A 142,349-nucleotide genomic window follows, 5' to 3' on the forward strand; every position below is an offset into this window, starting at 1 on the left:
TCCACATGCAGCTGCTGGGTGACCTTGGGACAGTCACACTTCTCTGAAGTCTCTCAGCCCCACTCACCCCACAGAGTGTTTGTTGTGGGGGAGGAAGGGAAAGGAGAATGTTAGCCGCTTTGAGACTCCTTAAAGGGAGTGAAAGGCGGGATATCAAATCCAAACTCCTCCTCCTCCTCCTCCTCCTCCTCCTCTTCTTCTTCTTCTTCTTCTTCTTCTTCTTCTTCTTCTTCTTCTTCTTCTTCTTCTTTCTTCTTCCAGTACACTGGCATTAGTTCACCCGTCTTCTCAAGTGATGTAAACACATCCTTAAAGACCTATCTATTTAGACAGGCATTCCCAGGCTCACAAGATTCATCACATTGCTCTGTTTCGCTATTTATTGATATTTATCAAATGTTTTATTGATGGCCTCTCTGTTTTTTACTTATGTATTCCTTTGTATTTTTTGGATTTGAGTGCTGCATTTTGTTTTTGTTTTCCCAAGTAGCTTGTTTGCGATTTAGGCAAACTGCTTTGGGGTTCTACATACTTAGAGGTACATGGGAGGTCCAGAGGGTGGCAGCATGACAACAAGCCTTTTCCGTAGGGGCTCCCTTGTTGTGAAATGCTCTCTTCAGGAAGGCTCACCTGGTGCCTACAGGATAAATATTGACCTCCTGTATCCAGAATGCTTAGCTCTAGTTAATGCATGATGGGGTTAAGACCACAGTTTTGCAGGTTTAACTTGGTCATGCCCCCTCGTCTTGAGAGGAAGGGCTGCCAAAGCTTTTTATTCCCTCTCTTCCACCATGTGAATCCTAAGCAGGAATGCGTGCATGCACGCTTCTTCAGATACATAGGCTTCCATTTCATGCAGCTCAATGTGGTGCCTTCCATGATTCTAGATTCAGGTGGGTAGCTGTGCTTGTCCGACGCAGTCAAAATAAATAAATAAAAATTACAAAATTGTCCAGTAGCACCTTAGAGACCAACTAAGTTTGTTCTGGGTATAAGCTTTCGTGTGCATGCATCTGAAGAAGTATCTGCAGAAGTTTACATGCACACGAAAGCTTATACCCAGAACAAACTTAGTTGGTCTCTAAGGTGCTACTGGACAATTTATTTATTTATTTATTTATTTATTTATTTATTTATTTATTTATTATTTCGACTAAGCAAGAAAGTTAGTTTTCTTGCTGAGAAGGAGTGGGGTGCAATAATCAAATCATCTGCAAATGCCAACATGTAAGAAACTTGTTTGGTTTTGCCCTTGGTGTGCAAGGACTTGTCTGCATGATTGCGTGTAACCCAGCTGTGTGAGCAGGTTGTATAGCTTCCCACTCCTTGCTCTAACTGCTTGTTTTAATCCAGAAAGCCCCTTCTGAAGTCATAACCTCCAATATTTCTCTGATGAAAATAAGGGCAGCCTAGCTTGCATACTGCCTTTGGTTTGATGAAACCTTGGAGCTGTTTCATATAGATCTCTTCCAAGATCTGCCCATACAAAAATGCCACTTTAATGTCTATGAGTTTCATTTGTTTAGAAGTCAATACTCTCTCGGTGAGAGAGCCCCAGACCTGGATATAGGCATCCAGGGAATTCTTATTTTACTATTTTAAACCAAATTACCATTAAAACACCCACAGTGCCATCATCATGTATCTTTAGGCACCAGGCAAAAACTTTTCTCTTTAACCAGGCCTTTGGCTTTTAACTATCTGTGGCCTTTTAGAGTGGGTTGATTTGATTTGATTTGATCTGATTGTTTTACTCTATGTGGGGGTTTTGTTTTTTCGTTTGTTGGTTTGTTCCTTGCTTGTACGTCACCATGAGTTGAGCAAAAAAGGAACTAATAAATTTAATAAATAATAATAGTTTATAAATATTAGTGATGATGACAACGGAAGCCGGATCACGTCTAACTGCTCTGACACCATCACAAGAACAAATCGTCATGGATGCACAATAAGTTAAAGATGTCTGCTGTGGGGGGCAAGTGCTGTCCCTCAGGGTAGCCTTGAGACAAGCTGGGAAAAAGGGGGAATTGGATTCCGTACCTGCGTGGCCTGCGGGGAATTTCAAGGCAGGACTGTGATGGAAGGGAGGCAAATTTTTCTCATTGAAGCGGACCAGATGTTTGGAGCAAAGGCCAACGACTGAATAAAATGTGTGATGCCCTGCCAGCCAGTTTGTGCCAAATGGACAGCAATAGCGTTATGGAATGCCTGGGCCTGAAATAAATCTTCTTCCCAGCACCCAGGGTAACTTCCTCCTTCCCTTCCCTCTGGGTGAAACACAGGACAGTGCCTTGCATAACAAACACTGCCAGTGACCTCTTTTCTCTCTCCCCTGTTTGCTTGCCAGGGGACATTCTGTGTGCTCTTTGTGACTCAAGAGCTGCCCACACTTCCAGCACCTCCTCCCTGGGGGCTGTTTGTAGAGGACGGGAGTCAGTTATAAAGAGACTGGCTGGACTTGGGAAGGCAGGAGCAACACAGGGTGCAAAGGACCAGCCTCCACCTCGCCTGCCCATCGCCTGTATCCTGACCACCATGGGGAAGGGCCGGATCCTTCTGGGACCCAGCTTCTTTCTCCTGCTGCTGTTCCTCCTTCCTGGGGACACCTCGGCGTCCGCCACAGAACCGTAAGCTGCTTGCTGGAGGGGTTATCCCACCCCCCCACGACTTCCTTGCTTTCTGCAAAGTCCACCTCTGCCTCTATCCCCCAGAGAGCAACTCTCTTAAATCCCCATGCACAGCTTCGCAAAGGCAGAAGGGAGGTAGGCCGACAGCAGGGGGTGCTAGAGCCAGCACTTACCTGATGGCTGAATGCAACTTACAGGGAGGGGAAGGGGCAAGGCAGTGGGGAGGTCAGCGCAGTGTGGGCGCCCTGGCAGGAGCATTTGAGTAGCAGCAAGGAGGTCGGCGCAGTGCGGACACACCTACAGAAGCATTGGAGTAGCTCCATGGGTGTGTATGCTCTCTGCCAACCTCCCCACTGCATCACCCGTCCCTCTGCATAAGTGGCACTGATACAGGCACCTATAAAAATAGCTCTTTCTATAGCTAGATAAAGGTAAAGGGACCCCTGACCATTAGGTACAGTCGTGACCAACTCTGGGGTTGCGGCGCTCATCTTGCTTTATTGGCCGAGGGAGCCGGCATACAGCTTCCGGGTCATGTGGCCAGCATGACTAAGCCGCTTCTGGCGAACCAGAGCAGTGCACGGAAACACCATTTACCTTCCCGCCAGAGCGGTACCTACTTGCACTTTGACATGCTTTTGAACTGCTATTTTGGCAGGAGCAGGGACCGAGCAACGGGAGCTCACCCCGTCGCGGGAATTAGAACCGCCAACCTTCTGATCGGCAAGTCCTAGGCTCTGTAGTTTAACCCACAGCGCCACCCACATCCACAGAGCCTAGGACTTGCTGATAGCTAGATAGTCACGGGGAAAAACAACAGTTGGGAGGAATTTCACCAAGGCTTTTGATGGGCCATAACTATAGTTGGGGCTTTTTTTCAGCCAGAACCTGCTGGAACTCAGTTCTGGCAACCTGTCAAGTGGGCGCCATTGCCATTCTAAGAGAACAAGGGAGGTGTTTATGGTGACTTCCAGCACCTCGTTTTCTAGAAAAAATAGCCCTGGCTATAATGAGGAACCCAAAACAAAGAGCCCCTGGTGTTGTCCTCACTTCCCGGTCACCCTGGCCTTTCTTGCCCACCTCCTCCCAGGCAATACTTGGTTCTGGTGCCCTACTTGATCCACACAGAGACGTCCGAGAAGATCTGTATACAGCTGAACCACCTGAATGAGTCGGTGACGTTGAGCATCACTCTGGAGCACGGAGGGCAGAACAGGACCCTGCTCACTGACTTGGTGACCAAGAAGGATATGTTCGGGTGCCTCCCATTCCAGGTGAGAAGAGGAGGTTAAGGGGTGATATGATAGCCATGTTCAAATATATAAAAGGATGTCACATAGAGGAGGGAGAAAGGTTGTTTTCTGCTGCTCCAGAGAAGCGGACACGGAGCAATGGATCCAAACTACAAGAAAGAAGATTCCACCTAAACATTAGGAAGAACTTCCTGACAGTAAGAGCTGTTCGACAGTGGAATTTGCTGCCAAGGAGTTTGGTGGAGTCTCCTTCTTTGGAGGTCTTTAAGCAGAGGCTTGACAACCATATGTCAGGAGTGCTCTGATGGTGTTTCCTGCTTGGCAGGGGGTTGGACTCGATGGCCCTTGTGGTCTCTTCCAACTCTAGGATTCTATGATTCTATTGCTTGCCATTTTGCTCTATGCGCCTAAATTGAGGTTGCCATGCTCTTCACATTGCAGCAGGCACCCTCATGCCAGCCGCTATGGCGCTCATATCCACGACTTTTGGTTCCTCTGCTGCCGCGAGAGGAGCACTGGGCCATGCTGCGCTGGGGGGGGCACCTGCATGGGGTTTGAAGTGTAGGTGGGTTACCACGAGGCAAGACACAGTGATAACAGCAAGAACTAACAGAACCGGACAACAGGGCCAAAGCAACTGCCTATATACATTTCCGAAGGCCTGGGCCACTCCCACTCCCAACGTGATTGGCTGTCTAAAGTTCCAAGCTGCCAATCATGACTCAGAGTTTAAGGGCCAATGGCAGAGGCCCAAATCCTGAAATGTTCTGTGATTGGATATCATGTATCGAATCAGAACGCAGGGTCTCATAATCCTTAGTCTAGACTCAAGCTCAGGCAAACACAGAGCACTGAATACCTAATAGGGGTGCCTGCTTCAAACCCCCTCAAAAATTCACACCCAGAGCCATCGCCCCTCTAGCACCTCCTCTCCTCTCCATGAAAAAGATGCACCAAATACATCAAAATGCAGTATTTCCTATGCAGTCATACCTCGGGTTGAAGTAGCTTTGGGTTAAGCATTTTCGGGTGGCGCTCCGCAGCAACCCAGAAGTAAAAGAGTCGTTACTTCTGGGTTTTGCCTCTCGTGCATGCGCAGATGCTCAAAATGACATCATGCACATGTGCGGAAGCAGCGAATCGTGACCCGCGCACGCACAGACACAGGTTGCGTTCGCTTCAGGATGCGAACAGGGCTCCGGAACGGATCCCGTTCGCATCCAGAGGTACCACTGTATTAAGAAAAGGATAGGTGAGGATTAAGAATGTCACATGTACACACTGCTTTCCAAACCAGCAGTGGGAGCCCCCTGGATTCCAGGTAAGTGGGAGTCTATACACAGACCAAGCCTGCTCCTCTATTCCTTTTCCTTCCTTCTCCAGGTTCCCAAATCCAGTGGTTTTTCTAGCCCCCCAGAGACATTCCTCACAGTGGATGTAAAAGGGGATACGCTGCGCTTCAAGAGCCAGAAAGCTGTGCTGGTCAAAGATCTGGACACCCTGCTCTTCATCCAGACAGACAAGCCCATCTACAAGGCAGGGGAGACTGGTAAGTGAGAAGCTGGGTTTACGGGAAGGGAGAACCGCTAGTTAAGCGTCCCCTTTGTAAGCAAGGCTCTCTACAGACCATGTTCAGCCTGCAAACGAGAAGATAGAGAGAGGTGACATGATAGCTGTTATGTAGTGAAGTTTCACCCTGGGCCAGCAGGGGGATACTGTATATAGTTTTCACTCAGGTCTGTAGATAGTTTTCACTCAGGTCCACGTCAGTTATTTTAGGCGGGAACTCTGGGCTGTTGTTGTTACAATGTTGACAGCCGGCTGCCTATAAAAGCAGGCCGGCTGAGCTGTTTGCAGTCAGTTCTATTCCAGCTTACAAAATAAAGAGCTACTTGGAGAAATCGCTGTGTCGTCTGCTATGTCAACTCACAACTTAACAATAGCCATCTTCAAATACCTGAAGGGCTGTCGTCACATGGAAGGGGGAGCAATCTTGCTCTCTGCTGCTGTTTCAGAGGGGTAAGGTGTGAACCAACGGGTTCAAAATGCAAAGAAGGAGATTCTGGAAAGAAGTCAGGGACAACTTTCTGTCGGCAAGAAACGCTCGACAGTGGAATGGACTCTCTCAGAAGGTGGAGGACAGAAGTCTGTCCATAGTTTGGACAGAACTGAGTATACATTACATCTGGGAAATGAGCCAGTGGTGTAGCGCGGGGGCTGTGGCTCCGGGTGCCAATTTGTGAGGGGATGCAAACAGGCGCCCCTACAGCAGGCTCCTCCTTTGGGGCCTGGATCCGTGCAAGAAGGGACTGCGCCTAGGCTGTGGCACTTGTGCTGGGTCGCAGCTCTGCCTCTGGGGTCAGGCCAGATCCGGCGGCAGAGAGCAAGAGAGTGGGAGACAATGCTGCCGCCCACCTCCCTCAGCTGCGAGGTGCCTTGCGCCAGACTGCAGCAGCTCAGTCGCAGGGTCAGGCCTGAGCTGGTGGTGGAGAGCAGGAGGAGTGTGGGAGGCAGTTTCACTGCTCCTCTTCTCCCCTGGACTGTAGCACACGGGGGGGGGGTGCCCTCCGTGCCCCTTAGGGGTGTGCCCTGCATGCCCACCCCGGACAGCATGGACATATGCTCCGCTGCTGAAATGAGTCACTAGAGGGCTGTGACAATTTGTGTCCTGGGTATGCCTGGACGATGTATTGACACATTGCCCAGGACCGGTTGAGGGGCCAGAGCATGACAGCGGTTTCACCTGACAGTATATCGTAGGTGGGGCTTGCCTGCACCTGATTCCAGTGCCCAGTGGTAGGGACAAGCTACCTCGGCCCCAGCCCCACAAAGGGCTGAGGCAGCTTGTTCCTCCCTCCACTTTTCAACATCACGATGTATTACCATATAGGGAGCTGGTGGGGCTGTGGTCTAAACCAGTGTTCCCCAGCCTTGGGCCTCCAGCTGTTTTTGGACTACAATTCCCATCATCCTTGACCACTGGTCTTGCTAGCGAGGGATGATGGGAGTTGTAGTCCAAAAACAGCTGGAGGCCCAGACACAAGATCTACCCACCCGGGAAGAATGGCAGATGAAAGTGATGGACTATATGGAACTGGCGGAAATGACTGGCAGAATCCGAGACCAAGGTGAAGAGTCGGTGGAAGAAGATTGGGAAAAAAATTATCTACAGAAACATTGCAAAATTAAGGAATGTTAGAAGGATGTTGGAATGAAGTAATGTGGTTTTAGCAGAAATGATATAAAGGATTAGGTAAAAATGGATTTGTTAATTGGTGAAAGACGAGAATGGAAAATTACAGTATATTAAGACAAATTAATAGGATAAAAACAAAGCTGGAAAGGATTTGCTGAAATATCTAATTGAACTAGAATACAAAAAAGGGAGGTGTGAGGAGGTCAAGGAAATAAGCAAAGGAAAGAAAGTTATGTAAAGGTTTGATCTGTGTTTTTCTTTTTTTAAAAATTGCTTGTATTTTTTCTGTCTTTTTTATTTTTCTCTTTTTTCTTTTTTCTCTTTGTAATCTTTAAAAGTTGAATAAATATTATTTAAAAAACAAAAAACAAAAACAGCTGGAGGCCCAAGGTTGGGGAACACTGGTCTAAACCACTGATCCTCTTGGGCTTGCCAATCAGAAGGTCGGCAGTTCAAATCCCCATGGTGGTGTGAGCTCCCACTGCTCTGTCCCAGCTCCTGCCAACCTAGCAGTTCGAAAGCATGCCAGTGCAAGTAGATAAATAAGTACCACTCCGGCGGGAAGGTAAATGGCATTTCCATGCGCTCTGCTTTCCGTCACGGTGTTCCGTTGTGCCAGAAGCGGTTTGTTCATGCTGGCCACATGACCTGGAAAGCTGTCTGTGGACAAACGCTGGCTCCCTCGGCTTGAAAGTGAGATGAACACCATAACCCCATAGTCACCTTTGACTGGACTTAACTAGCCCTGGGCTCTTTTGACTCGTCTGCCCATGCACTGTCTGAAACCCAAGGGGCGCAGTGGTTGCAAGATGCAAAATAAATTGGCATTATTTTCAGTTCTTGTAGCCCATTGCATCTCTACGTGGACACACCAGAGACTGAGCATGTCCTCTTCTATTGAATACTCTGTGCTTGTTAGGGGCAACAGAGTGGGGCTTCGAAGGGCACTTACCAGATTATCACTATATTGGGGTTTGAATTGCACACCTGCAGGTTCAAGTTATGTAATGATAGTTGATTGGGAAGTCTTGCATAAGAAACCTGCTTTCTCCAAAGGTCTCGCTTTGATGTCATCTGTTCTCCCTACAAACAAATCAGAACGAATGCACCTTGAGCAGTTTGTATGGGAGCCCATGAAGAATGGGCCCCCTTTGGATTTGTGTTGTTGTGTTGCCTGCTGTTTGGGGATTGCTTTTATATACATATTTATCTGCACGCAGAGCACCCATGCTACAAATCAGCCACAAGTCATCAGGACACAACTGCAATTGAACTTGCTTTTTAAAAAACTTATTTCCATTTTAATGGCCCAAAAATGGAAACAAGAGGAACTACCAACCTTGAATGAGTGGAGAACGAAACTTATGGACTACGCAGAACTGGATAAAATGACTGGAAAAATCAGATATCAGAAAGATCACAAATTCATCGAGGACTGGGGAAAGTTCACGGACTATCTGAAAATTATATGTGATGAACAGACAACACTAGTGGGTTTTAAGGAGGTTTTGTGATAGTACAAGGTATATTGTAAAAAAGAAACAGAGATGGAAGGATAATATTAAATTGGCAATATTATATATAGAAAATGCGTGAAGATAGGAAAAATGGATGATTGATGGAGGTCTGGTGGAAGTTCAAAAACTGGAAATTTGTAAACATGGTTGTATGGACTTATTTGTAAAGGAAAAATTTAATTAAAAAATTATTTTTTAAAAAATATCTTATTTCCTTTCCAGTTCATTTTCGTGTTGCCACCCTGGATGAAAGTTTCCGACCTGTTACTGGAAAAGTGAGTTTTTCTCAGTGCCAAAGTATGATATGCAGATGGTTGATCAGAGGGTAATATCCATTTATTTAATTATTTAATGTTAATTAAAGCATCAGTTCAGACCAAAAAGAGCACCACTAGGACACTTGATGCTAGGAGCTAAATCCTGTACTAACAAAACTCTGGAGCTAAATTCTAAAGGTAGAAACTCTGTTTTTTTAAAACAAAACAAAACCAGTTTTCAGCTCTGTGGAAGGAGTAAATTATAGTTCCACACAGTACAGATCTGGTTAATGGAAAAGTCAGTTTAGATTTTATTTTTTTTAAATAAAGATAGGCTTCTTCTTTTTTTCAAAAAGTTCATTTTGAATTTCAATCTTCCTAGGTTAAAAGGGTTAGGTGGTTTGGTTTTGAAGGTGAAAAATGACTCAGCTGAAAGTTTCAGCTTTCAGCTCAGTTGAAAACCAGCTTAAAAAAACTGATCCAGTTTATCAAAGTGAGATTATAAGTGGGAAAACTGTTAAAGTCGCAAACCAACTTTGCTGCCTCCTTAATATCACTGAGTAGCTGGCCAGCGGAGCTTTTCTCTGTGCCGAGGGGACTGCCGACACCTGTCCCTGAAAACAGGGACGATCAGGCACCTGTCGTGACACGTTTGGCAGGCAATTTGAGGAAAAGCCCTCTCCACTTCATGTTGAGTGGAATGCTGCAATTATTGCAGCGGCAGGTGAAGTATTTGACATACTACCTTGCCGATCCTGCAGAATTGGTTTCAGCCAAAGAGGCCTGAGGAGGTGGACAAGAATGGGCCCTGTTTTACTTGTTAGAATTGCTGTTTCATTTGCTTTCATATAGTTGTTTTACTGGATTTCGGTTTCATTGTTTAAAAAAAATCATAGTTTCAAAATAAGATTTGCAAATGCAATAAACGAAACATTGAACTAAAATACATCATAAAAGCAACCATAACGGCAAGAGGAGTAAAAATGCATCATCATCATCAAGCTTTAAAAAGAATGAATAGTGTGATGAATGAATGTTGGGATACAAGATTCGTATTTAAACAAAATATATCAGGTATTCATAAGTGTTACCAGATAAAATTGTATTGAGTAGGAACATGCCAAACACGAGATTGTTTGGTCATATGAATCGCAAACAGCCTCAAAACAGATGTAAAGTCTGAAGGAGCCACTGCCAGCACCTTATTCTATGGGTTAGTTTTTTAGAAATGGGAATAAACTCAACTTTTTAAAACCGTAAGTTCCAAGGGTGAAAAAGATGAGTGCTTCTATCCTTGAGAGAGCATTAGGTGACTGGGGACCAGCAGATATCAAATTAATAGTTGACAGAGTTTTGTTTTGTTTTTTCTTTAATGGATATTGCTTCTATGTTGTCCATAGTATACACCACTAGGGTCCCCCCCTCTCCATATTAAGCTGTTTAGAAAAGCTTTAAAAGGAATAAATAAGCATAAAATACTGCTGGGGAGGTTGTGGGGTGGGATTTGCCTTTGAGGTAGTTTCTCATTCATTGTCATCTCTGATTTCTCTCCCTGCCCCCTTCTGTCTTTTGCTTCCACAGGTCCCATTGATTTACCTCCAGGTAAGTGGCCAATTCATCTTCACCTCTCATCATAATAACCTATAGCTAGTTTGGGGGCAGGGAAACAATGTGAAAAGCAGAATGCAGCTATCCTTTGACATTCACATTTATCGGAATTTTGCGATGCAGTTCTCCAGCTGATGTTACCTTGGATAATCTCGGGCAAATATTTGCTACAAACAGAAAAAAGGGGGTTTAGCTATTAACTGTGGCTACAATCATCCAACTACCTGTCAGCAAGTTCTGTTTAACTCAACAGGGCTTGCTTTAGAGTTGCTTTAGAGTTAAAAAAACTATATGTCTTTTTGTAAATAATAAATAATAATAATAAATTTTATTTATATCCCGCCCTCCCCAGCTGAAGCCAGGCTCAGGGTGGCTAACAACAATCAAACAATACAACAGTCTAAAATCATTTCATTATAAAAATTAATTAAAATCAAATTGATGGCAACCGTTAAGCAAAATTATGTGCAGATTGCCAGAGGAGGGAGTCAGGCTGCACCCTGACCAAAGGCCAGGTGGAACAGCTCTGTCTTACAGGCCCTGTGGAAAGATGTCAGGTCCCGCAATGCCCTAGTCTCTTGTGACAGAGCATTCCACCAGATTGGAGCCACAGCCAAAAAAGCCCTGGCTCTGGTTGAGGCCAGCCTAACCTCTCTGTGGCCTGGGACCTTCAAGATGTTTTTGTTTGAAGACCGTAAGTTCCTCTGTGGGACATACCAGGAGAGGTGGTCCCGTAGGTACAAGGGTCCTAGGCCTTCAACACCTGAAGGCAGCTTTTAATGTTTGATGCATTCCACCCAGCACCCCGCTCTGTATTTTGTCAGAAGCTGACCAGAGTGGCTAGGGTAATCTGGTCAGATGAAATGGGTGGCGTTTAAGAATTGTTGTTGTTGTTGTTATTTAGAGTGCAGGTGCTTAGGAGGTTGTGCTGAATGTAAGAAGGACATGAAGAAGGATTTGTCTTCTCCCTGGCCCCCTTGCAAAAATAAAAATCTATTAATCAGCTCGTTGTAAAATAAAGAAAAGTTAGGTCCTGGATAGAATCAACTCAGCTGAAAACTAGCTTAGCCCCATTGCTTTGGGTTCGAGATCCTCTGGAAGGAGAGAACTGCACACATTATCTGCAATTTCTTTAAATCAGTATATCCCAGGCATAGGCAAGCTCAGCCCTCCAGATGTTTTAGAACTACAACTCCCATCATCCCTAGCTAACAGAACCAGTGGTCAGGGGTGATGGGAGTTGTAGTCCCAAAACATCTGGAGGGCCGAGTTTGCCTATGCCTGGTACCGTATTTTTCGCTCCATAAGGCTTTTGGGGGGGAGAATTCAAGAAAAAAAATACCCCAGCCCCAAAGAGCAGGTCGGGGAGCAGCGGGGCTGGCGGGGGAAGCCTGGGTTCCCCCCCCCAGCCCCAGGGACCACACATTAGCCCCATAAGACGCACAGACATTTCCCCTTAGATTTTAAGAGGAAAAAAGTGTGTCTTATGGAGCTAATAATACGGTATATCCTATTACACATTCAGCTTCCAGACTTGGTAGGTGGCCTTGTTGTAACTTGTCCTGGCAAAGGGCAGGTAAGAAATGATGGTGATGATGGGGTGACGAGGAGGAGTCTAGCTTCAGCAGGCTGTGAGGTTCTCTTTGCCCGCCTGCCTCCCCTTCTCCCAGCCCCTCAGGAGTGAATTTGTTTGCATGGTTCCTCAAACAAACCCTCTGTCTGTTGAAATTGCTGGTTAATTGTCAACGAAGCCCCTCTTTGGAGGGTTTGAAGTAGGGCTGTGTGCAAGCCTGTTGATCTGCCCCCGATTTGCAGCCCCTGAATCAGGCCAATGCTCCCTGTGGATAGAAAACTCCCCTTCTGTGCCGACAGAGCAGCTCTGGGATCCTAGGAGCCAAATCCACGCCCAATAAAATATTTGAGGGGGCTGGGCTCCCCAAAGTTGATAGGCATTCAAATGGTGTGCATGTGGCATGTCTTCTGGTCAGTTATGTGGGGCAGAGCTTACCTGGGCCTCCCCAATATTTATGCATTGGCACCCCTTTCTGAGCTGCTGCAGAATCCCTACTGCAAATATAATAGCAGCAGACCCTCCAAATGTCCCTACTTTCCAGGGACAGCCCTAATTAAGAGAAGCTGTCCCAGTTTCTGATTTCATCCTGGAATGTCCCTCTTTTCCTTAGGATGTCTCTGTTTTCACTGGAAAAATGTTGGAGGGTATGGAGTTATCCTACCCCTGACCTATATAAAGGCAATCCTGTATAGGGTAGTTTATTAAATGTTTAATGTTTATATATATATATATTTTATATATGTTGGAAGTTGCCCAGAGTGGCTGGGGCAACCCAGTAAGATTTGTGGGGTATAAATAGTAAAAATTATCATTATGGAACGGGGCACCCCTATTTTCAGCGGAGAAATGTTGGAGGGTATGTAGCAGGTGTTTGACCACCTGCGATCCTGAATGCTGGTGGCATCTCATAGTTTATGTACTGAAGTGTTGACCCCAATACTCCCCTTTCATGCCTATTGTGTGGTTCTAGGGCTCTAGAGACAGGGACCTTGCGTGGTCCCTGCGGCAGAAATAGCAATTGCTTTCCAACTCACCTACCCCAGATCATTAAACCACTGTATATGTCCCAGCCTTGTCCTCTTCTGGAGCCAGAAACAGCAGTCCCTCCTTTTAACCTGTGTGATTCCCCCCACCCTTAACTTTCTTGTGACTTCCAGGATTCCAAGAACAACCGCTTGATGCAGTGGACCGAAGTGGAGCTGAAAGGGGGCCTGGTTCAACTCTCCTTCCCTCTCGGCTCTGAGCCCCCCCAAGGCACCTACCGACTGAAGGTGCAGAAAGTCACCAATGCATGGGAGGAGAGAGCCTTTGAAGTGTCGGAATATGGTGAGGAGGGTGGAAAGGTCCCAGTTGGGCTGCAGGGTATTGGGCACCCAGGACGCTGAGCAGAAGGGGGTTGGGGTTCGTGATGTATCTATCCCTTCATTTATTTTTCCTGCTGCCTTGTGGAGTTTGCACCCAACAGGGGCTAATAATAATGAGAAGTGAGGTCACAGGGAACCAGGCAGAGGGCCTTCTCAGTAGTGGCACCCGCCCTGTGGAACACCCTCCCATCAGATGTGAAGGAAATAAGCAACTATCTGACTTTTAGAAGACATCTGAAGGCAGCCCTGTTTAGGGAAGTTTTTAATGTTTGATGTTTTATCGTGTTTTTAATATTCTGTTGGGAACCGCCCAGAGTGGCTGGGGAAACTCAGCCAGATGGGCAGAATAATAATAATAATAATAATAATAATAATAATAATAATAATACAGTGGAGGAATGGCCGATAGGCTGTTTTGGAATCTTAGAGGTGAGGTTTGCAAGTCCAGCCAAAGCTTTCCTTCACCTCCCCTCTTCTCTCCCCTTCTGTAGTATTACCCAAATTCAAAGTTGTGGTGAAGGCACCTGAGGTCATCACGATTCTGGCCGAGGAACTGGAAGTGACTGTTTGTGGAGTGTAAGTGGGACTTCTCGGTGGGACGAGGGTAGTGGTTCCCAAAGTTAGTAGTACAGCCCCCTGGAGGGTGGTGGGGAGGCAACCTAGGGGAGATGCTGGGAGGCAACGGGGTGTTGGTGGTGGGTGCTGCAGGTGGTGAGTCAGGACTCCTGCTAAGTGACTTTAAACCAGAAGTTGAGAAACTGGCATCACTTCAAGTCCATCCATCACATTCAGAATTTATCTCATTGTGGTTACTAAATGTGGTATCTGTCAGGAGTTCAGCCTACACTCGAGGAGGACCCTGGCAGAGACACATGTCCGACAGGCATGTTCCCCCCCTCCTGGTCGATTGTTTGGGAGTTTCAAAAGCTTTCTTCTGCCTGAACATCACAGCGACCGATGCCAACCGATACCGGCACACTTGGGGATCCGCAGAGTTTGCACACCTTGCATGACAGACCTCAGCAACTCAGCATTTGGGCTAATCTACTTTATTTACATATAAGCACACACGGAGCACTGCAACATGGCTCCCTCTCTCTCTAGCATCAGACAGCAAAGAGAAAAAGAACAAAGGACAATAGTCCCACTTCACGGAACACAGTAACACAAACATCCTGTCTCTGTCACTTCCCAACATATACCGTCATGTGAAAGACAACAATCCCATGACTGCAATCATGGAGCAGGAATTCTAACAGTATCTAAGACCCTTTCTCTACCACAGACCCTGGAGAGAAGCTGCTGGAAGTCAGAGTAGACAATATTGGTCTAGAGGGATGGAAAGTCCAATCTAGTAACTTCTTCACCAAACTCCGGACAATAAGCACCCACGAAAAATATACATATAAAGATTTTTTTTAAAAGAGGCAGTCTTGTCAATGTTCCCTATATCTCTGTATCCCTTCTGAGGTCTTCCCCACACTAACTTCCACACAACCAGGGCTGTCTTTAGCATATGTGGCACCGGGGTGCAAAAAACTGCCCAGCACCCGGGTGCCCCACCCCCCCTAGTGCCTATGGCCTGCACACAACCCTGTGTCGGAGCAGTTTTTCTTACATCCCAGAGTTTCCCCCACAAAAACCTGCTCTTTAAAGCTGAAATGCAACAAATCTGGATTTTCCGTGGTTTGCCATTTGCTCTGATTCAGCGGTAGAGAGTGGGTTTTCACGGGGAAAGCTCTGGAGAAAAAAGAATCCCCAAAATGAGCACTCATAGCTTTAAAGCATAGATCCTGACTGCAAAGCACGGAGGAAATATAAGTGTAAATAAGCCCTTGATCAATGCTATCAATGACTGTTTCTGTCTCCAGGTACACCTATGGGATGCCCGTTCCTGGACAGGTGAAGATACGTGTTTGCCGGAAATACAACGATGCCGCAAACCGACGGTACAGCGGTTACACTAGCGCATGTTCCTGGGCAGAGCTGGGGGGTGTATGTGAAGAGTTCAGTGGTGAGGTGAGTCTCCAAAATAAAACTTAGGCTCAATACAGATTTATAGTCTTAGCTGGGAAGGGTTGCAGCTCAGTAGAAGAACATCTCCTTTGCATGCAGGAGGTCTCAGGTCTGATTCTCAGCATCACCAGTTAGGGCTAGGAGTTAAAAGAAGCTAAAGGAAGACTTGGACAGCCAAAGCTTTCTCAGTGGTGACAACATGCCCCAGCAGAGGACTTGATTTCTGCCAGAAGCTGGACTTTTAGTGCTGTAGCTCCAGCCATCTGGACTAAATTACCAGTTGAAATTAGACAGCTACCCATCATCAAGCCATTTGGGCAGCTATTTCACACACACCCAAAACAAAATCAACAACAACAACAACAACAACAAGTCTTCTCCCGGAGTGAGAGTCAGCCATTCTAGATATAGCATATAGATGACCCTTGGGGTCCGTTCCAACTCTTCACTTCTATGATTCCATGTTCTTTGAATTCTATAAATGGCTTTATTGTTGTTGAGGCATTCCCAAAGTAAAGGAAGGATTGAACTCTGATTAATAAGAATACACACAGAGGCTTGAACCAGCAAGACTCTGGGAAGGGTGCGTGTGATAGTCTCTCTCTGAGTCTCCAGCCCCCCTCGGCCCAGGTCGTTTTATGCACAAAAGAACTTTTTACAGAGTGTTCGTAAGAACCAATCAGATTTCCTCGGAGCATTTAAACAAACCCCAAGTGGGGACAAAGTTCAACTATAAACACTAGTTAGGCATGCATACTTTGGAGTAAATGAATGAAAACAACAAAGGGGCGCATGCAGCAACCCTGAAGGTCATAAACAATCAGTACACCTGATAAGAAGGATGGCCAGGAGGACAGTGACCATTATCACCTTAATGTGAAACCTGTTTCCTGGCTCTGAGATTAACATCCAAAGATTAATATATAAGAAAGCTACATCAACGAAACTGCCCATTATCTTTGAGGACCCAGGACGCCTGCCTGTCTAAGTGTGTACGTGACTTGTGAAGCAAGAGAGAAATGGGCAGTAGAGGAAATGGTCAGAGATGCAGAGAGTTGTGGGATTTGATCAGAAATTATTGTCAATGAATCAAACCCAGTCAACACAATGCATTCATCATGGACACAATGGCTTGATGCATATTTTACAATTCCTCATAGTAATCCCACCCGACCCCACACTATGGATATTGGCACTCCTACAGTTGTTTGTTGTTTTTAATTTGGGGTGATGTTGTTTATTTATTTAAATGACTTTTACAGCTTGCTTTCTCCCCACAAAAACCTCAGAAGTGGCTTGCTCAAAAATAAATTTCACTGATAAATATAACTATAGCATTTAAAATATAAAACACAGCAGCATTAATACCAACATTTAAAAATAATAATTTCACAGTGCTCTCTGAAACAAAATAAAAAGGGGGTAGGGAGAGAGAGAGAGAGAGAGAGAGAGAGAGAGACTGACTTTCAGCATCTACCTAAAGATGGGAAGGGAAAGATTTGGATAAATTTCCCAGAGAAAATTCCAGAGTTACAGTGCCACTGTCAACCAGGCCCTGTTGCTAGGACCCATCTATCAAATATGTGCTAACAACGGGCTAGAGAGCAGGTCCTCTGATGCCAAGCTGAAGACCCAGGCAGGTTCATATATTTCAAGGTGGTCCTTTAAGAAATCTGCTTCTGGGTCATTAAAGACTTTAAAGGCTTACAGCAGCACTTCCACACTGTGGCAGCGGCATAGCGTGGGTTGTCAGCACCCGGGGCAAGGCAAGTAATTTGCGCCCCCTAACCCCTAAACTGCCGCCACTGCCAGCTTCTTCTTGCTGCTGCCTGGTCTGGTCTGGTGTGGTTCTCTCCCGCGCTCAGCGCTGCGCTGGGCGGCCGCTGCACTGTCCCTCCCCCAGATAGTCCCTCGCTCTCTCTCCGCACCGCACGCCTGGCACCCACCCCCTCCACAGTGGGCAGCGACCCGGCGGCTCGGATCGGATTCGCACAGCCAGTACTGCAGTGAGAGAGAGTGAGTGAGCCAGGTGGAGGCAGAGAGCTGCGAGTGCGAGTGCGCCCCCCCCCGATGTTGTGCCCGGTGCGGCCGGGCCCCCCTGCACCCCCCACGGTACGCCACTGGACTGTGGTGTTGCGGAAAGAGCCAGTTGGCTTGGGTAGGTCTGGGTTGCAGAAGTAGACCCAGAATGTGTTTCTGTCATGATTCAAACATGGGCAGGGCTGGAATTTGGAGTCACTTTTGTTGTTTTTAGAATTTGTAAAGATGGTTTTATTGTTTAGTCGTTTCCAGAGTTTGAAACACTGGCATGGTTTGCAGAGCTTACGTTCTTGTGTTTTATCCTACTTTTATCTCGTAAACAGCTTCAGTGGCTTCTATGCTTTGTAATTTTGTTGAATAGTAGTATAGCAATAATAACACTAGGACAGAAAAAGAAAGAAAGAAATTGTCGTTGTCGTTGTTAACAACTTTGCAAATCTTTGGCTTCCCAAATAGGCCGATGCAAACGGCTGCTTCTCTCAGGTGGTGAAAACGAAAGTTTTTCAGATGAAGAGGGATTTGTCTGAGATGAAACTTGAAGTGGAGGGCAAGATCGTTGAGGAAGGCACCGGTGGGTTTTGTGGAACAGAAGGGCTGGGTGTGCCGATCAGAACTGGGTTGGGGGCAGCGTGGCCACAGAAAGTCCATGTTGGGGCATGTGCAGAGTGCCCATTCAACACAACAGCAGGTTGTGCTGACCAGTGGCTGAACATTCACTTTCCATTCAGAAGGACCCAGGTTCGCAGCCAGCCTTGGAAAGCTTTTTTCCAATCCTGAGGGCTGGTTAGATAATCCTTTCTGGAACTCTGGAGAGCCTCTTCCAGTCAGTGTAGAGTCTGACTCGGTGCAAGGCAACTTTCTACATTCCTGTTGAAATAGAGGGTCATAGCTCAGGGTTAGAGCATTAGCCTCGCATGCGAAAAGATCGCCAGCTCAACATCTCCAGGCAGAGCTGGGAAATGTCCCTGTCCGGAAGCACTGCTAGCAGCCAGTGTTGACAAAACTGGGCTTGATGGACCATGAATCTGACTTATTGTATTTATTTACTTTTCGAAACAGAAATTTATTTATTTGATTTTCCATATTAAAATTTACATTCACACCACAACCGATTATATAAAAAGCAAGATTCCCAAGAATCTCCTGGACTTCCCTCCTCCCCTTTGTGGACCTCATTGTTAAACTTTTCCTACCGCATCTTTTATAACAGTCCAGATTTTTATATCTCCATTATATCCATTGTTGTCGTTACATTACAAGTGTCATTGCAATCCCGCTAATGGTTTTAACTGTTTGCAATGGTTTTTAAGATAAATTATAAATTTCCCCCATTCCTTATTAAAAATTTGGTCTTCCTGATTTCTGATTTTTCCGGTCGTTTTTGCCATTTCAGCATAGTCCATCAACTTGAGCTGCCATTCTCTTGCGTGGCGAGTTCCTGCCCCCCCCCCAGTGGAAATAAAGACATATGACACAAATATCAAGGTTAATGGGCTAAATAAGGCCACAACTTTATTGGTTACAGGTGACGAGTGGTATTGGCTTAGGCATTGGTCCTAACCAACTACAGTGGTGCCCCACTGATGCACATCAACTAGGAATTCCCCCAGGGTCACCGCTTGGGGGCATGCCTTAGGCCCTCACCTCCATAGGCTTTGGACAGGGCCATGCCCCCCCCCGAATCCTTTATCGGACTACCCTTCAATATGTGGGGCAGGTGATGGCACTTCCTCCCCTCTTCCAACTACAGAACAATACCAATGCCTAACCACCAATACCAAGAAAGTTGAGGTTTGCTACGAGGTAGGCGAAAACCAAATGGCTGGTGCCAAATTGCCAAGTGGAAATTTCCTACCAGGCCCCTCAACAGCGACCAACCAAGGTCCATAGCAAGGTCAAGGAACGAAAACCTTATAGGGCGGGAGGGTGGGAAAAACTAGAACATCTGGCAGGCAGCAAAGAGGGAGATCCTCAGCCGCGTCCTTCCTTAAATAGGGCAGGCCATGCCCCCAGAGCCAGCCGATTGGCTGGCCAGGGGATGACGCTGCTGGGAATCCCCCAATCGCGCGAGGCTCGCCCCGCAACTCCACCTCCTTCGAAGGGTGGAAGTGGCTTTCTGGTAAGGATTTTGTCTTCTTTCCATCTCTGGGCAAATAGCATCCACACAGCTGTCATTGCATACATAAACAGTCTTTTCTGTTCCCTTGGAATCTCAGCACCTAAAAGAAGAGCTTCTGGCTTTTTTTGTAAATGAATCTGACTTATTGTAAGGCACCTCCTCACCTCTCCCACTAAATTTGTTGTTTCATTTTTCGCAGGGGTGGAACTGACCGGAAATGCTTTCTCCACAATTACTGCAACTCTCAGCACAGTTACCTTTGAAAAGGTGGACACTTACTACAAGCCTGGTATCCCACTTTTTGGACAGGTATTATTATTATTATTATTATTATTATTATTATTATTATTATTATTACTACTACTACAGTGGTGCCCCGCAAGACGAATGCCTCGCAATACGAAAAACTCGCTAGACGAAAGAGTTTTCCGTCTTTTGAGGTGCTTCGCAAGACGAATTTCCCTATGGGCTTGCTTCGCAAGACGAAAACGTCTTGCGAGTTCTTGCGAGTTTTTTTCCCTTGCCACCCCTTTTTCTAAGCTGCTAAGCCGCTAATAGCTGCTTAGCCGCTAAGCCGCTAATAGCCGCTAAGCCGCTAATAGTGCTAATCCGCTAAGCTGCTAATAGGGGTGCTTCGCAAGACGAAAAAACCACAAGACGAAGAGACTCGCGGAACGAATTAATTTCGTCTTGCGAGGCACCACTGTATTAATAAATTAAATTGGTATACTACCCTATACCCATAGATTTCAGGGTGGTTCATAAGATAAAATAGCAATATAAAAACCACAAAACACATAATAAAACTAAAGACAACCCAGTAATCCCCCTGTACAATGGAATTTAATGGAAAATGCAACTTAAGCTATTCTGAAATAAGACACTGCAGTGCTCCCAATGTATTTGCCAATGTAGTTCCCTGTCTGAAATAAAAGTCTTTGCTGTGTAATGGCCTCTGCTCACCCAGGCGAAGCTCGTGGACGGTGCCAGTGTTCCGATGGCCAACAAAACCGTTGAGATCCGTGTTGATCAATCAGGACACAGAATCAACTACACAACTGACCACCAGGGGATTTTCCAGTTTTCCGTCAACACGACCGGCCTCACGGATAGTTCTATCAGGATCCAGGTGAGTGTTTCTGGGGACTGGAGGGGAAACAAGGGAGAGTTTCCACATTAACCAAGCCTGATGAGGAACAACTGAGGGAGTCGGGTATGTTTAGCCTGGAGAAGAGGAGACCGAGAGGAGATGAAACAGCCATCTTCAGATATCTGAAGGACCATTGGCACATGGAAGATGGAGCCAGTTTGTTTGCTGCTGCTGCTCCAGAGGGTAGTTAGAAAGGAGATTCTGGCTAAACATTAGGAAGAAGGATAAGAGCTGTTTGACAGTGGAAGAGAGGACCCTGAAATGTGGTGGACTTCCCTTCCTTAGAGGTTTTTAAGCAGAGATTGGATGGTCACCTCTGCTGATCTCTTTAGAATCCTTGGGCATGATTTATCTTTTAATCTGCTTCTTTGTTGATTTTAATTGTTTTCTTCCAATGTTTTTAAATAGGTGGTTTTGATTTTATTTTATTTTTACTGTTGATTTCATTATTTTATTCTTTTGCTAAACTGTTTTGAGTGTGGGTTTTGTTTTTTGTTTTTTACAGTCAAGCGGTATGTGAATTTTATGAAATAAAGAAAATTATTACTGTCGTACCTTGGTTGTCGAATGGAATCCGTTCCGGAAATCCATCCGACTTCTGAAAACATTTGACAACCAAGATGCGGCTTCTGATTGGCTGCAGGAGCTTCCTGCAGCCAATTGGAAGCCGCATTGGACATTCGGCTTCCAAAGAACGTTCACAACCCGGAACACTCGCTTCTGGGTTTGCAGTGTTTGGGAGCCAAAACGTTCGACTCACAAGACGTTTGGGATCCAACTATGACTGTATTGCATTTTGTTGTACGCTAACGTCATTGAGGCATCCGTGCCTTTCCTCTCCCCTCTTTTTGTTTTTGTTTTTAAACCAGGCAATTTATAATTCAGGCTTGGTATGCCATGAATGGGGCTGGCTCAGTCCCCATCACCAGGGCGCCTCTCATTCAGCCTCACGCTTTTATTCACCAAGCGAAAGCTACCTCCACGTTGAGCCCGTTCCTGGGACTTTAAGCTGCGGTCATACTCAGCCAGTTCGAGTGCATTACAGCCTGAAGCCTGGGCTGGTGGAAGATAAGAAGATTCACTTTCACTACCTGGTAAGCCCAAATGGAGGGATCTTTGTTTCAGTGCCTTGGGCTAGAACAGTGAGGGACCACCCAGGGGGGCTGAATCTTAGGTCGTACAGCAGGGAAGGACCTCTGCCATTGACCAGTGCCATCGCTGTGTGTTGGTTGCTGCACGTGCAAATAGGTCAGAGAGGAAGCTGGGCATTGGTCTGATGACTGTTGATAAGACGGGGTTAGGTGGCTTGGAGCGGAAACAATCGATATTATAGCAGCCGTATTTGCCTTATACATATGAAGTCCCTGACATTGTCAGGTGGGGCACTATGGGCATCTTTTGAGATTTGGTTCGCCTCTGCCAGGGGCTGAACCTCAGGGTGGCAGAGACTAGGGCTGCCATACTTCCAAAATTTCCCAGACCCAGCTGGGATTTAGGCCCCGTAAACAGTGTCTGGGTGGGAAATTGCTGAAATGTCCGGGAAAATCCGGACATATACCAACTCATGTCGGAAGTGTAGATGCTGGCGAATTTCCTTTAAAATAACTCAAAACTTCATGGGTTTTTTTGGCCAAAAAAGCTCGATGGTGTGCCTGGATTTTCACTTTTTGAAATATGTCCTGGCAAAGTCCTTGCCAACATAGGTTCTGCTTTCTTTCAGACATCCTTTAAAAAACTGCATTGTTCAAGCAAGCCCTTAGAACATGACATTTTTCTTCTTCTACCAGTTAGCTTCTGTCAAAGCTTTTACTGTTCTTATCGTACTACTACTGTGTTCCTTGTGTTGTACCTCACCTTACTATATTGCCTATGGAAAATACATATTCCCAGAGTGTTTTTAGCAATCAAGCCCTCTTCCCAGAGAACTCTGAGGATTGTATCTCTAAAATGGGAATGGGGCTTTATCTTAGTAGCTTGCAGCATGTGTAAAACCACGAGTTTTGTTAGGGGGGCAGACCTTTCGTTGGGGGGCGGCAGAATCTCAGCTAGTTATTTTATATTGACTTTTATTGATTTGGGTGGGCAGTTGCCCCTCCTTGCCGCCCCGGCTATGCTCATGGCTTTCAGCACCCTTAACAAACCAGTTTCCAGAATTCTTCAGGGGAAGCCACAGCTGTTTGAAGTGGTATGGAAACTGCTTTAAAGGTAAAGTGCAGATGGGGGTCTCTTGTAAAACACAGCAGAGAGATACTGGAGGAGGGCATGCTCCTAGTGGGGCATGCTCTAGTTATCTCCCGCTTGGACTACTGCAATGCGCTCTACGGGGGGCTGCCTTTGAAGGTGACCTAGAATTACAACGAATCAGGAATGCAGCAGCTAGACTGGTGACTGGGAGTGGCCACTGAGACCATACAACACCAGTCCTGAAAGACCTACATTGGCTCCCAGTACGTTTCCGAGCACGATTCAAAGTGTTGGTGTTGACCTTGAAAGCCCTAAATGGCCTTGGCCCAGTATACCTGAAGGAGCGTCTCCACCTCCATCGTCCAGCCTGGACACTGAGGTCCAGCTCTGAGGGCCTTCCACCCTCAGAGGGCCTTCTCGGTAGTGGCGCCCGCCCTGCGGAATGCCCTCCCATCAGATGTCAAGGAAATAAAACAGCTATCTGACTTTTAGAAGACATCTGAAGGCAGCCCTGTTTAGGAAAGTTTTTAATGTTTGATGTTTTGTCGTGTTGAAAGCTGCCCAGAGTGGCTGGGGAGACCTGGCCAGATGGGCAGGGTATAAGTCATCATAAATTATTATTTGCGTGGTGAGTTCCCGACCCCCCCCCAATGGAAATAAAGACACATAGCACAATTATTAAGGTTGATGGGCTAAATAAGGCCACAACTTTATTGGTTACAGCAGTTACAGCTGGCAGGCGGGGAAAGAGGGAGATCCCCGGCCGTGTCCTGCATTAAATAGGGCAGGCCACGCGCCCAGAGCCATCCAATTGGCTGGCCAGAGTGTGACGCAGCTGGGAATCCCCCCAATCGCGTGGGGCTGGCCTCCAGCTGCTGTGTGTGTGGTGGGGCTGTGAAGCCCGCAACCCCACCTCCTCTGTAGGGTGGAAGTGGCCTATTATTATTATTATTATTATTATTATTATTATTATTATTGCAGTTAATCCTGGTTAATCAATGGAGGCTGGCCCATTAGGGCAAAATGGACACAACCTCACTACCCTCAGCCAGACCCCATCTACCTACCTTCTTCCTTAGAACTAGTCCAGGGCTTGTCACTGCTTGTCGCCTTCCTTCTGCTTAGTTTCAGTGTTGCCCTTAGTCACAGCATGGACAGATTTACAACCAGCAGTTTCCATCTGCCATTGCCTCTGTCGCCCCCTACTGTTGGGCTCCCCACGTTCCACCCTGCCAGTTGCAAGGGCCACTAGACGTTCGCCTCTTCCGCCCTCATCAGGGGTCTTCCTCCTTCCTTGCAGGTGATGGCTAAAGGGGGCGTCGTACATTCGGGGATCCATGTTCAGCCTGTGGAACATAGTGAAGGTAAATGCCACCTCCTTTCCATTTCTCTACTTGAATGCCAACCTGGTGGGAGTCAGCCACCTGCCATTTCCGTTCCAATTGAAATGGTGCTGTCCCACCTGGAATGGTTTTGCTGCTTCTCCTTCTGTCTGTTTTTAATAATGCGCATTGTGTTGTTGTAACTCCCACACCCCTCTCGGGCCTCATGAGGAAGGCCAGGTAAGAAATCTTACAAATCAATAAATGGTGAAGATTTGACGTTCTCTCCCCCCCCCCCCCCGCAAACGGTTTTTGATCTGGGCTTCCACTGAAATGAGGCTGCATTTTAAGTTGTATCCGGTTTTTAAGTTGTATTTTAATCAATTGTTTTTATACCTGATGTTAGCCGCCCTGAGCCCGGTCTTGGCCAGGGAGGGCGTGGTTTCTTACCCCCATCACCAGAACCTTAAAGGTTTTAATTTATTCCATGGAACCGACTTAGCATCAATATTACACTCAAATATTACTGCCATTTGTTTGTTTTGCCATATATGCATTATTGTACTAATACTGGTTATTGGTGTTTAATCTGGCATGCAAGACAGTAAAGGTAAAGGTAAAGGAACCCCTGACCATTAGGTCCAGTCGTGACCAACTCTGAGGTTGCGGCGCTCATCTTGCTTTATTGGCCGAGGGAGCCGGCGTACAGCTTCCGGGTCATGTGGCTACCATGACTAAGCCGCTTCTGGTGAACCAGAGCAGCACACAGAAACGCCGTTTACCTTCCTGCCGGAGTGGTACCTATTTATCTACTTGCACTTTGACGTGCTTTCGAACTGCTAGGTTGGCAGGCGCAGGGAACGAGCAACGGGAGCTCACCCCATCACGGGGATTCGAACTGCCGACCTTCTGATCGGCAAGTCCTAGGCTCTGTAGTTTAACCCACAGTGCCACCCACGTCCCTTTATGCAAGCAGTAGCCATAGATAATGAATTATTTTGCATATTGAAGTGCAAGGGGAAGTTATTGGGTTGTTTTTATTTTGATTATGTATTTTGTGGTTTTATATTCTTATTTTATCCTGTGAACCGCCCTGAGACCTGCAGGTATAGGGTGGTATATAAATTTAATATAAAAATAAAAAATAAAATAAACATAAACATAAACATAAAAAATAAGATGGGCCAGTGGCCCATCTTGTCCAGCATCTTATTCTCACAGTGGCCAACCAGAGGACAGTTATGGGAAGCCCACAAACAGGATTTGAACACAAGAGCCCGCTCCCCTCCTGCTGCTTCCAGCTACTAGCATTCAGGAGCATCACTGCCTCGTTACAAGAAAAATAACATGCTATGCAAATGCCCTCTAGAGTGTTGCTAGAGTTATGAGTGCCACATGGAACTGAGGGCTTTTGACTTCTGGTTCTCATGCCGACCCCTTCAATGTTTCCTTGTCTTGAGAGCTGAAGCTCGGGCAAAGAGACCACATTGGAATTAATTCTCGTAACCTCTCTCTCCTCTGCCTGCTTTTGTGATTCTCTGCTTACCAGCCAAAGGGGTATTCTCTCTGGACCTCCCTGTGGACGCAGACATTGCTCCCTTGGCCCGCTTGCTTCTGTACACAGTCTTGCCCAGCGGAGAACTTGTTGCTCACTCGGCAGACTTCCCTGTTGAAAACTGCTTCAGAAACAAGGTAAGGCTGTGGGGACTCTCTGAGGCCTGTTGGTTTCTGTTTCCCTCACTGAGCTGCTGCTGCAAGTCACAGGACTATGTTTATCATTCCACAGTCCAGATACTGTTGGATTCCCACGGGAAAGGGAGACGGGATGTGACGTTTCCTGTTTCCTTTGTACTGTCAGTTCTTTGTTGGAGTTGCTCTCTGCTTCTCCCAGAGACAAGATGTATATTTGTATGCTCTCTGCATAGAGTAGTAATAAAGCTTAGCAATGTAGCCATGCCTGCCTCATCCTTTCGTTGCGGACTCTGGGTGTTAATACTCTGCTGGGCTCAAGCCAAGATGAGCCGTATCAGCTCGGAGGCCAATAGCTAGTTCGTTCTCCAGGACATCACCGAAGATGTCATTTTGTTCACCCAATAGAGCATCGCCTTTACTGGTTGGGCCAGTAAATATCAGCTCGTTGGCAGTGGCAGAGGGCAACCCAATGAAACAAAACAAAAACAAAGAGGGATTATTTCTTGCTGTTATGTACAGGAACAAATTCAACAAAGGCTTTTTTTTATGTGTCCAGGTGGAATTGTGGTTCACTGAGCCCAAAGGGCTCCCTGGCAGCCAAACTCGACTCGTTCTTGCATCCGCCAAAGACTCCCTCTGTGGCATCCATGCTGTTGACAAGAGTGTCTATCTCTTGAAACCCGAAGCTGAACTCTCCCCTCGGACTGTGAGTCTCAAGCTGCCTTTAAAACTGTCTTCAGGTAGAACATTTCCAGAGCTGTTTTCTCTCCTGCTCCACCATCACCCATTCTGCCTCTTTGGTGCCATTCTTACTACTATCATTACTATTGAGAGCCAGTTGGTGTAGTGGTTAAGAGCAGTAGTCTCGTAATCTGGTGAACCGGGTTCGCGTCTCTGCTCCTCCACATGCAGCTGCTGGGTGACCTTGGGCCAGTCACACTTCTCTGAAGTCTCTCAGCCCCACTCACCTCACAGAGTGTTTGTTGTGGGGGAGGAAGGGAAAGGAGAATGTTAGCCGCTTTGAGACTCCTTAGGGTAGTGATAAAGCGGGATATCAAATCCAAACTCTTCTTCTTATAATAATAATTATTTCAATTCATTACTCATCCTTCTTCTTAAGGTCCCAGGGAGGGCTACAACAATTAAAATACATATTTGATATTAAAACAATATACAGTGGTACTTCGGTTTTTTGAACGTCTCTGTTGACAAATGTTTTGGAACTCAAACGCTGTAAACCCAGAAATAAATGCTTCCGTTTTCGAACGCACCTCAGAAGTCGAACTTCTGAGGTGACTTCCTGTTTGAGTTTTCCATACGTTTTGAGGCTTCCGTATTTCAAACATTTCGGAAGTCGAACGGTCTTTTCGAACAGATTACGTTCCAAAACCAAGGCGCCACCGTATTGCACAATATTTTTAAAAGGTTAAAACAACTTAAAATTACAAAAGAAAATAAGGTAGCAGAGGCAGAAACATCTGGAGAGCCAAACAAACTTTGGAGAAACAAGCAATGGTTGGTTTGGTCAAATGTGGATCAGCCTGTGGTTAACTTGTGGTTTGTTAAACACACCATGGCTTCAGCTCAAACCAGGCCAATATAAGTCAGGCAGTTTGAACACCCTAAGGTGCTCTTGTACATACCTTACCTGGGAGTAAGTCCCAATTAACTTAGTGTGACTGAAATCTGAATAGACGTGTCCAAGATTGCACTGTAGGCTCCATATAAAAAGGCAAAGCATTATTTTGATTATAAGATGAGCTGAGGGTGAGGGATGAGTAGAACCGAAGAGCATTTCCACTTTTGAAAATGTGTGGGAAAACATGGAGCAGACCTAGTTCCCTGTGCCAAAAGTCAGCAATAGATGGTGGCACCTGGAATCAATTTGGCAATAGTGTAGAATTATGTATCTACACAATTTGGCAATTAGTGTAGAATTTTCCCCTCCCCTCCCTAGATAGGACAAGTGCTGGGTATAAAGGACTGGGGGATGAGCACCAGTATCAGAAGTATTGAAGCATTTTGGGTCATGCTGAATTGTGACTACATCATTTTCAGATTTATGACTTGCTTCCTGTGAAGAACCTCAAAGGCTATCCACATGATAACCCTCATTTGAACGAAATGGCCACTCGTCCCTGTGAGACAAGGAAAACAATTATTGTGGGTGGCATCCGCTACAGCCCTGATTCTTATACTTACGGTGAAGGGGACGCCTATGAAATTCTCAAGGTGAGCACTAAAGGTCACTGAAATACAGTGGTACCTCGGTTTCTGATCGTCTCCGTTGACAAACATTTCGGAATTTGAATGCCGAAACATCACCTTGCCGACAAAGGTCCATATAGTTAAAGCTATAGTTTTCCAAGTAGTGATGTATGGAAGTGAGAGCTGGACCATAAAGAAGGCTGATCGCCAAAGAATGGGTGCTTTTGAATTATGGTGGTGGAGGAGACTCTTGAGAGTCCCATGGACTGCAAGAAGATCAAACGCATCCATTCTTAAGGAAATCAGCCCTGGAAGGACAGATCGTGAAGCTGAGGCTCCAATACTTTGGTCACCTCATGAGAAGACTCCCTGGAAAAGACCCTGATGTTGAGAAAGATGGAGGGCACAAGGAGAAGGGGACGACAGAGGACAAGATGGTTGGATAGTGTTGTCGAAGCTACCAGCATGAGTTTGACCAAACTGTGGGAGGCAGTGGAAGACAGGAGTGCCTGGTGTGCTCTGGTCCATGGGGTCACGAAGAGTCGGACACGACTAAAAGACTAAACAACAACAACAACAATATATTACCACTTCTGGGGTTGGGGTTTTTTCTACTCAAAACATTTCAATGACTGTGGCAAAGCACTGGACATTCTAGCTAGCTAGAAAGAGAGAAACAGCGAGTCAGAATTCCACCTCACTACCATGCCTCTGAGGGACGTGGGTGGCGCTGTGGGTTGAACCACAGAGCCTAGGGCTTGCCGATCAGAAGGTCAGCAGTTCGAATCCCCGCAATAGGGTGAGCTCCCGTTGTTCGGTCCCTGCTCCTGCCTACCTAGCAGTTCGAATGCACGTCAAAGTGCAAGTAGATAAATAGGTACCGCTCTGGCGGAAAGGTAAACGGCGTTTCCGTGTGCTGCTCTGATTCACCAGAAGCGGCTTAGTCATGCTGGCCACATGACCTGGAAACTGTACGCCGGCTCCCTCGGCCAATAAAGCGAAATTAGCGCTGCAACCCCAGAGTCGGCCACGACTGGAGCTGATGATCAGCGGTTCCTTTACCTTTTCACCATGACTCCATATCAAACCTTTTGATGTACAAAATCCCCACCCCCACCCCGTCTATGCGCTATAAAATGTTTCATAATGGCTCCTTGGCTTTTTTTTACAGGACTTTGGCTTGAAAGTTTTCACGAGCACCAAGATACACAAGCCTCAGATATGCCAAGCCCAAAGACATAGTAAGAACTGGAACTGGGATGAGGGGGCCGAATTGCAATGATGATTAAAATACACTGGTCTTGCTATGTAAAGCCCTGCACAGCTTGAGATCAGGATCTCTGAACGATCACCTTGCCGTTTCTATCACTGTTTTCCAGATTTAAAGTTTTCACTGTATATATTTTAACAGTATCTTGTTAAGGGTGCAGAGAGGTGGCCCCTATTCCCCACGCAGACGTACAGTTCACAGGGAGGGGGGTGTAACAGTAAACCCCTCTTCACAGGGAACACTAGGAAGCTCTGCGAGGGGAATAAGGATCTCAGAATGCTTAACAAACTACACTTCCCAGGAGGCTGTGGGGTGGGGTGGAGGCACCATGGCTGTTTAAAGTGCTTCACGCATAAACTAACATGTTTTCATAACCTTCCGGGACCTTAGGGATGAAGGGTAGGCAATAAATTAAATCAAATAAACAACATTCATTAAGCAGTATGAATTATAAATTAAATAATTGATAGTTATTAGTAGTGGTACGGTGGTACCTCGGTTTTCCAATGTAATCCATTCTGGAAGACCGTTCGGCTTCTGGAACGTTCGAAAACTGAGACACAAAGGGCGTTCTGCAATTTCAATTGAGAAAATTGAGGAAAAAGCACTCAGCGGTATCCGTTCGACTTCTGAGGCACGTTCAGAAATGGAAGCGTTTACTTCTTGGTTCTCAGCGTTCGAAAACTGAAACGTTCAGCTTCCGAGATGCTCGAAAATCAAGGTACCATTGTACTGATCGTTTTGTTAGTTATTATTATTTCTTACTTTTTATTTTAACACTGGGGGGTAGGCGCTAAGTAGTGGCACAGAGCTGAATCATACATTCATGTTCCATCTGACAGAAAAATGAAGGGATGGCCAACATGACTGAGTAGGAAGAATACCTCCCGTGCTTTTTAGCGACGATAAGCGTGCGCAAGTCACTGCGCAGTTCAGAAGTCGGAACAGAGCTTGAGTGGATAGCTGTGGGCAATTTCCCCCTGAAAGACTGGTATTGTGTTTTGACACCAATTAATAATGTAAATAATATCCTCTCCTCTTAGCTTCCTTTGTACCTCAAGCTGGCTATGAATCAAGATATGCCCAGCCGATGGCGTATGTTAGTAGTAGTGCTGGTGCTGGTGGTGTCTTCCTCGATTCCCCTGAAGCTACGAAGCCTGCCAGGAGTTTCTTCCCTGAGACGTGGCTGTGGGAACTGGTCGTATTGGAGTAAGTGGTATTAAGTAGTGGGTTGACAAAGCAGACGACACAGAGATTTCTCCAAGTGGTTCTTTATAAGTAAGCTGGAACTGATCTGAACAGCAAACAGCTCAGCCGGCCTGCTTTTATAGGCAGCCAGCTGTCACATTGTAACAACAACAACAACCCAGGGTTTCCCGCCTAAATTAACTGACGTGGACCTGAGTGAAAACTATATACACAATACCCCTGGTGGCCAGGGTGAGAACTTCAATACATAACACCCCTCCCCATCGAGATAAGGCATTAGTTACAATCATAGTGGTTCCGTTATATACAGCAATACCCTTATTGGTTTCAGTAAGGTACAGAAACATATTAATTGACCCTATTCACCATACAGCTTTACATGTGCAGTTTGTCCGGTGAACATAGTCTTTTAAATAAGCTGGGTGCTTGGAAACCCTGCCAGACCGCCAAGGGCCAGTACCAGAGTCCGGGTGGCCACCCGATTCTGGCTGCGACCAAATGTGGCTTTGAGCCCGAGTTCCCTGGCTCCGCTACTGTCGAAGGAACCGCCGCGAGCGGACTCAGCGGACGGTCAGGCACGGCGGTGGTCCGAGTCTCTGGAGAGCCAGGCAGACCCACCGAAACGGCTCGGCTCGGCTCCATGCCCTCAGTTTGTGAGGAAGATGTAGGTGGAGCCTCGCCTTCCATTAGCAACCGTTCTTTGAGCCTTGGGGAGAGATGGGGACAAATGATGTGGCAGGGGCCGTAGGAAAGAGGTTTTCAGGCCCTGTACCCGCAGGCCTCAGGAAGGTTCACAACATAAAAATCAAAATACAGAAAACCCCCTCCCCAACAGCTATTAGACTAGTTCTTTAGCTACTAAGACACCATCAATATGTCAGTCAGCCAAAGAGGAATGCTTTTGCCTGGCTCTTGAAGGTGCATAATGAAGGTGGCAGCCGAACCTCCCTGGGGAGAGCATTCCGCAGACAGGGGGCCACTGCAGAACAGGCCCATTCCCATGTTGCCACCCTAGGGCATGCCTATTTTCACTGCAGGGTCATACCGCCCAACCTACTCGGGCGCCTGCCTCCTTCCCCAACCACGGGAAGCGTTTCTCCAGCTTAGAGGAGGAGGAGCGGTGCTCTTAAGGGGTCTCAGAGCCCTCCCACCTCCTTCCCAAAGAAAAGGTGGTGGAACTGTGTTCCGGCGAATTCCACCAGAAAACCCCCCACTTCATATAGGTTCTCCATCAAAGCATATACAGTGGTACCTCTGGATGCGAACGGGATCCGTTCCGGAGCCCCGTTCGCAGCCTAAGCAGAATGCAACCCGCGTCTGCAGGTCGTGATTCGCCACTTCTGCGCATGCGCGTGACGTCATTTTGAGCGTCTGCACATGCGCGAGCGGCGAAACCCGGAAGTAACCCATTCCATTACTTCCGGGTCACCACGGAACGCAACCTGAAAATGCTCTACCTGAAGCTACTTTAACCCGAGGTATGACTGTACAGTGGTGCCTCGCAAGACGAAATTAATCCGTTCCGCGAGTTTCTTCGTCTTGTGGTTTCTTCGTCTTGCGAAGCAAGCCCATTGACGGCTTAGCGGATTAGCGCTATTAGCGGTCTAGCGGCTTTAAGAAAAAGGAAACAAACTCGCAAGAACTCGCAAGACATTTCGTCTTGCGAAGCAAGCCCATAGGGAAATTCGTCTTGCAGAACGACTCAAAAAATGGAAAACTCTTTCGTCTTGCGCGTTTTTTGTCTTGCAAGGTACCACTGTACTATAATTCCCACTACATTAGTCTGACACGGTACCCCCAACAGCACCCTGGGTCTCTTGCAGCGGTAAACCCCTCCAGGGAGGCTACTGAGGGCTCCCACTCACCCCAACTGCTTGCTGAAAGGTGCTGTGGTGATCCACACTAACTCCCCCCTCTCTTTTGTTCACCTGTGTCCTTCAGCGGCGATTACTCAGGTACAGGGGTCCTCTTGGGTCACTCAGAGAAGGAGGGTGGTATCGTTCCAGGAGAAGTGACTATGCCTGTGACCATTCCGGACACCATCACCGAATGGCAAGTGGGAGCTTTCTGCTTGTCGCCAGACCACGGCATCGGCATTGCCCCGGTTGCCACCGTCAACGCCTTCCAGTTGTTCTTCACTGAGGTCACCCTGCCCTACTCTGTGGTGAGGGGTGAAGCATTCATAATGAAGGCCACTGCCTTCTCCTACCAGAAAAACATGATGAAGGTGAGGAATCCCCAAACTTGTCTCACAATTTTTTTGGGGGGGGGGAACCCTCTTTCCTTGGCATACGATTAGAATCTTGTGGGCATAAAATATATAATAATAATTGTTGCTGTAGTCTGGAGGGTTTTTTTGTAAAAAATATTAATAATAATAATAATAATAATAATAATAATAATAATAATAATAATAAAATTATGTATACCCCACCCATCTGACTGGGTCTCCCCAGCCACTCTGGGTGGCTTCCAACAAAATACTAAAATACAGTAGTCTGTTAAACATTAAAAGCTTCCCTAAAGAGGGCTGCCTTCAGATGTCTTCTAAAAGTCTGGTAGTTGTTTATTATTTCCTTGACATCTGATGGGAGGGCGTTCCATAGGGAGGATGCCACCACCGAGAAGGCCCTCTGCCTGGTTCCCTGTAACTTGGCTTCTCACAGTGAGGGAGCCGCCAGAAGGCCCTCAGCACTGGACCTCAGTGTCCAGGCAGAACGATGGTGGTAGAGACGCTCCTTTACAAACAATCAACAAGCAAACTAATAAAACAATTCCCATAAGTTCCCATGGACTCCCCTTTCCCCCTTTGCGGGTCCTTATCTTAACTTTTTCTCTTGCATCTTCCCTGTTAATCCAGTTCTATTAAATCTCTGATAAAACCACAGTCCAACATTTGAATGCAAGCGTTATTCCAGTCCTGCTAATAATTTTGATTGTTTACAATGATTTTTTTTAGGTAAATTACGTATTTTCCCCATTCCTTTTTGAAATTTTCGTCTTCCTGATTCTTAATTCTTCCAATCGGTTTTGCCATTTCTGCATAGTCCATCAGTTTAATCTGCCATTCTTCTCTAGTAGGGACTGTGCCTTCTTTCCATCTCTGGGCAAATAGCGTCCAGGCAGGAGTAGTCCTATGCATGAAAAGTCTCTTCCAGTCACTTGGAATATCGGCACCTACGAATCCTAAAAGAAAAGCTTCTGTTTTTTTAGAAAATGCTATTTTAAACATTTTTTTTAAAAAAAATCATTGTATTGTTGGAATTCAAGCCCGGTCAGAGGTATGTGCCTATCTGTTCAGGCACCGGCTGAATTCCTTAGACCTCCCTCCGGCGACTCCCGTCAGTGAAAAACACACGAGGTCCGTTCCGGCGATTTTCCTCAGGCTGTGAGAAAAACACACCAACTGCTTCTCCTCCTCCCTGCTCCCTGCATATCCCCAGGGAGGGGAATCAGACACAGACAGAAATGTAACTACATGCTTTATTCCTGTCTTTAGCAGTCATACAGTAAAGATGTCTGCTCTCTTCAACAAACAGAGAGAAAACTCCAAACTCCACCCATGTACATCCTGTACAGGTCATATAACACACACTGAGCTCATATCCTGTGCTCAATAAGGAGAATGGACTGCCCCTTCGTTTTCATGGCAACAGTCACATACTTCCTGTTTGGCTTTCCAGCCACAAGCAGCAGACTGAGCTGCTAGAGCCTTTGCTTTCTGCAGCATTGCTGCTTTAGAATAACATGTATATCATCTCCCAAAATTCTTTTACTACTTTACAAGTCCACCACATATGATAGAAGGTACCTTCTTTTTCCTTACATTTCCAGCACATAGGAATTAAATACCATCAGTACATCATTTTCATATAATTTTCTTTCAAAGAATAGCATGCTGTATACTTTAAATCCCAATTTCATAACCTATCCCATGCTACTAATTGTATAGGTAAAGGTAAAGGGACCCCTGACCATTAGGTCCAGTCATGGACGACTCTGGGGTTGCGGGCTTATCTCACTTTATAGGCAAAGAGAGCCAGTGTTTGTCTGTAGACAGCTTCCGGGTCATGTGGCCAGCATGACTAAGCCGCTTCTGGCCAACCAGAGCAGCACATGGAAACACCGTTTACCTTCCTGCCAGAGTGGTACCTGCCAGAGTGGTACCTATTTATCTACTTGCACTTTGATGTGCTTTTGAACTGCTAGGTTGGCAGGAGCAGGGACTGAGCAACGGGAGCTCACCCCATCGCAGGGATTCAAACTGCCGACCTTCTGATCGGCAAGCCCCAGGCTCTGTGGTTTAGACCACAGCGCCAACCGCGTCCCTAATTGTATATTATATCCAGAATGCCTCACCCAGTGTATCATTACTGATTTGACCTGTTCGCCTTTCGTACACCATTCTAATAATAATTTATACATTTTTGAAAGTAATTTAGTCTTATTTTCTATCAGCTCCTTTTTAAATTTAGAGGTTTCACTAAAGATACCTTTATTTTTGTCCTTCTTAAATATATCATTAAGTTGATGGTATTGTAACCAATCAGGTAGTAATCCCCTCTTATATCTTCAAACCTCTTTTTAGTTTCAACTCATGATCTGCTTCCATTAATAGTTCTTTAAAAGTTGCCCAGTCATTTCTCATGTTTATTTTCCACCCAGAGATATCGCCTTCAGTGGGGAAACCACCATGGTGTTTTTTGTTCTAATAATTTTTTTTTATTTCCCCATTACTTCATAAACCACTTTCCTTACTACATGGTTTAGGAAAGCTCTATGTACTTTAACCATCTCGTACCACAGATACGCATGCCAGCCAAATCTGTTATATTGGGCTAGTCTGGTGTGAGAGAGTGAGAGAATTTGTTAAGAGGAGTCAGTCAAACAGTTTAGATACAGTGGTGCCCCGCAAGACGAATGCCTCGCAAGACGGAAAACTCGCTAGACGAAAGAGTTTCCCGTTTTGGAGGTGCTTCGCAAAACAAATTTCCTATGGGCTTGCTTCGCAAGATGAAAATGTCTTGCGAGTTCCTGCGGGGTTTTTCCCCTCCCCCCCTTTTCTAAGCCGCTAAGCCGCTTATCTGCTTATCCGCTAAGCCGATAAGCCGCTAAAAGCCGCTAATAGTGCTAATAGCGCTAAGCCGCTAAGCCGTCAATGGGCTTGCTTTGCAAGACGAAAAAACCACTAGACGAAGAGACTCGCGGAACGGATTCTTTTCGTCTTGCGAGGCACCACTGTAATCAGTCAGAAGGTATTAGGAAGGCATAGGCCGGTAAAGAAACAAAAGTTAAGATACTATCTGAGAAACCATAAACTTGTTAATGTTTGTAAAATAAACTTGTTTTTTTGGTTCACTTTCAACAACTGACTGGACTCAGTGTTTTACCAGAGAGTAACTGGTGGATGGCAGCGGGAAGCAAGCACAGTGGTGGCACAGGGATCAATAGACTGTTAAATGTCCAGGGACCCTATGTGATCGCCACAATGACCTTCAAGATCTAAAACACAGAGGTGTGTCTGCCTCCTTCATTGTACAGTGAAGATACAGCCCTTTGCCCAGGCTCCTCGACAGCTTTTAGGACCCACCTTGTTTTTATGGCTCTAAGTGGTTTCAGATTGTTTTCTAATATCATTTATAATGCTGTAATCCACTCTGAGACCTTATGGGTCATCTGACACCTCTCATGGCTTTCCGAGTGTCAATTTGATCTCTTCCTGCTCCTCCTTTGAATTCTGTTTGTGGTGTTCTGCTTCCTTCCCACCGTAACTTCTTTCTGTCCATGGACAGGTCATCATGTCCCTGGCTCCATCCCCTGACTTTGAGGCCGTCCCTGTGGAGGAAGAGGCGCCTTCTTGTCTGCCTGAAAATGGGAGGAAAACCATCTCCTGGTTGGTGACGCCCAAGTCTCTGGGTAAGCAGCAACGCTTCACATCTTGGATTTGGTGGACGGGGTGGTGGGGTGGTGGTGATGAGGGTGAGGGTGAGAGGAAGAGGAGCAAGCCTGTCCCATCCTCATGTGGTAGGAAGACCATCTTCCTTCACCTTGGGTCAGGGATATAGGTGGATGGAGGGGACATTATGCCTAAAGCAGAGTACGGGTGAAGAACTTAATTCGTTCCAGAGGTCCGTTCTTAACGGTTCTTAACACTGAGGTCCAGTGCTGAGGGCCTTCTGGTGGTTCCCTCACTGCGAGAAGTGAGGTTACACGGAACCAGGCAGAGGGCCTTCTCGGTGGTGGCACCCGCCCTGTGGAACGCCCTCCCAGCAGATGTCAAGGAAATAAACAACTATTTTACTTTTTAAAGACCACTGAAGCCGGCCTTGTTTAGGGAAGTTTTTAATGTCTGACGCTGTATTGTTTTTAATATTTGGTTGGAAGCCACCCAGAGTGGCTGGGGAAGCCCAGCCAGATGAGCGGGGTATGTATAAACAAACAAACAAACAAACAAACAAACAAACACTACTACTACTACTACTACCACCAGAGGCGTGCTTTTGCTAATGGGGCCTGCCGCTGCACCGTTGGCAGCAATTTCCATTCTTATCCTGGGGCAAAGTTCTTAACCTGGAGCAACCACTTCCTGGTTAGCGGAGTTTGTAACCCAAAGCGTCTGTAACCCAAAGCTTCAGTAACCCGAGGTACCACTGTAATAATATTTATTTATTTATACATACATACAGTGTGGTGTAGTGGTTAAGAGCGGTAGTCTTGTAATCTGGCGAACCGGGTTCGCGTCTCCGCTCCTCCACATGCAGCTGCTGGGTGACCTTGGGCCAGTCACACTTCCTTGAAGTCTCTCAGCCCCACTCACCTCACAGAGTGTTTGTTGTGGGGGAGGAAGGGAAAGGAGAATGTTAGCCGCTTTGAGACTCCTTAAAGGGAGTGAAAGGCGGGATATCAAATCCAAACTCTTCTTCTTCTTCTTCTACATACGTACGTACATATGTACCCCGCCCATCTGGCTGGGTTTCCCCAGCCACTCTGGGCGGCTTCCAACAAAAAATTAAAAATACAATAAAACATCAAACATTAAAAACTACCCTAAACAGGGCTGCCTTCAGATGACTTCTAAAAATCGGATAGTTGTTTATTTCCTTGACATCTGACGGGAGGGCGTTCCACAGGGTGGGTGCCACCACTGAGAAGGCCCTCTGCCTGGTTCCCTGTAATTTCACTTCTCTCAGGGAGGGAACTGCCGGAAGGGCCTCAGCGCTGGACCTCAGTGTCTGGGCTGAACGATGGGGGTGGAGACGCTCCTTCAGGTATACTGGGCCGAGGCCGTTTAGGGCTTTAAAGGTCAACACCAATACTTTGAATTGTGCTCGGAAACGTACTGGGAGCCAATGTAGGTTTTTCAGGACGGGTGTTATACGGTCTCGGTGGCATTCCTAGTCACCAGTCTAGCTGCCGCATTCTGGATTAGTTCTAGTTTCCGGGTCACCTTCAAAGGTAGCCCCACATAGAGTGCATTGCAGTAGTCCAAGCGGGAGATAAACATAGCATGCACCACTGTGGCGAGGGAAGGTAGGGTATCAGCCTGCGTATCAGATGGAGCTGGTAGACAGCTGCCCTGGACACAGAATTGACCTGTGCTTCCATGGATAGCTGTGAGTCCAAAATGACTCCCAGGCTGCGCACCTGGTCCTTCAGGGACACAGTTGCCCCATTCAGGACCAGGTAGTCCTCCACACCCACCCGCCCCTGTCCCCCAAAAACAGTACTTCTGTCTTGTCAGGATTCATCCTCAATTTGTTAGCTGCCATTGATCCTTGAGGTATAATCCACAAGCCACACAGTGTTCTCAGGCCACTCTTATGCAAGGGGACAGGGCTTAGGGACACCCTGGAGGGTGCCTGGTTGGTGGTGACCCATAACAGGGTCTTTTCAGGGGTTGCCCTCCACAACTGGTCTCCTGTTGCCATCATTATTAACTTTCAGGAGACATTTGAAAACATTCATGTTTACCCAAGCATTTGATGGCTGAAGAATACTGTTGTAAGCTGCTTTAGGATTGTAATAATAATAATAATAATAATAATAATAATTCTGCCTTTTTCCCTGACAGGGACTCAATGAGAGATACAGATAAAACAGAAACAGCTAAAAACATAGGAGAAAAAAATAATAATTATAAAACAATTAAACATTAATGGAATTAAAACAATATTACATATATAAAAGGTAAAGGTACCCCTGACCATTAGGCCCAGTCGTGACCGACTCTGGGGTTGCGGCGCTCATCTCGCTTTACTGGCCGAGGGAGCCAGCATACAGCTTCTGGGTCATGTGGCCAGCATGACTAAGCAGCTTCTGGCGAACCAGAGCAGCACACGGAAACGCCGTTTACCTTCCCACCGGAGTGGTACCTATTTATATACTTGCACTTGGATGTGCTTTTGAACTGCTAGGTTGGCAGGAGCAGGGACTGAGCAATGGGAGCTCACCCCGTCGCGGGGATTCGAACCGCCAACCTTCTGATCGGCAAGTCCTAGGCTCTGTGGTTTAACCCACAGCGCCACCCGCGTCCCTCATTACCTACATAAAACATTCATAAAACATATGGATAATTACAATTAAAAAACGCAAGTCCAGCCCTTTCGTTAAAAACAGTGTTGGTATCAGGAAGTCTTCAATAGTTGCCTGGGAATATTTTAAGACAGCTGATGCTAAATATCTCCATAAATGGCTTGAGGAGAAGAAAAGGCTACAGAGAGAGAGAGAGAGAGAGAGAGAGAGAGAGAGAGAGAGAGAGAGAAATGGGCAGGATGACAAGATGGACATTTTCGTTCTAGGGGAAGTGAACTTCACAGTCAGTGCCAAGGCCCAGCCCTGTGGGAATGCAATAGAGGTGGCGAATATCCAAGAACAGCAGGACACTGTGATCAAATCTGTTTTAGTGGAGGTAGGAGAGCTGCTTTAATCTTGGTGATGGTGGGGGCTTGCATGCATGTAATTGCACGTATTTATGCTGGGAAATCGACACCTTAAAGATGGCAAAGTCGTGCCTCAAGAGGTTACCCTCCGTGTCTTCCAAGAGCACACATGGGCTGCCTCGGGAGATTTCCCTGGAGGTTTTTAAGCAGAGGCTGGATGGCCATCTGCCATGGATGCTTTAGCTGAGATTCTGGCTTGCTGGGGGTTGGACTAGATGGGCCTCAGAGTCCCTTCCAACTCTACAACTCTGTGATTGTATAATCATACAGCCAGCGTGATGTAGTGGTTAAGAGCGGTAGACTCGTAATCTGGTGAACCGGGTTCGCGTTTCTGCTCCTCCACATGCAGCTGCTGGGTGACCTTGGGCTAGTCACACTTCTCTGAAGTCTCTCAGCCCCACTCACCTCACAGAATGTTTCTTGTGGGGGAGGAAGGGAAAGGAGAATGTGAGCCGCTTTGAGACTCCTGAAGGGGAGTGATAAAGCGGGATATCAAATCCAAACTCCTCCTCCTCCTCCTCTTCTTCTTCTTCAGCAATGATGGTTGCAACCTCCTTTTGATGCTTAAGGCAGTACAGTGTTCAACTAAAGAGTTGCACAGGTGCAATGGGAAAGTCATTAGTGCAATGAGATTCTCCCTCCCCCCTCTTCTCCTCCACCCCCAAATCTGTTCTGGGGGGATTTAGCAGGCACACTGGGAGAGGAGAGGGGAAGAATATTATATCGCACAAAGAGAAATCCTTGTGCAGATGGATCGTTGAAAATAACCCTTAAATTGAACAGATTATACGCAACTAACTCCTAATTAGAGAAGACCTATTGCAGTTAATGAACACAGGTTTGGTCATGTCCTGGCCACATTCACACCATACATTTAAAGTGCTACAATGCCACTTTAAACAGCTCCAAATAATTTCTGTAGCTGGTAGGCTGAGATAATGCTCAGACCCCTATTCTCCTTGCAGAGCTACAATTCCCATTGTGGTTTAATAATCAATTCATTTTCCTAGGAGAGTCTGGGAATTGTGGCTTTGTAAGGGGAGTAGTCTTTGTCCATGGAGTTTTCTTGGCAGGGATACTGGAGTGGCTTGCCGGTTCCTGCTCCAGCTGGATCACGTTTGGTCAAAACTCTCCACTATGACCTGTCCATCTTGGGTGACCCTGCACGGCATAGCTCATAGCTTCTCTGAGTAATTCAAGCCCCTTCGCCACGGCAAGGTAGTGATCCATGAAGCAGCATATTAAAAAGCAGAGACATCACCTTGCCAACAAAGGTCTGTATAGTTAAAGCCATGGTTTCCCCAGTAGTAATGTATGGAAGTGAGAGCTGGACCATAAAGAAGGCTGATCGCCGAAGAATTGATGCTTTTGAATTATGGTGCTGGAGGAGACTCTTGAGAGTCCCATGGACTGCAAGAAGATCAAACACATCCATTCTTAAGGAAACCAGCCCTGGGTGCTCACTGGAAGGACAGATCGTGAAGCTGAGGCTCCAATACTTTGGGCACCTCATGAGAAGAGAAGACTCCCTGGAACCTGATGCTGGGAAAGATGGAGGGCACAAGGAGAAGGGGACGACAGAGGATGAGATGGTTGGACAGTGTTCTTGAAGCGACAAACATGAGTCTGACCAAGCTGCGTGAGGCAGTGGAAGACAGGGGTGCCTGGCGTGCTCTGGACCATGGGGTTACGAAGAGTCGGACATGACTAAACGACTAAACAACAACAACAACAAGGGGAGTAGAGTGCTCACTGGAAGGACAGATCCTGAAGCTGAGACTCCAATACTTTGGCCACCTCATGAGAAGAGAAGACTCCCTGGAAAAGACCCTGATGTTGGGAAAGATGGAGGGCACAAGGAGAAGGGGACGGCAGAGGACGAGATGGTTGGATAGTGTTCTCAAAGCTACCAGCATGAGTTTGACCAAATTGTGGGAGGCAGTGGAAGACAGGAGTGCCTGGCGTGCTCTGGTCCATGGGGTTACGAAGAGGCGGACACGACTAAACAACAACAAGGGGAGTAGAACTCCTCACAACTGAGAGCCAGTGTGGTGTAGTGGTTAAGAGCAGTAGTCTCCTAATCTGGGGAACCGGGTTCGCGTCTCCGCTCCTCCACCTGCAGCTGCTGGGTGACCTTGGGCCAGTCACACTTCTGTGAAGTCTCTCAGCCCCACTCACCTCACAGAGTGTTTGTTGTGGGGGAGGAAGGGAAAGGAGAATGTTAGCCGCTTTGAGACTCCTGAAGGGGAGAGAAAGGTGGGATATCAAATCCAAACTCTTCTTCAACAGAGTCCCTAACAACCTATAGTTCCTGGTATCCTTTGGGTGAAGCCATGACTCTTTAAAGGTTCATGATGTATGGTGTAGATGGGGCCTGTCCCCTACCCCCCTCACACAATGCATTCATTTATTTTTCAAATTTAGATCTTATTTCCTTCTCAAGGTAGGCATTAACTATTTTCGTTATCTCCTCAGAGTCTCTCGTTCTAACCTTTCCCCTTTCCCATTCTGTCTCCACAAAGCCTGAAGGGATTGAGAAAGACGTGGTCTTCAGCAGCCTCTTGTGTCCAGCTGGTAAGTACTTGGTGGTAGGGCCTTCTGCAGAAAGCTCACACTCTTGGTGAGATGACAATGGCGAAGCTAATCTACAACTTGTTGCAGATATTAATACTGTGACTCCTTTTGGAAGAAATCATTGTCCAGGCCCATAAGAACATTTTTAATTTTTACTTTCCGAAATCTTCAGAAACAGAACATAAGCATAAAAAATAGAACCCAAATATCCATACAATGTCTTGTGCTGTCCAGCACAGGTTCTGCATCTTACAAAATATACAATAATTCAAACAGACCTAAAAGCAGAGGTCTTTCTCTTCCCACAGCATCCATTTTTTGCCTGGAGCTGTTTTTCTCTCAGTCAGAGAGGGATTTTTATACATCCTTACTTCACAAAGCCTTGAGAGAAAAGACACAAAGGCAACTCCCTTCAAAATGGAGGTTTGCAGTCCAATACCTTCATCACATGATCTAAGGTTACAACACTCACATGTTAGCTACCAGAGAACAACAATCAGTTAGTTAATTATCTACTCAGCAAGAGCTCAGAGTGCTCTCCTTGGCTTTAATAGAGCCCTATAGAAAATCTCCATGTTAAACCTTCAGCAATATACATTTAGCCATTTTTCATTTCTGTGTCAATTAAACCAGTTATACTTCACACGGCCTCCTATCCCGATCAGCTGGATACTTCATTGAAGAGGAAGGAGCTGGAGCATCTGTAAGGGGCATTTCCTGGTCTTTCAGAAGCTGCCCATGAGATTGATGGGCAAAGGCATGATCAAAACTCTCTCTTTCTCTCCTGCTTGCAGAAAAGTCACAATCATCAGCACCTATAACTTTAGCGCTGCCGGCCAATGTGGTGGAGGGCTCAGCCAGGGCTTCAGTCTGTGCACTGGGTAAGTGGGGCAACCTTGGAGGGGCCCATGCTAGGGCTCTGGTTACTCTTGTAACCCCCCCCCCCCAAAAAAAAAACCAGGCCCGAGGACTGAGCATGCTCAAAGGTTGTGTAACACTGAGGGTGCCTCTATACTAGTTTCTGGTGGGGTTCAAACACTTACCTTCAAATTTAGGTTGTGGCGATTTAGGTTCCAGAAATTTAGGTGATTGGTAGGTCTCTTGTGCAGCAAACCTAAAGATCAGACTTATTTGCGATAAATAAAAGTGAAGCACTGGAAAGCACGGGATGACAACTGCTTTGATGCAGCATTATCTAACCTCCCCAAAAACAAATCAGAACAAATGCTTGTTCAATGGCCAAGATCACCTAACCTCCCTGAAATCAAATCAACACCAACATGTTCAATGAAGAGACAGACTGGAGGCACCCTGAGTGTCTGTTAGGGTGGGTAGGCGGGTGGGAGAAATGGGGGGGGGAGTGGTGGATGGTAAATGGAGTGGAGTGTCTTGAAAAGGGGCTTGCTGGAAGCCTGGATGAGAACTCTCTGCACAATTCCACTTGCCAGTCAATAATAATAATAATAATAATAATAATAATAATAATAATAATAATTTATTATTTGTACCCCGCCCATTTGGCTGGGTTTCACCAGCCACTCCGGGTGGCTTCCAACAAAGATTAAAAATACATTAAAATGTCACACATTAAAAACTTCCCTGAGCAGGTCTGCCTTCAGATGTCTTCTAAATGTCAGGTAGTTGTTTATCTTTCTGATGGGAGGGCGTTCCACAGGGCGGGTGTCACTACCGAGAAGGCCCTCTGCCTGGTTCCCTGTAGCTTTGCTTCTTGCAGTGAGGGAACCACCAGAAGGCCCTTGGTGCTGGACCTCAGCGTCCAGGCAGAACGATGGGGGTGGAGACACTCCTTCAGGTAGACTGGGCTGAGGCCGTTTAGGGCTTTAAAGGTCAACACCAACACTTTGAATTGTGCTCGGAAACGTAGCTTTCTCCCCAATTCCAAACGGTGCCTGGATCTTCTGTCTCCTCTCCTTGCACGCCCAAGCACCCCCCTGCCCTATGGACTGCCTGAGTACAATGAATAACGAGACACGACAGTCAAATCATGGCACAATTTTATCAACTACAGGTGTAAGAGGTTTGGTATAGGCACCCACTTCTGACCAGCCTGCCGGAAGGACTTAAATTTGGGATGAACCATAAGTGAGGGATGTGTATCTGAAGAAGTGTGCATGCACACGAAAGCTCATACCAAGAACTGACTTAGTTGGTCTTTAAGGTGCTACTGGAAGGATTTTTTTTTGTTTTGACATAAGTGAGGGAGTTCCTGACCTACATCGAGGAATAACCCTACCCCCCTGGGTTGTACCTGGGGAGTGCTGTGGCCCTAGTCCCCTTCTGGACGTCAAGACAGAAGCATCTCTCCTAGATCCCTTTAATGGGATAACTGCTTTTTCAGAGGGGCAGGCAGAGGCTACAACCTCCAATCTGACCAAGACTTTGCCTACCCAATGCCTAAAATGCCACTCAAGCAAATGCTCACCAAAGCTCCAAAATGTGGCCTGATCTTTTTTTCCCTCTCCCCCCTCTCTTTCTCTCCCTCACCTCCCCTTCTCGTACCGCATCCCAGGAGACATCATGGGAACAGCCATAGAGAACCTCCACCAGCTTCTCCAGCTGCCCTACGGCTGTGGGGAACAGAACATGGCCCGCTTTGTCCCCAACATCTACATTCTGCAGTACCTGAATAACACAGGGCAGCTGACGGAAGAAGTCAAGTCCAAGGCCATCGGATACTTAGTGGCTGGTGAGAAAGACTCGTAGCTCTACGGGAAGAATTCTACTCTTGTTGTCTTCCTTGGAGCTTTGGGGTGGGCAGGGAATGAAGTATCTGGCAGCTTCTGTCACTTTCTCATTTTCCCAATCTAAAACTCAGTTCTCTATATTTTGCAACAATTTGCACTCTCTCGCTCTCGCTCATCCTTAAAAATTTGTCAGCCTTTTCATGTGAATGTCTCTAAATCAGCCTTTCTCAACCTGTGGGTCCCCAGATGTTGTTGAACTACAACTCCCATCACCCCTAGCTAGCAAGGCCAGAGCTCAGGGATGATGGGAGTTGTAGTCCAACAACATCTGGGGACCCACAGGTTGAGAACCGCTGCTCTAAATAATATACCTATAGGCAGTTTTGACTACTGTGTGCATTTTTTTGCAAGCAATTTCCCTGAATACAATGCATTTTTTGTATGATGTTTTCAATAATAGCTTATTTTTATGCTTGCGCTCTCTCTCTCTCTCTCTCTCCTTTCCCTGGCAGGACTCAAGGCAGCATTTTTATAATTAATTATATGATTAACAATTATATAGTAATTCTAGGAATCAAAATATAATGCATTTCTGCAAACATTGATTGGTGAACTGCATTCCAAAATTCAGATAAGTGCTAACTTTGAAGGGTTATTCATTCATTTATTTGAAGGGTTATTCTCCCAGCTTTGGCAGCAGATAAGCAGAACAAAGGGAAAGGAGTCTTTTTACCAGTTAGAACTTTACTGATCACAGCGAGAGAACAAAAAATCCATTTCTTAGGAATGAAGGTGCTCCCAATTAAGGTTTCCACCCACTTCCTCCTTAGTCACCCATGTCACTACCGCGTCTTGTAACCTGATCCCGCAACCACTGTGCTTTCTGTGCTGCCACCTTATCTGCTCTTCTTGACCTTGGGCTGAGCGGATGAATGCTTTCCAGTGACAGTGAGTCTGTTAACTCCCTCCCTCCTGATTCTTCTCCTACTAGCTCTTCCCCAGCCAGTACTTCCCAGCTTCTGCCTTCTGAAGTATGCCCCTCTGCAAACCACTGTTCCAAATCTATGCAGCCCTCCTCAGCACGGTCCCTGACAGTTATTCATTTATTTTTATATCCCACCTTTCCTCAAAGGAGCTCAAGGTGGTGTACTTCCTCTTTCCTGCTTTACCCTCCCAATAACCTTGCGAGGCAGGTGACTTAAAGAAAATGCAATCCGTTGTGAAAATGTAGAGTACTGAGGATAATAAGACTGGAAGAAGAAAAAAGAAAAAAACCAAAACTAACAGCACCCATCCATTTTCAACTACAGCATTAGTTGTTTCATGTCAATTTTTTTTAAAAAAATAATATTTATTAAAAGTTTAAAGATTACAGAAAGAAGAAAAAAGAAAAAAATTAAACAAAACAAATCAATACAATACAATACACAAAAACAAAAAAACAATACATCCAAAACAAAAATAAAAGCAAAAACAGTTGAAAACACATCCAATTTTTCCATTTCTTTGTCTTTCATTTACTTGTTTCATCGACCTCCTCACACCTCCCTTTTTTGTATTCTAGTTATTAATTATTTCAGCAAATCCATTCCATCTTTCTCTGTTTTCTGTCAGATAGTTATCTTAATTTATTTTAACCTTATCTTACCATTAATACCATAAAACGTATTTGTATTTAACTCCTTATATCATTTCTACTAAAGCCATGTAATTTCATTCCATTTTTCTAACACTCATTAATTTTACAATATTTCTATAAATAACTTTTAAACTTTTTTTCCAATCTTCTTCCCCCGTCTCTTCTCCCTGGTCTCGGATTAGTTGTTTCATTTCTAGGGGCCAGATTCATCACGGGGGCTGTGGATTCAGGGCTTCATTTGAAGTCAAATAAGCGTAAAGGGGAGTGAAAATGAAAACCATGAAACTTGACCTTTCAAACAGTGCGCAAGACCTTTATTAAGCAATATGTTGCCTTGCCACTTCCTTCCCAACGAGACACCTCCGTTGAAGTTAGGGTGAGATGCAAAGGTATTCCGACAGATGAAATTGAAATTTCGCCTTCCATTTTAGGCTACCAGCAGCAGTTGAACTACAAGCACTCTGATGGCTCCTTCAGCACCTTTGGACAAAATAACTGGGAGCCAGGAAACACCTGGTAAGATTGACAGTGCCAGAGTCATAATTTCAGCGATGTGTGTGTGTGTGTGGTGAGATTTGGCAGGATGTCTGAAAAGTTGCAGTAGTGAGGTAGGAAAGCTGTGGAAGGGGGAATTACATCCGGCAACTTTGGGTTTCAGATAGTACATGGGTAGACAAGTGTAAAAAGCCCTGGACACAAATATTCATGGCCCTCTAGTGGTTCATTTACCAGAGCTACAGTCATAACTTGTGTTGCATCCGCTTCATGTTGCATCTTTTCGGGTTATGAACGTGTCAAACCCAGAACTGTTTGCTTCCGGGTTTGCTGTCTGCTCACGCGCAGAAGCGACGCTCTAGTTGTGGACTTTTGGGGGTGCAAACAGCACCCCAGAACAGATCAAGTCTGCAACTAGAGGTACCGCTGTAATGTATTTTGAGTTAACTCTGGAAGTGTGCATTCGATTCTGATCAAAGAGCGCAATATACCACATTTTTCGCTCCATAAGACGCACCTGTCCATAAGACACACTTAGTTTTTAGAGGAGGAAAACAAGAAAAAAAAATATTCTGAACGAAACAGTGGGTGTGTGATTTTTGTGGTTCATGCTGTGGCCACAGACATGTGATTTGATGGTGAATTTGGGATGACCCAATGCAAAAATCCTGAGGATCCATGTGGATCTGTGCTTTGTAACCACATTTTTGCGCCATTGCAGCCCCATGCAACAGTGGGTGAGTGATTTTTTTGGTGCAGGCTGTAGCCATGGACATGCTGTGCAATCTGATGGTGAATTTGGGGTCACCCAATGCAAAAATCCTATGGATCCATGGGCTTTTACCTCCCCCCTCCTAGGCAGCACCCTTTATCGCTAGCCTCCCTTATCTCTCTCTCAATCCCTTACCGATCAGCTGTTTCCTTTCAACACTCCCTTCCCTCTTGTTTGCCTTAGTGTCTTTTCCTTAGCTGGAGCAGTTTTTTGCTCCTCCTTTTCTTCTAATTTCTCTCCTCATTGCTTTAGTCTTCCTGTCTCCTCTCCTTGCCTGTTTGCTGTCTTTACCTCCCCCCTCCCAGGCAGCCTCCTTTATTGCTAGCGACTCTTATCTCCCTCCCTGATCGCTTGCTGATCAGCGGCTTTCTTTCAACACCCAATTTCCTCTTTCAAAGCATTATCTGCTTTTTGCCCCTGGGCAATTCAGCTCCAGGGATCACACATTCGCTCCATAAGACGCATAGACATTTCCCCTTACTTTTTGTTGGGAATTTTATCTCACCAGCTGCTCAGTAACTAGCACTATGGTTGTTTTTTATCATGTGAGTGTCTGAGAGCATGAGACAGGAAGTCTCAGTGCTGTTGGAGGGTTGTTCAAGTTAGTTTCACTTCTGATTGTGACATTTGTCTGTACTGCTGCTGAGAGAGAGCAGACATGCTGGTGGATTCTCTGCATATATGGACGGGAAATAAAGTAGTTTATAGCTACTTGTTAAGGGTGGTTGCTCGAGAGCAATCAGGCAAGATGCCTCACTGGTTTGTTCTAAAGCTTTATTATTGGTGCTAAAAACCTTTACAATGCAGAGCGCCTCTATTCCATGTCTTGCTCATTCACTGGCAGAATCTGAGAGTGGGCGGTCCTTAAATCTTCCCCGGCAGAGCAGTCTCTTGACCCCTAGTCTACGCCTCCCCGCTCTGCGCGAAAGCCTACTGCGCAAGGAAGGCTTGCGTAACGGGGGACCTCCCTCCTCCCCGCTTTGCCCAGGCAAGGTGTCCTGGCATGGCCTTGCATCCTCCGATCCTTGCATCTCCTCCTCACTAGAGGCGTGGCTGCCTTCCTCTGCTGAGGAAGTGCTGCTTCCCACGATCTTTGGGGGCTCTCTGTAATCCACCCTTTCCCCTCTCGTCCCCGAGCCGATGGCAGTTCCCTGACACTACTGATTGTCTCTTTCTTCTGCAATGAGATGCCAGAAGACGAGTGTGCTCCTCTCAGGAGGGAAGGGTCACTTATCACTGGTCTCTCTGGACTGAGGAAGACCACCAGAGAGACGCCCTGGTGTCTTGGGAAGCTGGTGGCCTTCCTGGGCGTTTTCCCAACACTTTTTAGGAAGAAAAAAGTGTGTCTTATGGAGCGAAAAATACGGTATACCAGGAGACTTAGTTTGGTCAGGCAGAGCTCCTGAGAAGGGTGACCAAGAGGATAAAGCAATCCAGAAACCAACCCTTATGAGGAACACTTGAGGAAGTTTGGTATGTTTAGCCTGGAAAAAAGAGACTGAGAGAAGATAGGATAGCCATCTTCAAATATCTCAAGGGCTGTCACATGGAAGATGGAGCAAGCTCGTTTTATTGTGCTCTGGAGGGTAGGACTCCAACCAAGGGCTTCAAGTCCCAAGAAACACTGACTAAACACTAGGTGAAACTTTGGTAGGAGCTGTTGGGCAGTGGAATAGACTCCCTCTAAATGTGGTGGGCGCTCATTCATAGGCGGTTTTAAAGCAGAGGTTAGATGGCTACCTGCCAGGGATGTTTTAATTGAGATTGCTGCATTGCAGGGGGTTGGAATAGAGGACCCTCAGGGGTCCCTTCCAACTCTATGCTTCTTGAAAGCGGTATGCATCTACATTGGCTCCCAGTATGTTTCTGAGCACAATTCAAAGTGTTGGTGCTGATCTTCAAAGCCCTAAACGGCATCGGCCCAGTATACCTGAAGGAGCGTCTCCACCCCATCGTTCAGCCCGGAGTCTGAGGTCCAGCTCCGAGGGCCTTCTGGCCGTTCCCTCACTGCGAGAAGTGAGGTTACAGGGAACCAGGCAGAGGGCCTTCTCGGTGGTGGCGCCCGCCCTGTGGAACGCCCTCCCACCAGATGTCAAAGAGATGAACAACTACCAGACATTTAAAAGACATCTGAAGGCAGCCCTGTTTAGGAAAGCTTTTAATGTTTAACAGACCACTGTACAGTGGATGCTCGGGTTGCAAACGTGAGCTGTGCGGAATGCACGTTCGCAACCCACAGCGTTCGCAACCTGCGTCTGCGTGTCTGCTCACACACGGGTTGCGATTACACACCTGGAGCACTGTGTCCAGTTCTGGGCACCACAGTTCAAGAAGGACACTGACAAACTGGAACGTGTCCAGAGGAGGGCAACCAAAATGGTCAAAGGCCTGGAAACAATGCCCTATGAGGAACGGCTAAGGGAGCTGAGCATGTTTAGCCTGGAGAAGAGGAGGTTAAGGGGTGATATGATAGCCATGTTCAAATATATAAAAGGATGTCACATAGAGGAGGGAGAAAGGTTGTTTTCTGCTGCTCCGGAGAAGCGGACACGGAGCAATGGATCCAAACTACAAGAAAGAAGATTCCACCTAAACATTAGGAAGAACTTCCTGACAGTAAGAGCTGTTTGACAGTGGAATTTGCTGCCAAGGAGTGTGGTGGAGTCTCCTTCTTTGGAGGTCTTTAAGCAGAGGCTTGACAACCATATGTCAGGAGTGCTCTGATGGTGTTTCCTGCTTGGCAGGGGGTTGGACTCGATGGCCCTTGTGGTCTCTTCCAACTCTATGATTCTATGATTCAGCACATGCACGATTGCCGAAACCCGGAAGTAACCCGTTCCATTACTTCCTGAAGCATCTGTAACCCGAGGTATGACTGTATTTTAATACTTTGTTGGAAACTGCCCAGAGTGGCTGGGAAAACCCAGCCAGATGGGTGGGGTATAAATAATAAATTGTTGTTTTGTTGTTGTTGTATAATCAAGAACAAAAAAGCATACTGCAGTTTGTTTGCTTTGATCGACTCTGCTCTGGGCTCACTTTCAGGCTGACAGCATTTACACTTGTATCCTTTGCCCGGACCAAGTCCATCATCTTCGTGGAAGAGAAGCACATCAATGGTGCTCAGGCCTTTCTGGCTTCCAGGCAGAAAGAGAACGGCTGCTTCCATAGCACCGGGACCCTCCTCAACAACGCCCTGAAGGTACAGAGGGTTGGAGGGAGACTATGGTGAAACATCAGCACAATCATAATGCAAAACTTCTCAGCTTGTTTGGGTTAGCCTATGGGACTTGGGGTTAAGTTGGAGAAACTTGTTCTGTTTTGCTGAGTTTTACTTCCATTTTTGGTCCTGAGCCCTCAGGGTGGGAATTGCTCTAGATATTGCTGGAGCGACAATCTTGCAACTTAGCATTCCAACAGTTCTGGTGCAGCTTAGCTGCTGCCACAGCAAATAATAATAATAATAATAATAATAATAATAATAATAATATCAGTGCCCAGGGCAAGACACTGTGCCTTCTGAGGAAAGTGGGCTATTCCTCTTTTCCCCGCTTCTTCTCACAAGCGTATCTTTTAAAAAGCCTTTCTCAGTATCAACCACCTCTGGCCCTGAGATTTGCAGTTGAGGCCTTCAATTACCAGGAGGTGTTCAGAGGGTGCTGACCCATGGCAGGGCCTTTTCAGTGGTGGTACCCTGTTTATGGAATTTATTTCATAAAATGTATATCCTGCTTGCTGTTGCTGGGAACCGTCTTGTCTTGGGAGACAATGGAAGAATGCGACTTCACAATGGGGTGAAGTCAAAATGCTGGATTGTAAGAAAGAAAGAAAGAAAAACATTTCAAAGTGGTTTACAAAAAGAATGGTTTGTGCCTTCCTTCCTCTTTACTGAGTTCCATGAGCGGTTGGAAAATGTCCCTGTTTATTCTTGCGTTTGATGGCTGAATGACACTGTTCCTGGCAACTCCTTCTTTCTTTCTTTCTTTCTTTCTTTCTTTCTTTCTTTCTTTCTTTCATGTTTTTACCATACTGGGCTCCTTTAGGAGGAAGGGTAGGATATAAAATTCAGCAATCAATAATGAATAATATTTGGAGAGCAGTAGACTGATCTCGCCGAAAAAAACGATGCTTTTGAATTATGGGGCTGGAGGAGACTCTTGAGAGTCCCATGGACTGCAAGAAGATCAAACCTATCCATTCTGAAGGAACTCAGCCCTGAGTGCTCACTGGACGGACAGATCCTGAAGCTGAGGCTCCAATACTTTGGCCACCTCATGAGAAGAGAAAAGACCATGAAAAGAGAAAAGACTCCCTGGAAAAGACCCGGATGTTGGGAAAGATGGAGAGCACAAGGAGAAGGGGACGACAGAGGACGAGATGGTTGGACAGTGTTCTCGAAGCTACCAGCATGAGTTTGATCAAACTGCGGGAGGCAGTGGAAGACAGGAGTGCCTGGCGTGCTCTGGTCCAGGGGGTCACGAAGAGTCGGACACGACTAAACGACTAAACAACAACAACAACAGATTGATCTTGGGGTGGGGGGAGTTCCCTGGAGATGGCAAAGGGCTTTCCTGTACCGCATGGGGGCTGAGCAATTCCCATCTTTTTTCTTACAGGGCGGGGTTGATGATGAGGTCACTCTGTCTGCCTATATCACCATCGCCTTCCTGGAGATTCCTCTGCCTGTCACTGTAAGTAGCCATCTTTCCCCTTCTGCAAGTCATCCGGGACAACCATTCAGGATGGGTAGAGGGTATTATAGCTATGAAGCTAACTTCCCATGAAGCTAAACACTCTAGCAAAGAACCAATAACCAATCAAGCTCCTTTTGGGCCAAAGTCTTGAATCCATTTAGCCTAATTCAGAAAAGATTTTTCCTAATTAGTTGATGGACTCTGCTTTTAAATGTTACCTTTTAAAAAAAAGATAGATTAGATAGATAGATAGATAGATATAGATAGATAGATGTAGATGTTGCTGTTAACCTATTTGGGATTTTAAAAAACAATATATTGTCATACTTTGGATCCTGAATGCCGTGCCACTTGAACATTTTGGGTACCGATCGCCGCAAACCTGGAAGTGAGTGTTCCGGTTTGTGTCCAACGCGGCTTCCAAGGCTTCCGGTTGTTTGCACTCAGCTCCTGCAGCTAATCAGAATCTGCGCCTTGGTTGTCCAACGTTTTCAGAAGTCAAATGGAGTTCCAGAATCGGATTCCGTTTGACAACCAAGGTACAACTATATATATTTAAAAACAAACAGGATGCTGGGCAAGATGGGCTCTGCCCTGGTCCAGCATGCTCTTACGAGCCCTTTTGAGAGGGATGTTACTGAAACTGAGCCCAATTCCCTATTCGAGCTCCTTGGCGTGCTGAGAGTACAAGTATATATGGCTTGTGAATTTGGCCAGAAAAGTAGATTTCCCCCTGTTCCAGTCACACAGAGAGAGATGCTTCTAGAGGAGCATCTCCACCCCCATCGTTCTGCCCGGACACTGAGGTCCAGCTCCGAGGGCCTTCTGGTGGTTCCCTCCCTGTGAGAAGCAAAGTTACAGGCAACCAGGCAGAGGGCCTTCTTAGTAGTGGTGCCTGCCCTGTGGAATGCCCTCCCATCAGATGTCAAGGAGATAAACAACTCTCTGACTTTTAGAAGACATCTGAAGGCAGCACTGTTTAGGGAAGTTTTTAATGCTTGATGTTTTACCGTGTTTTTAATATTCTGCTGGGAGCCGCACAGAGTGGCTGGGGAAACCCAGCCAGATGGGTGGGGTATAAATAATAAATGATGATGATGATGATGAAAGTAATAAAGTGGCTTATTATATACACCTTGGATAGAAAAGGTTTCCAGTTCTAACCTAACTAATGCAGAGAAGACAAAGACAGCCATGCTTTCTAACTGGGAAGATAGATCCCTCTCACCTTTGGCAGAATCCGAGACCAGGGAGAAGAGTCGGTGGAAGAAGATTGGAAGAAATTTAAAGTTTATTTACAGAAACATTGTAAAACTAAGGAATGTTAGAAGGATGTTGGAATGAAGTTACGTGGTTTTAGCAGAAATGTTATAAAAGATTAAGTAAAAATAGATTGTCAATTGGTAAGAATGTAAAGCTACATTATATTAAGATAAATTATTAGGATAAAAACAAAGATGGAAAGGATTTGCTGAAATAGCTAATTGAACTAGAATACAAAAAAGGGAGGTGTGAGGAGGTCAAGGAAACAAGCAAATGAAAGATAAGTTATGGGAAGGATTGATTTGTTGTTGTTTTCTTAATTGTTTTTTATTTCTCTGTATTTTTGTTTTTTCCTTTTCTTTTTCTTTAATTTTGTAACCTTTCAAAACCTTAATAAATATATATTTTTTTTTAAAAAAAGATAGATCCCTCTCACCTTTAGGTCCAAAGAGAAGTGAGATGAGGAGGAGGAAGCTGCAAACAGGATGCAACTTAAAACATTTCAGTATAAACATCAAAGCGTCAGGGAGGTCAGCAGAGAGGTTGAAGTTATAGGGATAGTCTGGGACTCTGGAGGTCTCGTTTCTTTTACCCCACACAAACCCATCTCAGTGTGCTGAGTTGCACCCAAACTTCCAGTGGTTGTGCTGAGACTTTGCTCTTCCCAGCAATATGCAGCCAGAAGGCCTGATCCTGCCACTCAAGCCACCTCAAGTAGCCTCCTGTCAGGTCTCTGGAAATGGCTGCAGTGGCTTGAGAGAAGCTCCTCCTTCCTTCTCTCCCCAGCACTCCGTGGTGCGCAACGCCCTGTTCTGTTTGGAGACGGCGACCCAGGCGAAGGAGATCACCACTTACACCAAAGCCCTGCTGGCCTTCGCCTTTGCCTTGGCGGGGAAAGAGGACAAGAAGCAGGAGATGCTGCGTTTGCTTGATGGGGAAGCTGTGGCAGAAGGTGAGAGGCAACATCTTTGCCTAATAATAATAATACTAATACTAATAATATATTATTTATACCCCGCCCATCTGGCTGTGTCTCCCCAGCCACTCTGGGCGGCTTCCAAAAAAATATTAAAATACAAGAACCCATTAAACATTAAAAGCTTCCCTAAAGAGGGCTGCCTTCAGATGTCTTCTAAAAGTCTGGTAGTTGTTCTTCTCTTTGACATCTGGTGGGACGGCGTTCCACAGGGAGGGCGCCACTACCAAGAAGGCCCTCTGCCTGGTTATCTGAAGGAGTGCAGCCTTATATAAGTTTGATACCTGTTTTAGAAAATGCTTTTGGAGCCACTGGTAAGCCTCGTTTATTAAAATGCCTGTTGTGGTGCCAGGATCGTTTGACTCGCATGCTAATTCACCTCTCCCTTTTTCAAGCTGATGGCTCTCTTCACTGGCAGCGGCCTGGAAAGCAAGATGTTGACGCTGACCTTCCATTCCACCGCTTGCCGCGTGCGCCTTCCGCAGAGGTGGAGATGACAGCCTACGTCCTCCTAGCGTACCTGACCAAGCAGCCGGCGCCATCGCAGGAAGAGCAGGCGAAATGTGCCCGCATTGTCAAGTGGCTGGTCAAGCAACAGAACCCCACTGGCGGATTCTCTTCTACTCAGGTAAAGTTCCTCCCTCCTTTCCGGGGACCCAGGAGTGGAGGATGTTGGAAGGGACACAATCAGGCTGTTTTGGTTCATTAGATTCAAGGAGTCCCATCAGGGCAAAAACTCCTCGGAAAGACGTAGGCCTAGAGAAAAATAAAGGTCAGAGAAAGTTGAAAATGTTGCTGAAGTTTAGGTTCCTTGGCTCTAGATACAAGCTACTCAGAGTCCATATTCTCACCATAATTCCCCATCTTACCGTAGTCACATGTTAATTTATCATTAATAGCTATATCCCATGAGGGACGCGGGTAGCGCTGTGGGTTAAACCACAGAGCCTAGGACTTGCCGATCAGAAGGTCGGCAGTTCGAATCCCCACGGTGGGGTGAGCTCCCGTTGCTCAGTCCCGGCTCCTGCCTACCTAGCAGTTCAAAAGCACGTCAAAGTGCAAGTAGATAAATAGGTACCACTCCAGCGCGAAGGTAAACGGCGTTTCCATCCACTGCTCTGGTTGGCCAGAAGTGGCTTAGTCAGGCTGGCCACATGACCAGGAAGCTGTACACCGGCTCCCTCAGCCAATAAAGCGAGATGAGCACCGCAACCCCAGAGTTGGTCATGACTGGACCTAATGGTCAGCGGTCCCTTTACCCTTTACCTTTAGCTATTTCCCACACCTCTTTATACCATTCTTCCATTTTATATTCTGCTTGCCCCTTCCACTTCCTAGCTATCACAATGCGTGTAGCTGTCAATAAATTGGTGAGCAAGTCCTTGGATTTTTTTTTAAGGAAAGGGAGTTTAACCATGCTGTACTGTTTATATAAGTACAGCTGGAGAATGTTGAATCTGGGCCAATATCTTGGACCAGGAAGCCCTTCAAAGGGAGGGCTGCCCTCTTCCAGAGAAGGACATATGGCTGACACGCCCCTCCCCGTGGTCTCTGTTGCAGGACACTGTGGTGGCGCTCCAGGCCCTCTCTCTGTATGGGGCTTTAACCTATTCCAGAAGTAGCACAGGCACAGACTTGTCTGTGCACTCTGGAGCGAATGCCCTGGGAACTTTCCATGTGGACAACACCAACCGCCTGCTTCTCCAGTGCCGATCTCTGCCCCAAGTGCCAGGAGACTACAATGTTGAAGCGACAGGAGATCGCTGTGTCTATATCCAGGTGAGTAAGTGCCCAGGCAGGGTACATGGGAGAGACAAAACGTGTGATGGTGTCAGGCTTCGAGGAATCAGCTTCCTTCCCTGTGGCTGTAAATAAGATCAGACGAAAGGAACGTCTTACCAGTTAGATTCTTTAATAATCACAGTGAGAGACAAAGATTGTGTCTCGATAGAATGGTGGTGCTCCCAATTAAGGCTCACTCCCCCCTCCGTCCCAATTAATCTATGTCACTCCTACCTCTTGTAATCTGAGCTTATACCCTCTGTGCTTTCTGTTCTGAGACTGTCTGAGCTGTTCTCGACCTTGGGGAGGGCGGTGGAGGAACAACAACTGTGAATCTGTTGGCCCTCTCTCTCCGGTGTTTCTTCTTTTTCTAGCTGTTCCCCATTCAGTATTTCCCAGCTTCTGCCTTCTGAACTGTGCCCCTCTGCAAACCACTGTTCCAAATCTACATTGTCCTCTTATTCCTGGGAAGATTCAGGATCAGGGGGAGGGGTGGCTCCCACCATTCCTCCTCAGTGCAGCCCACCACAGCACGGTCACTGACAGATGGTTTCCAAGCCAGTATGTAGTCCCAATTGATACGAGGGGAGAGAGTTCCTGGCTAAAGCAGAGCGTACCCTCTCTGCTTAGCTCACCCTTCTACTTTTTTTTTAAAAAAAATCATTTTTATTGATTTTCCAATAAAAAACATCCAATTAATATATCCAATCATAATAACTCCAATTAAAATAAAAAACTAAAATAAAAAAGACCAAATTATAGTCCAGATTATAATTATTAATTTTTCGGAGTTCCCTACGGTCTGGATCTCTGAAGCATATCTCCAAATCTCAGTCCTACCTCTCCTTGTTGTTTCCATATTTTCCACATCTCGATTTTGACGCTTTATAATTCTCTGTCCCTGAGTCCAGGATTCTCGATCATGTCAAACATCATATATTTTCATCCCTCAAATACAGCTTTATTAGTATATATTTTTCCAACTGTCTTTTTATCCGCGCAGCTTCCTCTGGCTCCATTCCAATCCGTGATGTTGTCCAAATCTGTTAGCTGAAGTTTAATGGCGCAGCAATTCCCAATCATTTGCTCACCCTTCTACTTTTGGGAACTTTCTGCCACCAGATCATAGAATTGTAGAGTTGCAAGAGATCCCGAGGGTTCTCTGGTCCAACCCTCTGCAATGCAGGAATCTCAACTAAAGCATCTTCAGCATTTAGCCGAGTTTCCTGCATTGCAGGGGGTTGAATTAGATGACCCTTGCGGTCCCTTCCCACTCTACAATTCTATGATCCATGACAGATGACCACCCAACTGTTTAAAAACCTCCAGGGTGTCCTGCTGCCAGAAACGTCTCACATACCTGAGTGCTGTTTCCCTTCCAGACCACATTGAAGTATAATGTGCATCCGCGCCCAGAGGACTCGCCTTTCAAGCTGGACGTGTACACAGTCCCTGAGTCTTGTGTTGGACCCAAAGCTCACAAAACGTTTGACGTTGCTGTAAATGTCAGGTAATCCCTTCACAAAGCCCAGGCTGGTTAGCTAGCTGCATCTGTACAGGAGCACAGCATCTCTGGTCCTTGGTTCGGTTGATACTTTGCTCTGTTTCTTGAACTGTCTTGCAAATTGTTTGATAATCGAGTTGTGTTGTTGTACTATGTTCTGGGGTAGCTAGTGGAGTCCTCGCCATTACACAAGGCCAGTTATTCATAAGGATGAAGCGTGGTTAAAAAATATCCTTAATAATAAACCAGGCATTTGGAACAGGTCCCATCTAAGCCCCTACAAACACTGTGGGGCAAACCATGGTGGAAATCTATAGATCTATATCTGTACAGTATATATGCTGTTTGATCATAACCCCCCCCCCCCCACAAAATGAAATCTCAAAGCCATTTACAAAAATGATAAAATTATCAATTAGAGGGAAAGAATGCAACTCGCGTCCGTGAGTCTGCGCATGCGAGGGTCGGGATTCGCCGCATCTGTGCATGCACGTGACGTCATTTTGCATGTCTGCGCATGCGCAAGCCGCGAAACCCAGAAGTAACCCATTCCGTTACTTCCGGGTCGCCTTGGGACGCAACCTGAAGCAAACATAACATGAGGTATGACAGTATTAGAAGCCAAATTGGGTCACTGTGGGAGGTCTGGTGGTCAGGGATGCCAAGCATTGGAGTTCTGGTGTGAGAATTCTTTCCTTTCCCTCTTTGATCTCTCAGTTACATTGGCAAGTGGCCGACCTCTAACATGGTGATCCTTGATGTGAAGATGCTCTCAGGATTCATCCCGGTAAAATCGTCTGTAAGACAGGTAAGGGCTGTTTGTGTGGCACTGCCCCCCACCCCCAAAACTCCCTTGGCTATGTTGTTGTTGGCATCTGACTTGAGAGACAATGCAGTGCGCCTCCGGGGATGAAGTCAAACAGTTGCATTAGCACAGGGGTCCCCAAACTAAGGTCCGAGGGACTTGTTTATCTGGTCCCCCGCCGCCCGCTGCTGCCACCTGCTGTTACCCGCTGCACTGCGCTGCTGCCCACTTCCGGGTCAGAGGAGCACCGGAAATAGCTTGTGTGCATGCGCAAGCATTATTTGCACATGCACAAGCGTTATTTGTGGTCCACATCCGGGTCGAAGGAGGCTGGTGCACATGTGCACTAGCTATTTCCGGTGCTCCTCCAACCTGGAAGTGTGCCAGAAATAGCGTGTGTGCAAGCGTATGGGCACGTGCTCCCCCGCCCTCCGGCCTGCTATGCGATCGGCGCTGGAGACACCGGCCTGAGGCGCGGTAAGTTTGCTGATCCCTGCATTAGCAGCACCAAAGTGATCTTCCTGAGGCGTAAGCCTGGGCAGTGTGTATTGAGATCCTGGGCTGCCCAGACGACAGGACCCCTCTCAGCCTCACAGATGTGGTTCAGTGGAAAGCAGAGTAATACATTTAGCACCAGTTTGGCCGCAGGAGTTGACTAAAGGGAATTTAATCTTAATTATTTACAATTTTTGTTTAACCCGCAAGAAAGAAGGGCCTTTTCGCTGGCTAGGTTCAATTCTATTTTTTTTTAAATAATATATTTATTAAGATTTTAGAAAAATAAGTGGGTTACAAAATAAATGTCAACAGAGAAAAAAAGAAAAATAGAAAATAGAAAAAACAAAGTTAAAAACAAGTCTGTCTTTTCATAACTTATACTTCGTTTACTTATTTTCCTGACCCCCTCACACCTCCCTTTTCTGTATTCCAATTCACATATTTGGTTCAGCAAATCCTTCCCCTCTTTGTTTTATTCTTAATCCAATATCTTAATATACTGTAACTTTATATTTTCATCTATTATCAACCTATTTTTGCGAATTCATTCTAGCCTTATTGCTAAAACCAATTTGTTTCAATCCAACATCATTTTAACTTTCATTAATTTTACAATGTTTCTGCAAATAGTCTTTGAATTTTTTCCAATCTTCTTCCACCGACTCTTCTCCTTGCTCTCGGATTCTGCCAGTCATTTCCACCAGTTCCATATAGTCCATTACTTTCATCTGCCATTCTTCCAGGGTGGGTAAATCTTGTGTCTTCCAGTACTTTGTGATGAGTATTCTTGCTGCTGTTGTGGCGTACATAAAGAAAGTTCTATCCTTTTTTGGCACCAATTGGCCAACCATGCCCAGGAGAAAGGCCTCTGGTTTCTTCAGGAAGGTATACTTAAATACCTTTTTCATTTCATTGTATATCATTTCCCAGAAAGCCTTAATCCTTGGGTACGTCCACCAAAGGTGAAAGAATGTACCTTCCGTCTCTTTACATTTCCAACATTTATTATCGGGCAAATGGTAGATTTTTGCAAGCTTGACTGGGGTCATGTACCACCTGTACATTATTTTCATAATATTCTCTCTTAAGGCATTACATGCCGTAAACTTCATACCTGTGGTCCATAACTGTTCCCAGTCAGCAAACATAATGTTGTGTTCAACATCTTGTGCCCATTTTATCATAGCAGATTTCACCATTTCATCTTGAGTATTCCATTTCAACAGCAAGTTATACATTCTTGACAAATTCTTAGTTTTAGGTTCTAATAATTCTGTTTCCAATTTTGATTTTTCCACCTGGAAGCCAATTTTCTTGTCCAATTTAAAAGCCTCCATTATTTGATAAAAATGAAGCCAGTCTCGCACTTTGTTTTTTAGTCAATTCTAATCCTTCTAACCTCCTTTGGGGTAGGTTTGTGGGTTTGGCAGAAGGAGATAGGATCTGCCCATGCGATGCCCACTTGGTGGAAACTCTAGCTCACATGGCCTTAACTGTAAAATGTATGATGACCATTTCTAGACCATCTATATATTCCAACATGGAAACCAACGACGGAGGTCATGTGCTTCTTATTACAGGGGAGAGAACAGGAGCTCACCAAGACAGTAGCTAAGTTCCTCTATTTGATATCTTGTCACCGAAGTATGCTACAGGATCCTGCCCTTGCTGGAAACCTTCAGAGATGAGGTGGATTGCTTGACCCTTCTGCCCTTTGGCGGGTGACTGTGCCGTTGGGGTGGTGACGAGATTGCACTGGCCTATCTATTCTGAATGTATTCTGAATGTTCTTATGTGATGCCAGTAAAGGGTACTTAGGTTGCCTGAAGGAGGTGTACTGTTCACTGCCCTCGCAGTGGCCAACCAGATGTCTGTGGGAAATCTGCAAGCAGGACCCAACCACAAGAACACCCTCCTCTGATGTGGCTTCCAGCAACTGGTATTCAGAAACATTTTGCCCCAAAGCCATGGACACAAAGCATAGCCGTCCTGGCTGGAAGCACTAACAGTAATCCTTGCACTGACAGGCACCTGATTTCGTTCTTCTTTGGTGATCACTTGTAGCCGAGTAAGATTGTCTTCCATAAACACGGTTTTAAAAGTGAGTCCGTAAGTGACTGCGGAGGCCAATTCTGGATCCACACGTCCTTCCACAGTGGGGACAGGAATTGATCATGGTGAGGGTTTGCTAAACATGCCTTCCTCTTAGCACGTTTCTTCCCTTTGTCCTGACTTCAAGCGTCTTCAAAACCTATGATACCTTTGGTAAAGGCTGTTCTCCAACTGGAGCGCTCACAGGCCAGTGTTTCCCAGTTGTCAGTGTTTATATGACTTTTTAAAGATTTGCTTTGAGTCTTTGAACCTCTTTTGTTGACCACCAACATTACGCTTTCCATTTTTAAGTTCAGAATAGAGTAGTTGCTTTGGAAGATGATAATCAGGCATCCACATAACATGACCAGTCCAACGAAGTTGATGTTGAAGAATCATTGCTTCGGCATTGGTGATCTTTGCTTCATCCAGTACACTGGCATTAGTTCACCTGTCTTCCCAAGTGATGTAAACACCTCCTTAAAGACCACATTGCTCTGTTTCGTTATTTATTGATATTTATCAAATGTTTTATTGATGGCCTCTCTGTTTTTACTTATGTATTTCTTTGTATTTTTTGGAGTTGAGTGCTGCATTTTGTTGGTGATGTTGATGATGTTGGCATTAGTTCACTTGTCTTCCCAGGTGATATGTAAAATTGTTTGGAGACACTGTTGATGGAATCTTTCGAGGAGCTGGGGCTTGATTTAGCACTATGTTGAATACAATATTTACACTCCTTGGGGCTTCAGGCAGAAGCAAGGATGGTGGCTTGTCACAATTACTCGATAATAATAAATCTCTCTCTTCTCTCTCTCTCCCCCCAATCCCCACCTCCAGCTAATGGGTAGAGCACAGGTCAAGCGAACAGAAGTGAGCACCAGCCACGTCCTTTTGTATTTGGAAAAGGTGAGTGAGGAGATGGGAAAGCAAGAAATGCATCCTTTGGGGAATGCCAACAACTAGAACCCTCTGCCTGCCTGATGACACATTCTTGCGAGGTCTTGCTTTGCTGGGTGTGTGATGGCTTATAACAGCTTATCCAACCGGCTTGCCCACAGGTGGACAATGTGACCCAGAGCCTATCCTTCACGGTGGAGCAGGATGTCCCCGTCCAGCACCTGAAGCCTGCCCTGGTGAAAGTCTACGATTACTATGAAACAGGTAAGAATGGGCTCTGGTACTGCAGAACTGCTCAGTATATAGTAGCATTACAAGCCATCCAAACTCTGAGCAGTGAGAGAGGTACAGGGGTTCCAACCACTTCTCCAGGGTTCAGTTACCTTGGAATGAAGGCCAGCACAGGCTGTGGTTTCTTTAGAATCATAGAATCATAGAATCATAGAAGAGTTGGAAGAGACCACAAGGGCCATCGAGTCCAACCCCCTGCCAAGCAGGAAACACCATCAGAGCACTCCTGACATATGGTTGTCAAGCCTCTGCTTAAAGACCTCCAAAGAAGGAGACTCCACCACACTCCTTGGCAGCAAATTCCACTGTCAAACAGCTCTTACTGTTAGGAAGTTCTTCCTAATGTTGAGGTGGAATCTTCTTTCTTGTAGTTTGGAACCATTGCTCCGTGTCCGCTTCTCTGGAGCAGCAGAAAACAACCTTTCTCCCTCCTCTATGTGACATCCTTTTATATATTTGAACATGGCTATCATATCACCCCTTAACCTCCTCTTCTCCAGGCTAAACATGCCCAGCTCCCTTAGCCGTTCCTCATAAGGCATCGTTTCCAGGCCTTTGACCATTTTGGTTGCCCTCCTCTGGACACGTTCCAGTTTGTCAGTGTCCTTCTTGAACTGTGGTGCCCAGAACTGGATATGTTTAGGATATGTTGTTTTCCTTACACACATATATACAACCTAAGCCTAAGATGGAGGGGCTCACAACATTAATCCCCCCACCCCCCCAAAAAAAAATCCTTCTCCATCACTCATAGCTTGGGATCCAGCACAGAGCAAGCATGTCTCTGTTTCTCCATCTTCCAGCCCAGTTCACAAACACCACACTGGCTACTGTTCTCTTACCTAGGTGAAGTCCACCCAGAGGGCACGATCAGTTGGTTGTATCTCTCACAACCTGCCTCATTCTTTTGGGGTGCTGAGGAGGACACTTAAGTGGCCAGCTAAGTCATTGTTTTACAAACAGACTTGTCTGACTAGTTCAGCAATAGAATCCTCTATTAGAGTCTAACTCCCAGTGGGTATAGGACCCCAAGATTTGGAAAAGACTCAGACTGACCTTCCGAACCCACAACAGTATTGTCGTTAAGGTTCATCTCACGCTTCTTAGTTAGCTCTCAAACTGCCTTCCCAAAAAACCCTGTAAATCCGCCATGTTGTTGTTGTTGTTTAGTCGTGTCTGACTCTTCGTGACCCCATAAGCCATACAAAAGTAATAGTTCTAAATGTTCTAAAGCCAACCCACCGAAAAAATCCACTAGACCAAAAATCTGGTGGCAGTTGGCACTGATGCAGGAAGCTGGAGGAACCAGAGTCTTTCCTGACCATCTTTCATTGTATTTCCAGGTGACAGTGCCATTGCGAAGTACAGCACCCCCTGCAGTACAGGTAAAGTATGAACAGAGATTGCCTCTCACCAACCCTACACGTGAAGCAGATTGAAACCACAAAAGGCCTCTCTAGTCCAGCACCCATATTTCTTCTGTGTCCAACCCAGATGCCTTTGTGGAGGCCTGTAGTCAGGACATGATTTAGGGTCCTGCACCAAAGTCTCTAACACTGGCAGCTGCATCAAACAAAAGAGCTAGCGGAATGGAGGACTGGACTCCCAATCTGCAGGATGAGGGGTCCCCAACCTGGGCTGGTAGAGTTGGGAGAAGGACATGAAAGGGGGACAAACTGTAAATTCTCTGGCTTATGGGGTGGCTGGTCACCATATGGATGTTCTGTCTCTGACCCCTAAAACATCTTGGGCCATTTCTGGTTGAATGCTTGGCCAAAGGAGATTCTTGTGCTTTTCCCTCCACTGCAGATGACATTAAACAGGGGAATGCGTGAGGAATGAAGCCCATCAGTCCCAGTACACTCTGTTGGCATCTTCCTTCCACCATCAGACACGTGGACAGAGCAACCAGGACAGCAATACAGAGAGGGAAGCATTTATCCCAATACAGCCAACAAAAACCTTCTCGGCTTTGCTTGCTTAATCCACCATTTGAATAAGCCCTGTACCGACCTTTTCTCATTTTGAGATCCATTTCTACATCTGCTACTACTTCCCTCTGTTAGATGAAAAAGAAAATAAAAGGAATCCATTCATTTCTTTTTAACCTGTCTGGCCTCATATTTTCTTCTGGCCCAAATCCAATACAGAATTAGATCTTGAGCTACATGTTTAGCAGCAAACTCATGCCTTAGAATGATGCTAAATGGCTGCAAAGTGTGTGTGGGGGGGCATAGAAGGATCTGTCAATTTTGTTTCTCTCAGGTTCTCATTTTTTCAATCCTAAATCCAGTTCTCCAAATTTCTGCAGCAATTCACAATTTTGCTTTTATTAAAAAAAAACATCATGAAGGTGTTGGAATGCCAAGAAAATAAAGAGGTGCTCTTGAATGAGCTGTCAAGATGGTATGCATCTAAACCAACTTTCCAGGATGCAACCCCTATGGGGTGAAGGGGGTCTTGTCACTAGAGGAGACAGGGGTCAGCTGAAATTCCCCTGTACCTAGAAGGACCCACAGGGTCTCAGTCAACTCCTTTACTGCCTCCAGCTGAATGAAACCAGCTGTCCAGATAACTCCTGCCATCCGAAGGCACAGCTTCTCCAATGTCCCCCATACACAGCAGAATCTCATGACACAGAGCCTTGAAACACAAACTTCCTGACCTAGACGTTCTGAACATTAGTTCCCAAAACTGGGTATTTGTAAGTCCAGGGTGCAGAGCGTAGCACAGGAGAGTTTGGGTCTCAGGTTGGCAGAATCCAAAATTCCCAAGTCTGTTTGACTCCTTCCCACCCCCTGCCCCCACTCCAGTCATATCCACAATCCCATATTCAAGATAGTGGTGCAACTCTTCTTTTCCACGAGAGGGGTTGCCTGAGAACAGTCTCCAGGGTCTGGGCAGACACCCAGCTCAGGATCAGCTCCAGCACAGAGTCCCACAGAACAAGACTGGTATACAATAAAGAGAATTATCAGGTATCTTAAAGGTACTATTGCTTACAAGCTGAAATTATCAGCACAAGGTTCAGGTGAACGGATGCAGACTAGGCACCAGATCTTAGTGATTGTAAATCCACTTATGACACACTATTTCTTTACTAGTTACAGGAAGGTAGCCATGTTGGTCTGCTGTAGTTGAAACAAAATAATAAAATTTCTTTCAGTAGCACCTTAGTAAAGGTAAAGGGACCCCTGGCCATTAGGTCCAGTCGTGACATAACATACATTTTTGAGAGATTTTTAGTATTTAATAGCAATTCACTTTCAAAATCTGATAATTTAGTATCAAATCCGTTCATTATTTTTTCCCCCTTCCTAAAAAATTTCATTTATTGATGGTATGGTAACCAACTGATCCCCATTTGTTTAAGTATATCATATTTTTTCAATTTAAGTTGGTTCAATTTAAGCAGTGATTTAAGCAGTTCAATTTAAGCAGTGATCTGTGGGCCTGACAAGATGTCTCGGGAAGTGTGCTGTCTCCCCTGGGCTAAGATCCAAGATGTAACTGAACAACTGCAAGGAATCATAAAACCCACTGACAAATACCCCTTCCTCTTGGTCCATGTGGGAACCAATGACACTGCAAGCAATAGCCTCCAGAAGATCAAAAGAGACTATGAGGCTCTGGGCAGGAAATTGAAGCAATTAAATGCACAAATTGTCATCTCATCTGTCCTCCCAGTTGAACGATGTGGCCCAGGGAGAGAGGGAAAAATATTTCTTATTGTTGTTTCGTAGGAAGAAATTCGTAAGTGAAATGAACAAATAAGAGGAAGTTTCTTGTGTGTATACTCTTCAGAAATGACCGCACCATGCTGAGTGTGTAATTTAAGACCATCTTGGTTCTCATGACCCTTTGGAGAGTGAGTTCTCACAGATTTGGGGGGCACACTAAATGAGGTGGGGGGAGTTCCATCACATGAGGGATTGTTGCATCCATGGATGCAACAAGTTCATTGAATCCCACCCAATGAACCAAAGTTAATCATGCATATTCATTTCAATGGGTCTACTCTGAGTAGGGCAAACTTTGGTAACACCCTAAAATAATACCTCACTCTGATGAAAGTGTTTTGTCAGGAAAGGCCAGGCCAAGCTCACATGTCCTCCCCACCCTCCCAAACTGACCCATGTCGAGACCAGAGAGCCACCTTCGGCAAGTTCTCATAAACATGTTTTCCTCCAACTTTGCACTTGGGCCTTAAGCCCCACAGAGACTCCTGGATGTTGCCAAGGTGATGCTTCTCCCCCTCATAATTATTCTTCTTCCTGCCAAAGCTCCGGGGATTTAACTAGAGATCGCCTTTGAAAACAATCAACTAAACATCAGACTCAAGAGCAATATGAGGTAACTTCTTGCACTGGACCTGAATGGTACTGTCTGAGCACTTGAGGTTGTTCCTATTCCTAGGATTTCAGTAATAGAAGTCATAGCTATTTAAGTGCTACCTTTCTTCTGACATGCCCTCACAGCTTGTTGGTTCGTGCACCCAAGAGGGCATCTCCCATTATTCCTCCACATCAGCTCTCCATTCCTCCTTCTAACTCCCACAGCAGAACTGCCTCCAACTGTCACTTTCCCAGAGTTCCAATTGCCTTGGCAACCATTGTCAAGAATGCCTAAAACTATTCTGACTAGATGACTTCCCTCCACCATTCCCTGAGTTCCATATTTGTCCTTTTCTACTGCGTAATTTATATCAATCAGATATTCCATTTGTTCATTATATCCCAAGTCTTTGTTACCTTCGAGTGCTCGATAAGCCCTGTTAAAGGGTTCAGTTGTTTAGAGTGGTCTTCCAAATACACCTATAAATTTCCCCCACTCTTTATTAAAGTCTTGATCTTCCTGGTTTCTGATTTTCCAGTCATTTTTTTGACATTTCAGCCTAGTCCATCAATTTAATTTGCCATTCCTCTATGGTAGGGACCTTGTTGTCTTTCCATCTCTGGGCCACAAGCATTCTAGCAGCTGCCATTGGGTACATAAACAGCCTTTTTCTGCTGCTTCAGTATTTCTGCACCTATAATTCCTAATAAGAAAGCTTCTGGTTTTTTTTTTTAACAAACATTATCTCAAACATTTTTTTTCCAATTCATTATAAATCATTTCCCAGAGTTCTTTCGTTATTTTACAATTCCACCACATATGATAAAAGGTAGGGAAGGCCAATTTCTAAGTCCTGTGTCTGGTTGGGGGATAATTTTGCTTTGCTCTGTGCTCATAAAGGAGCCCTGAGCTGTGATAAAGCAATATGTTTTAGACACAACTATGTGTGTTTGAGTTCTGTAGTACTGGATATAATCAATTTTGAATATTTTAAAATATAAATGGCCTCTTAATCTTTTGTTGTCAGGTGTTCCTTTGTATTCAGATGAGGCCTCAGAAAAATAATGTAGCATTTGGGAATGAAGATGCAGCCTAGAAGTTCAGCACTGGAGGCCAACATAGAGAAAACCTGAACACCTACCATGTATTTCCCCTTGGTGCTCAGGTAGGTGGGCACAAAGGACACCCAAACACTGCAAAAGACCAGCATGCTGAAGGTGATCAGCTTGGCTTCATTGAAGGCCCCAGGCAGATTCCTGGCTAGGAAAGCTACTGTGAAGCAGATGGCAGCCAGGAAGCCCATGTAGCCAAGGACAGTGTAAAACATGGCAACAGATCCTTCATTACACTGCAGGGTGATCTCTCGGGGCTGGGAGTGCATGTCAGACTCCGGGAAAGGGGGAGACATGGCCAGCCAGATGGTGCAGATGACAACTTGGACACCGGATCAGGAAATGACAATGGAGTTGGCCAGACCCCAACCATCTCCTCACCCTGCTTCTGGGCTTGGTGGCCAGGAAGGCCAGCACCACAGTGATATTTTTTGCTAATACAGAAGAAACAGCAGCTGAGAAGATAAGGCTGAAGACTGTTTGTCTGAGAAGGCAGGTCACTTTCCTTGGCCAGCGTATGAAGAGACAAGAGGATAAAAAGGAAAGCAGGAGGAAGACTAAGAGGATGTAGGAGAGGTCCCAGTTGTTGGCTTTGACTATTGGAGTTCCCTTGTATTTAATGAAGATTCCTAACACAATGTCTGGCATTACAGACAGGAATAGGGCAATGAAAGCTAAGTTGATCCCCAGATGTTCTTCATAAGCCAGGAAGCTGATAATCTTGAGAACACATTGATCTTGGTCCTTATTTGGATGCTGATCTTCTGGGCATTTTGTGCAATGTTCGCCATCTGAAGAGGACCAATTTGAATCATAGAATCATAGAATCATAGAGTTGGAAGAGACCACAAGGGCCATCGAGTCCAACCCCCTGCCAAGCAGGATACACCATCAGAGCACTCCTGACATATGGTTGCCAAGCCTCTGCTTAAAGACCTCCAAAGAAGGAGACTCCACCACACTCCTTGGAAGCAAATTCCACTGTCAAACAGCTCTTACTGTCAGGAAGTTCTTCCTAATGTTTAGGTGGAATCTTCTTTCTTGTAGTTTGGAACCATTGCTCCGTGTCCGCTTCTCTGGAGCAGCAGAAAACAACCTTTCTCCCTCCTCTATGTGACATCCTTTTATATATTTGAACATGGCTATCATATCACCCCTTAGCCTCCTCTTCTCCAGGCTAAACATGCCCAGCTCCCTTAGCCGTTTCTCATAAGGCATCGTTTCCAGGCCTTTGACCATTTTGGTTGCCCTCCTCTGGACACGTTCCAGTTTGTCAGTGTCCTTCTTGAACTGTGGTGCCCAGAACTGGACACAGTACTCCAGGTGAGGAGTACTGTGGAATGCCTTCACCCATTATTATGCGAAGGGTCCAAATTGCACCGCTTTAGATGCATCTGTAGATCTTGGTCTTGGTGGCTCCATGTTCTGACACAGAAGGTGCTGATGTACGCAACCATATCTGCTATCACTTTGGTGCCTATTTAAAACCTTACTTTCTGAACATGGGTTGTAAGTAGAGACAGCACTGGGTCAAGACATTTTGGTGACTGAGCTGAAGGACAAGTTGATGCCCTCTCACAAGGCACATGCAGAAGCCAATCAGAATGGCAATAGAATCTTATTCCCAATACTGGTGAACGTAGTGTATCTTCCACTGCACTTGCGGGCAGCCAGCTAGTGTAGGGGGTACAGGGCAGGGATAGCTGGCTCTCACAGCTCTGTCCTGTCTCTGCCCCATGGCATCTGCCACCTTAGGCAGCTGCCTCATTTTTGTGGTGACCTTGAGTGGAGATCTTTCAAACAGTCTGCATATGTATTGAATGTGAAATTGCTTTTCTATATGGAATTGTTTTAATATACAGTGGTACCTCGCAAGACGAAATTAATTCGTTCTGCGAGTTTTTTCGTCTTGCGAGTTTTTTTGTCTTGCGAAGCACGGATCCTGTGCTGAATTTCTTCTCGCTTTCAACCGGCCACCATGACCGTCAAGTTGCGCTCGGGCTTCTACGTGGGCAAAAAGTCCGCCGTGCTGCTGGCGCTGCTGGCGCTGGCTAAGGAAACAAACTTGCAAGACGTTTTCGTCTTGCGAAGCAAGCCCATAGGGAAATTCGTCTTGTGAAGCAACTCAAAAAACGAAAAACTCTTTCATCTTGCGAGTTTTTCGTCTTACGAGGCATTCGTCTTGCGAGGTACCACTGTAGGAAATGGTCCTACTATATATTTATTATTGTTTCACAGGAAGAGTTCACAAATGAAAGGAAGTGAATAAATGAAAGGAAGTTTCATGTGCTCATGATGTTCAGAAGTAACTACCCCATGTTGTGTTTATATTCAGATACAGCCCAGATATTGTAAAAGTGAGTTTTCACAGATTTAGGATGTGTGTTCGTGGGGGAGAGGCAGAAGGTCCTGTCATGAGTATACTTTGCTTCACGCATGCAACAAGTTATGTTCTCGTGTTCTCAAGTTAGTAGAATCCCACCCAATGAACCCAAGTTACTCATATCTATTAATATCAATGGGTGTACTCTGAGTAGCAATAAGGTTGGTTACAACCCTAACACTCCATATTGTGCATGTATATTCATATATGCTCTAAAATAATACAGTGGTACCTTGGGTTAAGAACATAGGAGGTCTGTTCTTAACCTGAAACTGTTCTTAACCTGAGGTACCACTTTAGCTAATGGGGACTCCCGCTGCCACCGTGTGATTTCTGGTCTCATCCTTAAGTAAAGTTCTTAACCCAAGGTACTACTTCCGGGTTAGCTGAGTCTGTAACCTGAAGCGTTTGTAACCCGAAGTGTTTGTAACCCGAGGTACCACTGTATATTGGTCCTCTTGACTATTATGAAGCTGTTTTGTCAGTAAAGGCCAGTCGAGGTTCCCCTTTCCCCTCACATTGACCCATGTCAAGATCAGAGAGATACTTCTGCAAGGTCTCGTAAACATGTTTTCCTCCAGCACTGCACCTGCTCCTCAAACCCACAGAGACTCCAGGACTCAGCTGCCTAGCCAATGCTACTCCCCCTTATAATTTTTCTTCTTCTACTCAGAGATTTAACCAAAGATGGACTGTGGGAAAAAATCAACTAAACAGCATTTCAAAGTGCAAGGTGATGTAACTTCTTGCGCTGGGCCTGAAATGTTTGCTATTATTCCTAAGTGCAATAACTTCCATATTGTTTGAGCACCTGAGGTCTGAGCCGCTAAAGTTCATGTCACTTTTTGTCTGTTTTTTTCCATGTACAATGACGCTGGACAACTTCCTATTCCCAGGATTTTGGTCATAGCAGTCTTAGCTTTTTTCATGCTATTTTTCTGACGTGCCCTCGCAGCTTCAACTAGTTGGCAACCTAAGAAGGCATCTCCCATCCTTCTTCACTAGCCCTCCATCCCTTTTTTTATCTGCCCCTGAAAAACTGCCCCCTTCCCCAGCATTCAGATTCTTGGCAACAATTACCAAGGCTGCCCAAAACCATCTAGCCTTGGTTAGATGGTTATGTTTCTATTTAATTTAAGATATAAAGGCCACTGAAGAGTATGTCATGAGTTGCCTTCTTCATTCAGTGAGAAAGAACACAGAACTCTTAAAGCAGCCTTTCTCAACCTGTGGGTCCCCGGATGTTGTTGAACTACAACTCCCATCACCCCTAGCTAGCAAGGCCAGAGCTCGGGGATGATGGGAGTTGTAGTCCAACAACATCTGGGGACCCACAGGTTGAGAAGCGCGGTCTTAAAGTAACCAAAAGTCTTGTGGCAAACTTTCATTGACTATAGTATGGCTCTTCAGTACTACGAAATGTTGAACTGGTTCCTTGTTTGCGGGTGGGGGGTGGTTCTCATTTACTCTTTAAAATTACCGTATTTTTCGCCCTATAAGACGCACTTTTTCCCCTCCAAAAATGAAGGGGAAATGTGTGTGCGTCCTATGGGGCGAATGCAGGCTTTCCCTGAAGCCTGGAGAGCGAGGGGGGTCGGTGCGCACCGACCCCTCTCGCTCTCCAGGCTTCAGGAAGCTATCCACTAGCCGTGGGAGACCCAGCTCTCCCAAGGCTAGCAGAGACCTTGCCGGCACCCAGAAGCTTGGAGTGCGCTGAGCTCCGCTCGCTCCAAGCTTTGGGATTAGCGTAGCACTCCGCTAGCCCTGGGAGAGCCACGCGGCTCTCCCACGGCTAGCGGAGACCTTGCCGGCACCCAGAAGCTTGGGGCGCGCTAAGCTCCGCACGCCCCAAGCTCCAGGATTAGCGCAGCGCTCCGCTAGCCTTGGGAGAGGCGGCTAGGGGAGACCTTGCCGGCACCCAGAAGCGCTGGTGTTGGCAAGCCTTGCGCACCCGGGGGATCTCCCCCTGGGCGCGCATGGCTTGCGGGCGGCAGCCAGCAGTGCGGAGCACGGGGCGCCCTTCGGAGGCCGCCCCATGCTCCGCGCTGGTGTCGGCAAGCCTTGCGCACCCTGGGGATCTCCCCCTGGGAGCTGAAGGCTTGCGGGCGGCAGCCGGCAGCGCGGAGCACAGGGCGCCCTTCGGAGGCCGCCCCGTTCTCTGCGCTGGTGTCGGCAAGCCTTGCGCGGGGGGGGGGCACCCTGAAACAGAGGGCTCCCCATGCTGCGGACAGTAGCCTGCTGCCCGACGCGCGGGGCGCCCTGAAGCAGAGCGCCCCTCGCGCCAGGCAGACATCGGCCAGCCCCACAAGCTCGGGGGACAGCAGGGAGGCGCAGCACCGCCATCCCACTGTTCCCCGACCTGGTTTGGGGGGGGGGGGAAATAAAGGAAAAAAATTTTTCCTTTATTTCCCCCCCCAAAAAAGTAGGTGCGTCCTATGGGACGGAGCGTCCTATGGGACGAAAAATATGGTATATTTTAATTCTTGTTTGGTATAGAGGCAGCTCTTCTCCCACATGTTGCTGTCTGCCTTGCACTGTCCTTTTAGACCTACATAGCTGCCTTGGATAACACAGCTCTAGATGAGCAAAAAGAACAAGCGTGCCCACCTCTACCTTCATTTAATAAACACCTTCAGACTGGTGTTTTATTGAGGGCCTATTCTGCAACATGTTCTTGACACAGTATTAGGGGGAAGGTGCATTCTGCATTAGTTTGCCCTGTGGTGCTTACCCAATGGTCCCCCATTGCTTGAGAAGGCTATAGCAGGAGAAAAATATACTATCCACTGAATACATTGCAAGCACATCTAAATCTCTCTAAGAGTCACGGCTTCCCTCAAATAAACCTGGATACTGTAGTGTATACTCCAGAGAGCTATGAGTCTGGCCAACTCCATGGTCATTTCCTGTCCCAGTGTCCAAGTTGTCATCTGCACCATATGGCAGGCAATTTCTTCCTCATTCCCAGAGTCTGATATCATCATCATCATCATCAAACCTTTTATTGGCATCACATACAACATCCAAAACAAATCAATACAGAATTACCACTTCCCCAGTGGCACAAAACATTTGCTAAAAGAAAGGAGGCAGAGCAGTTTATCATCACATCTCTTGGTCTCCAGGGAGATCAGATGCTCTTGGTCACATGGGCTTCCTGGCAGCCATCTGATTAAACAGTGGTTTTCCTAGCCAGCGCCCTTTCCTAGTCTGTGCCCATCAGTGACGCCAAGCTGATCACCTTCAGCATGCTGGTCTTCTGCAGTGTTTGGGTGTCCTTTGTTCCCACCTACCTGAGCACCAAGGGGAAATACATGGTAGCTGTGCAAGTCTTTTCTATCTTGGCCTCCGATGCTAAGCTACTGGGCTGCATCATTATTCACCAAATGATACGTTGAGGCCTGATCTGAGTACATTTGCCTGAGTTCCTGTCATCTTTACCTGTGATTGGAGGTTAGATTAGCACCACCACCACCCCATCCCACTGACCATTTGTACTAGCAATAAATTCAACAGATAATAATAATAATAATAATAATAATAATAATAATAATAATAATATAATATATTAATAATAATAATAATAATAATAATAATAATAATAATAATATTTATACCCCACCCTCCCCAGCCAAGGCTGGGCTCAGGGCAGCTAACAAGCAATAATAAAAACAAGTTGAACGAATACAACTTAAAAACAAGAATTAAAATACAACATTAAAATACTGAAACATTAAAATATTAAAATGCAGCCTCATTACAAGAGGAGAAAGGAAAATGAAAAAAGATCTGTGACGTGAATGTTGTTCCTTAAAACTAGCATTGTAATGCATTTCTTGTTTTCCCACATAAATAAGGAAAGAAATCACTCCTTAATAATAAACTGCGAGAAACTGAATTTTCAGTGGTTTCATTTCTTTGGGGTTGGGATGCATGCAAAGAATTTTTTCCTCTTCTGGAAAAAAGCCAAATAAAGATTATGGGAATCTGAGATCCTCGAGAGATCCAGCAGAACTAGGAAACAGCTCTCACCTTTGTCCCTAGCCCGCTGGAGATCATCGACCAGCGCGACCAAGGCAGTTTCTGTCCCATGACGAGGCCTGAATCCCGATTGGAATTTCTCCCAAGGAAAAACTAGACCAAATGTCGAGAGGATCCCGATCGCGCACAGAAGCGCCAGATTTGGAGGCTCGGTTAAAATACAGCCTTGCTTGAGGATAGGTGCTCTCATGGACACCCCCCCCCCCGTGGCGTTTGCCTCCTAGGTAGGTCATAAGGAAAGGGTTAAAATGGGTATGATGTGATTGGCCAGTGAGAATGCAAGGGGGTGTAAAAGTTACAGATAGGTAGCCGTGTTGGTCTGCCATAGTCAAAACAAAAAAAATTCCTTCCAGTAGCACCTTAAAGACCAACTAAGTTAGTTCTTGGTATGAGCTTTCGTGTGCATGCACACTTCTTCAGATACACTGAAACAGAAGTCACCAGACCCTTCTATATAGTGAGAAGGTGGGGAGGGGTATTACTCAGAAGGGTGGTGGGAATGTGTGATAGGCAGATAGCTGTGATGAGCCTGTTGACGACTCTTAACGACTGCAATAGGTCTTACAGGAAAAAGCAAGGGGTGAGAAGGTGAAAAATGGCTTTGTCATGTATAATGAGATAAGAATCCAATGTCTCCTAGGTAGGTCATAAGGAAAGGGTTAAAATGGGTACGATGTGATTGGCCAGTGAGAATGCAAGGGGCTGTAAAAGTTAGAGTGGGAGGTTTTGAAAGTCAGTTGAGGTTCGGGAGTTGAGAGTTGAGTTCAGTTGGGTTGAGGTTTGGGAGCTGAAGAAGGAAGAGGGAGGACTAGGTGTGGGTTGGTAGAGTTGTATTGTGAGAGAGTGAGAGGAATTGTTAGGTGGAGTCAGATAGATAGTTGGAATAATCAGTTTGGAGTTGTTAGAAACTAAGAATAAGAAACTGACAAGAGAAAAAAATAACTGAAACCATAAGCTTGTTCCTGCATTTAAAAATAAACTTGAATATTTGTTTATGTTAACAACTGACTGGACTCCGTGTGTCCCCCGTAAGAAATGGGGTGGTGGCAGCGGAAAAAGCAATGGCAGAGGTGTGATTACTAGCTGAATCACTGCACACATTTAAATGCTTTTTCATCCTGTGTGAGTTTGTTGATGTTTTCTAAGTCTTCCTCTTTGACTGAAGATCTTCCCACACTACATACATTTAAATGATTTCTCCCGTGTGAATTTGTAGATGGTTTTTAAGGTTTCCACTGTGACTGAAGCAGTTTCCACACTCCGTACATGTAAATGGTTTTTCTCCTGTGTGAATTCGTAGATGATTTATGTGGGATCCTTTATCTGCGGACGTCTTCCCGCACTCCATACATTTAAATGGTTTATCCCTTGTGTGAATTTGTAGGTGTTTTTTAAGGTTTCCACCTTGATTGAAGCACCTTCCACACTCATTACATTTAAATGGTTTTTCTCCTGTGTGAATTCGTAGATGTTGTGTATGGGAGACACTATCTGAGGAAGTCTTCCCACACTCCATACACTTAAATGGCTTCTCCCCTGTGTGAATTCGTAGATGTTTGGCATAAGATCCACTATCTGCGAAAGTCTTTCCACACTCCATGCATTTAAATGGCTTCTCCCCTGTGTGAATTCGCTGGTGTGTAGTAAGGTCTTGCTTCCACCTGAAACATTTTCCACACTCCATACATTCATATGGTTTCTCCCCTGTGTGAATTCGCTGGTGTGTAGTAAGGCGTTGCTTCCACCGGAAACATTTTCCGCACTCCATACATTCAAATAGCTTCTCCCCTGTGTGAGTTCGTTTGTGTTTTGCACGGGTTCCACTATCTGCGAAAGTCTTTCCACACTCCATACATTCATAGGGTTTCTCCCCTGTGTGAGTTCGCTGGTGTGTAGTAAGGTATTGCTTCAACCTGAAACACTTTCCACACTCCATACATTCATATGGTTTCTCCACTGTGTGAGTTTGCTGGTGTGTAGTAAGGGAATGCTTCCACCTGAAACATTTTCCGCACTCCATACATTTGAATGGCTTCTCCCCTGTGTGAATTCTTTGATGTGAACTAAAGAATGCACGATCAATGAAGCACTTTCCGCACTCCAAACATTTAAAAGGTTTCTCCCCTGTGTGAGTGAGTTGGTGTTTTGCAAAGCTTCCACTTACACTGAAGCACTTTCCGCACTCCATACATTTAAATGGTTTTTCTCCTGTGTGAATCTGTTGATGCGTTCTACGGCTTCCAGAATTAGCAAATGTTTTTCCACACTCCAAACATTTAAATGGTTTTTCTCCTGTGTGAATCCGTTGATGTCTTGCATGGCTTGCAGAATCAGCAAATGTCTTTCCGCACTCCATACACTGAAATGGCTTCTCCCCTGTGTGAGTTCGCTGGTGTAAAGTAAGGTTTTTCTTCCGGCTGAACGACTTTCCACACTCCATACATTCATATGGTTTTTCTCCTGTGTGAATCCGTTGATGTCTTGCATGGCTTGCAGAATCAGCAAATGTCTTTCCGCACTCCATACACTGAAATGGCTTCTCCCCTGTGTGAGTTCGCTGGTGTGTAGTAAGGTGTTCCTTCCGGCTGAACGACTTTCCACACTCCGTACATTCATATGGTTTCTCCCCTGTGTGAGTTCGCTGGTGTAAAGTAAACTTTGTCTTCTGGATGAAGCACTTTCCGCACACCATGCATTTAAATGATTTCTTCAATGAAATTCCAGGTGAATTCTTGGTATTCTGACTATTGTTTCCATCAGCTGCTTGGGGAGGAAAGAAAACCCAGTTAGGCTTCCAAGGAAGAGAAGTAAGTAACATAACACACATCTGGCAAAAATAGCACCTCTTATTTCTCTTACGTTCTCCCTTTTCATGTTCCAATTTTTTAAGAATGCACCTAACATAATGCCAAAATATAGTAATGCCAGGTGTTACAATATGGGAAGCAAATGAAAACTTCTTTCCACGAGCACCTCCTTCCCCGTTCTATCTCAGTTTTCCTCGCTCGGCAAAGCCCACAGCAGAAGAGCCCGTCCGAGCGCCACGGACTCTCCCGGCTGGACTCCAACTCTCCTCCCCGGACACTCAGGCTGTCACCCTTGAGACCAGCCTGGTGAGCCGCGCCAGTTGCACCACCAGGTAGAGACGGGCCTGCACATCTCGTGAAAATAGCACCTCTTATTTCAATACATCTTACGTTCTCCCTTTTCCAATGTTTTTTAGGAATGCAGCTATAATAATGTCAAATTATTATAATGCCAGGTGTTCCTTTTTAGGCAGCAAATAAAAACTTTCCTCTTTTCCCAGGCCTTTGCCTAATTAAATCGTTTCTTTAAATTGGGGAACGGGTTCTGTTTCGGTTGTTACAATGTTTTGTATTTTTCCATTTTCTGTGATGCTTAGATGAAGGGTGGTATATGAACAATTCTATGTACACTTGGAAGAGACCACAAGGGTCATCTTGTCCAATCTTCTGCAGTGCAGCAATCTCGACTTTGCCTCCAACCTCTGCTTAAAAACCTCCGAGGAAGGGTGTCTACTGTCAAACAACTTTTACCAACAGAAAATTCTTTCCGACGTTTACAGTGGTGCCTCGCAAGACAAAAAGAATCCGTTCCACGAGTCTCTTCGTCTTGCGGTTTTTTCGTCTTGCGAAGCAAGCCCATTAGCGGCTTAGCGGATTAGCGCTATTAGCGGCTTAGCGCTATTAGCGGATCAGCTTTTAAGCGGTTTAGCGGATCAGCTGATAAGCGGCTTAGCGGCTTGGGGAAAAGGGTGGAAAAAGGGGGGGGAACTGCAGGAACTCGCGATACATTTTCGTCTTGCGAAGCAAGCCCATAGGAAATTCGTCTTGCGAAGCACCTCCAAAACGGAAAACTCTTTCCTCTAGTGGGTTTTCCATCTTGCGGGGCACCACAGTAATTGGATTCACATTTCTTGTAATCTGAATCCATTGCTTCAGGTCCTACTCTCCAGAAATGAAGACAACAAGCTTGCTCCATCTTCACATGACAGCACTTTAGATATGTGAAGATAGATCTCTGAAGATGGCATCTCTCTTCTCAGTCTCCTTTTATCCAGACTAAGCATACCCAGCTTCCTCAGCCATTCCTCATAAGGCTTGGTTTCCTGACCCTTGGACATTTTAAGCTTGTGGTCTACTAAGGCCCTGAGTCATGTACTACTGGCAAGCCAGGTTTTCTGTTTTTATATTGCAAGCTGTGCAGTGAAGCTTAGATGAAGGGGAGTATATGAGCAATTCTATGTAAATTTGGAAGAGACCCTGCATGCCCTCTTGTGCAATCCCCTGCAGTGGAAATAGCACCTAAAATTCAAAAGCCTGGGGAAAGGTTTTCCTCTTCACCATCTATTGACCCATCTATGTTCCCATCTCCATTGCCCTGGAACTCACCAGATGTCTCTGAGGGCCCTGGGAGAAAATGCCCAGAGGTTTTGGGGAGGGATGCAGGAAACAGTCTGACAAGGTCATCTGCCCATCTTCCTCCTTCCATCCTTGCTAGGTCGGCAGGTTCAGCTGCTTTCATCCTTCCTGAGGAGCTCAGAAGATGCAGGTTTCTGGGAGGGAGGAAGAAGCAAAGGGAGCCTCAGAGGCCCTGCAGGGATTCTCCTGCCCAAAATATTCTGCAGCCTCTGGAGAAGGAGAAGGGGGAGAAGGAGAAGAAGAGGAGGAGGAAGAGTTTGGACTTGATATCCTGCTTTATCACTACCCGAAGGAACTTCAAAGCGGCTAAGATTCTCCTTTCCCTTCCTCCCCCACAACAAACACTCTGTGAGGTGAGTGAGGCTGAGAGACTTCAGAGAAGTGTGACTAGCCCAAGGTCACCCAGCAGCTGCATGTGGAGGAGCGGGGACACAAACCCGGTTCACCAGATTACGAGACTACCACTCTTAACCACACAGACTCTCCAAATGGGGAACCCCCGTCCCAACAAGAGCCACATTTTTAAAGTTTCTGTGGTGATACCAATTCAATCTGTGCTCTCCCCACCAAGGCTTGCTTGTGAGTAAATCTGCACAGGGCTGCTCTGCATATTCCTCCTCTTCGGACACCCAAAAGATACACCAGGTTAGACACTTTGGAGAAGACTGCTCCACTCCCTTCCTCCAGCCAGGGCTTTCTTGACTTTTCTGCTTACTTGGGGGGCTGCTTTCCCTTCCAGCCTCCACCCATCCATTTCTCCTTCTTCACCTACAGTCCCTTGGAAATCAGCATACCTCTCCCAGCCTCCGATAGTGATGATGATGATTTCTGGATTGCAGATCCAGCCTCTTTTAAACTATCATGCAGAGCCCACAGTTTAAACAAGTTGTGATGTTCTGGGAGGGGGGTGAAGCCAAGGCAGCCCCAGACCCTTGCAGAGATTTTCCTCCCTAAGTGGAACCCCAGCAACTCCTCCGACAGGAAAATAAGGGTGTCTTTCTCCTGAACCCAGCAAAGTCATGCCTGAAAAAGAAACTTCTTCACTTCCCCATTAAAAAACACTCATTTCCTTTCCAGTCTACCTTTTCCCTCTGCCATCTTGGAACTCTGGCAATGCAGTCTCCCTCCCTCCTTCTCCCCCCACCCATTTAGGAGAAGGGGGAGCAACTCTTAAGAACATCACCAGAAATGCAAATCCAAAGATGGGGATCTCTATCATATGTGGTGGGAGTGCGAAAAGATAAAAAAAATTTGGGATTTAATATATAATGAATTTAAAAAACTTTTCAAGTATACGTTTCCTAAAAAACCTGAAATCTGATAATAGGGTAGGAAGTAAAAAAGGAAGACCATAAACTATGCAGCAGCTAGAATACTTGTAGCTCAAAAATGGAAACTACAAGAGACTCCCACGGTAATGGAATGGCAGGCTAAATTTTTCGAATATACAGAATTAGCTAAAATGACATATAGAATAAGAGACCAAAAAGGGACAAAGTTTGATGAAGAATGGGGTAAATTTGTGGCATATATAAGAATAAATTGCAGAAGCCTAAGAACTATGGAAGGGTTAACATAATTCCTGTGATGTGTATAGGAGAATAAGAATCTACAGGAGGGGATATACTTCCAAGAAAACCGAAGCAGGGAAGGAAGGAAGGAAGTTGAGGCGTGAGGATATGCAGTGTAAATAAGATGACTTAAAATGTTGAATGTAAAAGATTGTTTTATTCTTTTTGTTTGTTTGTGGAAAACTCAATAAAAAGCAAATAATAAAAAAAGAACATCGCCAGAGTCCTCCTGGGTCAGGCCAAGGACCCACCTAGTCCTCCTGTTCTCAGGGTGACCAAACAGATTTAGGTAGGAAGCTTCTTTGCATGCCTAAAGTCCCCAGGATCAATCCCCAAGCAGTTAGGGATGAGAGGAACTCCCTGCCTGCGAAACCCCAAAGAAACATTGATGCCAGTCAAGAGTCAGCAACACTGATCCAGGTGGACCAATGGCCTACTTTGGTGTCATGAAGCATCCGACCTTGGGAGCCCCAGTCCTAGAGGGAGATGCAGTTTCCGCGTAGGAACGGGGAGAAAGGGAATTGGGACGCCCCCCTCCCCCCGTTTAAGGACACTCCTGGGCAGGAGGGAGAAGCCAAGGCACCCCCTCCAGAGATTTCCTCCTCCAAGATGGAGCCCTTTCTCTCAAGCCCCGCCCCACATAACTGAGCGCGTGACACAGTGTGTATGCATGTGTATATATACACACACACATATACACAAACACAAAAGCCCCCTCAAGTGTTTCATTGTGGTGGCCAAAGCCCTCCCGGCCCCATGGATTTGTCTCCAATGCTCCACCCCCCAGAACCAGAGAACTGTGGAGCTGGAAGGGACCCCTAGAGCCCCTTCTCTCAAGCCCCGCCCCACATATCTGATCACGTGACACAACCCCCCCCCCCAAGTGTTTCATTGTGGTGGCCAAAGCCCTCGCGGCCCCATGGATTCGGCTCCTATGCTCCACCCCCCGAACTGTGGAGCGGGAAGGGACCCCGAGGGTCATCTAGACCAACCCCCAGCAATGCAGGGGTCGCAAGGAAAGCGTCTGCCACAGATGGAGGCCCACCCTCTTTCCCCACCTGGAGCCCCTCCTTCTCAAGGGGCGCCCACTTCCGAGCCCCCCAAACAACCCACTCCCTCCCCCGGGGTCATGGGTGGGTGGGGTGTGCTGGGACCTCAGAGGCCTTGGGAACCATGGCTTCCCTTCCCCCCACCCACCCAGGGGATCCTCCCATTCATCTCTCAGCCCCCCAACTGCCTCCTCTGCACCCCGCCTCGCCCCACAGCCTCCCCTTCGCCCAAAGGACTCACCGCCCCAGAGGCCTCCAAGACAAGCGGAAAGAGGAGGCGAGGCGGAAGGACGGAGAGAGGGGCCTTTCCCAGGCCGCTCTAGGCAACCGGGCTCTCTCGCTCTCCTTAACCCTTACGTGGTCGCCCCCTTCTGATCTCGCCGCTCCCTAGCTTTTGCAGAGTGCGCTCCGGGAGGTTTTTGCGCGCAGACGACGCAGCAGATCCGGCAAGAAGGGAACAGGCTACACTTCCCAGAAACCTCTTTTTTTAAAAAAATAAATAAATAATAATATTTATTACTTTTAAAACTTACAAATAAGAAAGAAGAGAAAGAAAACAAAAAAAGAAAAAGAACAATACAATAAAACACAACCTAAACACAATAAACAAAACAAAACAAAACAAAACAAAACAAAACAAAAACAATTTAAAAACATATCAACCTTTTCCATATTCTTTCATTCCCTTGTTTCATCGACCTCCTCTCACCTCTCTCTTTGTATTCCCCTTCCATTAATTATTTCAGCAATCCCTTTCCATCTTTCTCTATTTTCTATCATATAAATGTCTTAACATATTTTAATCTTATTTCCATTAAAATTAATATACTTATTTAAACTTAACTTTAATATACTTATTTAAACTTAACTTTAATATACTTATTTAAACTTTAAACCTAATATACTTATTTAAACTTATAGCACTTATAGCATTATAAACACTTATTATAGCACTTATAAACTTATAGCATTTCTACTAAGGCCATAAAATTTCATTCCAACATTTTTCTATCACTCATTAATTTTACAATATTTCCTTCTCTCTCTTTTTTTAAGCAACAAGAGACTACAATTCCCAGCAGCTCTTTATCTCCCAGGCTCCCCTGCAACTGCAATGCGGGAGGTCGGCTGCCTCTGTTGGATGGGCAGGAAGGTATTTGCAAGGTTTGCAGCGTGGTCGGCGCGCGAAAGCCTCTGGTGTCCACTTTGCAAAAGCTGGTAAGGGTGGGATCAGAAGGGACCCCCTTTATTTCGGGGGGGGGGGCGTGCGTTGACCTTGGATCATGAAGACGCGGAGCCCCTTCTCGAGTGATCTGAGTTCTTGCTTTCGCTTCTCTCTTGCATGATTTTGCAGCCGCAATGAAGGGGAAGGGGCCTTGGAGCCCCGTTTTGGGCTTCTGGAAGGCGACCGAGAGAAAGGATAGGGCCTTTACAAATTAATTGTCAGTTATGTAGGGAGGTGGGGCTCGACGGAGGGAGATTCGCCTCTTGCTAAGGTGGAAGAGACAGGAAGGGAACGGGGCCGAGCTGCAAGGCGTTTTGCATTTTCTGATCTAGCAAACTTTTTGAAATGTTTAAGATGATGGTTTTGTTTAACTTTGCTGCGTCAAATGTGCAGTCTGTATTTGACCGCCTTTGCAATGTTTTCTTTTTGAAAATTTTTAAGATAATATACGTTGCTTTGAATGTGTATACAGTATTTTTAAGATAATATACGTTGCTTTGAATGTGTATACAGTATTACTTTACCCAGTAATGTTTTACTCTGAACTTAATGTGTTGCAAACCGCTCTGAGATTTTTTTTTTCTTTTTAAAATATATAAATCAGTATGACAATGACATGAATTACAGTAATAATTCTATACAGAAAAATATTTTGCAGGGTGCAAAGGGCCCCACTTTTCTCTTTATTGATTGTGTGATTTTGCAGAAGTGTGTGTTGCCCATATTTTAAATAAAGCTCCTTTGGGCCTCTCCAAATAATTTTATATACACTTGCAATCGAAATTATTTAATCCCCACTGCAAATCAGGTTTATTATCAAGGTTTACAGACTTTCAGCTGTTTGCAATGAGCAAATCAAACAAAAGCAGTTGAAATAACTCAATGCAACTACGGTTGTACCTTGGAAGTCGAACGGAATCCATTCCGGAAGTCCATTTGACTTCCAAAACATTCGGAAAGCAAAGCGTGGCTTCTGATTGGCTGTGCGTAGCTTTTAGAAGACATCTGAAGGCAGCCCTGTATCAGGAGGTTTGTAACGTTTGCTGTTTTTGTTATATTGTTTATAACATTGTTTATATATTGTAAGGTATCCAGTTTGGCTGGGGAAATCCAGCCAGATGGGTGGGGTATAATAATAAGAATAATAACAACAACTAATTATTATTATTTATGTACTTTATTGCATTTATGATCCTATTTTCCCCTCCAAGGACTTAAAGGTGTGATACATGGTTCTCCCTCTCCACATTTCTTCCTCACCATGTTCCTGTGAGGTACCGTTAGGCTGAGAGAGAGTGGATTTAGTCTAGCACTGTCGCAGGAACCCCCCCCCCCCAATCATTCAGTTTGTACAAACTTCACTCACACTCACACACTACATACGCTACGCTTCTGTTATAAATTCATAGAAAATCAACCATACATCGGATTTGCACCGTTCCACTTTTATTTTACTCCATGAAGGAAGGACTACAAAATGGGGAAGGTTTGATACAGGCCAGCCATAATCCCTTGAGCATACCAGCACATCCACAGGAGCCCTGCCCAGTTGCTATGGTCCTAGACAGAAGACCATCAAGATCACAAAGAACTTGCATATGGGAGTGGATTCAGCATGAACTGGAACAAAGGACAATAATCAGCTCTTCCCTCTGGGGGCAGGAAACTGCAAATGCCCCTCTGTCAGCTGGAAAGTACTCATGGGGAGGGGGAAAGAGGGAACCAGCCAGGTGACAGGACACTCAGGTTACCACCACAACTCCTCCCTCAACCCCTCCTTTCTGTGATGTATCTGGGGGGTGGTCTTGATCTACAGGGTGGCAATTTCAAAAGTCTTTATAAGGCCTTGCACACCATTTTTCTGGGTCCTTCCTCTCTCCTGCAAGTGAGGGGAGCACCCTGTTGCAAAAGATCAATAAAGGCCAAGCCTACAGGCTGCTGATTTGCTCCAATTTACTCTGGTTGGTGTCTTTGTTTTTGTCCAAGGGAGCCCCCGGATTTTCCCGTTAACAGCACTCTTACAACTACTCTGACACCATTCTACCCCACACTGGTAATCTGCACCCCCCCCCTTTCCAGGCCTTAAATCTGAAGATAATGTACTCCAAACTCCACCTTCTTCCTGATTACTGGCTTTGAGCTGTTTATTCGGGGGAATATGGGGATTCAGCAAGTTCTCTCTTTCTGTTTCCTTCTTTCGTAGCGTCCAATGACCTTGCAAGATGTTGATTGGCTGATGAGGAGGGATTGCTGCTGCAAAACTAACCTTGCATGGGTGCGTCATGGAGGAAAACGACGAGAACATGAGCTGCCTAGGTAATACATATATATATATAACAAAAATGGCACAACAGGGAAAAGGAAAAAGCAAACTCAGTTCTTAAAGAATGACAAGCTGCTATAAAAACAGCCCACGGAAATAACACATTTTGGGTCTTTCAGTAGAGTGGATGGAATGAGTCGTTGCTTCCCATATCTATCTACCATGGGGGCAACCAAAAGGATCATCATAGTGGAGTGAATTAACAAGGATACATTGTGCCTGTCTCTCCCCTGACAAAGGTGACCCTGATATACAGGGTGACAAAAGCAGTTTTGTTCCCAAGCCGGACCTAAACCCTTATTGAAATGAATCTAGGAAAACCAGTTTCGTCCAAGAGCACCTGGATCTAGTCAAACATATATATCGTGTTTTCCTCAAATTCATTTTGTCCTTAAGGTAGCATACATTTTTTTTAAAAAAATTAAGTACTGCGCTGATGCAGTCGTGATACAATAAAAATTTAGTTACCATATTTTTCTGTGAAAAAGACAGTGTTTTTTTAAGGGGTTGTCTTATACACAGATCATATGATTGGTAGCAGTTGCAAGCAGGAGATTGTCAGCAGCAATTAGGTATGTAATGGGTGGCTGCGGCAAGGCCTCCTGGCGATTGGCTGGTGCAGCAATTTGGTGGGTGATTAGTGGCTGCTGGCTGCGAGTGTGCTTGGGATTGGTGGCTTCGGAGAGGCGTACAATTGGCAGAGGCGGTCAGGCGGATGAGCAATTGTCGGGAATCCCCCTCCCCCAAAATAGCTTAACAACTCTGGGCAATCTCCCCCCCCCACTTCCTTTATTTGTGGTCCCTAAAAATAGGGGTTGTCTTATGCACTGAAAAATACGGTATCTCCCTGTGTTACACTAAATATCTAATGGTTAACAGTTCATTTAATATATATATATCAGATTTTAAGTCAGCAAGAAGCTGGCCAAAAGGTCGGGTAAGTGCAGTTTTTCTAGAGCCGAAAATAAACAGCATTGAGTTCCATAGATGAAAGACACAAATATTCATTGTTTCCAAAGTTCACGTTCTCATTTTCCTGTTTACCATTTGTCCCAGGAAATGGCATCGGGGAAAAGAACATTTGTAGTTCTTCTGGGAAGTGTTTTACTGGGAAACTTGATCTTGTCAAACACCAGAGAGACCATGATGGACACAAACCGCACAAATGCCTGCAATGTGAGAAACAGTTTGCTCTACGGTGTCAACTAGTGAGACACAAGAGGATCCACAAGGGAGAGAAGGAATACGAATGTCCTGAGTGCAGGAAGACGTTTACCTGCTCAGAAAACCTTATGATCCACCAGAGAGTCCACACTGAGGAGAAACCTTATGAATGCAGGGAGTGTGGCAAATACTTTTCCCAAAAATATAACCTTGTGATCCACCAGAGATCCCACAATGGAGAGAAACCATATGGGTGTGGTGAGTGTGGCAAATGTTTTTCTCAACAATCTCACCTTGTGATCCACCTGAGATCGCACACTGGGGAGAAACCTTACAGATGTGGGGAGTGTGGCAAATGTTTTTCTCTAAAAGCTCTCCTTGTGATCCACCAGAGATCCCACACTGGAGAGAAACCTTACGAGTGCATCGAGTGTGGGAAGTGGTTTGCCAAACCATCTACTTTCAGGCGCCACCAGAAAGACCACACTGGAGAGAAACCTTACAAGTGCATAGAGTGTGGCAAATGTTTTTCTCGTAATGTTCACCTTGTGAGGCATCAGAGATCCCACACTGGAGAGAAACCTTATGAGTGCACCGTGTGTGGAAAATGGTTTGCCGAACAATATCCTCTCAGGCGCCACCAGAAAGTCCACACTGGGGAGAAACCTTACGAGTGCATCGAGTGTGGCAAATGTTTTTCTCAAAACACTAACCTCGTGTCTCACCACCGAAGAGTCCACATGGGAGAAAAACCTTACAAATGTATGGACTGTGGGAAGGGCTTTGCTGAAAAAGGTGATTTGATGAACCACCAGAGAGTCCACACAAGAGAGAAACCATACAAATGCATGGAATGTGGGAAAAGTTATGCTTTCCACTCAGCCGCTTTGTTACACAATAAAATCCACACTGGAGAGAAACCCTATAAATGCACAGAGTGTGGGAAATGGTTTGCCAACCAATCTTCCCTCAGGCAACACCAGAAATTCCACACTGGAGAGAAACCCTATGAGTGCACGGACTGTGGGAAGTGTTTTGTTGCCAACTCTACATTGGTGATCCACCAGAGATCCCACACTGGGGAGAAACCCTATAAATGCACCGAGTGTGGAAAATGTTTTCAACGCAACTCACACCTCATGAAACATTGGTTAATCCATACAGAGGAGAGAAATCATAAGTGCCCTGAGTGTGGGAAATGTTTTCCTGACAAGTCTACCTTGGTTGTCCACCAGAGAGCCCACACGGGGGAGAAGCCATATAAATGCACCGTGTGTGGGAAATGTTTTACTTACAGTGCGAGTTATAGAAAGCACCAGATAATTCACACTGGAAAGAAATGTGAGAACACCAGTGTTCTCCCCCACCACCCATAACAGTAAATTTTAGAAAGTACCAGAGATTAAGGTGGGGGTTAATTTTCTCACTGATAACACCATTTTTAACAAAGGGATACAGGGTGGATACCGGTGGGTTCCCAGAGTGTCTGTACATGGAAAACTGCTGGTAAGTTTTAAAAATAAAACAACTTTGCATACAGTAAGAGAGCTCAAGAGACTCCTTTGAGGCTCAAGTTTTATTTCTTGATGAGAAATAAAACTCATCAAGAGTTTTATTTTTAATGCATTACAAACACACATTGCAGGATGGGAGTACCTTGAAAGAAGTTACTGCTATTCCCACCTTGTATGTTACTCAGATGTAGATCCCATGGAGTTTAATGGAGCTTTCCCCCTGAGAGCTGTAGAAATGATGGAGAAAATAATAATTTCATAAAACTATCATTTTGATTATTCCATTTTGTTTTGAGTCATTGCCCAGCCACATTGAAAAGGCCCATTGCTAGGCATGATGATTGTGATTCATCTTGAATTGTTATTTAGGTACATGAAAGAAAATATTGGGAGACATTTAATGAATAGGAAAATCAGTGTCTCAACAAAAAAAGACATATTATGATGAGGGCTGAAGAGCTATGTCATATTTGATTGGTTCAGGATGGTGACAGTGGGTTGCTGTAACAGTGGGTTGGTGACTACTCAGATTGTTGCAATCCTTTGATGGTCAAATGAAATCACATATGTAATCTAGAAGTGTATATTGAACATAGCTTTCGATGTGTTTCTTCACATCCTCATTTTTGAGGCTGTCCCTTTGTGCATTTGTAGTTCAATAAAGGCCTGTCTTTTCACTTGGAGCCTGCACGCTTTTCTTTTTATTTTCTGGGTGGGAGACCTTCATTCGAGGAACCCCTTTTAAATTTCTCCAGCACAGCAATCCTGAGATCTACGCTGCATCCAGACACATCAAAAAAGTTTCAGGAAAACGTGTTGTAAAATGTTCGTAATGGGAAATCACGTTGGCGAAAGATGGAACTCCACAGCGCCCTCTGGTGTCACAGTGTTATAACACATTTAACACGCTTAAAAAAACCCTATTGTACCTGAGTCCCAGGTATAGTGCTTCATTTGTCTAGGGGCAAAAGCAGCATTTGAAAGGTTCTAAAGACTAGGTGCATTTTGCAACTTGCCATGATCCAATTGCTACCGGTTTTGGATATGTGGGAACATGTATTGCGACTGAGCCCCGTCGCCATTTGGCATATGGTATTAAAGCATATACCTAAGAATGCATAAAGGTAAAGGGTAAAGGGACCCCTGACCATTAGGTCCAGTCGTGGTCGACTCTGGGGTTGCGGCACTCATCTCGGTTTATTGGCCAAGGGAGCCGGCGAACAGCTTCCGGGTCATGTGGCCAGCATGACTAAGCCACTTCTGGCGAACCAGAGCAGCGCACGGAAACGCCGTTTACCTTCCCGCTGGAGGGGTACCTATTTATCTACTTGCACTTTGACGTGCTTTCGAACTGCTAGGTTGGCAGGAGCAGGGACTGAGCAACGGGAGCTCACCCCGTCGTGGGGATTCGAACCGCAGACCTGATCGGCAAGTCCTAGGCTCTGTGGTTTAACCCACAGCGCCTTACAGACCGGCAAATCCTCCTTGGCCTCGGAATCACTACTGCCCTTTCCTGTCATATTATTCCCTCTGAGGACCCTTTTTCCTTTAAACACCTTGTGGGACTGTGTCTTTTCTATTTTAACAGTGTTCTGTGATTCAGACCCTGAGAGCATATATACTGAAAGTCCTCAGCTCTCCCTCCTGTCAGAACGAACCCCTCACAGACCAGATATGAATCTCTCACCCAGTCTCTCACTCCACTCCAACTGTCTCCCTTGGAACTCTAGCCAACCAGCAGCTCTTGCTAGTTAACTGTTTGCTAGCAGTGACTCAACCTGCTCAGTAAACAAACTTCCATCACATGTTCCACACCTGAAAATTATTGCGTAGGCAAGGTTGCATATGCCAGTCTCGATGCAGCGATGGGAAGGAATTGTAAAAAGGTATTCTGGAGTTCCTGTTTCAATACGCAAATATACGTGTATCGTACACACAGAACCTTATATACTTCGTAATACGATTAAGCTATAAACACTCTAAAGTTCTAAGCATAACTATATAGCATAACACTTGACTATATTCTTTTACATCTTTAGATAAGCATTGCACTTTAAAAACACAGGATCTAAATACATTTTAACCACTTTTAAATTTGCATTTTAACTAATTGCATTTCAAGCAATTACATCTCATCAAATAAACATATATACAGCATGATTGCCCCTGTACTTATCTAAATGTTTCGTCGTGACAGGGAATCTGCAATCACATTATCCTTCCCTCTGATGTGGGAGACATCAAAATTGTAGTCTTGCAGTTATTAGTTTGCTATTGGTACCTTTCATTTGGTTTAACCATTTCAGAGGGGAGTGGTCAGTACAAAGGGTAAATGTTCTTCCCCACAATATGGTTGTCAAGCCTCTGCTTAAAGACCTCCAAAGAAGGAGACTCCACCACGCTCCTTGGCAGCAAATTCCACTGTCAAACAGCTCTTACTGTCAGGAAGTTCTTTCTAATGCGTTTCCCAATCCTCCCCCTTCCCCCCATGTTATGTACTGAGTTGAATAGGATCGAAAATGCTGCAGTCTGATTGGTCCTAGAACAATAGGATCCAAAATGCTGCAGTCTGATTGGTCCTAGAACAATAGGATCCAGAATGCAGCAGTGTGATTGGTCCTAGAACCATAGGATCCAGAATGCAGCAGTGTGATTGGTCCTAGAACAATAGGATCCAAAATGCTGCAGTCTGATTGGTCCTAGAACAATAGGATCCAGAATGCAGCAGTGTGATTGGTCCTAGAACCATAGGATCCAGAATGCAGCAGTGTGATTGGTCCTAGAACATTAGGATTCAGAATGCAGCAGTCTGATTGGTCCTAGAACAATAGGATCCAAAATGCAGCAGTGTGATTGGTCCTAGAACCATAGGATCCAGAATGCAGCAGTGTGATTGGTCCTAGAACCATAGGATCCAGAATGCAGCAGTGTGATTGGTCCTAGAACATTAGGATTCAGAATGCAGCAGTCTGATTGGTCCTAGAACAATAGGATCCAAAATGCAGCAGTCTGATTGGTCCTAGAACCATAGGATCCAGAATGCAGCAGTGTGATTGGTCCTAGAACCATAGGATCCAGAATGCAGCAGTGTGATTGGTCCTAGAACCATAGGATCCAGAATGCAGCAGTGTGATTGGTCCTAGAACAATAGGATCCAGAATGCTGCAGTCTGATTGGTCCTAGAACAATAGGATCCAGAATGCAGCAGTGTGATTGGTCCTAGAACCATAGGATCCAGAATGCAGCAGTGTGATTGGTCCTAGAACATTAGGATTCAGAATGCAGCAGTCTGATTGGTCCTAGAACAATAGGATCCAAAATGCAGCAGTGTGATTGGTCCTAGAACCATAGGATCCAGAATGCAGCAGTGTGATTGGTCCTAGAACCATAGGATCCAGAATGCAGCAGTGTGATTGGTCCTAGAACATTAGGATTCAGAATGCAGCAGTCTGATTGGTCCTAGAACAATAGGATCCAAAATGCAGCAGTCTGATTGGTCCTAGAACCATAGGATCCAGAATGCAGCAGTCTGTTTGGTCCACAGGAGCCACCCAATCCAGCTCCAGGTGGAAGTGAATCTGCAACCTGATTGGCCTACAGGAGAATCCCAAAATTAGCCAATCACGTGGGGCCCATTGTGTAAATAATGTATATAAAGCAGACACTTTGGGGGAACTTGCATTCCTTACTTCTCTGAGCTGAATAAAGCACATGAGATCCACACACGACTCTGAGTATATTTCACCCCAAGATATAGGAATAAAAGCGTACATTCCGCTTGGAGAGAAAGGAGCGGGCTTTGGCTGAGCGTCTGCTGAAAGGGAAGGAGGGCAGAACAGGTGTTTCCACCCACTACACCACACAGCCCCTTCTTCAGAACACAGCCAGCTTCTGCATCTCACTTTGTTGGGTTTTTTTGGGAGAGCCAGGATATATTAGAGCGGGGCAGGATTTATGTTAGGAGGGGGGAGTAGAACAGAGCTATCCGCAACCCGATAGGTCAGTTTGTTATTTCTTTTTATTTACTTAATTTTATTTTATTTATTTATTTATTTAATGGGGGCGGTTTGCAGCTGCCCTCTGGCTGCACCCATGTCTGGAAGCTGACAGAAGCGAAGGGTTTTTTTGGGGGGTGTGTGTGGAGAATATTCCCTTTCCTTCCGCACAGTTGCATCGACTTCCTTCATCCCATCTGCTGCCCCCTCTTGCTCTGAAAGGGGGCCAGGCATGGCATCCTCCCTGGACCAGGTGGGTGCAGACTGGCAGGTGGAGGCCGTCTCTCGTGGATGCTTCCGTGGAGAGTCCAGCACCGCAGCGGGTTGGGCTGGATGACCTCGGAGGTCCCTTTCAAACTCTCCCATTCCCCGATTCTGTTCTTGTAAGCCAACCTGCCCCCTATTGGGCCCGAGGTCCTGCAGCCTGGCCCTGTCCCCCCCACCCCCCGCCCCTGAACAACTCTTTGGCGGCGCCCCTGAGAATGATAGAATCAGACAGAAGATTTACCCACCTGGGAAGAATGGCAGATGAAAGTGATGGACTATATGGAATGGGCGGAAATGACTGGCAGAATCCGAGACCAGGGAGAAGAGTCGGTGGAAGAAAATTGGAAAAAATTTAAAGCTTATTTACAGAAACATTGTAAAATTAAGGAATGCTAGAAGGAGGCTGGAATGTGGTTTCAGCAGAAATGTTATAAAGGATTAAGTAAAAATGGATTGTTAATTAGCGAAAGAGAAGAATGTAAAATTATAGTATATCAAGATAAACGTTTAGGATAAAAACAAAGATGGAAAGGATTTGCTGAAATATCTAAATGAACTAGAATACAAAAAAGGGAGGTGTGAGGAGGTCAAGGAAATAAGCAAAGGAAAGAAAGTCATGTAAAGGTTTGATTTGTTTTTAATTGTCTGTATTTTTTCTTTTTTTGTCATTTTTTCTGCTTTTTGGGTTTGTTTGTTTATCTTTTTCTATTTTTCTTTCTGTAGCCTTTAAAACCTTAATAAAAATCTATTATATAAAAAAAGAGAATCACAGAATCGTAGAGTTGGAAGGGGAGCCGAGGGTCATCTAGCCCAACCCTCGGCGATGCAGGGCTCTTTTGCCCAATATGGGTCTCGAACCCACAACCCTGAGAGGAAGAGCCTCATGCTGTAGCCACGGAGCCATTCCACCTTTCCCAGCGTGGGAGCCCAGCTGAGCGTTGCCGAGTCATGTCCTGAATCTGGCGGGATTCGGATGCCCCCCACTTTCTCCCTGGGCAGGAATAATTGAGCGGCGAGGCCACGTAAGGGTTAAGGAGAGCGAGAGAGCCCGGTTGCCTAGAGCGGCCTGGGAAAGGCCCCTCTCTCCGTCCTTCCGCCTCGCCGCCTCTTTCCGCTTGTCTTGGAGGCCTCTGGGGCGGTGAGTCCTTTGGGCGAAGGGGAGGCTGTGGGGCGAGGCGGGGTGCAGAGGAGGTAGTTGGGGGGCTGAGAGATGAATGGGTGGATCCCCTGGGTGGGTGGGGGGAAGGGAAGCCATGGGACCCAAGGACTCTGAGGTCCCAGCACCCTCACACCTACGACCCCCGGGGGGGGGGGAGTAGGGGGTTGTTTGGGGGGCTCGGAAGTGGGCGCCCCTTGAGAAGAGGGGACTCCAAGTGGGGAAAGAGAGTGAGCATCCATATTGATTGATGCTTTCCTTGCGACCCCTGCATTGCGCGGGGGTGGTCTAGATCCAGCTCCACAGTTCGGGGGGTGGAGCATAGGAGCCAAATCCATGGGGCCCTGAGGGCTTTGGCCACCACAATGAAACACTTGAGGGGGCTTGTGCCACGTGATCAGATATGTGGGGCGGGGCTTGAGAGAAGGGGCTCTAGGGGTCCCTTCCAGCTCCACAGTTCTCTGGTTCTGGGGGGTGGAGCATTGGAGACAAATCCATGGGGCCGGGAGGGCTTTGGCCACCACAATGAAACACTTGAGGGGGCTTTTGTGTTTGTGTATATGTGTGTGTGTATATATACACATGCATACACACTGTGTCACGCGCTCAGTTATGTGGGGCAGGGCTTGGAGGAGGAGATCTCCGGAGGGGCTGCCTTGGCTTCTCCCTCCTGCCCAGGAGTCTCCTTAAAGTCACAACCAAAAACGGGGGGAAGGGGGGGTCCCAATTCCCTTTCTCCCCGTTCCTACGCGGAAACTGCATCTCCCTCTAGGACTGGGGCTCCCAAGGTCGGATGCTTCATGACACCAAAGTAGGCCATTGGTCCACCTGGATCAGTGTTGCTGACTCTTGACTGGCATCAATGTTTCTTTGGGGTTTCGCAGGCAGGGAGTTCCTCTCATCCCTAACTGCCTGGGGATTGATCCTGGGGATTTTAGGCATGCAAAGAAGCTTCCCACCTAAATCTGTTTGGTCACCCTGAGAACAGGTGGGTCCTTGGCCTGATCCAGGAGGACTCTGGCGATGTTCTTTTTTATTATTTGCTTTTTATTGAGTTTTCCACAAACAAACAAAACGAATAAAACAATCTTTTACAGTCAACATTTTAAGTAATCTTATTTACACTGCATATCCTCACGCCTCAACTTCCTTCCTTCCTTCCCTGCTTCGGTTTTCTTGGAAGTATATCCCTTCCTGTAGATTCTTATTCTCCTATACACATCACAGGAATTATGTTAACCCTTCCATAGTTCTTAGGCTTCTGCAGTTTATTCTTATATATGCCACAAATTTACCCCATTCTTCATCAAACTTTGTCCCTTTTTGGTCTCTTATTCTATATGTCATTTTAGCTAATTCTGTATATTCGAAAAATTTAGCCTGCCATTCCATTACCGTGGGAGTCTCTTGTAGTTTCCATTTTTGAGCTACGAGTATTCTAGCTGCTGCATAGTTTATGGTCTTCCTTTTTTACTTCCTACCCTATTATCAGATTTCAGGTTTTTTAGGAAACGTATACTTGAAAAGTTTTTTAAATTCATTATATATTAAGTCCCAATTTTTTTCCATCTTTTCGCACTCCCACCACATATGATAGAGATCCCCATCTTTGGATTTGCATTTCTGGTGATGTTCTTAAGAGTTGCTCCCCCTTCTCCTAAATGGGTGGGGGGAGAAGGAGGGAGGGAGACTGCATTGCCAGAGTTCCAAGATGGCAGAGAGAAAAAGGTAGACTGGAAAGGAAATGAGTGTTTTTTAATGGGGAAGTGAAGAAGTTTCTTTTTCAGGCATGACTCTGCTGGGTTCAGGAGGAAGTCACCCTTATTTTCCTGTAGGAGGAGTTGCTGGGGTTCCACTTAGGGAGGGAAATCTCTGCAAGGGTGTGGGGCTGCCTTGGCTTCTCCCCCCTCCCAGAACATCACAACTTGTTTAAACTGTGGGCTCTGCATGATAGTTTAAAAGAGGCTGGATCTGCAATCCAGAAATCGTCATCATCACTATCGGAGGCTGGGAGAGGTGTGCTGATTTCCAAGGGACTGTGGGTGAAGGAGGAGAAATGGGTGGGTGGAGGCTGGGAGGGAAAGCAGCCCCCCAAATAAGCAGAAAAGTCAAGAAAGCCCTGGCTGGAGGAAGGGAGTGGAGCAGTCTTCTCCAAAGTCTCTAACCTGGTGTATCTTTTGGGTGTCCGAAGAGGAGGAATATGCAGAGCAGCCCTGTGCAGATTTACTCACAAGCAAGCCTTGGTGGGGAGAGCACAGATTGAATTGGTATCACCAAAGAAACTTTAAAAATGGGGCTCTTGTTGGGACGGGGGTTCCCCATTTGGAGAGTCTGTGTGGTTAAGAGTGGTAGTCTCGTAATCTGGTGAACCGGGTTTGTGTCCCCGCTCCTCCACATGCAGCTGCTGGGTGACCTTGGGCTAGTCACACTTCTCTGAAGTCTCTCAGCCTCACTCACCTCACAGGGTGTTTGTTGTGGGGGAGGAAGGGAAAGGAGAATGTTAGCCGCTTTGAGACTCCTTCGGGTAGTGATAAAGCAGGATATCAAGTCCAAACTCTTCCTCCTCCTCTTCTTCTTCTCCTTCTCCCCCTTCTCCTTCTCCAGAGGCTGCAGAATGTTTTGGGCAGGAGAATCCCTGCAGGGCCTCTGAGGCTCCCTTTGCTTCTTCCTCCCTCCCAGGAACCTGCATCTTCTGAGCTCCTCAGGAAGGATGGAAGCAGCTGAACCTGCCGACCTAGCAAGGATGGAAGGAGGAAGATGGGCAGATGACCTTGTCAGACTGTCTCCTGCATCCCTCCCCAAAACCTCTGGGCATTTTCTCCCAGGGCCCTCAGAGACATCTGGTGAGTTCCAGGGCAATGGAGATGGGAACATAGATGGGTCAATAGATGGTGAAGAGGAAAACCTTTCCCCAGGCTTTTGAATTTTAGGTGCTATTTCCATTGCAGGGGATTGCACAAGAGGACCTGCAGGGTCTCTTCCAAATTTACATAGAATTGCTCATATACTCCCCTTCATCTAAGCTTCACTGCACAGCTTGCAATATAAAAACAGAAAACCTGGCTTGCCAGTAGTACATGTCTCAGGGCCTTAGTAGACCACAAACTTAACATGGTCAAGGGTCAGGAAACCAAGCATTATGAGGAATGGCTGAGGAAGCTGGGTATGCTTAGTCTGGATAAAAGGAGACTGAGAAGAGATATGCCATCTTCAGATATCTATCTTCACATATCTAAAGTGCTGCCATGTGAAGATGGAGCAAGCTTGTTGTCTTCATCTCTGGAGAGTAGGACCTGAAGCAATGGATTCAGATTACAAGAAATGTGAATCCAATTACAGTGGTGCCCCGCAAGACGAACGCCTCGCAAGACGGAAAACCCACTAGACAAAAGGGTTTTCTGTTTTGGAGGTGCTTCGCCAAACGAATTTCCTATGGGCTTGCTTCGCAAGACGAAAATGTATTGCGAGTTCCTGCAGTTTTCCACCCTTTTTCCACCCTTTTTCCCAAGCTGCTAGGCCGCTTATCAGCTGATCCGCTAAGCCGCTAAGCCGCTTAACAGCTGATCCGCTAAGCCGCTTATCAGCTGATCCACTAAGCCGCTTAACAGCTGGTCCGCTAAGCCACTTATCAGCTGATCCACTAAGCCGCTTAACAGCTGATCCGCTAAGCCGCTTATCAGCTGATCCGCTAAGCCTGCTAAGCCGCTAATAGCTCTAATCCGCTAATGGGCTTGCTTCGTAAGACGAAAAAACCGCAAGACGAAGAGACTCGTGGAACAGATTCTTTTTGTTTTGCAAGGCACCACTGTAAACGTCGGAAAGAATTTTCTGATGGTAAAAGTTGTTTGACAGTAGACACCCTTCCTCGGAGGTTTTTAAGCAGAGGTTGGATGCAAAGTCGAGATTGCTGCACTGCAGAAGATTGGACAAGATGACCCTTGTGGTCTCTTCCAAGTGTACATAGAATTGTTCATATACCACCCTTCATCTAAGCATCACAGAAAATGGAAAAATACAAAACATTGTAACAACCGAAACAGAACCCCTCCCCCAATTTAAAGAAACGATTTAATTAGGCAAAGGCCTGGGAAAAGAGGAAAGTTTTTATTCGCTGCCTAAAAAGGAACACCTGGCATTATAATAATTTGACATTATTATAGCTGCATTCCTAAAAAAAATTGGAAAAGGGAGAACATAAGATGTATTGAAATAAGAGGTGCTATTTTCACTAGATGTGCAGGCCCGTCTCTACCTGGTGGTGCAACTGGCGCGGCTCACCAGGCTGGTCTCAAGGGTGACAGCCTGAGTGTCCGGGGAGGAGAGTTGGAGTCCAGCCGGGAGAGTCCGTGGCGCTCGGACGGGCTCTTCTGCTGTGGGCTTTGCCGAGCGAGGAAAACTGAGATAGAACGGGGAAGGAGGTGCTCGTGGAAAGAAGTTTTCATTTGCTTCCCATATTGTAACACCTGGCATTACTATATTTTGGCATTATGTTAGGTGCATTCTTAAAAAATTGGAACATGAAAAGGGAGAACGTAAGAGAAATAAGAGGTGCTATTTTTGCCAGATGTGTGTTATGTTACTTACTTCTCTTCCTTGGAAGCCTAACTGGATTTTCTTTCCTCCCCAAGCAGCTGATGGAAACAATAGTCAGAATACCAAGAATTCACCTGGAATTTCATTGAAGAAATCATTTAAATGTATGGTGTGCGGAAAGTGCTTCATCCAGAAGACAAAGTTTACTTTACACCAGCGAACTCACACAGGGGAGAAACCATATGAATGTATGGAGTGTGGAAAGTCGTTCAGCCGGAAGGAAAACCTTACTTTACACCAGCGAACTCACACAGGGGAGAAGCCATTTCAGTGTATGGAGTGCGGAAAGACATTTGCTGATCCAGCAAGCCATGCAAGACATCAACGGATTCACACAGGAGAAAAACCTTTTAAATGTTTGGAGTGCGGAAAGTGCTTCATTGATCATACATCCCTTAGTTCACATCAAATAATTCACACAGGGGAGAAGCCATTCAAATGTATGGAGTGCGGAAAATGTTTCAGGTGGAAGAAATACCTTACTACACACCAGCAAATTCACACAGCGGAGAAACCATATGAATGTATGGAGTGTGGAAAGTGTTTCAGGTGGAAACATTCCCTTACTACACACCAGCAAACTCACACAGTGGAGAAACCATATGAATGTATGGAGTGTGGAAAGTGTTTCAAGTGGAAGAAATACCTTACTACACACCAGCAAACTCACACAGTGGAGAAACCGTATGAATGTATGGAGTGTGGAAAGTGTTTCAAGTGGAAGCAATACCTTACTACACACCAGCAAACTCACACAGGGGAGAAACCATATGAATGTATGGAGTGTGGGAAGAGTTTCAAGCGGAAGCATTCCCTTACTACACACCAGCGAACTCACACAGGGGAGAAACCATTTAAATGTATGGAGTGTGGAAAGACTTCTGTAGATAGAGGATCCCATATAAACCATCTACGAATTCACACAGGAGAAAAACCATTTAAATGTATGGAGTGTGGAAAGACTTTTGCATATAGAGGATCCCATATAAACCATCTACGAATTCACACAGGAGAAAAACCATTTAAATGTAACGAGTGTGGAAGCTGCTTCAATCAAAGTGGAAACCTTAAAAAACACCTACAAATTCACACAGGGGAGAAACCCTTTAAATGCACAGAGTGTGGAAAGTGCTTCAGTATGAGGCAAAATCTTAATATTCATCAACGGTCTCACACAGGGGAGAAACCATTTGAATGTAAGGAGTGTGGGAAGACTTCCACTGATCATTCAACCCATGCAAAACATCTACGAATTCATACAGGAGTGAAACCATTTAAATGTATGGAGTGTGGGAAGAGCTTCACACGGAAGACAACCCTTACTTTACACCAGAGAACTCACACAGGAGAAACGATTTAAATGTATGGAGTGTGGGAAGAGCTTCAGTCAAAGAGGAAGACGTAGAAAACATCAACAAACTCACACAGGATGAAAAAGCATTTAAATGTGTGCATTGTGGAAAGTGATTCAGCTAGTAATCACACCTTCACATCAACAAATTCACACTGGGAAGAAACCACTTAAATGCTCGGAGTGTGGAAAGAGCTTCAGTCAAACTGGAATGTTCATATTCACATAAGAGAAACAATTTAAATATATGGAATGTGGAACAATTTTCACTCACATTTCTCTCTTATCACACAAAATATAGAGCCATAAAATTGTAGAATGGGAAGTGCCCTAAGGGACATCTAGTCCAACCTCCTGCAGTACTAAAATCTCAACGGAAGAATCCATGACAGATGGACTTTGGAGAATTTTAATCAGTGAAGGGGAGTCCACAACCCACCAAAGGAGTTTGTTCCCCAGTTTGTTCCCCAGCTGAAAAGCTCTTATTGTCAGAAAGTTCTTCCTGGTGTTTAGTCAGAATCCACACTTTAATCAATTTGCTAACCCTCGTCTTCTTAAAATAAGAGCTAATCTGATCGTGTGTCGCTTTGCATTTTGAACTTAGCGGCGTTTCCGTGTGCGGCTCTGGCTCGCCAGAGCAGCGATGTCACGCTGGCCACGTGACCCGGAAGTGTCTCCGGACAGCGCTGGCCCCTGACCTCTTAAGTGAGATGGGCGCACAACCCCAGAGTCTGTCAAGACTGGCCCGTACGGGCAGGGGTACCTTTACCTTTAAGTTTCACGATCAATAATACTGGCTGATGTACAGTATTAAATATATGTGCTTAGGAAGTTTGCATTAGACAGGATAGGTTTGTCTGCAACAAATTGTGGGATGTTTCTGTTTTGAGGGTTTTGGCTAAATCAGGGTTTCCCAGACTTTGGTCTCCAGTTGTTTTTGGACTACAGTTCCCATCATTCCTGACCACTGGTCCTGCTAGCTAGCGATGATGGGAGTTGTAGTCCATAAACAGCTGGAGAACCAAGTTTGGGAAACCCTGGGCTAAATGAGGACTCATTGCTGGAAACCCGAGTGGTCTCTTTTGGCAGAAAATGGAACCCGAGAACTCAGCGGAGCAATGTATTGCTTTGTGTCTTTGTCAGCTTTATTTTCAACTCTTTTAAAACTCTTCTGCAATAAAGCTTTGAAACTCATCCTTTGTAGCGGAGACTAATTGTTTTCTACTCTACACACGGTCTATATCAGAGCAACTGTCACCATTTCTCAGTCCAAACCACCTAACCTAAGGGTTGTTGCAGTGATAAAATGGAGAGGCTGGAGACGTGTGTCAATCTTTCACAAGAGCATTTGATGACTGTCAAGATACTCAGATCTGGTGCTTCTGTGGGGGATCCTCTCCACACCTAATCTGTTTTTTTCTTGGCAGGAATTCCAGTTGGGATTCAGGCCTCATCATGGGACAGAAACTGCCTTGGTTGCGCTGGTCAGCCACATAACACCGGTCTAGAAAGAGCTACATTGGCTCCCAGTACAATTCCAAGCACAATTCAAAGTGTTGGTGCTGACCTTTCAAGACTTAAATGGCTTCAGCCCAGTTTACCTGAAGGAGCGTCTCCACCCCCATCATTCAGCCCAAACACTGTGGTTCGGCTCCGGGGGCCTTCTGGCGGTTCCCTCATTGCGAGAAGTGAGGTTACAGGGAACCAGGCAGAAGGCCTTCTTGGTAGTGGCGCCCACCCTGTGGAACGTCTTTCCATCAGATGTCAAGGAAGTAAAAAACTATCTGACTTTTAGAAGACACCTGAAAGCAGCCCTGTTTAGGGAAGCTTTTAATGACTGATGTTTTAATGTACAGTGGTACCTCGGGTTACATATGCTTCAGGTTACATATGCTTCAGGTTACACACTCCGCTTACCCAGAAATAGTGCTTCAGGTTAAGAACTTTGCTTCAGGATAAGAACAGAAATCGGGCTCTGGCAGCAGTGAGAGGCTCCATTAGCTAAAGTGGTGCTTCAGGTTAAGAACAGTTTCAGGTTAAGTACGGACCTCTGGAACGAATTAAGTACTTAACTTGAGGTACCACTGTACTTTTAATCTTTTGTTGGAAGCTGCCCAGAGTGGCTGGGGAAACCCAGCCAGATGGGCGTGGGTATTATTATTATTATTATTATTATTATTATTATTATTATGTTTGTCAGGGTTTGGGGGGATGTTGGGTGAGTGGGAAGTCACTAGTTTTGTGGAATTGGAATGTGACTGTTGAGTAACAGATGTAGCTTTCTCTATGGAAAAAAAGAATAGAATATTATTACCTTTCCAAAAAAAAGTTTCCCTCACAGGGGAGTTACTCCACCCAATTGGTCATTCTGGTGGTCCTTCATTGAACTTTCCCATCTCTACAATATCCTTTCTGAAGTGAGACAACCATAGGGTTGCCCTATATCAAAAAGTGACAATCTGAAAAAAGTTTAGCCTTTTTTTTTTTTGGCCAGAGTTGTTGAGCTTTCTCTGCAGGATCCTTGCAAGTCCTTCCTGCCCATCAACAGAGGCAGCCGACCCCCCCTTTGCAGCTGCAAGGGAGGCTGGGAGATAAAGTGCTGCTGCGAATTGTAGTCTCTTATGGCCTTAAAGCGGGATGCAGGTGGCGCTGTGGGTTAAACCACAGAGCCTAGAACTTGCTGATCAGAAGGTCGGTGGTTCTAATCCCCACATCGGGGTGAGTTCCTGTTGCTCGGTTCCAGCTCCTGCCAACCTACCAGTTCAAAAGCACATCAAAGTGCAAGTAGATGAATAGGTACTGTTATGTAGTGAAGTTTCACCCTGGGCCAGCAGGGGGATACTGTAGATAGTTTTCACTCAGGTCTGTAGATAGTTTTCACTCAGGTCCACGTCAGTTATTTTAGGCGGGAAACTGGGTTGTTGTTGCTACAATGTTGACAGCTGGCTGCCTATAAAAGCAGGCCGGCTGAGCTGTTTGCTGTTCAGTTCTGTCCAGCTTACAAGTAAAGAGCTGCTCTGGAGAAATCGCTGTGTCATCTGCTATGTTCGCCCACAACTTAACAGGTACCGCTCTGGCAGGAACGTAAACGGTGTTTCCGTGCGCTCTCTGGTTCGCCAGAAGCGGCTTAGTCATGCTGGCCTCGTGACCTGGAAGCTGTCAGTAAAGCGAGATGAGCGCCACAACTCCAGAGTCGGTCACGGCTAGACCTAATGGTCAGGGGTCCCTTTACCTTTACCTTTACCTTTACCTTTATGGCCTTGAAAAAAAGAGAGAGAAAGTGGTTTCTGGGAAGTGTAGCCTGTTCTGTTCTGCAAGCATTTCTCCCCGCCCGCTGGGGCCTGGTTGGTGGGCAGGAAGGGGCCGGCAGAAACATTGCAAGATCTGCGGTGTCATCAGTGTGCAAAACACTGCAAACGATAATAAGTGGCGATATCAGAAGCAGAAGGGGCTTCCTTTATTTCTGGAGGGGCGTGCGCTTAGGCTGGAGACGGGGAGGGAATGCACTTCTCCGTTGGTTTTCTTTTTTCTTGCTTCAGCTTCGCTTGCGTGACTTTGCAGCTGTAAAGAAGGATCCTAAGAATGGAGTGAATTAACAAGGACACACTATGCCTGTCTCTCCCCCAACAGAGGTCATCATACAGGGTGACCAAAGCAGTTTTGTGCCCAAGCCGGACCTCAACCCTTATTGAAACGAATCTAGGAAAATCAGTTTCGTCCAAGAGCGCCTGTATATATTGTATTTTCCACAAATTCATTTTGTCCTTAAGGCAGCATATATTTTTTAAAAAAGTGTGTTAAGTACTGTGGTAATATAGCCATGACACACAATCAGTTATCTCTCTGTGTAAGAATAATATCTAATGAGTAACAGTCATTTAACATATATGTCAGATTTTAAGTCAGCAAGAAGCTTACCAATAGGTCAGGTAAGTGCAGTTTTTCAAGAGCTCACCGTGAACACCTCCCTTGTTCTCTTAGAATGGCAACGGCACCCACCTGAAAGGTGCTGGAACTGAATTCTGGCTGGAAAAAAGCCCTGAGTCAGGTCAAAATATGTGCTGATTTCATATCCAAAAATAATCTCAGACCAATGGGTATATGGGAGCCCAACTCCTCCTTAAAAAATGTTTTATACTTCTCTCTCTTTTTTTTTATACGTTTGATTGTGCATCTTTTTTACTTGATTTGTATTTTTTCTTTTTTGTACTTGTGTAGTGTGTAGTGGTTTTTGTTGTTATTGTTATTGTTGAGTTCAATGTCAAAATTTCAATAAATATATATATATATTTTAAAAAGATGTTTTATACTTCTTAGTCCTTTTTGTCGCAGCTCCCTAACGTTTCCTAGGACAGGAATGTTGGGCAAGTCAGCTGATTCAAGGCCCTGCCAGAAGGCATACACACACCCTTTCTTAGCTTTGTGCAGTATTGAGTTCCATAAATGAACAACACAAATATTCATTGTTTCCAAAGTTCATGGTCTCATTTTCCTGTTTACCATTTGTCCCAGGAAATGCCATCGGGGAAAATAACATTTGTACTCTGCGTGGGAAGTGTTTTACTGGGAAACTTGATCTTGTCAAACACCAGAGAGTCCATCATGGACACAAACCGCACAAATGCCTGCAATGTGAGAAACAGTTTGCTCTACGGTGTCAACTAGTGAAACACAAGAGGATCCACAAAGGGGAGAAGGAATACGAATGCCCTGAGTGCAAGAAGACTTTTACCTGCTCAGAAAACCTTAGGATCCACCAGAGAGTTCATGCCGGGGAGGAACCCGGCATGGACTGTGGGAAGTGTTTTGCTGCATGGACTGTGGGAAGTGTTTTGCTGCCAACTCTGCATCGGTGATCCACCAGAGATCCCACACTGGGGAGACACATTATGAATGCTGAAAGTGTGGCAAAAAAAAATTCTCAACAATCTCACCTTGTGATCCACCAGAGATCCCACACTGGGGAGAAACCTTATGAATGCACAGAGTGTGGCAAATGTTTTTCTCAAAAAGGTCACCTTCTGATCCACCAGAGATCCCACACTAAGTAGAAACCTTATGAATGTGGGGAGTGTGGCAGATGTTTTTCTCAAGAACCTCACCTTGTGATACACCAGAGATCCCACTCCAGAGAGAAACCTTATGAGTGCCTAGAGTGTGGCAAATGTTTTTCTCAAAAAGTTCACCTCTTGTCTCGCCACCGGAGTCTCCACACTGGAGAGAAACCTTACAAGTGTACAGACTGTGGGAAGGGCTTTGCTTACAATTCTGATTTGATGATCCACCAGAGAGTCCACACTGGAGAGAAACCATACAAATGCATAGAGTGTGCGAAAAGTTTTGCTTTCCGCTCAAACGCTTTGGTACACAATAGAATCCACACTGGGGAGAAACCCTATAAATGCACCGAGTGTGGAAAATGTTTTCAACGCAACTCACACCTCGTGAAACATTGGTTAATCCATACAGGGGGGAAGAAATCATAAGTGCCCTGAGTGTGGGAAATGTTATCCTGACAAGTCTACCTTGGTCGTCCACCAGAGAGCCCACACAGGGGAGAAGCCATATAAATGCACCACGTGTGGGAAATGCTTTACTTACAATGCAAGTTATAGAAAGCACCAGATAATTCACACTGGAAAGAAATGTGAGAACACTGTCTCTTGAGAATGGGGCATACACTATCTGGCATAAGGTCCAGTGTTCTCCCCCACCACCCATAACAATAAATTTTAGAAAGGACGGGGGATTAATTTCTTACTGATAACACCATTTTTTAACAGTGTGGATCCAGGAAATTAAAGATGGGTTTTCGAAATATCAGTCCATGGAAAACTGCTGGAAAGTTTTAAAAGCAAAACAACTGTGCATACAGTAAGAGAGCAAGCTGATTGGTAGTTTGGGATTCAGGCCCCACAAGATACGAAGCATCCCAATACTTTTGTTGTTGCTGGGAGCAGCATAGACTCTTTTGAGGCTCAAGTTTTATTTCTTGACAAGCATGGGCCACACAAACTTTTCTTTTTAAGGCATTACAAACACATTGCAGGATGGGGGTACCTTGAAAGAAGTTATTGCTATTCTCACCTTGTATGGAGGTGCAACAGAAGGACTGATGCAACTCTGTCACCTGTTCACATTGCAGGTTAGAGCTGGGGCTGATGTAGCCATCCTTGCATGGTTACAGTGGTGCCTCGCAAGACGAAATTAATCCGTTCCGCGAGTCTCTTCGTCTTGCGGTTTTTTCGTCTTGTGAAGCACGGCTATTAGCGGCTTAGCGACTATTAGCGGCTTAGCGGCTTTAAGAAAAAGGAAAAAAACTCGCAAGAACTCGCAAGACGTTTCGTCTTGCGAAGCTAGCCCATAGGGAAATTCGTCTAGCGAAGCAACGCAAAAACCGAAAACCCCTTTCGTCTTGTGTGTTTTTCGTTTTGCGAGGCATTCATCTTGCGGGGCACCACTGTACTCAGATGTAGATCCCATGGAGTTTAATGGAGCTTTCCCCCTGAGAGCTGTAGAAATGATGGTGAAAATAATAATTTCATAAAACTATCGGTTAGTTGATTCCATCTTTTGAATCATTGCCTAGGCACACTGATAAGGCCCATGGCTAGACTTGATGATTGTGATTCATCTTGAATTGTTATTTAGGTAGATGGAAGAGGATATTGGGAGCCATTTAATGAACAGGAAAATCAGTGTCTCAACAAACAAAGACATGATATGATGATGAGGGCTGATCGGAAGAGCTATGTGATACTTGGTTCAGGGTTGCAACCGATTCTTGGACTCCTTTGGTGGTGAAATGAAATCACCTATGTAATCTAGAAGTGTATATTGAACATAGCTTTAGATGTGCTTCTTCACACCCTCATTTTTGAGGCTGTCCCTGTCTGCCTTTGTATTTCAATAAAGGCCTGTCTTTTCACTTGGAGCCTCCATTATTTTCTTTTCGGTTACTGGGCGGGAGACCTTCAGTCTAGGAACCCCTTTTAAATTTCTCCAGCACAGCAGTCCTGGGATCTTGTCTAGTGCTTCATCTGTCCTGGGGTCAGAGAGCAAGCAAAGCAAGTAGTTTTGGATTGAAGAGATAGGAAGCATCCCCATACTTTCTCTTGAAGGGAGAAGTATAGACTCTGGCTCAGGTTTTATTTCCTGATGTGCATGGTCCACACTTACCTCTTTTTTTGGTATTGCAGACACCCATTGCAGTATGGGAATATCTTGAAAAGCCAGCTGTTAATTCCCACATTGCATGCAGGAGTGAGGAGAGGACTTCTACAATCCTGATACAAGTTCCTCCCCCCTCCCCCCGCCCCCAGGTGCTGAAATGACTTGAAAGCAATCCATTGCAACCTATTGCAACCTAACCGGATGTCCCCTCTGGAATTTGCCACATGCACCCACAGGCACTTCTGTCTGTGCTTTGCTGCCCAGAGCTGAAATACATGGTCCTTTCACACATATGCAGTACTGTACAGAAATACATGCAGTCCAAGGTAAAAATAAAATAGGCATATTCTGATGAGGGGATGAGCTTTGTTCAGCATGTTAAGTTTCTGAAGGAGAGAAAAAAATATTAGGGAGCAAGGGGAGGGCAAGACTTGGGGGAGGCTATTTCTCTCCCACCCACCTCTGTCAAATATAATGGAAGAAGAAGAAGGAAGAGTTTGGATTTGATAACAACAACGACAACAACAATTTATTATTTATACCCCACCCATCAGACTGAGTTTCCCGAGCCACTCTGAGCGGCTCCCAATTGAGTGTTAAAAACAATACAGCATTAAATATTAAAAACTTCCCTAAACAGGGCTGCCTTCAGATATCTTTTAAAGATAGGATAGTTGCTTATTTCCTTCACATCTGGTGGGAGGGTGTTTCACAGGGCGGGTGCCACTACCAAGAAGGCCCTCTGTCTGGTTCCCTGTAACCTCACTTCTCGCAAAGAGGGAACCGCCAGAAAGCCCTCGGCGCTGGACCTCAGTGTCCGGGCAGAACAATGGGGGTGGGGATGCTATTTCAGGTGTACAGGACTGAGTCCGTTTAGAGCTTTAAAGGTCAGCACCAACACTTTGAATTGTGCTCGGAAACGTACTGGGAGCCAATGCAGATCTCCCGCTTTATCACTACCCTAACGAGTGGTGCTGTGGGTTAAACCACTGAGCCTAGGGCTTGCCGATCAGAACGTTGGCAGTTCAAATCCCCGCAATGGGGTGAGCTCCCGTTGCTTGGTCTCTGCTCCTGCCAACCTAGCAGTTCGAAAGCACGTCAAAGTGCAAGTAGATAAATAGGTACTGCTCCAGCGGGAAGGTAAACGGCGTTCCCGTGGCTGCTCTGGTTCGCCAGAAACGGCTTAGTCATGCCGGCCACATGACCCGGAAGCTGTACGCTGGCTCCCTCGGCCAATAAAGCGAGATGAGCGCTGCAACCCCAGAGTCGGCCACGACTGGACCTAATGGTCAGGGGTCCCTTTACCTTTACTTAAGGAGTCTCAAAGCGGCTAATATTCTCCTTTCTCTTCTTCCCCCACAACAAACACTCTGTGGGGTGAGTGAGGCTGAGAGACTTCAGAGAAGTGTGACTAGCCCAAGGTCGGTCAGCAGCTGCATGTGGAGGAGCGGAGACGCGAACCCGGTTCACCAGATTATGAGTCCACTGCTCTTAATCACTACACCACACTGGCTCATACTTGGAGACAACTATGTTCAGGATTGGGGCTTCTGGGCTACACTGACACAAAACAGCTTGTTTCTAGAGACTCAGTCCCCGGTTATCCTCTGAGGGACAGGGCCCAGGCAGATGGCCGCCTAAACCTGAGAAGGAGCAAGGGGGGTGGGAGGAAAGGAAAGAAGCACGAGGCAGTTTCTCCAGCCAAGCTGGCAGTGGCTTCCCCCTAGAAAGGGGGGGGGGGCATTGGGAGAGGATCCTTAACTTGGCCGAGAGAAAAAGTGTACAGGAGCAGAGCAGAAATAGGGGAAATACAGGACAAACTGTCCTGTATTGAATCAATACAGGACACAACATTTTACATAAAAATAAAATAAAAATGGGACTCGGGTGGCGCTGTGGGTTAAACCACAGAGCCTATGACTTGCTGATCAGAAGGTCGGTGGTTCGAATCTCTGCACTCTCTCTACTTGGGACTTGTCTTCCGAGATGTCCTTCCAGAGAAGGCTGAATGAAGTATCTGGTCAGGGATGCTTTATGTCCCCAGACCTAAATTCCCTTGTGTGGGGCCTTCTGATGTAGAAATTCTGCTGGACCCATTATCAGTAAGGTGAGTCTCACGTACGCAAGGGTACGGCTTGACTGCAAAGCTTGCAGGAACTAGTTTAAGTGGAACCTAACAATGTTATGGGTCTAAACCACTGAGCCTAGGGCTTGCCGATCAGAAGGTCAGTGGTTCAAATCTCCGCGATGGGGTGTGCTCCCGTTGCTCAGTCCCAGCTCCTGCCAACCTAGCAGTTCGAAAGCACGTCAAAGTAGATAAATAGATACTGCTCCGGCAGGAAGGTAAACGACGTTTCCGTGCGCTGCTTTGGTTTGCCAGAAGCGGCTTAGTCATGCTGTCCACATGCCCCGGAAGCTGTACGCCGGCTCCCTCGGTCAATAAAGCAAGATGAGCGCCACAACCCCAGAGTAGGCCACGACTGGACCTAATGGTCGGGGGTCCCTTTACCTTTAAGGGACAATCCTGTTTTATACAAGATGGATGGCAGCCCTACACCTGACCCTTTTAAGCTTTGCTTTATTATGGGTCCAATCAGCGCTTTTTCCTAGGGAAAAAGGTGCCAGAAATTCCCCCTCCCCACAAGTTTTCAGAACTTTGGACTTTCCACAAGGATACCCGTTCAATGAGAACACATCAAGACTGTTGAAATTAGGGATGCACAAGTTATCAGTGAAAAAATATATATACGGCTGCCTTTCCCAGAGCTTCTAATATTGGAAACCTCCATCTCTGTGTCTCTCCAGCTTCCCCTGCCTTTTGCACCACGGCGAAGCAGTCAACCAGCATTTTAATAATAATTATTATATTATTATTTTTATTCTTTAAAAATCTTTCACAGGTGGGCTAGTTTTTCATACCCCCCCATTCAGTTCCAGTAAACTCTTGCTAAACTTCCCTATGCTCCCCACCCCAAAATTGTCCCGTGGAAAAGTTTAGAGCTCATTGCTGAGTTTTCACAAACATGTTTTCCTCCAGTCAGGCACCTGTGTATGGAGCCACAGAGATTTGGCACAGGTAATTCTTCCAGTTCGTAATTACGGAAATCATGGTGATTTATTCCTCTTCCTGCCAAAGCCCAAAGGTCACATTTGATGCTTGCAACAGAAACATCAGAATTGGAAGCAATTTTCTTGCACCAAAATGGCAGAGAATGGTGCATAAATATATCCTGTACCTCCAAGAACTTAGGCTGGGGTTTAAGGCAGGCAGGGATGCTGCCACTGCAGTTTAATATCAAATTTAATATCAGAAGCACTGGCTAGACTCCATCTGAATTAGCACTGGCCACAACTTTGGTCTTGTGAGTCTGTTTTGACTTCTTCGTAGAGAACAAAACAAAGGGAGGTGGGTGATTGTAGCAAACATGCCCACCCCAATATTGCTCTTGCTCCCCTGTGTAGCTTGTGGGATGCTGCAGGTAAAATGCCCATTGAATTTAGTGACAGATCAATATGATCCTTTGAATTATTACAGAGCAGGTGACCACCTCATCGGCGGGATCACATCTATGGTCAATCCTGTTGTCCAGCCAAGCAATTTCTCCCAGACTCCTCTGATCCACATTAAAATGTAAGTAACAATGCAGTGATGAAAGGGAGCATGGCTATTTCCTGACAGGTGTCCCTGATAAATCCAAGTTTCTCCTGATGTTCCCCCTGATTTGCCAACCAGGTATGATTCTGAATACTCACAGACATCATCATCTAGTTCCAACCATGCTTTTTTCACCAGCTGGTAAAGGTAAAGGGACCCCTGACCATTAGGTCCAGTCATGGTCGACTCTGGGGTTGCGGCGCTCATCTCGCTTTATCAGATATCAAGGAAATAAACAACTATCTGACTTTTAGAAGACATCTGAAGGCAGCCCTGTTTAGGGAATTTTTTTATGTTTGATGTATTTATCGTGTTTTTAATATTCTATTGGGAGCCACCCAGAGCGGCTGGGGAAACCCAGCTAGATGGGTGGGGTATGTATGTAACAACAACAACAACAACAATAATAATAATAATAATAATTTATTATTTATACCCCGCTCATCTGGCTGAGTTTCCCCAGCCACTCTGGGCAGCTCCCAATCAAGTATTAAAAACAATACAGTGTTAAATGTTAAAAACTTCCCTGAACAGGGCTGCCTTCAGATGTCTTTTAAGGATAGGATAGCTACTTATTTCCTTCACATCTGAAGGGAGGGCGTTCCACAGGGCGGGCGCCACTACCGAGAAGGCCCTCTGTCTGGTTCCCTGTAACCTTACTTCTCGCAATGAGGGAACCGCCAGAAGGCCCTCGGCGCTGGATCTCAGTGTCCGGGCTATTATTATTATCATTATCTCAATGGGACCCTTGCACTAAATAGCACATCAAATGTGAGATTAAATAATAACAAACACACACACGATTTGTGGCAAGCACATTGCAGGGTTTCAGCAGGAAGTGACAGGAAATGTAGTGATTGGAATGGAAGCAGTATGTGTACCCCAAAACGTTACCAATCACAAGCAGTATTGCAGAGCATTACGTACCAATTTTCTGACCAAACTGCGGGAGGCAGTGGAAGACAGAAGTGCCTGGCGTGCTCTGGTCCAGGGGATCACGAAGAGTTGGACACGACTAAACGACTAAACAACAACAACACGTACCAATATAAAGGTATAGGGCTTCTAACTCTGACTCTAACTCTAACTCTGATGGAGCATGAGTATCATTCTAAGATTAATCTCAAGAGGTTTCCAATCGCCTGGAAATACCCTTCAAGTTGCAGAATAAGGAATCGTTTTGTTAAATAGAGGGTGATACTATGATGCCGTGTATTCATAGAATCATAGAATCATAGAGTTGGAAGAGACCACAAGGGCCATCGAGTCCAACCCCCTGCCAAGCAGGAAACACCATCAGAGTACTCCTGACATATGGTCGTCAAGCCTCTGCTTAAAGACCTCCAAAGAAAGAGACTCCACCACACTCCTTGGCAGCAAATTCCACTGTCGAACAGCTCTCACTGTCAGTAAGTTCCTCCTAATGTTTAGGTGGAATCTTCTTTCTTGTAGTTTGGAACCATTGCTCCGTGTCCGCTTCTCTGGAGCAGCAGAAAACAACCTTTCTCCCTCCTCTATGTGAAATCCTTTTATATATTTGAACATGGCTATTCTTCCTTGCAGAAGACGGGAAACAAATTTACTCGACAATCTGGCATTCCTTTTTGCCATTCATGAGATCAACCAGGATCTCAGGATCTTGCCCAACATCACCCTGGGTTACAACATCTTTGAGAACTACTATAATGCAAGAATCACATACGATGCCATGGCAGACATATTATCTACCGGGAATGCAAATATTCCAAACTACAGGTGTGGAAGGCAGAATGACCTGCTGGCTGTCCTTGAAGGGGCTGATTCTGAGCTATCTGTCCATATTTCAAACATGCTGGGGATCTACAAAATTCCACAGGTGTGAGTTGTGTTACATTTTGCTTTAAAAGGCTCTTGGCTGTAAAGGAGATAAAACTTCTGCTAACCTCTCTAGCGCTCTCTCTCTCTCTCTCTCTCTCTCTCTCTCTCTCTCTCTGTGTGTGTGTTTTTAAAGTATTCTACCAGTTTATAGGTTGTGTTGAATTTCCCTCCCCTCACAGTACTGAGGTACAGGAGCTGCTAAGTCTTCATTATCAACTCAAATATGCACCAGTGTGGACTAATGAGAGTAAATTCAAAATGATAATATGTGGACAAGGGAGAAAACAGCCACACTTTGTCTAATGTGATGATCTTGCCTTCTATCCTTGTAGAATAATAATAATAATAATAATAATAATAATAATAATAATGTATATTATTTATACCCCTCCCACTCTGGGCGGCTTCCAACAGAACACTAAAATACAATAACCTATCAAACATTAAAAGCTTCCCTAAACAGGGCTGCCTTCAGATGTCTTCTAAAAGTCTGGTAGTTATTTTTCTCTTTGCCATCTGATGGGAGGGCGTTCCACAGGGCGGGTGCCACTACTGAGAAGGCCCTCTGCCTGGTTCCCTGTAACTTGGCTTCTTATAGCGAGGGAACCGCCAGAAGGCCCTCGGCGCTGGACCTCAGTGTCTGGGCAGAACGATGGAGGTGGAGACGCTCCTTGAGGTATATGAATATTAAGTATTCATTCACCCTAATCACATGCACTCTTCAGTTTATTAGTAAGCTTAGGTCAACAGGTTTTTGAGCTTTGCCCTGAAAACAAAGCGAAACATTAATCTCTTACGTTCCTTACCAGGTTAGTTACAGTTTTGTCTCCCATGACCGCAATGATAAAACTGAGTTCCCTTTTTTCTACCGGACGCTCCCAAAAGATGAATACCAATACACAGGGATTGTCAAGTTGCTCCTGCATTTCAGATGGACGTGGGTCAGTCTCTTTGCCCCAGAAAATGACAACGGAGAAAAGTTCCTGAGTGCCTTGACACCTATACTTGCCTCAAATGATATTTGTGTTGCCGTCTCACAGAGATTCCCAGAACTGATTGTGCCTGACTTGTCAATGACCCTCGATTCAGCTGTCCTATGGAAAGAAGTCAATGTATTTGTTTACTATGCAGAAATCCGCTCTTTCTACAATGGGATATACCTCATAAATATAATACTCAAACTGTTTATACAGCCTATTGACGGAAAGGTTTGGATCACGACAGCTTTGTGGGACCTCACCTCAACATTGTCTGACAGCAAGTTTCTCTTCCAGCACAGCCACTGGTTTTTTTCCTTCATAATCCAGACGAAGTATATTCCAAAACATGACAATTTCAAGCTGAGTCACATCACTCCTTACTTGAAGAAGGCCTTCCACTGTTTCTTTAAGAAGCATGTGTTGTCTGTGAAAGAACGGGAAAGATGTGAACAGAAATTGCCCCTGGATATGCTCGCACCAGCTCTCTCCCAAGACAACTACAATGCTTACAGGAGTATCCATGCCCTGGCGCATGCCTTAAGTGCTGCATATTCGTCCAGATTCAAGTGGTTGATGTTGGTTGAAGGAAGCAAGGTGGGACTTCAGAAGCTGCAAGCATGGCAGGTATGACCTTTTATCTCCACTGAAGACGATAAAATTGCTCCAATATGGAACTATGGAGTTTGGAATCATAGTTTTGGGAGGAGGATGTAGGCCTCTTGCACTTTGGAGGAAACTCAGACTGAGAGCATTCCTCACAGATGGTGGTCCAGTCTCAGCTTGAAGACCTCCAGCAAGGGAGAGCTGGCAGTTGTAATATACAGTTACTGGCTCACACTTGTGTACATGACAGGGCTAACCTGGGCCCTCAGCCCGTTAGCAGAGTGAGTGTGGCTTTTCAGGCTCTCAGCAGACTCTGCTTCCCCCTTTCTCAGTCTCTTTTGTCTTTGTGCTTCCTGGATCAAGAAGGAGCCATGTGGACATGGCTACCTGTAAATGGACGGAATCTCTCTAAAATGAGATTTTATAGCCTGCATCTTTGCTAACCCAAGTATTGCATGATCCGTTTGTAAGGAATAATAATGAGTAATAAATTTATTATTTATACCCCACCCATCTGGCAGGAAACAACGTGCTTGCCTTTTAGTTGTTTGGAACCTTTCTCATCTTCATTTTACTGCCAGTATTCATTTCTTGCAGCTTCAAGAAACCCTAGGAGTAAAATATCCACCTAATTGCAAAGCTAAGTCTCTGTGATTTATTCTAGCCTAGGTTTTTGTGTGGGGATTTGTTTAAAGGTGGGTGGGGGCAGATGTAAATCTAACCATGTTTCAGTATGCTCGCAGCTATCACCACTGTGCTAACTCTGCTATGAGAGAGTAATAATCTTTCATACCTCTCTCTTAAGCTCCTCTTAATGTTCAACAAACCTCCCTCTGTGTAACTATGTTGTTGTTGTTTAGTCGTTTAGTCATGTCCGACTCTTCGTGACTTCATGGACCAGAGCACGCCAGGCACTCCTGTCTCCCACTGTGTAACTATAGCCCTGCCCTTTGGGTATGCCCTATCAATTACCTCATCATTGTGGAGACAGATACCTATGTCATATCACCAGCATGCCTACTCATAGGCAAAGGCTCTTTATACCTCTCCTCTGTTCATAATATAAGGGAAGCTGGGTGTCTGTCAGGCTTCAGGGAGTTTGCTTCCTCCCCACTTTGGCAGTAGATAAGCAGAACAAAGGGAGAGGAGTCTTCTTACCAGTTAGAAGCTTTAACGATCACAGCGAGAGAACAAAGAATCCATTTCCTAGGAATGAAGGTGCTCCCAATTAAGGTTTCCACCCACTTCCTCCCTAGTCACCCATGTCACTACCGTGCCTTGTAACCTGATCCCGCAACCACTGTGCTTTCTGTGCTGCCACCTTATCTTTTTTTTTTTTTTAAAAAAATAATTTTTATTAACTGGCCAATCAAATCAAATCACATCACATAAATTCCAAATTACAAAGCCGAATTTTAAATTTTGTTGAGGGAACCCATATTTCAAGATCCGAAGGGGGATTCTGATCATCTTCTTGCCACTGCGTTAATGTCCAAATCAATCCAAACAAAGTTCATAATTCTATCCAGTTTTATCTTGCTGTTTCCACATCACATCTTGTTCACATATTTTCTCTTTTTTCTTTATGATCTCTTCTGATAGTCTCCTTAAGCCGATAAACACCAATAATAATCCTGTGTGAATTCTTCCAATCCTCAAATCAAGATTTGAGACGCTATCACTACCACTCTCCATGCTGCTCTGTTCCATCTGGAGCAGCCGGGGAGTTATGTGAGGCTGCTGTTTGTGGATTTTAGCTCTGCTTTTAACACTATCCTCCCCCATAGACTGGTGTCCAAGCTAGAGGCGATTGGACTCTCCAACTCCACCTGTCTCTGGGTTTTGGACTTTTTGTCAGAACGTTCTCAGAGGGTTAGAGTAGGGTCACATATGTCCACAGCCCTTAGCCTTAACACCGGCTCACCACAGGGTTGTGTGTTGAGTCCCCTGCTCTATACTCTCTATACGTATGATTGTACAGCCATTTATTCCAGCAACAAAATCATCAAGTTTGCTGATGACACTACGGTGGTGGGGCTCATTTCAGGAGGGGATGAGTCCGCCTATCGGGACGAGGTGGAGCGGCTTTGTGCTTGGTGTGGAGAGAACAATCTGGCTCTTAATACGACTAAGACCAAGGAATTGGTGGTGGATTACAGGGAAAAAAAGGCGGACATTCAGCCCTTGTATATCAACGGGGAACGGGTGGAGAGGGTGGCGGAATTCAGGTTTTTGGGAGTGACTATCGATCAGGGCATGACTTGGAGCGCAAATACCACTGCTCTGGTGAAGAAGGCCCAGCAGAGAATTTATTTCCTCAGACTTTTAAAGAAGAACAATCTGAGTGAGAGACTGCTGGTGTCCTTCTACCGAGGCTCCATAGAGAGCATTCTCACATACTGTATTTGTGCCTGGTTCTCCAGCTGTACAGCTAGGAAGAGGAAGGTGCTCCAGAAGGTCATAACCACAGCCCAAAGGATTATTGGTCATCCCCTCCCATCTTTGGAAGAACTGTACGATTCCCGTTGTCTTAGGAAAGCAAACAATATCCTGCAGGATGCATCTCACCCGGGACACAGTCTGTTTGTACTACTGCCTTCTGGCAGGAGATACAGAAACATCAAGTCAAGGACAAATAGACTGAAAAATAGTTTCTATCCAAGAGCTGTGGTCTTCTTAAATGCAGTAACTCGATAGTGTGACCTGGGAGTTTGATGGGTGTGGGTGTGGGTGTGGCTGGAATGTGGTTTGTTTGGTTGTTGTTGTTGTGTTGCTTTTGTTGTTTTTAAGGGATGGCATCCAATTTCGTTGCACTTGTGCAATGTTGCACTTGTGTAATGACAATAAAGAATCTATCTATCTATCTATCTAAGATGGTTTCCATATATCATCGCCTTCATAGATAACAGCGCTCTTTCCATCATTAATTACAGAACTGTCGTTCTTAAGTCCCACTGAGGAGTTTCACCCACAATATAAAAACAGCTCTATTTCTCTATTTCTCCTCTCAGACTTAAGTCCTCCGACAGAACTTCCCAATATGGCGACGGAATTTTTAACTGCGTCATTCCAAAGCCCTTATACATTCCATGCTCTTCTTAAAACATGCTTTGGTTCAAAAGTTTATCTCCACACAGCCTTAAATCCACAGCTTAAGTCCTTAAAACGACATTTCTGACTTGTGAAGGGGAGGGGGGGATTCTTGTTTCTGTGCTGCCACCTTATCTGCTCTTCTTGACCTTGGGCTGAGTGGATGAACGCTTTCTAGAGAAAGTGAGTCTGTTAACTCTCTCCCCCCCCCCAATGCTTCTCCTTCTAGCTGTTCCCCATCCAGTACTTCCCAGCTTCTGCCTTCTGAACTATGTCCCTCTGTAAACCACTCTTTCAAATCTATACTGTCCTCCTGCTTCTGGGAAGATTTGGGATCCTGATCAGTAGCAGGGGGAGACTCCCACCATTCCTCAGTGCAGCCCTCCTCAGCACGGTTCCTGACAGTGCCCACTTTTGGCACCCAATGAAATGTTGGCAAGTTTAAGCATTAATGTTCTGCAGAAGAGAGGCCTGGCCTGTACAAACAGGAAGAGTCTTATGTAAACTTTTGTGGGGATATTTACAGAGCTATTTAATGAGGTATCATAGGAAGTATTAGTAGACACCCATGGGTGCCAATGATTTGAATGTCAGCCTTTCCCAAAATGCCAAAGCAGAATGCAGGGATTCAAAAATGGACTGCTGGCTGTTGTTGTAATAGGTCAGTGTTTCCCAACCTTTTTTGGGCAAAGGCACACTTGTTTCATGAAAAAAAATCTCGAGGCACACCACCATTACAGCCCTGTGACGTCAGCGCGCAGCGTCACGCCGGGAGGGACGCATGAAAGTGTAAGTTTCAATTTTTTTCCCTCCCCCTTGCCTTCCTTCTGTGCCAACCGCCAAAAAGCCAAGAAAAAAGCCAAGACTTTAGGGCAGCAGGTCGACACGGAAGAAGCTCCTACCTAAGGACAGGTGCGACGGCCGTGTCCTCTTCTGCCACACTTGGCAGCCCTGCCTCACGGTCGTTACTCCCACCCTGATTTCTCCCCGCAGGTCGAGCGGCACAGGCAGCCCAATGTGTCCAGTCCAGACACAAGCCCCGCTTCCCCACTCTAGATCCTGAATGCGACCAAGTGCTCTGGACTCCCGAGCAGGGTGGGAAAGAGGACTCGCATCTGGTAGCCTCCGGGCTCCTCGCCTGCTCGAGGGATGGCATTGCAGGCAAGCTGCCGGCCGTCGCCATCGCCGCCCCCTCATGCGAGTGGACCTGCCCGGAGTGGTGGGCCGGGGGAGGCTCGCTCTCTGTGGGGATGTGGCCCGCACGCGCGGCCCCGCTTCCTCCTGCCCAGGGCTGAGCTCCTTACCCGTGATCTCGGTCTCGCACACGCGGATCCCACTTATTCCGAAGCTCGCGGCACTAGCCGGGGCTCTCACACCGTGCCAGGGCGAGGCGGCGCGGCCCACTGACGTCATCGCGGCTCGCCGCCGCCCTCAACTTCCCTGTTCCCTCCCCTCCCTCGGGTCGCCGTGGTTACCGAGGACTGCAAGCCGCTCGGGCGAGCGTGGGGCATTAAGTGGGAGAAGGAAAATTAAAATTAAAACTCGCCCGAAGGCCGCCTCTCCGGATATCTTTCGAATTTTTTAATTTTTCCCACGGCACACCAGGCAACGTCTCGCGGCACACTAGTGTGCCGCGGAACACCAGTTGGGAAACACTGTAATAGGTGCATATAAGCAAAACTAAAGATGGAGTACAATTCCAGAAGGATAGGACGCTCACTTCTCATTTTCTCTCTGTCATTCTAGTTTCACCATTTTCTGAGAAGCTTTGGATCTTACAATACTTCCCTGGATGGAGTGTATTTGGATGGAGACGGAGAACTGTCAGCCAATTTCGATATTTTGAACTGGGTTGTGTGGCCCAACACTTCAGTAGCTTCACGGAGAATTGGGAGTCTAGAGCGACAGGCATTCCCAGACAAAAGTTTCAGCGTTGATGGAGATGCTGCCATGTGGTTGAGGGGGATTAACCGGGTGAGGAAAGCCATAGAATTTAGAAATAAAGATTACAGTGGTACCTCGGGTTACTTAATTCGTTCCGGAGGTCCGTTCTTAACCTGAAACTGTTCTTAACCTGAAGCACCACTTTAGCTAATGGCATCTCCTGCTGCCACCGCGCCGCTGGAGCCCGATTTCTCTTCTTATCCTGAAGCAAAGTTCTTAACCTGAAGCACTATTTCTGGGTTAGTGGAGTGTGTAACCTGAAGTGTATGTAACCTGAAGCGTATGTATCCTGAGGTACCACTGTACTGTATAAAATATATTTGGGATGGTTTCTTTGCCCCTTAACCACACGTACTAAATGCCTTCAGAACACTGTCTCTTATTTGCAAGGACACCTTGTGACACTCTCACTCTACAGAAGTAAAGATCAGGGCTCGTCTCATCCTTAGACACATTATAGGTAATTTGATGGCACCATTATGCTACTGACACCCTCCACCAATGTTCTACAAAATACTTGGTTTTAAGCCCTGCTGCAGGGTGGATTTGATTTAAATCAAATTGATCTAAATCATGATTTAAATCACTAGTCAGTAAGACTTGATTTAAATATTATTATTTTTACAGAAAAATTCATTCTTGCTGGTATAATCTTAATATTTACAACCAGATGAAGGTTTCATTTTTGGAATAATAAATTTTTAATAATAAGTTTTTACAGTTACAGTGGTGCCTCGCAAGACAAAATTAATCCATTCCGTGAGGCTCTTCGTATAGCGGTTTTTTCGTCTCGCGAAGCAAGCCCATTGACATCTTAGCGGATTAGCGCTATTAGTGGTTTAGCGGCTTTTAGCGGATCAGCTGAGAAACGGCTTAGCGGCTTAGGAAAAGGGGGGGGAGGGAAAAAACCCCGCAGGAACTCGCAAGACATTTTCGTCTTGCAAAGCAAGCCCATAGGGAAATTCGTTTTGCGAAGCGCCTCCAAAACGGAAAACCCTTTCGTCTAGCAGGTTTTCCATCTTGCGAGGCGTTCGTCTTGTGGGGCACCACTGTATATCAAAAATTACTGATTTGGTTATACTATTAGAAATACATAGACAGTTATTGTGGTTTAATAAGTTAACTGTTTATATATGGACAACATTCTGCAGTAATTTATTGGAAGGAGGAAAAATAATCGTTTCCTTAATAACAATTTATTTAACTAAAACAATAACATTATAGCATATGTATCCATGTTTGTTAACAATAAAAAAAAAACAACTTAGACAGTTTTAGCTAAAAGGCGCAAGGAGATAGGATAATAATATATTAAGGATGGCATAACAAATACAGTGGTACCTCAGGTTAATTCAGTACTTAATTTGTTCCGGATGTCTGTTCTTAACTTGAAACTGTTCTTAACCTGAAGCACCGCTTTAGCTAATGGGGCCTCCCGCTGCTGCTGGGCCGCCGGAGCACGATTTCTGTTCTCATCCTGAAGCAAAGTTCTTAACCTGAAGCACTATTTCTGGGTTAGCGGAGTGTGTAACCTGAAGCATATGTAACCTGAAGCGTATGTAACCCGAGGTACCACTATAAAGTGAATAACGCAGCAGTAACAAAAATAATAGTAGGTAAAGAAGATCGCACATGGGTGGAGGGAAGTACTGGGCTGTGGGGGAGGGAGGTGAAGGGATTAATTGAAATTGTTCAAGACTGTTACAGGATTTAAGAGATTTAATTTTTTTATAGATTCTATAAGGAAAGGAGAAAGCAGTAATAAATATCAAATAAAGGTATCGGAGTGGAGATCAGTGTAAAGGAAAACACGAGACTTATGGTTTTGTTGCATATACTTTTATTTTGGAGTTGTCTGTTTATTTTGGAGTTGTTTGTTGTAAAGAATGTATATTATGTGCATAAAATAATACAGGATTACGGAAGGAGGGGACGACCCAAAAACAAACCATAGGGCTAAATGTTACCCATCAGTGATTCTGGGGATGGTGCTAAATAGACTAACCATGAAGGGATGAGTCACTGCCATTTGCTCATGAAAGCAGACCTGGAAGCAGAGGGTGACTGTTTGGTTTCCAAGTCTCCGACTCAGTTCTGTAGCTTTCCAACACACCCCAAACATTTTCCCCTCAATGTTCCTTCTCTTTGTGGTCAGCCGCTGCCCCCTTCAAGGTGCGCCAGAAGCTGCCCTCCTGGGTACGTCAAAGTGATTCAAGAAGGGAAGCCGCTTTGCTGCTATGCGTGTGCTCTGTGTCCTGAAGGGACCATCTCCGCTCAGGAAGGTAAGCGGGGATTATTTACAGATTGTTCTCTTTTGAAAGAAAACTACATGAAAATGATGTATAGATGGTATGTAACACCAGTACAGATAGCAAAAATGTATAAAACTGGGTCAAACATACCGTATTTTTCACTCTATAGGACGCACCTGGCCATAGGACGCACCTTGTTTTAAAGGGGGAGAACAAGGGAAAAAAATTCTCCCCCTCTCTGCTCAGCGCCCCTTCAGCAAAGTGGCAGGAGAAACGGAGCCCCTTCCATTTCTCCTCCCACTTCGCTGAAGGGGCGCTGCGCAGCTCTCCCTCTCTGCTGAAGCCAGCAGAGTCTTGCTCTCCTGGCTTCAGCAAAAGGAACCTGAAGCCTCCGGAGCGAAGCAGGAGCTCCCGCTGCGCTCCGGAGGCTTCAGGCGGCTATCCCAGTTGTTGTGCACCGACCCCTCTCGCTCTCCAGGCTTCAGCGAAAGCAACGCGAAGCCTCTGGAGCGCGGAGGAAGCGCTCCCTCTGTGCTTCAGAGGCTTCATGTTGCTATCGCTGAAGCCAAGGAGCCTGCATTCGCTCCATAGGACGCACACACATTTCCCCTTAATTTTTGGAGGGGAAAAAGTGCGTCCTATAGAGCAAAAAATACGGTATGTTGGAAATGTAAAGAAAAGGAAGGGACCTTTCATCATATGTGGTGGGAAAGCAGAGAATTTTTTTAAAAAATGGGAAATGATATATAATGAGTTGAAGAAAATGTTTAAAATGGCATTTGTAAAAAACAACAACAACCAGAAGCATTTTTGTTAAGGATTGTAGGACAAGATCTGCCAAGGAAAATAAAGAACTTATTTATGTATGCTACAACAGCGGCAAGAGTCTTGATAGCACAAGAATGGAAGAATGACGTAACCCCAACAAAAGAACAGTGGCAAGAGAAATTGATGAACTATGCAGAACTAGTTAAATTGACATACAAATTGTGAGATAAGGACATCTGTGCCTTCAAAGAAGAATGGGAACTTTTTACAAATTACTTAAAAAGACAACAAAATGAACTGGACTCCTTGGCAGGTTTTGAATAAACATACACAAATTTAGTGAGGGTCAACATAGTAGATAGATAATACAAGGATGTATACAATTTTACAATATGCAGAGAACAACATGAGTTGAGAAATCAGAGAGAGGAGCTGAGGTAAGTCTTGTGGGGTAGGGAGGGTTTGTTGGGGAGGTGGGAGAGAAAAAGGGGGAAAATAATGAAGGTGGGGAGGTGGGAGAGAAAAAGGGGGAAAATAATGAAGATGATTTGTTTTGAAAATTTGTTATGTTGAAATTGTTAATAAAATTATATATATATATATATATATATGAAGGTAAGGGGGGATTGTAGAGGGAAAGGTATGTAAGTGAAATATACTCAGAGTCGCAAAGTGATTTCATGCTCTTTATTCAGCTCATAGTGGTGAGGAGGAATGAATGAAAGTCCCCTCAAAGTATCTGCTTTATATACATTATTTACACAATGGGCTGCACATGATTGGCTAATTCTGGAATTCTATTGTAAGCCAATCAGGTTGTGGATTCACTTATATCTGGAGCATGATTGGGTGGTTCCTGCCAACCAATCATACTGCTGCATTGTTCTAGGACCAATCAGACGGCTGCATTCTGAATCCTATTGTTCTAGGACCAATCAGACTGCTGCAATTTGGATCCTATTGTTCTAGGACCAATCAGACTGCTGCAGTTTGGATCCTATTCAATTCAGTACATAACAATAAGAAACTGCCTTCCACTATATCAGATCATTGGCCCATCTTGCTGCGTGTTGACTGACAGCTGCTCTTCAGGCGACGTGTGGAGATGCTGAGGACTGAATTGGGGCCTTTCTTCATGCAGAGTAGATACTATGGCCCTCACTCCCCAAATAAGCAGCACCAGCCTGTGCTAACTGTCAGTGTCGTCTAAAAACAGACTTGAAAGGATCCTTGTGTAGTTTTTATTATTTTATTATTTTATTTCTACACTGCCCTGTACCCGAAGGTCTCAGGGTGTTTCACACAAAAGACCACACACATCACATCAAATCAAAACAACAACCCAACAACCGCCCCCCAAAAGAGGCAGCATTCAGAAAAAGGGAATAATAATAATAATAATAATAATAATAATAATAATAATAAATTTTATTTATACCCTGCCCTCCCCGACCAGAGCCGGGCTCAGGGTGGCTAACACCAGTAAAATTACAGTAAAAACATAATGCTGGGAGGGAAGAATTTAAAATACAGGTTAAAATGCAATTTAAAATGCAGCATCATTTTAAAAGTGGCCCCTAGATCAAAACCATAAGGGGAGGGAAACATAAGGGTGAGACTGAGGCCAAACCAAAGGCCAGGTGGAACAGCTCTGTCTTGCAGGCCCTGCGGAAAGATGTCAAGTCCTGCAGGGCCCTGGTCTCTTGTGACAGAGTGTTCCATCAAGTCGGGGCCAGCACTGAAAAGGCCCTGGCCCTAGTTGAGACCACCTTGCGACTTGGGACCTCCAAAATGTTGTCATTTGTGGACCTTAAGTTCCTCCGTGGGGCATACCCGCAGAGGCGGTCCCATAGTGTCAGAGCCACCCGAGGTCCCAGCTCACAAGAGACCAAAGTCCAGTCCAGGATATATACAAAAGGTTTTATTGAAGATCATTCTTGGCTTTACATCCGAGCTCCGTGGCTCTACGTCTGTTACCCTTAGATCGGTGAAGTCCCCTCGGAGTCCGTCCCGCCTCTGCACCAGTTTAAGAGGCTTGTGCTGGTCCACCTCTTCCTCTCCTTCCTTTTCCGCAGGGTCTTCCTGCCTCCCTGTGTTCCCTCCCTCCGGGACTCTCCAGAGGCTGAATCCTCTGACGGCTGCTCCCCCCTCCTTCGCGCTTTGGGACCAGGCTCCTCCCCAGGACTCTCCTCACTTCTGCGCGCCTCCACATTTGAACTTGGCGCGCGTACGTTGCTTCTGACCTTCCTTTCGACAGTTACGCTACTCTCGGTACTACACTCCGCCCCTTCCGGCAGGACGTCTTGCTCCGAACTCCTTCCCCTCTCTGCTTCCTGTCCTGCTCTTTCTGACACACTGGTAACCCCACCTCCTTCACTCCGTTCCGACGGAGGAGCCGGTCCCGGTCTCCAACTCCCACTGGGGGTTCCCCCTTCGCTCCTCTGTTCCTGACTGCTTCCCCCTCTATCGCCCCTTGGCCTGACCAGGGGGGCTCCCTTTTGGGAATCCTCCGAATCGCTTGACGGACTCAGCGACAACCTCGGGTCGTTGTCGTCCTCCTCCTCATCGCCCTGGGATCCTTCCCCCTCGCTCTCTGTCTCCTCCCTCACCTGCGCCTCTCTCCCTGAAACCCTGACATCCATCCCCCCCTCGAAGCCCCCCCTTCCCCCCTCCCGCCCATCGGGTGCAGGTTGTGGGAGCTGCAGCTCTTCGTAGATAGATGCAGGATACAGTTCGTGTACTTCCATGTCCTCTGTTTGCAGTTCGGTGTATGAGTGTTCGAATTTGGGTTCTTCACCCAAAGTGTTCTCATCTCCCTCTTCCATTGCCACTTCGTCTGGTGCTGCCGGCCAAGTTCCCGTCAGCCATTTCCTGCGCCAGTCCTCCTCTGGTTGCTCGTCCCACCAATAAGAGGGTTCTGTGTCCACCCCTGAGCACGATCCCCTGGGCGGGCTTGATTCTGGCGTTCTCTCCTCGGCGGAAGAAAAACCCCGGAAAGTACTGTCTGAAAGTGTGGGCGTAAAGAGCCAGTCATCAAAGTACTCGGCTGGCATGGGTCTATGCGGGAAAAGGGCATGGAACTCGTCTTTTAGAAGAGGTTCGTCTAAAGCGTAGTCTGGCACCCAACTGTTGGCACTGGTTGGTGTACCCTCTCTGACTAGAAAGTATTCTACCCCCTCTTCCCCCCATCTCGAGTCCAGGATTTCTGTGACCTCGTTGAGTGGTTCGGCCCTAGGCGCCCTCTCCCTCTCCGGTGCCTTAGTGTGTGGGTCCGGTACTGTGTCAGACTCCTGAAATCTGTGCGGGGCCTTGTAGGGAGCGAGCACCGACCTATGAAAGACCGGGTGCACTCTGGAACCTTCGGGGAGGGCCAGTCGAAAAGCTACAGGGTTGATTCTAGCCTCCACCTGGTACGGCCCCAGCTGCCTGTGCCCTAGTTTCTTCTTAGCCAACGACTTGGCTGGCATCGCTTGGGCTGCTAACCATACCCAGTCCCCCACCTGGATGTCCTCCCCCACTCTCCTGTTTTTGTCTGCCTGCACCTTATATGCTTGTTTGGCTAGCTCCAAATGTCTCCGCAGCTCTTCGTGCACCTCCTGCAGCTCTGCTGCAAACTGGTCGGCCTCTTGCGGCACCCCCTCTCCCGGTGCTACGAAGCCTGGGAAGGTTCTGGGATGACGACCATTGTTCGCGAAGAACGGCGTCACCCCCGTGGACGCGTGCTTTGTGTTGTTATAGGCAAACTCTGCCATCGGCAGGTAGTCCACCCAAGCTGCAGGTCGCTGATTGGCATAACATCTCAGGTACTGCTGCATGATCGCGTTGACCCTCTCAGCTTGGCCGTTGGTCTGTGGATGTCTCGCCGACGTTAGGTTGATCTTGATGTGCAGGATACCTAGAAGCTTCTGCCAAAAATTGGAAACAAACTGGCGCCCCCTGTCGGACAGGATGGACTGCGGCAGCCCATGCACCCTGAACACGTGGTTGATGAAGAGTTTGGCAGTCTGTTCCACCGTCGCCACCTTGGCGCATGGAATGAAGTGCGCCATCTTGGTGAACAGGTCCACTACCACCAGTACCGCCGTCTTCCCTCTGGAGCTGGGCAGGTCAGTAACGAAGTCCAGGGCTACCCTCTCCCACGGTTGCTGTGGTGTTTCCAGCGGTTCCAGTAGCCCCGCTGGTTTCTGGTGTACTGGCTTGGACCTTTGACAAGTGTCACACCTGGCGACGTAATCCGCTACCTCTCCACGCATCCGGGGCCACCAAAAGTCTCTTGCCACCAGTTCCATTGTCTTCTCCTTGCCGAAATGGCCCGCACTGGGGGCGTCGTGCAACTGCTGCAGAACCTTTGCGCGGAGCTCGTCGCTTGGTACGTAGAGGGCACCTTTGCGAGTTAACAGCCCGTCGCGTAGTTGGAACTCATCGTCGCTCTGCAAACCTCTGCGCAACTCCTCCATCTTGGATTGTGCGAACTGATCTACTTGCAACGCTCGTCGCACCGCGTCCAGGTCTACTGTGATGGCAGCGCACGCCCACGCCTGCAGTGCGAAAATGTGCTTGGCTGCTACTGGCGCCGCTTCATCGAGATATTGCGGCTTCCTGGAGAGCGCATCGGCTATAACGTTGGAATCTCCCGGGATGTACTCTATCCGGAAGTCGAAGTCCGCGAAGAATTCCGCTCAGCGCATGTGTCTTTGGCTCTGGAGCTTCGCTGTGCGCCAATACTCTAGGTTCTTGTGATCCGTGCGGACCTGTACTGTGTGCTTGGCTCCTATGAGGAAGTGTCGCCACGCTTTGAAAGCTGCGTGAATGGCTAACAGCTCCCTGTCCCATATGGTGTAGTTTTGCTCCGCCTTGCTGAGCTTTCGGGAGTAAAAGGCACCGGGTCTCCAGTTCCCTTGCGAATCTTCTTGCAGGAGTACGGCTCCAACCGCTCTGTCTGACGCGTCGGTTTCTACTCGCATGGGCCTGCCTGGATTCACATGCAGCAGCTGCTCCTCGGAGGCGAAAAGGCTTTTAAGCTTCCGAAAAGAGCGCTCCGCCTGTTCCGTCCAAACGAACTTCTTCTTCTTGGAACTTAGAGTGTCCGTGATCGCTGCCGTCTCCTTTGCAAAACCTCTGATGAATTTGCGGTAGAAATTGGCGAAGCCGACGAATCTCTGGACTTCCTTCCGATTGCGTGGGCTCTTCCAGTCCAACACCGCGCGGACCTTGACGCTGTCCATGGCCAGCCCCTTGTCGGACAGCTTGTAGCCTAGGAAATCCACCTCCGTCACATCAAACTGGCACTTCTCTAACTTGGCGTAGAGCCTGTTCTCCCGTAGTCTCTGCAGGACTTCCTTTACGTCCCTCTCATGGGCCTCTTCTGTTTCCGAAAAGATCAGGATGTCATCGAGAAAACACACACATTTCTTGTAGAGGAGTCCCGCTAGCACGTGATGCATAAAGGCTTGGAAGACGTGAGATCCATTTTGGAGACCAAACGGCATAACTCTGTATTCATACGTGCCCAGAGGCGTGAACATGGCCGTCTTCCACTCATCGCCCTCCCGGATGCGTATGAGGTTATACGCTCCACGCAGATCCAATTTGGTGAAGATCTTCCCCTTCCGCACGGTCGCTAGGAGATCATCAATCTTGGGCATGGGAAAGGCCTTGGGTTTGGTCATACTGTTTATGGTTCTATAGTCCACAATGAGTCTTTTTTGGGGCGTGTCCTTCTTCTTCACAAAGAACACAGGACTGCCCCCCACTGCTTTAGATTCCCGGATGAATCCACGCTTCAAATTGTGCTCTATGAACTCTCTGAGTTCTTGCATCTCGTCCTCAGACATGGAATACAGTTTCGCAGTCGGCAGCTGCGCCCCCGGCAACAGGTCGATCGCACAATCATAAGGTCTGTGGGGCGGCAACCGGTCAGCTTCCTTCTCGCAGAAAACCTCCAGGAACCCCTCGTACTTACTAGGTACTGCCTGCACCATGCCAAGTCGCAGCTGCTGCTCAGCCCCCTCCTCCTGGCAGGACTGGATGCAATTTTGAGCACAGTACGATGAGCAAAAGGTGATTTGACGTTGGTACCACGCTACAGCAGGACTGTGTCTCTCCAGCCAACTCATGCCTAATACTATAGGCGTGTCAGACAGGTGGGTGACATTGAAGCTAATGACTTCTCGGTGATCTCCAATACGCATCACCATGGGAGGTGTCTGTTGCACAACTTGCCCTCCTAGCAATTTCCTGCCATCCACCGTGACTACGTTCAGAGGCGTTGTCGCGGGCAGAAGCGCTATGCGATGCTGCTTGACGAATTGCATCCCCACGAAATCCGTGTTGCTGCCAGAATCGATCGTGATGGGTACTTCTAGGGTGGTTCCATTTGGCAACTGAAGTGTTGCGGTGAGCTGCACCGCTGGCTTGGGCGGTAAAGGGTCTGTGGGTTGCAACTGCGCTGGGGACTGTTCTATAGACTCGCCTGGCTGAGCCCCAGCAACTCTGCTTCCAGCCAGGCACTGTCGTTTCCCTGAGGTTCCTCTTCTCGGATCATTTCTGCTGCTACTGTTGCTAAAGCTGCAGTGTGCTTCTGGAGCCTCTGGGGGCACTCTTTCGCCATGTGCTGTGCACTGTCACAGATGTAATACTTCCTGGTCCCTCTAGGAGTCTTCGCCTTTACTGCACCGGAAGCTGGGGCTCTGGCTGCTGCTTGAGCCTTAGCACCACCAATTTCCATTGGCTCCTCTCCCTGCCTCACCAGCGGCGAGGGATGTGCCTGGCCAAAGTCCCTGGGGGTGAAAGGAGACGTCCTTGCTGGTGCACGCGCCTGACGTCCCTCCTCATTGTGCCAAGGACGTTCCTCGTGTCGTATCCCTATCGCAAGAGCCCTCTGCACCACCTCCTCCAGGGTCTGAGGTCTGTCGCCCCTGGCAAGTTCATCCTTTATGGGACCGCTGAGACCCTCCCAGAACAAATCCCTCACAGGTGTGCAGTCTTTTCCCCAGCGCAACGCAGTTAGTAACGTGAAAAATCTGGAATGGTACTGACGCACAGTGGCTTTGCCTTGCCGCAGTCCAAATATTTCCCTGCGTGCAAGATCCAGATCCACAGTTGACTGGAAGCAAGCATCCATCGCTTTAATGAATTCAGCAGAATTGCGGCGGGCAGGGCCATCTTCGCGCCACAAATTGCGCAACCACGCTCTGGCCTCCCCATGCAAGTGAGAAATAATAAATCCGACTCTCTCCTCCTCATCTTTAAAGTCATTACGAAGCAAGTGCAGTGCATACAAGACGTCTGCTCTGAAACTGGGGTAGTGCTTCAGGTTCCCATCGAAGTGGGTGACTAGACTGCCCCCCCCCGCCTTCCAAGTCCAATTCCCTCTGATCTGGACCCTGGGAACCCTTCCCTGCTTGCACGCTCCCACCTTGTTTGCAGGTCCTGGCAGTGCTTCTCCACTTCGTCATGCTTCTTCTGAGACGCAATGACTGCAGCGGTGAGTTCGGAAACTGTAGTTTGCAGCGCTGTCAGCTGTTCCTCCGCACTCATGGCTGTCACCGTTCGTGAGCTTTGCAAAAAAAAAAATTTTTGCGTTCTTGGTGAGGGGACTTACTGTCAGAGCCACCCGAGGTCCCAGCTCACAAGAGACCAAAGTCCAGTCCAGGATATATACAAAAGGTTTTATTGAAGATCATTCTTGGCTTTACATCCGAGCTCCGTGGCTCTACGTCTGTTACCCTTAGATCGTTGAAGTCCCCTCTGAGTCCGTCCCGCCTCTGCACCAGTTTAAGAGGCTTGTGCTGGTCCACCTCTTCCTCTCCTTCCTTTTCCGCAGGGTCTTCCTGCCTCCCTGTGTTCCCTCCCTCCGGGACTCTCCAGAGGCTGAATCCTCTGACGGCTGCTCCCCCCTCCTTCGCGCTTTGGGACCAGGCTCCTCCCCAGGACTCTCCTCACTTCCGCGCGCCTCCACATTTGAACTTGGCGCGCGTACGTTGCTTCTGACCTTCCTTTCGACAGTTACGCTACTCTCGGTACTACACTCCGCCCCTTCCGGCAGGACGTCTTGCTCCGAACTCCTTCCCCTCTCTGCTTCCTGTCCTGCTCTTTCTGACACACTGGTAACCCCACCTCCTTCACTCCGTTCCGACGGAGGAGCCGGTCCCGGTCTCCAACTCCCACTGGGGGTTCCCCCTTCGCTCCTCTGTTCCTGACTGCTTCCCCCTCTATCGCCCCTTGGCCTGACCAGGGGGGCTCCCTTTTGGGAATCCTCCAAATCGCTTGACGGACTCAGCGACAACCTCGGGTCGTTGTCCTCCTCCTCCTCATCGCCCTGGGATCCTTCCCCCTCGCTCTCTGTCTCCTCCCTCACCTGCGCCTCTCTCCCTGAAACCCTGACACATAGGTACGTGGGTAGACTGATCGGGTCAGGCAAAGGCCTGGTTAAAGAGGAATGTTTTTGCCTGGCCCCTAAAGGTGTATCATGAAGGCGCCAGGCAAATCTCCCTGAGGAGAGCATTCCACAGATGGGGAGCTGCTGCAGAGAAGGCCCCGCTCTCGTGTTGCCACCCTCCGCACCTCTCGAGGAGGCACACGAAGAAGGGCATCAGATGATGATAGGGTACATTCATAAGAGGCGGTCCTTGAGGTATTGTGGTACTGAGCCGTTTAAGGCTTTATAGGTCAAAACTAGCACTTTGAATTGAGCCTGGAAAATAATTGGTAGCCAGTGCTCCCTCCCCACATAGCAGCTCCAACACGTGCTGTTAGTGTTGTCTAAAAATAGACTTGAAATGATCCTTATATAATTTTTCACCTAGCAACAAGCTTTGTCCCAGAAAAAGGTCTTCCCCAGCAAGTTTCCTTAGCAACAGACATCTTTATTAGACATGCTCTGAAAGAGATATTGATAACTGATGTGTACATAAAATATGTCTTGGGGATAATGAAGTCACTCTTGCTCTTTTCAGATGCAAATCACTGCACTGAATGTTCAGAAGATCAGTATCCAAACAAGGATCAAGATCAATGTGTGCCCAAGATTATCACCTTCCTATCCTTTAACAAATATATGGGGATTCTCTTGGCTTCTGTTGCAATATACTTGACCTTTTCCACAGGATTTATTTTGGGAATCTTCATTAAGTACAAAGAAACTCCTATTGTCAAAGCCAACAACCGGGACCTCTCTTTCATCCTCCTCATCTCCCTCCTGCTTTCCTTTTTGTCCTCCTTCCTCTTCATCGGCCGGCCAAGAAGAGCAACCTGTCTTCTCCGACAAACAGCCTTCAGCATCATCTTCTCTGTTGCCGTCTCTTCTGTGTTGGCAAAAACCATCACTGTGGTGCTGGCCTTTCTGGCCACGAAGCCAGGGAACAAGGTGAGGAGATGGCTGGGGAGGAGTCTGGCCAACTCCATTGTCATTTCCTGCTCCGGTGTCCAACTTGTCATCTGCACCATCTGGCTGGCCATGTCTCCCCCTTTCCCGGAGTCTGACATGCACTCCCAGCCCCGAGAGATCACCCTGCAGTGTAATGAAGGATCTGTTGCCATGTTTTACACTGTCCTTGGCTACATGGGCTTCCTGGCTGCCATCTGCTTCATGGTGGCTTTCCTAGCCAGGCAGCTGCCAGGGTCCTTCAATGAAGCCAAGCTGATCACCTTCAGCATGCTGGTCTTCTGCAGTGTTTGGGTGTCCTTTGTTCCCACCTACCTGAGCACCAAGGGGAAATACATGGTAGCCGTGCAGATCTTCTCTATGTTGGCCTCCAGTGCTGGGCTTCTGGGCTGCATCTTCATTCCTAAGTGCTACATTATTGTGCTGAGGCCTGATCTGAACACGAAGGAGCATCTGACCACAAAAATGAAATAAGGCATCTGATTTTGTAATTTTTTTAAAAAATGAGCTGTCAAATAATTTTTCATTATAAAGTTAATTGTAATTGCATTGAATCTTTGTTTCAAGAAAGATAAACAGATAAAGATGCCAAAATTATATCCACATTGAGAACCAGCATACTGCTTCTGCTAGTTATCATGGCTAGCAGTGACTATTTGCTTAATTTCTTTCTGAAGCCATACCATCCATCCATCTCTCTCTCTCTCTCTCTCTCTCTCTCTCTATCTATCTATCTATCTATCATCTATCTATCTATCAATCAATCATCTATCTATCTATCATCATCTATGTATCTATCTAAATGTATAGCAAAAAGAAGAGAGATTATCTGGTGACATTCAATTAAGTTTCAGTCAGAGCTTACTCATTTAAATTAACAGATGTAACTTAGTCACACTCATTAATTTGAATGAGTTGCACAAATACCAAATAAACAGGGAGCATATTGCTTTATCTGTATCCTGTTTCTTTTTATCTTAAACAATAATTTAACCTCTCAAATTTTGATGACTAATATCCAGCCCAGTAGCAACCCCCCCCAACCTACTTGCCTTGTGAGCGAAGGCAATGGGCAATGGGAGTGAAGTCAAACCATTGGAGAGTTACATCGCCTGCTGTGGCTGTAGAGACCAATACAGGAGAGGCGTGTTTTGTTGCAGCTGGGGCAGAAGCAGGCATCAGGTTGCGCTGATGCCCAGATCACAAGAGAACACAGAAACCTTGTAAGATGCTGGATGCTGCTGGAGTTGGTTGGCCAAATGCAGGCGACAAAAAGCCAAACACCCCTCGTGACAACCAAATGAAAGTGATTATTGGGACATGAACAACTCTGCTTGCAAACAGATATAAAATTTACAAAATACAAGTTGCCCAAGGTTGTGGCCAGTGAAAGAAAAATAAACCATACTGAGGCCCTATCTATGTTATAAGTTTATAGCACTATTTAACCATCCAGCTTTCTGTCTAGCTAGAACCCAGAAAACTGCAGCATTCTGTTGACCACCAGTCAAATTACCTATATGAATTGTGAATAATCATTCCACCCCAATATTTGTGAGGCCTTCACTGATGACGCTCATCGGATGCCGCAATCCTCTCTTCATGGTCTGGGATTACTTGCACCTACCAGGACCTTTCAGTAGTTGCATGAGGTTGTCCTTCAGTTGCTTCTGCTGAGGAAGTTTCCAACAAGCCACAGGGCCTTTTCGGTTGTGGCTCCCCACTTGCAGAATGCTACCAGTGAAGTCCACCTGGCACCATTTTAGTGCCTGGCAAGACTTTTCTGTATTTGATGGATTAGGATGATTTGTCTACTTATGATATTTTTTTTGTTGCCCTTTCACTGGGCTTCACGTTACCTTTTTATTGTAATGCTTTTCAGATCTTATGCTTTCAAATTCTGTAAGTCACTTGGATATATATATATTTTTAATGTGTCAGGTGATCAGTACATTGAGTGGATAATAAAAAACCCCACCCCATCAATTGTTCATTTCCACCCCCCCTTCCCAACACATCTTAGTTTTGGCCTTCCATATTTGCTCTTCAACAGGGGCACCACTGACACCCCAAGCTTGACTAAGATATTAATTCCAGAGTCAGGGAAGCAGCAAAAAGGAATTAGCAGGGCCCTCCCTATTGTTACGGTTCATAAGAAAGAAAGTCCAGTGCCCTCCTTGGCAAACGTACCAGGGAGTCAAACATGCTACAAGAACTGGTAACTAGTATTTCTTTATTTTCATACAGCCACACCTGCACACATCGGGCAGTGGAACCCATAGATCCACATACACAGCAAAAAGACATGAACTTGCCTTGTGAGTAGGGGCGGAGACAGCTGTATTTGTTCCTCTGGGCTTCTTTTCTCAACAACCTTCACCCACTCCTAGGCAAGTTTCTACAGTTTGTTGCAACGTATAGCTGCCCAAATTGGGTCAACCTCATGTATTAGAAGCTCAAAGGTAAACTGCAGTCACATCCATAGTGAAGATTTAAAGCACAGAACTTTGTCCCCAAAGAATCCTGGGAAGTTTAGTTTGTTATGGGTACCGGGAATTGTAGCTCTGGGAGGGGACGACGACAGTAGCCAAGTTTCTTGGGGGGAGAACATGGCTGTTGAAGTGGAATGAATACGCGTTAAATGTGTCTTTATTTCATTTACATTTAAAAAGAACCCCTCATACGAAAATAATAAAACCACAATAATACCATTTTTTAACAAGTTAAAAACAACAGTTCAAACCCTTCAAGAATAACTGAGATCATATATAGTGTATATCTGTGGCTCCCAATTGCTGGTCTGCATAGCCCACCCAAGATCCTGTTGCCCCCCCCCCCCAATCCAAGATCAGGTGCCTGGTCGGAAGATGTACACCCCCGTTTTGCATGGGGAAATGCTGGAGGGTATGGTGGCACCATTCACATAACGAAAACCACCACAAAAATACCAACATTTTAAAAAGTAGGAGGTCCATGGCTTGGCTTTTGAAAAACAGGGGGTCCACAGCACTTCTCTAATTGGGAACCACCAGCGTATATCATGTGCCAATATATGGTGTTGATGTGACCTTGGGCTCAGACCAAAACCTTCCCCCACCCCCAGAAGTGGTTCTAGAGTTTGCCCTCCCTGTTGCAAGCCCTATTGCCCCAATACCTTTTCAAGCTTGGGTTGAGATGTGGTTGTTCTACAACTCCCACCATTCCCAGCTATCTTGGTCAGAGATGTTGGGAGTTGTCATCAAAGGCTGAAGAGCACTGCTTACTGACACGAGAGGTTTCAGTAACTTATTTCCTTATTCTGTTTCCACAGTGAGGATCTTCTCCAGCAAACAAGATGAGCCCTCGATTTATAAATACATATATATATATATGATGGAAGGCAGCACTAAAATTTGCTACATGGCACTGGATTTTAAGTATTGGCCTCAACTGTTACCTTCTAAGTAAAATCTTCAGCTTTCCTATATACACAGTGGGAGCATATACCAATTTTAAGCATTTGGCCCCATCTCCAAAAATGCATACATACATGAGAGTCAAACTACGACCCACTACTATGTTTAAACTTGGAGATCTGTGAGACCGATGGGGTGATCGCTGTACCATTATCTTGGGCCGATTCCAAGATCTTGGGATGCATTCCCCAAAACTTCTGTCGTCCTCTTGGAGATGCAGGAACCAGAAATGTATATGGTTCTCCAAAGGGTGTATTTTGCAGAGGCCTGTTTCTCCCTGGAGGGCTCATCAATAACAGCTGCAGTCCCTAAAACTCACTGAAGATGCTTGCTCAGTAAGCTTTCGACAGCTGAAAGAATCTTCGCCAAGCCAAAACATAGCTGGAGGCTAGAACACACAACAGTTTCCTACATGAGGAGGAGCTTTGCTGGGTCTGGTGTTGTGGCAATTGTCCATTGGACCAGGTGCCCATCTGATCTCTCTCCACGCTCTGTATTTATCTGCAAACAGGTACACAAAAAATCCGAGCAAAACAATATGGTAGAAGTTCAAACACTGTTGGGTGGGAGTCAACTCAATGACAGTCTGCAGATTGACAAAGTTTTGTTTCTTTGCCCAGAACGGATTATCCTCGTGGTAGAAGGGCTCCATCCACCACAGGTGATTAAATTTATTCAACAGAGGCAACCTCGAGAGAGCCTGTCCACAAAATTATTATTTATTCAATTTCAATCCTGCTCTTCTTCTCTGTCTAAACTGCCCTTCGCTTACCACCCAGATGCATTCCATCCATCAATAAACTTTGATGCTACAACGAAATATTCCAACATTTTAGGGAATTTGCACGTGTAGATTCTTTGTCGCTTAGCAGGGCCTTTTTAGTTAGGGAAAAGCTCTAGTCTAATTCACTTATTACTACAGTTATTTATACACCATATCTCTCTGTATGCAAAGCAGCTTACAATTAACATCAAAATACATTTTTAAAAAGAAAACCCACAGCAAACAATATACAGTGGCACCTCGGGTTACAGGCGCTTCAGGTTACAGACTCCGCTAACCCAGAAATAGTACCTCGGGTTAAGAAATTTGCTTCAGGATGAGAACAATAATTGTGTGGCGGCGGCAGTAGGAGGCCCCATTAGCTAAAGTGGTGCTTCAGGTTAAGAACAGTTTCAGGTTAAGAACAGACCTCCGGAACGAATTAAGTTCTTAACCCGAGGTACCACTGGTCCTGAGGTCTTCTCCTCCCTTCCGTTCCCTCTCTCCTGGGACTCTTCTAGAGGGAAGAAGAAGCTAGAGGATGATGGCATATTTTTATATATATGTATATGATGTTGTTCAGATGTGAATCATCTGAAATGAAATTTGGGCACCCCTCTCGAGTCCTTTCTCAACTGCAAACATTTCTAGCATCCAAAGCATCCTTCTGTAGCGAATTCCTTACTTTCGGAAAGAACCATTTCCACCCGGTTTTCAAATGGCTTCTACACTTCAGTGGATTCTATGGTACAAGAAACCGGTGCTCTCAAGTGGAGATCTTTCCACACGTTTTGAACATTTGCGTCAAGGGTGGGACATGTTTTCCAGCCAGAGGGTCATATCCCCTCCAGGGCAGCCTTCCGGCAGGGGTGTCACAGGGCCTGAGGCAAAAGCAACCAGAGCAACAGACGGTTTCACTTCGTTGTGGGTTCTCTGATGATAAGTAAGGCTATTGCTGTGACTGAAGGTCCTTTCACACTCTGAGCATTTGTATGGTTTCTCCCCTGTGTGTATTCTTTCATGTCTAGTAAGGGTTGTCCACTGACTGAAACTCTTGCCACACTTGGAACATTCATATGGCTTCTCTCCCGTGTGGGTTCTTTGGTGACTCGTCACGTGAATCTTCTGGCTGAAGCTTTTCCCGCACTCCGGACATTTGTACGGCTTTTCTCCGGTGTGGATTCTGAGGTGTATAGCGAGGGTTTGGCTGCAACTGAAGCTTTTCCCGCACTCAGAGCATTTATAGGGTCTCTCGCCTGTGTGGGTTCTCTGATGGTGGGTAAGACCGGTGCTGTAGGTGAAGCTCTTTCCACACTCGGAGCATGTAAACGGTTTTTCGCCCGTGTGGGTCCTTTGATGGTTTATAACGTGTATCTTCTGGCTGAAGCTTTTCCCGCACTCGGGACATTTGTATGGTTTCTCCCCTGTGTGGATTCTGTGGTGCAAAGCAAGGGTTTGGCTACAGTTGAAGTTCTTCCCACACTCCGAGCATTTGTATGGTTTCTCACCCGTGTGGGTTCTTCGGTGATAAGTAAGGCCAGTGCTATGACTGAAGCTCTTCCCGCACTCTGAGCATGAAAACGGTTTTTCTCCCGTGTGGGTCCTCTGATGGTCTGTAACATGTGTCTTCCGCTTGAAGCTCTTTCCACACTCCAAACATCTATACGGCTTCTCGTCGGTTTGGAATGTTTGATGATAAAGAAGGTCATCGCTGTCGCAGAAACCCTTTTCAGGGGAGAAACATTTAAATGGTTTCCCCCCTGTGTGGATTCTCTGATGATCAGTAAGGCTGCTGCTCTGACTGAAGCTCTTCCCGCACACTGAGCATTTGTACGGCTGCTCTGCTATTTGCACTCTTTGAGATGCACTAAGACTCAGTATCTCGCTTGCAATCGTTGCATGTTGAGGGGAGGTGTTCCTTGTGTTTTTCGCTGTGTCGCATTCATCTTTTAGCTTTGGGATTTCACACACGTCCGCGTCTTCAGAAATGGAAGATTTCTCCCTCAGCTTCTGTCTTGTCTCGGGTTTCCTCCTCTGTTGTTCAGGCTCCTTCTCGCTCCAACTTCCATAACCTGAAATAACAAAGAAGGGGGCCTGATCAGGGTGGAACAGATTCTCAGATCAGAAAATACAAGAACCAAAATATTAAGTAAATACAAGAACCATATACAGTGGTACCTTGGTTCTCAAACTTAATCCGTTCCGGGAGTCCGTTCGACTCCCGAAACCATTCAAAAACCAAGGCGCGGCTTCCGATTGGCTGCAGGAGCTTCCTGCACTCAAACGGAAGCTGTGTCAGAAGTTTGGCTTCCGAAAACCGTTGGCAACCAGAACACTTACTTCTGGGTTTGGGGTGTTCGGTAGCCGATTTGTTTGGGAGCTAAGCTGTTCAAGTACCAAGGTATGAGTGTATTAAGCTTTCTGCTGTCCATCAGGCAATGGTTCCCCCCCCCCACTGCCTTGCCCCCACCCTCAAGCCCTAGGCCATGACTTTGAGCACAGCAGAAGCACCTGACAAGAGAAGAAGAAGAAGAAGAGTTTGGATTTGATATCCCGCCTTTCACTCCCCTTCAGGAGTCTCAAAAGAGCTAACATTCTCCTTTCCCTTTCTCCCCCACAACAAACACTCTGTGAGGTGAGTGGGGCTGAGAGACTTCAAAGAAGTGTGACTGGCCCAAGGTCACCCAGCAGCTGCATGTGGAGGAGCGGAGACGCGAACCCGGTTCCCCAGATTACGAGACTACCACTCTTAACCACTACACCACACTGGCGTAGTGTGGAGAGGAGTTCAGGGATATTAAAAAAATAATTTTATAAGTTGTGTGTCTTTGTTTCTCAATTTTATCTTTTTACATGGTGTTGTATATTTTGAGGTATTTTATGCACTGACTTGCCATTATTTTCATTGATTATAGTTTATTGTGATTGTTATTACAGGTAGGTAGCCGTGTTGGTCTGCCGTAGTCAAAACAAAATGAAAAAAAATTAGTTCCAGTAGCAGCTACTGGAAGGAATTTTTATTTTATTGTAACTGATAAGTGTAAACTGTTTAATTATTATTTCCTGATACAGTGGTACCTCGGGTTACATACGCTTCAGGTTACAGACGCTTCAGGTTACGGACTCCGCTAACCCAGAAATAGTACCTCGGGTTAAGAACGTTGCTTCAGGATGAGAACAGAAATCGTGCTCTGGCGGCGCGGCAGCAGCAGGAGGCCCCATTAGCTAAAGTGGTGCTTCAGGTTAAGAACAGTTTCAGGTTAAGAACGGACCTCCGGAACGAATTAAGTACTTAACCCGAGGTACCACTGTATTTAACTTCACTGTTTACTGTGACATTCTAATGGATGATTGAATATTGCTTTATTCAATATAAGTTGTTCATTTCAAGGTTATTGAAATGATTTTTTTTGTATCGGATCAGATTGTTATTACATGTGCGATCTTCGATGTCTGTTTGGTTGTTTGCTTGTAAGCCACTTTGGATATAGTAATATAGAAAAGCAGTGCACAAATTAAAAGTGAAATGAAATCAACTATTAAGTAGCTCCTGTTGACTAGCATTACAGTCATACCTCGGGTTACAGACGCTTCAAGTTGTGTTTTTTTGGGTTACGGACCTGCCGAAACCCAGAAATACCTGAACGGCTTACTTCTGGGTTTCGGTGGTTGTGCATGCACAGAAGAGCTAAATCGCGCTTTGCGCAGAAGTGCTGAATCGCAACTTGCGCGTGCACAGATGCGTAGCTGCGGGTTGCGAACGTGCATCCCACACGGATCCTGTTCGCAACCTGAGCGTCCACTGTATAGAAAAGCAGTGCACAAATTAAAAGTGAAATGAAATGAACTATTAAGTGGGTCCTGTTGACTAGCAATGACTGGAAATTGATGTGATGAAGTGCATAGAGAAGGCATGAGGAACACTGCTGGGTATTCTCACACCTACTTTGAGATAGTCATAGAATCATGGAGTTGGAAGGGAACCTTAGGATCATCCAGTCCAACCCCCCTGCAACCTGCAACGCCAGAACATGCAGCTGCCCTATATGGGAATCAAACCTGCAACCTTGCTGTTATCAGCACCACACTCTGACCAACTGAGCTATCCAGGCTTGATGCTGGGGATCTAAACAAGGACCCTGAGAGCAGATACTTTCCCACTGAGCTGGAAAAGCTACCTTATTTATGCACACCTGGTCAGACGATACAATACGATCCAATAATCTTTATTGTCATTGTCCCATACAGAACAACGAAATTGAAAAAATCTACACCAGACATTCAAAAACCAACAAGCCTGCTATCCCAGCCTGTTTAGCCCCCTAAAAACTCTGATACCCCATAATTAAATACGATATACTCCCATAAGTAAAGGGTAAAGGGACCCCTGACCATTAGGTCCAGTCATGACTGACTCTGGGATTGCGGCGCTCATCTCGCTTTATTGGCCGAGGGAGCTGGCGTACAGCTTCCGGGTCATGTGGCCAGCATGACTAAGCCGCTTCTGGCAAACCAGAGCAGCACACGGAAACGCCGTTTGCCTTCCCACAGGAGTGGTACCTATTTATCTCCTTGCATTTAGAACTGCTAGGTTGGCAGGAGCAGGGACCGAGCAACGGGAGCTCACCCCGTCGCGGGAATTCGAACCGCCGACCTTCTGATTGGCAAGTCCTAGGCTCTGTGGTTTAGACCACAGCGCCACCTGCGTCCCTCTGAGAGCAGATACTTTCCCACTAATAATAATAATAAAAATAAATTTTATTTATACTCTGCCCTCCCCAGGGCGGCTAACACCAAATATAAAAACAATTCATTGAAATACAACTTAAAAAACAAGATTAAAATACAGCATTAAAACATTAAAATGCAAGGAGGATGCTAGAATGTAAACAATTGGGCACCATTGAGATAGAGGAAGTGATATATGAAGATAAGTTAAATTTAAGAAAAGACAAATTTTTGGAAAATTTTTAAGTTATATTTAATTCTTTAAGATTTGAATAAAGGATATTAAAAATTAGAGATATAATAATGGAAAATTAGATAATAAGAATCGAAATAAGGGGATAAATTTGCTGGAAAAATTTTCTTGGCTAGGAACGCAGGAGCGGGAGATGTGAGGGAGTCCAAAGAAGTTAAGAAGATTATGTTAAAAGATATGCTATTTGGAACTGTAACTAAATTAAAAAATTGCTAATAAATATATTATATATATAAATTAAAAAAAACATTAAAATGCAGCCTCATTTCAGTGGAAACTCAATCAAAAACTTTTTTGGGGATAAAAACGTAAAGTCTTCACCAAGGCCAACTATCCAGACTGGTCCTACATAGGCCAGAAAAAAGCCAGGGAAGTCCCCAAATAGGAGTTCCAACACAGAAGGAGAAAGGAAAAAAGAAAGAGGGGGGAGGGAATCAAACTGAATCTAAGCCAAAGGCCAGGCAGAACAACTCTGTCTTACAGGCCCTGCAAAAAGAAATCAGATCTTGCAGGGCCCTGGTCTCATGAGACAGATACTTTTCCACTGAGCTAGGAAAGCTACCTCATTTATGCACACCTGGTCAGACCATTGGTCAGTCCAGCTCAGTGCTCTCTAAACTGACTGGCAATGGCTACTGTTGAGCTATGAGCTTTCCTGGACAGATGGGCATGAATACAGATGAAGAGCTGCAGCAAGTTTAGCCTGGAGAAGAGGAGGTTAAGGGGTGATATGATAGCCATGTTCAAATATATAAAAGGATGTCACACAGAGGAGGGAGAAAGGTTGTTTTCTGCTGCTCCAGAGAAGCGGACACGGAGCAATGGTTCCAAACTACAAGAAAGAAGATTCCACCTAAACATGAGGAAGAACTTCCTGACAGTAAGAGCTGTTTGACAGTGGAATTTGCTGCCCAGGAGTGTGGTGGAGTCTCCTTCTTTGGAGGTCTTTAAGCAGAGGCTTGACAACCATATGCCAGGAGTGCTCTGATGGTGTTTCCTGCTTGGCAGGGGGTTGGACTCGATGGCCCTTGTGGTCTCCTCCAACTCTATGATTCTATGATTCTAAGTCCCGCGTCCTGGACCTATCAGGCAAGGCCAAAGAGGGAACCTCACCCAGCGATGCCAGGTTCCAGTAGTTCTCCTCCATGACTTCTCTGTGCAGAGCCCTCTGGCTCGGATCCAACAGAGCCCACTCCTCCTCCGTGAAATGCACAGCCACCGCCTCAAAGGGCACTGGGTCCTGGAATAATAATAATAATAATAACAATAATAATAATATTTTTTTTATTTATACCCCGCCCTTCCTGGTTCAGAAAACCAAGCTCAGGGCGGCTAACAATAAATTTAAAACACTTAATTGATGCAACAAAAAAACAGAATAAAATACAGTATAAAACGTGGATAACAATAAATTCAGAATTCAAAAATCAGTTTAGGGGGGAAATCCATCTAATAAACATTAGATGATCACCAGGGCTAGCTGGCTAAATTAGTGCTATTTGGGCCAGCATGGAGACCAGGGGAGAATTGGCTGTGGGATCCCAGAGCAGGTAATCTTCACAAAAAGGGGAGAGGGATTGAAGGAAGGGGAATAAAAGATCAGGCTAAATTCAGATTGAAAGCCAGGCAGAATAACTCTGTTTTACAGGCCCTGAGGAAGGAAGTTAAGTCCTTCAGGGCCCTGGTCTCATGGGACAGAGCATCCCACCAGGTCGGAGCCATCACTGAGAAGGCCCTGGCCCTGGTGGAGGATAGTTTGACTTAGGGCCCGGGACCTCTAAACTATGATTATTCATGGACCTTAAAAACAGTTACTATGCACAGCTAAGGCAGCAATCCGAAAAAAAGAGAAGAAAAAAGACTGCAGAGACTGGAGGCTCTGCTGCAAACCCCAGAGCTTTCCTTGTGGTGTTCAGAGCCTTCAACACAAGTGATGGGGGAAGGCAGGTTCTTTCAGGACCACGGAGAGCTGCAGAGGAGTCACCTGGGTTGTGCCTGTCTCAGTTCTCCGGTGATTCTATCTCCTACCTGATCAAGTGACTGTGAAGTAACTGTTTCCACTCCATCACAATAAGAAGGCCTAATTGACATATCCATGGTGGTTCTGCCACCTGTGAGGGAGACAAAAGAAGCAAGGAGGCAAGGTGAATAAAAAGCAATGATTTTTTAAAAAATAAATTTTAAAAATCAGAATTTTAATTTTTTTTAATTCGTTCTTATTGATTTAAAATATCATCTTACATATACATTACAAATAGTTACAGCAAAATTAAAATATAAAAGAGAAAAGATAAAGAAAAAAAATAACAAAGCAAAGAAGAGTTAACAATAAGAGATGAACATTGGCTATAACATCCTGTAAATCGGATTTTTTAAAAATAAAATGCTT

The 142,349-nt window shown here is 46.0% G+C and overlaps 6 protein-coding genes and 1 long non-coding RNA gene across 9 annotated transcripts in view; 5 read left to right on the plus strand and 2 right to left on the minus strand.

The window, feature by feature from the left end:
- The first annotated feature begins 2,427 nt into the window (after window positions 1-2,427).
- LOC310836726 (alpha-2-macroglobulin-like) lies at window positions 2,428-64,640 on the plus strand. Its single transcript, XM_083722482.1, has 36 exons — window positions 2,428-2,627; window positions 3,718-3,901; window positions 5,264-5,429; window positions 8,816-8,868; window positions 10,432-10,452; window positions 13,189-13,357; window positions 13,887-13,971; window positions 15,267-15,414; window positions 17,908-18,022; window positions 19,770-19,879; window positions 20,538-20,699; window positions 21,590-21,814; window positions 24,205-24,268; window positions 25,776-25,918; window positions 26,475-26,624; window positions 27,977-28,150; window positions 29,298-29,367; window positions 30,440-30,605; window positions 32,547-32,832; window positions 36,398-36,521; window positions 39,404-39,513; window positions 42,067-42,118; window positions 42,913-42,999; window positions 44,649-44,825; window positions 46,894-46,978; window positions 50,775-50,931; window positions 52,346-52,420; window positions 54,473-54,638; window positions 55,058-55,290; window positions 56,223-56,441; window positions 57,827-57,954; window positions 58,666-58,756; window positions 62,183-62,251; window positions 62,404-62,506; window positions 63,877-63,918; window positions 64,343-64,640. The coding sequence occupies exons 1-36, from the start codon at window positions 2,536-2,538 to the stop codon at window positions 64,366-64,368; spliced, it is 4,527 nt and encodes a 1,508-aa protein (XP_083578608.1). The 5' UTR covers window positions 2,428-2,535; the 3' UTR covers window positions 64,369-64,640.
- A 4,671-nt stretch (window positions 64,641-69,311) lies between these two features.
- Window positions 69,312-70,867, plus strand: LOC310838284. The gene is made up of 2 exons (XR_014560889.1): window positions 69,312-69,828; window positions 70,170-70,867. It is a non-coding gene; the product is annotated as an uncharacterized lncRNA (long non-coding RNA).
- Window positions 70,868-75,343: 4,476 nt separating this feature from the next.
- On the minus strand, window positions 75,344-81,772 carry LOC310837552 (uncharacterized protein). The gene is made up of 3 exons (XM_083724306.1): window positions 81,708-81,772; window positions 78,817-78,980; window positions 75,344-77,167 (listed from the first exon to the last, which is right to left on the minus strand). The coding sequence occupies exons 2-3, from the start codon at window positions 78,947-78,949 to the stop codon at window positions 75,591-75,593; spliced, it is 1,710 nt and encodes a 569-aa protein (XP_083580432.1). The 5' UTR covers window positions 78,950-78,980; window positions 81,708-81,772; the 3' UTR covers window positions 75,344-75,590.
- Window positions 81,773-82,562: 790 nt separating this feature from the next.
- On the plus strand, window positions 82,563-88,375 carry LOC310837643 (uncharacterized protein). 2 transcript variants are annotated; one of them, XM_083724557.1, is made up of 3 exons: window positions 82,563-82,684; window positions 84,895-85,007; window positions 86,071-88,375. In XM_083724557.1, the coding sequence occupies exons 2-3, from the start codon at window positions 84,974-84,976 to the stop codon at window positions 87,552-87,554; spliced, it is 1,518 nt and encodes a 505-aa protein (XP_083580683.1). In that variant the 5' UTR covers window positions 82,563-82,684; window positions 84,895-84,973; the 3' UTR covers window positions 87,555-88,375. The 2 variants fall into 2 exon arrangements, with proteins under 2 accessions (XP_083580683.1, XP_083580684.1); XM_083724558.1 differs by lacking the exon at window positions 82,563-82,684 and having other exon boundaries at window positions 84,507-85,007.
- Window positions 88,376-91,919: 3,544 nt separating this feature from the next.
- LOC310835946 (uncharacterized protein) lies at window positions 91,920-100,248 on the plus strand (the record flags this gene model as incomplete). The annotated part of the gene is made up of 5 exons (XM_083720910.1): window positions 91,920-92,010; window positions 92,954-93,092; window positions 95,790-95,953; window positions 97,742-99,662; window positions 99,831-100,248. The coding sequence occupies 4 exons, from the start codon at window positions 91,920-91,922 to the stop codon at window positions 99,061-99,063; spliced, it is 1,716 nt and encodes a 571-aa protein (XP_083577036.1). The 3' UTR covers window positions 99,064-99,662; window positions 99,831-100,248.
- Window positions 100,249-109,167: 8,919 nt separating this feature from the next.
- LOC310837380 (vomeronasal type-2 receptor 26-like) lies at window positions 109,168-131,235 on the plus strand (the record flags this gene model as incomplete). The annotated part of the gene is made up of 6 exons (XM_083723908.1): window positions 109,168-109,303; window positions 109,763-109,858; window positions 112,671-113,343; window positions 118,159-118,386; window positions 120,512-120,638; window positions 130,334-131,235. Exons 1-6 carry the CDS (start codon window positions 109,251-109,253, stop codon window positions 131,233-131,235), a joined length of 2,079 nt encoding a protein of 692 aa, XP_083580034.1. The 5' UTR covers window positions 109,168-109,250.
- Window positions 131,236-132,977: 1,742 nt separating this feature from the next.
- Window positions 132,978-142,349, minus strand: part of LOC310837440 (uncharacterized protein) — a 16,226-nt gene continuing 6,854 nt past the window's right edge. The window contains exons 4-6 of one of the 2 annotated variants that reach the window (XM_083724041.1): window positions 141,989-142,071; window positions 141,074-141,200; window positions 132,978-137,051 (exon numbers count right to left, since the gene is read on the minus strand). In XM_083724041.1, coding sequence (XP_083580167.1) covers window positions 135,784-137,051; window positions 141,074-141,200; window positions 141,989-142,071 — 1,478 coding nt within the window. In that variant the 3' untranslated portion in view covers window positions 132,978-135,783. The remainder of the gene's footprint in view (window positions 137,052-141,073; window positions 141,201-141,988; window positions 142,072-142,349) is intronic. The other variant, XM_083724042.1, reaches the window with a different exon arrangement.

Source organism: Podarcis gaigeae (assembly GCF_964106915.1).
Source record: "Podarcis gaigeae genome assembly, chromosome: 2".
Taxonomy (NCBI): domain Eukaryota; kingdom Metazoa; phylum Chordata; class Lepidosauria; order Squamata; family Lacertidae; genus Podarcis; species Podarcis gaigeae.

Coding starts and splice junctions, on each gene's coding strand:
- LOC310836726 (XM_083722482.1), top strand. CDS start 2,536: ATGGGGAAGGGCCGGATCCTTCTGGGACCCAGCTTCTTTCTCCTGCTG. Junction 21,815..24,204: donor AGATTCACTTTCACTACCTG/GTAAGCCCAAAT, acceptor CCTTCCTTGCAG/GTGATGGCTAAAGGGGGCGT. Junction 54,639..55,057: donor TGGGGAAGCTGTGGCAGAAG/GTGAGAGGCAAC, acceptor CCCTTTTTCAAG/CTGATGGCTCTCTTCACTGG.
- LOC310837552 (XM_083724306.1), bottom strand. CDS start 78,949: ATGAAAGCAGCTGAACCTGCCGACCTAGCAAGGATGGAAGGAGGAAGA. Junction 77,168..78,816: donor AGGGCCCTCAGAGACATCTG/GTGAGTTCCAGG, acceptor TTCCTCCCCAAG/CAGCTGATGGAAACAATAGT.
- LOC310837643 (XM_083724557.1), top strand. CDS start 84,974: ATGGAGGAAAACGACGAGAACATGAGCTGCCTAG. Junction 85,008..86,070: donor CGAGAACATGAGCTGCCTAG/GTAATACATATA, acceptor CATTTGTCCCAG/GAAATGGCATCGGGGAAAAG.